General features: G+C 35.8%; 3 protein-coding genes, 1 long non-coding RNA gene and 1 other non-coding gene across 8 annotated transcripts; 1 reads left to right on the forward strand and 4 right to left on the reverse strand.

Annotated features, from left to right (window-relative positions):
- Positions 1–26073: 26073 nt before the first annotated feature.
- On the forward strand, positions 26074–29248 carry LOC134843548 (uncharacterized). Its single transcript, XR_010162601.1, has 2 exons — positions 26074–26514; positions 28935–29248. It is a non-coding gene; the product is annotated as an uncharacterized LOC134843548 (long non-coding RNA).
- A 54-nt stretch (positions 29249–29302) lies between these two features.
- On the reverse strand, positions 29303–69072 carry LOC134843547 (uncharacterized). Its single transcript, XM_063859657.1, has 11 exons — positions 68855–69072; positions 63679–65978; positions 59397–61326; positions 54238–54314; positions 53855–54141; positions 52919–53026; positions 34074–34241; positions 33279–33537; positions 30576–30902; positions 29987–30135; positions 29303–29612 (listed from the first exon to the last, which is right to left on the reverse strand). The coding sequence occupies exons 2-11, from the start codon at positions 65849–65851 to the stop codon at positions 29451–29453; spliced, it is 5640 nt and encodes a 1879-aa protein (XP_063715727.1). The 5' UTR covers positions 65852–65978; positions 68855–69072; the 3' UTR covers positions 29303–29450.
- Positions 69073–72998: 3926 nt separating this feature from the next.
- Positions 72999–89652, reverse strand: LOC134845042 (transmembrane protein 192-like). Of its 3 annotated transcripts, none has more exons than XM_063861871.1 (6): positions 89417–89652; positions 88802–88969; positions 83366–83612; positions 82754–82903; positions 78372–78581; positions 72999–74525 (listed from the first exon to the last, which is right to left on the reverse strand). In XM_063861871.1, the coding sequence occupies exons 2-6, from the start codon at positions 88919–88921 to the stop codon at positions 74416–74418; spliced, it is 837 nt and encodes a 278-aa protein (XP_063717941.1). In that variant the 5' UTR covers positions 88922–88969; positions 89417–89652; the 3' UTR covers positions 72999–74415. The 3 variants fall into 3 exon arrangements, with proteins under 3 accessions (XP_063717941.1, XP_063717942.1, XP_063717943.1); XM_063861872.1 differs by having other exon boundaries at positions 88802–88994; XM_063861873.1 differs by having other exon boundaries at positions 88802–88997.
- Positions 89653–89685: 33 nt separating this feature from the next.
- Positions 89686–89757, reverse strand: Trnaq-cug (transfer RNA glutamine (anticodon CUG)). The gene has a single exon. It is a non-coding gene; the product is annotated as a tRNA-Gln (tRNA).
- Positions 89758–93579: 3822 nt separating this feature from the next.
- LOC134844534 (uncharacterized) lies at positions 93580–101795 on the reverse strand. Of its 2 annotated transcripts, XM_063861259.1 has the most exons (5): positions 99935–101795; positions 98060–98098; positions 97374–97605; positions 94483–94677; positions 93580–94160 (listed from the first exon to the last, which is right to left on the reverse strand). In XM_063861259.1, exons 1-5 carry the CDS (start codon positions 100844–100846, stop codon positions 93928–93930), a joined length of 1611 nt encoding a protein of 536 aa, XP_063717329.1. In that variant the 5' UTR covers positions 100847–101795; the 3' UTR covers positions 93580–93927. The 2 variants fall into 2 exon arrangements, with proteins under 2 accessions (XP_063717329.1, XP_063717330.1); XM_063861260.1 differs by lacking the exon at positions 98060–98098.
- Between the last annotated feature and the right edge of the window lie 4349 nt (positions 101796–106144).

The following is a 106144-nucleotide window of genomic DNA, read 5'->3' on the forward strand; positions in this document are numbered from 1 at the left end:
TCTAAACTATGGGTATTTTTTGCCCAGGTCTAGTATGTGTGGAAGTTGAAAAAAAAAATAAAAGAGCAAAGTAAGAAACAAAAATCTGCCAAAATGTAGCTTATAAAAAAGCTAGTCATACATGCTGGTCATATGCTGGTACGAAAACATGCTGGTCATATATTTATTGTATGTAAAAAGTTCTAGTCACAGTATTTTTACGAAGATTTTTCTTAATTATAGAATGTTTGTGAGCTTGCATGAGGTTTTTATGAATAGCATTCTTGTCGAACGCAGGGTAAGAATACACTAACAAAGTATTACATACATTAGCCCAAAGGCAAATTGGAACCTCGCATTGATTTTGAGGTAAAAAAAAAACAAATTTTTGATAGATTTTCAAACTTGCAATAAACTTGTGTTGAAAAAACGAATCGAAAAAAAAAAAAAATATATATATATATATATATATATATATAAATTGTGCGTTCTGCAAATAAATTTCCAGTGCCAGCAATAACACATTAAAGTTCATTTGAATATGGTAAGTTCTAACAAACTGCTAGTAAAAATAGGCTGTGGGAGATCAGCTGACATACAAGCGCATGCGCGGCAAAAAAATGCAGTACAAAAAATTCAGTTCCTGGAAATATTTTCATAAAACGCTCAACCAATTTTAGCTCAGCGAAGTTCAGTGGTGCGTTTTAACTACATTCCTGAAGTTTTAAGCGATGATGCTTCATATAAGCTTTATGTCTCAAACTAAAAAAAAGTCTAGTAAATCCAGGAAAACTTTTTTTTGTAAGCTAGATCAGAACTATCAAGGCAACGGAGTTCCAGTGGTGCGTTTCAATTGCATTACTCAAACTTTCAGCGTTTGATGACGCTCAATATATTTTTGTTTTCCACAATCAATAGTTGCCTGCATATTGCCGAACTATTGAGAAAACCGCTGTTAAGATTTCATAATTAAGAGTTGAATTCTTTTAAAAAACTACCGGCTAAATTTGAAAAAAAATTTCAAACCTTAGTTTTGAAAGCATAGTTAATTCGAAAATATAACTCAGGCTCACCTTTTTAAGTCTGCAGAGAACAGTTCAGGTCAGTCAAAAAATTTTAACAAGTTAACTCAAAATTTTTTGACAAAAAACACTAATGCTGTTTTCAGGTGACAGAGCAGTCAATGATAATAGTTGAAAACATCTAATTTTTCATTGAAACTTTAGATATATTTTTTCTAGCCCAAGTTCTGATTGTGACAGGGGCAAATACTGTTTAAAAAAAGTTTACAAAGAGCTCTTTAATCGAAAAAAAAACTGCCTGAAAATCTTTAGCAAAAGCTTTGAGGTATATCTCAATAACGAGCAATAACGAACAAGAGCATAAACCAAAGTTAAAAATTAAACAGGAGAGCTCAAACCAGAATGACGCTCAAATAAAAAGTTTTTCTAATCTTGCTCACACCCAATATCAATAACAGAGTGGAAAAATTTTTGCGCCTCTAAGTGGCATATTCAATTCCATTAGCTTGCCTTAATTCAATTTGAAATAATATCTGAGCCGGATATGTTCCCGCTGACCCTAGGCGTCAGTAGAAACATGGAATTTCATGCAAACGAATAGTCCCAAATTGACAAAACTGGCAAATTTCAAACCACTCTTTTGTTCACAAAAAGTCACGGTTAAAATCTTTTTAATTTTGAGATTCAAAATTTTTCAGACAGTTTAAAATGAAAGTCAATCACTTGCCAGTGTATTCAAGTAAGAGTAGCATTTTCCTTGTGAAAAAAAAACTACGAGCCGCACAAAAATTTTGTCACGTTTATTGAAAACTGATTATATCAGTGTAGAGCCTCAAATTTTGCAATTGTTTCGAAAGATGTTTGGAATCTATTTCGGTCAAAAATCATACAAATTAAAAAGTTGCATGAAAATCTAAATAAATTGTCTCAGTTGCTTCTACGCCACCAAAAAAATACATTTGATTTCTGATCTGAATTTATTTGCGATTACAAAATGCATTGTATTGCATGTAAATCATTCTAAAATAGAACAATTTTCAGATTCCTAAAAACTTAAGAAAAGTGAAACGACCAAAATTGAAATATCGTGTTTTGAGCGAAGACCATCACTACCTTCCAGGCTGGATAAAGAAAAAGTCTGTGAGAGTTAATGCCGAAAAAAAACACGCCAAGCACAACTTTTCCGTCAGTTTTTTCGCAAAATGGAACAATAAACAAGTTTTGCAATGTAAATTTTTTTTGGGAAAAACTATGTTTATTTCCAACGTCTAAAAGAATGTGAAATTGCAAGCTTAGAAGCTTTTTATACGTTACAGAGCAAGTAGGGTCAATCAGAAATTTATTTAACTGAAGTAAAAATAATGGAAAAAAGCATAAGCATATGATCTTCCAGCCCAGTCTACCCGTTTGAAAGCAAAAAAGGTACATCAACGTGGAAAAAATGAATGAAGTGACCGAATAAAAAATCACAAAAATTTGCCATTTTCGCAGTTTGAAATGCAAAATTTTGGAGAAAGACTTGGCGTGAGTGTTCCCTGTAAAGTCTTATTGACCAGTTGAAAAATTGTGCCGTTGAAAATTTTCCATTTCATTAAAAGTTGCAATTGTGCCCCTCAATTTCGGTCAGAAAAATCTCTTGAACGCAATGGCTGATTTTAAACTGAAGTTTAAAGCTAACGAATTAAATAATTTTATACAAAATAGTTTACAATTACAACGCTTCTTTTTGAAAACTCAAAAAAGGCAAATTGTCATCTTGGGCAACACTTTGTTGTTTAGCGTCGCCTGACTTCACTGTACAAACTTAAATTACAGTCTGGTCGAGAAAAACAAGCTATGCAAAGATCTCATAAACGACAATAAATAAGCGTATGTTGCATGAGATACTTTTTTCAAAAATACTACAAAAAAGTGGTTTTTCTTTTTTTTAATGGATTTAATAACTACTTCGTATTTACAAATGGCAATTTGAATGGCTAGAAAAAAACCTTTCAATCAAATATATCTTTTGTTTTAGAGCCGATTTTCCATGAAAATAAAACTAACACGTGACAATTCGTAACTGGCGTCAAATCGTAACTAGCGAAAATTCGTAACAAGTAATAATTCGTAACAGGGATTAAGCGAGAAACACAGATTCGAGCGCAGAATTTCTCTCGTATCGAACGCAAGCGCAGCGGATTGAAGCAGAGCGAATTGTCGCCTAATACGAATTGTCATCTGTTTCCAAATGTCGCCCTGCCAAAACGTACAAGTTATTTTTAGGATCTACTTAACAATTGCCCCCCCTTTTTAAGAAAGGGGGGCAATTGTTAAGTAGATTAAAACAACGCATTTTCAACCAATCAGAATGCAGCAAAATTCTAATTCTCAATAGAACGCTCAGTGCTAATTTAGTGCTTTTATTAATAGGGGTGGCAATTCTTATGTAGATACCAAGGGGGGGGGGGGGCAATTGTTGAGTAGATCCTATTTTTCCAATTAAGACGAGCACAACAATGAATAAATGCAGCTCAATTTGCATCAAGTTTAAAAATGATTAAGACAAAATAACCTGAATCCATGATAAAAAATCATCATCGTATTTTTCAAACCCTATTTTCAAAAATATTGAAAATCAGCGTTAATCGACTTTGGCCTAGAAAATCAGAAACACTTTTTCTAGTAGCCCAAAATCGAAGTCAATCTCTTTGCGGAAATAATTTTTTTTAGAAAACCAAAAAAAATGCAAACATTACTATTTCAATAATTTAACGTCAAATTCTTTTTAAAATCAATAACTGGACCCTATAACGGAAAATTGAAGAACGAATATTGTTTCGCATAAAATCTCTTGCTGAATCAGCGTCAGCTAAATCATTATAAATTAACTGCAGTAGGTTTAAATCAATTAGGAACGCTTGAACCTAGGGAATGCTATTAAATTTCACTTTTAACGGTTTAAAAATAAAGTTGAAGACAAAATAAACGCAAGGTAAACAACCAACTAAAAATTTTAAATCGCTTTACGAAGAACCGCTATTGTCTTTCTGGTTGCCTTATTATCATATCAAGCCTAACCTTATCAAGTAACTAACTTATTGAATGAGGAGAGGGGAAAAATTTAACGTCAGCGCCGTTCCCTTAACCGACAATTTTTTGCAAAGTAGAAAAGTAGCTCAAATATCAGACTGAAATATCGAAAAAGTTTGAGTCCATTAAGGCCAAAAAACGGACATTGTTGCCTCTACCCCCTTTCCATGGTACCTTAAAAAACTCTTCTTATAAAAAGTTGAGCAATTAAGCGTTGTCCCGGTCTCATTCTCAAAGGCAGCATGAAATAATAAATGAGAGACAAGAAACTATGAGAAGGACAGTGAAGTACATCTACTTGAGACATTTGAATTATTAGCCAAAACAAAAAAGCTACTAAGCCGAATGACTGGTTCTGCTTGCTAAGGTAAATGACATTGTGTTTTTGAAAATTGATTTGTTTGATTTAGTTGGAAAGGCTGCGATCAAAGGTCATTGCTTTTTGAAAATTTTGGAACGTTGTTAGTAATGTTTTTGACAAGTGAGTCAAAATGACGGAAACATAGCCGAGTCCATTTGCAGCTTGCACATACACTCGGTTAAGTAGAAGGCATGTCGTGTGTCGTCAGTAGTAGTAGTAGTAGTCAAAGACTTGTCCGTAATCAAATTTAATACAAATTGGTCTGATTGTGAATCGTCTGGTTTTCTGCTGCATCTTATCCTGTTGTCATTGATGAAGTTACTGTTGATGGGAGCTAGATTTTGCTGAGTCAGTTTCAAAAACTACTGAGAGTTTTATAGCGGCTCTGAGGGGGTCCACGATTGGCCTGTGCTTCGCGCGAACTTAATATTCCAGGTGATTTGGTTGGGAACCGTACGTATCAAAGGCCAAAAGCCGCGAGGCCAGAGGTCTCCGAGAATCCGGGTTATTTCTCCTGGTTGTACGTTCTCGGCGGGCTTCGTCAATTTTCGTTGTTGGCTGGTTGCAGGCAAGTGTTAAGAATAGAAATAGTTTCCACAATTGCTGAAGGAGAGCTTGAGCTTGTTTTCCATGAAGTCGCGTTTTTTGTATGTCTCGGTTGAAACAAACCAGGTGGCGGGTTTACAGATGGTCGTTCAAGCAGGAAATGATATAACGTGAGAGTTTGGGAGTCTGTCGGGTAAGATGAAATGTCTGTCAGGGGGCAAGTGTTCATGACTAATTCTACTTCGCACTCGAAGGCTGACAAAGTTTCGTCGTTGAGGGTGTCTGTTCAGATTACTTTGTAGAAGGAATCCCTGAAAGTCTTCGCCAATATTTCCCATGATCCTCTAAAACGTGGAGCGGTGGATGGGATGAAGTTCCCATTCAACCCAAGAAGCTACTTCTGATAATTGAATTGTTTAGATTCCTGAAGTTGCTTTAGAAGTTGATCGAGTTCGCTTTTGGCTCCAGCGAACTTTTTTTTCAGTGATCGATTGTATATGGCCTGGTCTTCCACGTCGGGCAATGAAGTGTTCAAGAGCTTGAAGAATGCAGTCAGCGTTGATGAAATTGCAGCTTTCAATGTGCACTGCTCGACTAATTGACAAGTGAAGAGCGAAACATATCTTTTGGAAAGGTACAACGTTCTTCGTTGAAAAGGGTCCAATGAAGTAAACTCTTGCTTTCAGGAAAATTTAATTGTTGTCCTGTGCTAGCAATTTGTCAAGAGGCAAATCGGCATTTAGAGGCGTAACTGGTTAATATCGTAGCAGCCGGCATGGTAGTCACTGCCAGATAATTATTTTCAGAAATTTTTTTGAGTGAATAATCCAGAAGTCTTATTGTACAATGCTGCGGCTGTGTACTAAACCGCATTTTTAGTTGTTGTACAACATGCTGTAAGAAGAAGGTTTGTTCTGCGTCCATGATTACGGGTAGCGGCTGGAGAGAAAAATTGTTGCTTTGCTGAGTCTTCCTTTGGTTCGGGCAGCGTGTTTGTCGAGGAATTCATGTTTGTCGAGGAATGGGCAGCGTGCTTGTAGTCAGCTACATCAAAGGCTACTCAGCTGAAGGACTGGTTCTGCTTGCTATAAGAGGTAATTGACATTGTCGTTTTTGAAAATTGTGATTTAATTGATTCAGTTGGAAATAGTGCGATCAAAAGTCACTGCTTTTTGGAAAGTTTTCTAATGTTGTGAGTAATTTTTTTGTTATGTGCGTCAAAATGGCAGTAACAAGTTTTTTAACGGCTCCCAGACCAATCTCATTGTGAACTGCTCGTGTTGCAAGACAATTGAAGAGGCAACACCTTCTTTTCAAGCTTCTCCGCAAAAACTTGACTTCCATTGGACCAAAATAATCTGCTCCCGTACTTTCGCAAGGGCAATTTCCATGTGACACCCGTTCTGGGGGGAGGGGGTGTTGCAGATCAGACAATTTTGTTTAAAATGCTATAATGTCTCCTTTCCGAAACCTGACACAGTGATACTTGATCGACCTCAAAGCGTTTCTGAGACCAATTACCTAAGACTTTTGTCACACCACACTTCGAACATATTCCGTTTGCTCGTGCAAATTTTCTCGATGCTCATGCTCGAGTAGTAATTGTATCGCATCATGCTTAGCATCTAAATAAAAAAAGATATTTCTGGTCGTTAAAAGGTTAGCATGCTGAAATCTTCCTTTCAATCACATAATCCCGATTTCGTCTAAGAAGGGAGTCATCTTTGATAAACGAGATTTTTGCGAAACAGGTCTGTTTGTCTTCAATCAATTATACTCCTCGAGAAAGCTCTTCAACTGTGTCAGTCGGAATACTGCGAGCGCTGCCTTCATTCGTTGTCCTACTTGAAGCAAACCAGTTTGTCTTTTGCCAAATCGGAGACTCAATGCTACCAAACTTACTAAAGCGTTCCCAGGAAACTTTACCAACAGCGGAGAGTGTGGCGGTAAGCGTGGTTACGGGCTTATTATCTTCATTGGGTCTCTTTGCACTAAATCCGTCCGTTGAAGGGGCCAAGAGGACTTCGGCTAGTTCAACCAAGCCGGCCCTTTTATCCAGTCACTGCTATTTAGATCCGCAATTGTCATTCCCGAGTTCCAATATCAGCTGGGTTGTCTACTCCAGGTACGTGGTTCCACGCATCAATGGTGAACGTTTCAAGGATCTCGGCTACTCTGTTTGCTACAAAGACTATCGGCCTTTTATGAGCTGAATGAAGCCAATGTAGCACCGTGACTGAATCTGTCCAGTGGTGTATTTCATCAAAAATGATGTCACGTTTTTTTTTCAGTATTTGTGCTCTAAGTCGAGTTGAAAACAAGGCCGCTTGTAACTCGAGACGCGGAATTGACCATTGCTGCATTGGTGCTATTCGGCACTTTCCTAGTATGAAAAAATTCCAGCTTTTTTCTCGCTCTTTTCTCTGATGTATGCTACAATGCACATTGCATCAAGCGAGGCATCGGAGAACAAATGTAATTGATAGCTAAGCAAGGCAGTCGAATTGCTTTTGAAATATGGTCTCGATATTGAAAAGTTATCGATCTCCTGCAGTTCTTTAACCCAAATAGTGAACTGTTCGCCAGCATTTCCGTCAAGTTCTTTGTCCCATCGCTGACCATTTTTTGTGCCAGATTGACTTTGAAAGTATTCTAAATTGCATCGTGAAGGGAGCATAGAGACCTAATCTGTCGAAAACAGATAAAGCATGCAATAAGACTGCTCTCTCAGTAATTGAAGAAGAGAACTTCTTCTTAGGTACTCGAGAGACTTCTAGGCTGTCATCTTCTACGTTCCAATTCAGTCAATGAATTGATGATTTGACTATTTTTTTATCTCAAACCATTTTTAAGTTTCTTGCGAGCGGTGTTTCGGCAAACTTTTTTTTTCCTTACTGGGCTGCTGCTCACCCATCCGGTTTTGAACCCTCTATTTGCGAGGCTTCGGATAAGTTCTCTGTAAATTAATTTATTTTCCTCCACTGTTTTTACTGAATATAACAAACCGTCCATATAAAAATTCCTTTTGATGCCTTTTTTTTGGCTCGGGAAACAGTTTAGCTTGCTCATCTCTGTCTTAAGCAATGTATAGTTGACAAACGTCGGCAAACTGTTCGCTCCGAAAACATGTTCCTTGTACTCGTTAATCCGAATTCTGTGAGTAGGTTGATCTGTTCAAAAACTCAATAGAAAATTGCATTCCGATTTGGGAACGGCAGCTTCTAGTAACATGGCGTCGAAGTCAGCCGACATTCTAATCTTGTCTTTGAGGAACCGAAAAACTATTTCTAGGAGGTTTTGTAGTAAATCTGGTCCAGGAATTAGCGTAGCATTGAAGGAAATACCATTGTACTTAGCGGCTGCGTTACGCACTCATCTCCTCTTTTCTGGATTTTAAGATGAGGTGTCACGTACCACTGTGGCTCATTTCGCGTCTTGAGTAACTCTTCGCTGCTGAGTTCTCGTATGAACCCTCGCTTTGCAACTGTTTCAATGGTCTCTTGATATCTTTTCTTCAGAGTGACATCCTTTTCAAGTCTTCTCTCCAAAATTTTCAAATGGCCTATAGATGATGCGAAGCAGTTAGGGGGTCTTTTTTCATAGCTTTTTTGCAATATTTCTTCGGCCGTTTTATTGGTTTTGGATAAGCCAAAAATTGGGCAGTTCAATGCAGATGACTCCTTATCTTACCATTTTCTCACCTGCTACGTTAGTGGGTCAACTGAGATAGCTAGTTGCGTAGATGCTTTGATCTCGCAAGTCACTTTTCTGAATAGTGGTCCATTTTTAGTCTAACCCAACACTTGAGTTAGGACTGCCCAGGGGTCGCGAGGTCCAACTTTCTTGTACTCCAGTGGTCTGATGAGACTGAATACGTCGTGCACAAGGATTACATCTATATTACTCATCGATAAAGAAGGCCACATGTGGTTTTAGCTTCTCTTCAATTCTTTACAATCAATTTTCTCGGATCCAATTTAGAGGCCAGGAGGAGCATGGACCTGAAAAACTTTGCCAAATGATCTGTTATTATTACCGCTGATCCAAATTGTCACTTGATCTGAATCCAACCTTTCTGCTCCAGGAATCTCAGTAACACTCATTTTCTAGGAACCGCAATTCTCTGAAATTTTTTCGTCTATGCAGGAAACGTTTAAATCATTGTCGCTGAGAGCAATTGCTTCCTGTGAATCTTGTTCATCGAGCTGGAAACAAACCTTTTGACCAGTTGTAACATGCCTTTACTTCGCGTTGAAGATGACATAAGTGATGAAGCCTCAAAACTTGGGTTTGGTTGGTCTTCGTTTTGATTTACTTGGCCCCTCGGAGTTTTAGAATGTAAAAGACGGTAATGATTTTTTTGAGCATCCATATATGCCACATTGTCGCACCACTTTGCAGTTAATTATCAAACTATTTTTGTTTATGCATGAGAAACATAACTTGTGCAGTTTGATTGACTCATTTCTTTCTGATATTGTCATCTTCTTGGAATAGGTACAATCCCACAATTTATGAATTCTATCGCTCAAAGAGTATTCTTCGTTTGTTGAATCCTTCTCATTGGTGTGCATCACGAACGAAAAATTTGTTGTTTTATGGTTGTCTTCATATCCACCAAATTTTTTGAAACTCGATTTTCAGGTTCCGGAAACTGCCTTGCCAACTCATCTTGTACAAACGCTGCGTTGCTTAGCCAACTGCCGAAATTGTTTAGTCCGACGCTATGCTGATCTCTTTTGGTAATATGGAACAACCATTTACTCTTGAGTTTGGGTGGAAGCTTTCTGACTGGACTGTTCAAGTTTGACTCAGAGCTTAAATCTCCAAAACATTGATACTGAGTAAGAACGTTGACACAAGTCGATATGACTTGCGCGAATTTTATAAATGCCCGCGAGTCGTGCGATTTGATGAATTGTTGGGTGTGGTTTTTCTTCAGCTGTGCATTTACTGTTATGTGTCGTCTTCCAAAGTTTCTTACAAGTGTCTGCCAGGCTATGAAGTATATTTATTTCCCAAGCGCTAATTCTTGGATTGACGCCTTTGCTTTTTATTTGACTTGAGTTTTCAGGTCATTCATCTTGATGCTGTCGTCTACAAGTCCGCTGTCTACTGTAGCTAGGAAAAGACTTGTTAATTCTGGCCATTCTGAAGTATCTCCGTCGAACTCCGGGAGTTTCAGCTTAGATAGCTTGATGTACAGTTCCTTCCCTATCACAGGCATGTTAACACTTGTCGTGGGCTGAAAATTGGGATTTTGATTGTAAGAATTTGTCCTCAGTTTAGTTAGGTCTGTTTATAAGGGCTCAAAAACTGGTTTTACAGTAGAAATGTTAGGCTTTAATTCAGTTTGTTTTGGTGACACTGCTTTGTTTTGTTACCCTCGCTCGAGCTGAGAGCCTTTGGGCACTTAAGTGATTTGCGGAAGATGTCGTCGTCGTCGTCGTAGGGCGTTTTCGAGCATTACTGCCCATTGCCCGCCATATGTATATCTCTCACAATTGCTTTCTACTGCGGCCTGTTCAGTGCAGTATCTTTGGCCAAATCGAACCAGCTTGCCTCCCAGTTCTTGTGGGTCATTTTTTGGGGTTTCAAGAATGGGCGGAGTTCCTTCTTCACTAACCGTCTCCACGAGTTCTTTACTCCACCGGGGGGTCTCTTCCAGTTGTCGGCTTTCTCAAATTCCAGGCATGCGTTGGGTATCATGTTGGGTTCCATGCGTAGGGTGTGCCCTAGCCATTTGAGGCGTCTTTGTTGTACGGTGGAACTCATGGTGTCTGTCGGAGCACCAAGGTTTCTCATGCATCTGCAGTTGAAGGAGTCGAGGCGTTGAGTATCGGATGCCTTGACTGGCCAGGATTCACATCCATACAGGAGCACGCTTTCGACACATGCTTTGTATACTTTCGATTTGATTCTGGTCGGGACTGATCTTTGTTTCCAGAGCTTGTCTAATTGTTTGAAGCGTCCTGTTGCTTTTCCGAGGCGGATCTGGATTTCGTGTGACACGTCACCATCGAGTTGCAGGTTGCTGCCTAGATAGGTGAAAGTATTCACCCTATCGATGGGGGCGTCATTGCAGGTCATTTGGTCTCCACGATAAGCAGAGCAGAATTTCGTTTTAGATGTGTTTATTTCAAGACCGCCTTTTGCAGCGGCGCGAGTGACTAGATCAAGAAGTGTCTGTGCGTCTTTGATATTGTCTTCAAGTAAACAGATATCATCAGCGAAGTCTAGATCTGTAATTACCATATCGTCAAGGGCGATGCCAAGGGGTTGGTTTTCCGTTGCTTCGAGCAATGCCCAGTCGATTACAAGGTTGAACAAGAATGGTGCAAGTATCGAACCTTGTCTGACCCCTGAGAAAATGGCAAATGGGTTAGATAGTGAGTTGTAAACCCTGACTGTACTAAACGTTTCTGTGTACATGGCTCTTAGGATTTGGAGGATTTTGGATGGGAGGCCGTGACTCTCGAGGATGCACCAGATTGTCTCGCGGTTGACGCTGTCAAACGCAGCTTTAAAGTCAATAAATACGAGAACAGTCTGTCTATTGTATTCGTGTCTTTGTTCTACTATTTGTCTGATTGCAAATATTTGATCGCGACATCCGCGCTTTTTTTTGAAGCCAGCCTGGTTGTCTCTAGCAACTGTATCATAGGCTGGTTCGAGCCTGTTTTTAAGGATCGCCTCTAAGATCTTGAAAGCGATATTCAAGAGTGAGATGCCACGATAGTTTGAGCATTTGGCTTTGTCGTCTTTTTTGTGGATGGGGACTATGACTGCTGTCTTCCAGTCATTTGGAATCTTCTCCTCTTTCCAAATAAGTGAGATAAGGCGTTGCAAGTGGGGAAGAAGTTCATGTTGGCCATGAATAAAAAGTTCCGGGGGGATATTATCATTTCCTGCTGCTTTGTTTGTCTTCAATTTTCTTATTGCGAGCGAGATTTCGTCCAAACTGGGTGTATCAGTGTTGATTTGTGAGAGGGCTTGGCTGCGAATTTGAGGGGTCGCTAGATTTTTTGTTGGCCGGTTTAGTAGTTGTTCGAAATGGTTGGCCCATTGTTTAATTTTGTCATTTGTATCAGTGATAAGTTTTCCATTCTTGTCTTTCACTGTATCGATGTTTGGGGCTTTTGTTCCGGTTAGTTTCCTTACAGCATTGTGTACTCTTCTCGAGTTTCCGTTTGCATCTGCCGCAATGAGATCATCAGCGATGGTCTCGTAGAAGTTCTTTTTATCTACCCTGACCGACCGTTTGATGTCCCTGGAAATGTTTTTTTTTGGATTTTGCTGTCCTGGCCCTGGTTCGTTTTTCCACCAGTTGTAGGGTCGTTGGCGAGATCCAAGGGTTCCGGATTGACTTCTTTTTGGGAATGTTATTTTCCGTTGATTTTGTCAGCGCGTCTTTGATGCCCGTCCAGTAGCCATTGACGTCGCTTTCGTTTTGCAGGCTACCCAATGTGCGGTTTAGATCCTTGCGAAAGGCGTCGGAGACTTTTGGGTTTCTAAGTGTGTTGACATCATGTCGGAAAGATTTGGGGGCTTTTGTGTATACCTTCAATTTGACCTTCAGCTTGGCTTTGAGCATCTTGTGGTCAGACTGAATTAGGCAGTTTTTTTGGCCCACCGTGCGGACATCATCTATGCCAGATCTCCATCGTCTGGATATCAGGATGAAGTCAATCTGGTTTTGCGTTCTTCCATCGTTGGATATCCATGTTGGGAGTTTGTGCACCGATTTTTAAAACGTGGTGTTCGATAAGACGAGGTTGTTGTTCATTGCGTAGCTGATGAGTCGATCACCATTGCTGTTGCGATCGCCAATGGTGAATTTTCCAATGTTGGCTGCTTCGGAGTTGCATCTACTTCCAATTTTTGCTTTGAAGTCGCCTGCAACGATCATCAGATCCTTTTTTGGGACCAAGCCCGTCAGCTTGGAGAGGTCATCATAGAACTCATCTTTGATTTCGTTTGCTTTGTCTTCAGTTGGGGCATAACTACAGATAATTGAGAGGGGGGCTGGTTTGGCATGGATGCGGATGTAGCATAGGCGTGGTCCCATTGGTCTCCACTCCATAATGTGGTTGGCTAGTTTTGTTTCAACGGCTATACCAACACCATGGAGCCCCTGCTTGTCATCGTATCCGGAGCAATAAAATTTATAGGAGGGAGTGTCTGCAACATCGTTGATGTTGATGGAGGGGGATCCTTGGAATCGGGTTTCTTGGATGCAGGCCACTTGAATATTCAGTGATTTTAGCGTTGAAGCCATTAGTGCGAGGCTTTCCGGTGGAAGGAGTGTGCGTGTGTTCCAAGTAGCTAGATTGATTTGAGATTTGGAATGATTGACCGACTTGGCTTTGCTCCCCAATGCGGCTGAGTTGGGGGCCCCAGGTACCGCGGGAACCGTAGCTGACAGTGAATTGTTTGATCGAGTTTTCATATGGGTACATGGCTGAATACATCCGAGGGTTCGCCACTCCCTGGGATGCCAGAGCTCCGTTAGCCCCACACTGCTGGGAGCAGTGCAGGTACACCCCTGCACCACGATGAGGAGGAGATGGGTTCTACAGGGGATTTGCGGAAGATGCTGTCTTGCTGATTGATGGGGTGCATCAATTTCAACCCAGGAACTCACTTGACTGAGTTTATCTTCCTCTTGCCATTATTACGACCCAATTTAGTTAATGCTTGACCAACTTATTTTGCTGGAATCCTCGTGCATTTCGAGGTCCAATCTTTTCATCTCCATTTCGAGTTCTGCCGTTTGAGCATTTCTTCAAGCTCTAATTTTTCCCTTATCTTGAGTTGTTCAGCTTCAATCCTAAGTTATTTAGCTCCAAGTTCGCGTTTTTTTCTATCAGCGGCAATTTTTTGCTCTCTATTTCGATTTCATCTTTTAACAATTTCTTCTTTTTTGTGCATTTTAGGGGGGTAGGGGGGTAAGGGGGGGGGGTAGGGGGGCACGGGTACGGTATTTTTCATGTATTTTTACGGTAAATGTTTGTGAGGGGAGGTGGTGATAAGTTAAGAAAGGATTAGTAAGTTGTGACAATGGTAGGAGTTAATGTGAAAAATTAAGGGGGAGGGGGAGACAAGTAGACAAAAACAAGACGAAAATAATAAAACTTTTGCTGTAGCCAAAAGTAAAACACAATTTAGCGATTGCAAATGTTAGTTAGGGGAAGTTGTGGTAAGTGGTGGTAAGTGAAGAAATGGTAAGTAAGTAATAACAATGGTGAGAGTTAGCGTGAAGTATTTAGTAGGAGGGGGAGACAAGTAGAAAAAAGACGAGTCGAAAACAGTTTTTTTTTTTACTGTAGACAAATGTAAAAAACAATTCAGCGGTTGCAACGTTCAAATTTTTGATTTCAAGGGTTTGGAAAATCCAGGTTTTTCGCATAAAAATCTATTATAATCCATTATAAGCTATTATAATCCATTTTAATCCATTATAATCGATTATAGTGGAATTATATTGATTTCTACTTTTTTGTTATATAATCGGATATAAATCCATTATGATTGATTTTTTAAAGATTTTTATGGAGAGAGACCATGAAAAGCCAGTATAAGCAATTATTATGCATGGAAGCTCATTGTAGAAAAGACTGCATAGAAAAATAGCGGTACCTCAGAAAAAACTGCAGGGTTCCGACTCATCTAGAAGATAATTTGCAAAATAAAAGTTAAAAAGACTAGACTAAGTTGAACGTAAGTCTAACCCGTATGATTGCGCTCGATAAACTACTTGTTTCGAAAATCGTTATAACCATTGAGCGAGATATTTCAATCGAATAGGCTCAAGATACTAAGCTCATAAAAGCGATAGTGCATAAAAACATGTAACAAATGCCCATCAGTGAAGGTTTGACAGATTGCGTCGTCTAAAAGGTAATAAAGGGTCTATCAGGAAAGCCGGTTTGATTTTCAAGTCTCGTGTTGAGTCATGCCTGTATCAATTGCCCGTACATACACCAATTGGAAAGCGCTGTAGATTCAGCACAGTTGTTAGCGAGGCGGCAGGAATATACCTGTTTTAAACATGACTTTACAAGCTTGCAGATATACCAGTGTTTCCTCAAAAAGCTTCGAAACGAACCCTTAATAACAAACCAATCAAATTTGCGCTCTAGATGAGATCTTTTCTGTTGGAAAGGGAGAGAAAGAGGAGCCAATAGAGAATACTGGTAAAAAATGCTGGTCAAAATTGGATGACGTGAAATTCTCTGTCAAGCTTGTAGACATTTACTGCAATCAAAAACAACTTGATTGGGACTCAAAGTCGTGTAATATCAAACTACACCCTTAAGAACAAACTGGGGATGGGGGGCTACTTACAAACAGAGTTAGCTGACAGCAAAAAAAAAACAGTTCAAACTTTTTTTGGAATTGATACAAATTCTGGCGAACTTTCTTCTCAACTTACACGAACACTTACACCTATTTATAAATTAAAAAAATTCAAAAGGACAGAGATAACTTCTGCGAAAATTGAGAAAATCCAAAAAAAATGTTTTAAAATAGAGGGATGATTTTAACTAGGTATGTATTATAGTCTAAGTAAAACTAAACTGAAGATAAAACAAAACAGAAATGTTTTGAATTAAAATGTCAGTTTTAAAGCTATTACGAACAACGAATGATTGACCGATGGTCGAGTCATAGTCTTTTTCCTTGGTATCTAATCAATACCGAAGGTCAAAAGAGTAGAATATTGAAATGAATCACAACAACGGGAAAAAAGTTAAAATCTGCAATTATTTTAATACAAACTTGAAATACACCCATTTCCCTCTTCAGCCTAGGATGAACAAACATTACACAGCTTGTCGGTGTTCTCAAATGTCAGTGTTCTCTTTCTAGCTGGTTAGTGTTCTCAAGGGATTAGAAGAGATGTTTTCGTAGGGAGTATTGCTCGTTGTGGATCGAAATGTAATCGGCTGTACAGTCCCCAAAGTTTCTGTTGGAAATTGACCAAGTTAGCGTTGTCTCGGCTACTAGCGTTGGTTTTGGGCTCAAGTGTACAAAATGGGTCAAGAATTCCGAAGGTGACCAATATGGGAAGCAGGCTGGGGATGTTCGTTTGTAGTGCTGCCCCGAAATCTACTTCTCCGCAAAATTTAGGGGGTTCCCGCGGTTCTTCTTGTTCTCGAGGGCCTTGCTTAGATCAACATCGGTCACGGGTGCTCCGGTGAGCTGTCGATATGGATTGGGTCGGAATCTGTTCCTCTAGTGTTTGATGGTAGAGGTATAATTGAGTGTGGATTAGAGAACGTCGGTCAATTGGATGAGCAGTGTCGGGCTGAGTGATTGTATCCCCCTCTGTAATGCTGAAATCAAAAATACTACCTGTGATTATGACTTGATTGTGGCCGATGGCAGCATTGTTTTTCAAAACATTGTCCAAACAATTGCCAATTAACCCATCCCAAAAACTGAGGTTTAGTAAGGAGGAAAACCGTAAAGTGTTCCGAGGTGACTCTGGAATTAACACTGTTTCCGCCCGGAACCGAGTCATGCCAGAGGTTGTGGCCAGTATGCTCGAGCATGGAGTCACGTGTAAAGGTGTAGTCCCTGAAGACTTCTTCGGTGAGACAGTTTCCTCTTTCCAGCTAAAGTTGTCGAAATGTTTTTGTTTTGCCCATTGGCTGCCGATTCTTTAATTTTTGAAGAACTGAGCGATTTTTCTCTTTGCTCGAACGTAACTGTATAATGGGAAAAGTCACGAATGGTTCTTTGACGAGAAGGTTACCCATTTTTCCGTTTAGAGGTTTTTCTGTTAACTTATTTTCGGAGGTGAACTTCTTTGATGACTTGCGACGTGATTGGATTCTTGAGTGGGGGGGGGGGGGGGGGGGTGTCACGGTTGTCGGCATTGATCGAGACAAAAGGAGGACATAATCCCCTAATTGAAATGTAGGTTTCATGTCCGCGTCTACATATCCGTCCTCCCAGTTTTTGGTTCTCTGGTCAAATAAAATCAATTGTCATTTAATTAAGCGATTATCAAAAGCAATCACATATTTTATATAGTTTTAGCCGTTCAAATAAGTGATTCTCAAAAAGGGTGCACTCGATAGGGAGTTGTTTTGTTACTCTCAGGTTCCATATAATTTTTTTGATCGAAGAATTCAATGTTGGTTTTGGTAATTCGTACTAAATAACCAATAATTTAGATGTGAAAGTGTGGACAAATCTTTCTAGCAGTCCATTGGATCTATGAGCTCACACTTCAAAATAAATAAGCTCACTTTTGAACTTTTCACAGATTGACTTAAAATCGAAAAATCGAAAGTATGACCATTCTCGAATCTCAATGGGTCATGCGTTTTATCAAGACCCAATAAAAAGCACGACCTAGTAAAAAGCATAAGCCCTTGAAAATGGCAGGAATCGTTTAAATTTGAGACAGCTGAACGTGAAGTCGTGTTGTTAACCTTTTAACCTTAATGTGAAGTTAACCTTAACCTGAAGTCGTGTTGCTAAAAAGAGGGTGAATAGATCCCTTACCCGCATCCAATTTTTAGGCTAAAGTAATTAATTATAACGATTATTACGATTATATTTATAATTATTATTACGATGAAGATGTTTTGGCAAATTCAATTCAATTTAATTAGATTTTAAAGTTTACTAATCGCTTATAATCGTGACATTTTCAAAATTTCACCACGAAATGAAAAGTTGATAGAGATCAATTCATATTAGATCGAAGACTCACGTCGTAATTGGAAAACAAGACTGCTCGTAAATCAGGGCAAAGCCTTGAATGTTCCGACTGTCCCTTAATTCATATCGAATAGTTTATAAGAAAAGAGAATATTGAGAACGTATACATTTTGGACAATGTCAAAGGGTAAAATTTTGAATCATACGAAATTAATAGGACCAATTAGCTAGCCTCAATTCAATTTGGAACGAATTTGTTGTGCGGGTTAAATCGCCACGTATAAATAATTCGCGTTACTCTCTCAGCATTATGAATCAACTCTTTAAAGCGCGCATAATTTAGTCCAGAACATGGAAAATTTGGCAATTTTGAAAACCCCGAGAACTTTACAAAAAGTAATTGTAGGTGAAATATTTTTTTTACATTTGAACTCAGCCAAACAAAATCTTCAATGAGGAAGAAAAATTTTTCTTTTTAAAAATTGATATTTCGATCGGTGAAAATTGACTGAATAAAAAAAACTACATCAAGCATAAATATTCCGTTTTCTTCGAAATTCGGAACAATAACTCAACTTGAAAAATCATCAAACTCCAACGTTTAGTTCAGAAATTGGTGATCAAACAAAATGAAAATATGCATCAACAAAATTTAATCGGGAATAACTTAATCATAATAAAAAGGTAGATTGTTTGATTTAGATTGAAAATTAGTTTTTGCAAAATTCCGCTCAAATTAACGTCTTTAAAAAGCGTGAATTGAAAAATAAATTTCAAACCAAAACCGAATTTGTAGAATTTATTCCGTTTCAGTGAGGCGCTCTTTTTGTCTTGTCAAGCAAATGAGGCTGGCTGGATCAAACGCTGCTCCAAATCGGGTTTTGTGGCTGCCTTTTTAATCGGGACCAAGTTAACATCTTCCCCCCCCCCCTTCCCAAGCCGTTTGAGGGGGAAGGTATTAACTTGGTTTTAAGTTGTGATTTTTCAGTCAATCAGAATCGAGCATTTTACTTGCAGCGCATAGCATATTTAAATTAAATTAAGGGTTGCGGTGGAGGATCTCAACTTGTTCTATTTGGGGGGGGGGGGGGAAGGATGTTAACTTGATCCTTTAATTGTTCTATCAATTTTCACTGAGCGTTCTAACAAAATATTTTTTTGCGAAAGTAAAATACAACTTTATCCCACTGTTTTCAACTCAGCTGGGACGTAGTGTTGGCTCTAAACTACATCCCTTCTCGGGTACCTAGTAACGAATATTGGATCAACCGTACAATATCCGACCCCCCCTCTACGTCGTGAGGCGACATTTCGTAACAGGTGACAATTCGTAACAAGCGACAATTTGTTATGGTAGATTAAGCTGGGAACACTGATTCTCGCGCAGTATTCCTCTGTTTTCGGATGTAAGCGCAGACGAGCGAAGCGGAGCTGCGCCTACATTTTACTTGTCAATGCTTTGTTAAGAGTTGTCTTGTTACAAACTTTACACCTTCAACAAATTGTCGCCTGTTACGAAATATCGCCTTGCCCCCTTAAGCATTACGAGGTCAAACTGCGCACTGGATGGGCGCACATTTTTGTGTTTGTGTGTTCCTGGATTCCAGGGACAAGTCTTTAAACATGTTAAAGTTTTGTCGGAACGATCAAAAAAATGATAGAACAAAAGAGGAACAAAAGGTGCGTCCTCTTTGCGGAATCGGCTTACACTTCCCAAAAAGCACAGTTTGGCTATGTAACGAGTGACTGTAGATTTTCCTCCACAAGCATGCGTTAATTTTGAAAAAAAATCTGTATAAAAGATGCATTTCATACAAACGTGAAAATATAATAAATTTTTACAATTTCATGCGGGATTGCATTTGTATGCAGTTGATTACGCAAATTAATGTTTCATTTTCTAAAGAAAAACTATGCTTAGACAGGCTGGATAGCGTATCATCGCAGAAGCCACAATTCAGTTTTCTTTAGTGATGCGGTTAATTATGAACGAATCTAGGCTATACTCAAAGTTAGCTTATAAAATATTCATGTTTTCTCCCCCCCCCCCAAATCGATAAGTGGATGTGTGTAGGGGACGTGTGAATGTTCCGACTGTCCATAAATTGGTCTCGAATAGTTTTTGGTTAGGTAGATGGAATTTAAAAAGATAGTGTAGTGCGGGATAGTTCTCAATGCCCTCTTATAGTCACACGTCAGTGGTGAGCGCACTTCTTCTGGGAGCTCGCAGATTCATGGAGCGAGCCCCCACGTTAAAAGTTTTTGAGAATTGGTCGGAAAAAAAAACACCCCGAGAATATACGATCCATATTTTCTCGAAAGTCGAAAAAATCAACGGTTAACCATTTCACCTTGTCGTAAAATGATGAAATTTTGCATGCTGAAAAAACTAACAGTTCTGAAAACATTTATTCAGCATACCTTACTTCGTAACCTTAAGCATTCTGCCATAATAACACGTAAGACAATTTAAAAATTAGAAATTTTGAAATATGGGGGTTGGGGAGTGGAAAAGAGCCCAAGTGCGTTCAGCCACGCTAACTTTTTGAGTTTTTTTCAGTGCTACTAATTGTATGTAAAACTCATTACTCAACTTGATTTCATGTTTTGAGGGGGTTGTCTACCCGTAAGATGTGGAACCTCTGATTAACAGTGGTGATTTCAAACTTATATTTCTTTTCGCAGCAATTGAGTTCATCGATTGAAGAACGGTATATTGACAAACACGAAGAGAAAAAAATGAAAGTTCTAAAGATGTTTCCTTTCACGCGACCCACAATTCATGCTTTCAAGTGGCAAACGCTTTTATTCGGACAGTTTTTGTTTTGCAAAAAATGAACCACAACTGTTTTCAAGAGAGCGCATAACACGGGCATAAAGGAAGGCAACAACAAAAAAAATCACTTGAGCATGAACCTATGCAGCTTGATCTATCCAAAAACTGGGAGAAACATTTTTGAGTTACACTCATTTATACAAAACCTGGAAAACCAGTACAGCATGCAAAAAACTTCGAGTTGACATCTAAGTGAAACTTTTCGTTCCATTGCTGGCCAAAAACCGTTCCGATTTTTTGAAAGCAAAACTCCGTTCTAAAAAGCAAAGCCCTACGAGAACAATGGAATGAGAAATAAGAAGGATGACATTTAAAATAAAAACGGTCGCTCAGTCATTGAACTCTCAACTTCTCGTTTGATCATAATGTCGACAAGCTAATCCAGAAAACAATGAGTGTTCAAAAAGTTATCTGAACGCTTCTAAAAATTTTTACTCCAGTGAAACGAGTTGAATTAAGTATTTATCTTTTTAGATACGATACAAAAATTCCAAATTTAACAAAACTAAAAAACTTCAAGGCAAAACTACCAATTTCTTGACTCAACTTAGTCCACCTTTCGGGTTTACAAAGCAGTATAAGTAGTCGACCAAAGTAAAGGTTTTCAGGTATTATCGACGCTGATTTGGGGATTATACCTTGAAAACCCATTGCAACCAGGGGCGGATGTAGGGGGGCGGAGAGGGGGGCAGCGAACGCTTCCCCCCTCAGGGATTCGACCCCCTGTCGACACAAAGGGTACCCCCATTGAATTATTATGAGATATCCAATTTTAGCCGACGAACCCGAAAATTTTTCTAAAGGCGCCTTTGGCGCCAATATATACTTATTTTAAGGGGGAGCGCGCGCCGAAAAAACGCGATTTTTTGGTTAAATTTTTCCATAAAGTGGCCTAAAGACGTTTTTAAAGTGGCCTAAAAACGTCTTTATGGCCTGTTTTTTTCCAAATTTTGCCTGCGGCGCAGAATATTTTGCCAAAACAGGGACTTTTTAGTGCTCAGGAGAGCTCGGAAAACCAATTTGGTGGACTTAAAAAAAGTAGACAAAACTTCGCGAAAATTTTTAAATTTTTTGAAAATCCGCCCCCCCCCCTCTCGAGAAAATCCTAGATCCGTCCATTATTGCAACCATATTTGTTGTCAGGTATCTTACACCAGAGTTATCTTTCACTCAACGCGCTTTTGACAGAGTTTGATGTTTTTTGATAACATTTGAATCTTTTTGCAAACTTTTTACAAAATTTTAGGTTTACCTACGGCCGACTACAGCTTATCAACCAGAGCAATATTTTTTTCGATACTTTACATGCTTACAACATATCTTGTAACATTATGATCAGTTTATAACTCAAGCATCTGAGACGTGCTTTTGGCTGCAGCCAAGGTAGAGTAAATATTCTTGCAAGCACACTGATAGGCCTTCACTAGCACTAGGAATTAGTTTTTCTACTAAATATTTTCATTGTACTTATTTCAAGCCTAAATTCGACATAACTTGCTGTGAGGCTGGCCTCCCAACTTTAAGTCTACCAGACTTTTAAAGATAAATGTTCATGTTCTTTGAATATAATTACCGCTCTATTTTTTATACTTAATGCAGTCGTTTCTTAGGTGCTCGACAAAAATTTATGTATACCAACCTGGAAACAGCAAAAAAAAGTAAAAAGTATTTGTTTACATCAATTATTCTTGTCTGTAAATATGAAAAGTAGCAAAAAGCGAAGGAAGTATAAGTCATACAGCGCGTAAAACTGAAACTAAACCTAGTTTTAATTTTTTAGTTCAAATTACTACTCAAGCTAAAAGGGAAATTTTAGGGGCATTTACTCAAAGTTATTTATCAGAAAGGAAAAACAAAGACTCAAAGGGGGCATAAAGTATGTTTTGAAGCAGTCAATTTTTTTACTACAGAACATAAGATCGCTTACAAAAAACTTTCATGAATTTTAAGCTTTCGTTCGTTGAGCAATTAAATCCAAAGCCAAAAACGATATGTTCAAAAAAAAAGAAGACGCAGAGAATGTACATATGTCAAAGAAAATGAGTAACCTTCGCCCAGACATTAAACAGTGACGGAGCGTAGAAAAAGTACCTTTTGACGAATGGTTGACGTCAGTTACCTTAACCCTACTCTTTTTTAACCGTCTTGACCTAGCCAGTTGTTTTTCTGGTCTGTTAAGGGCCAAGTACCTTGTTACCAATTGTAGGCAATCAGCCAAACGAAATTCGATCAGCTTTCGTTTACATGCAAAAATAACCACATAGCTGGATCTCGGATTCCCAGACAACGTGATTACTATTTAAAAAAATGTCTATAAAACCACAATTAGATATGCTTTTACGAACAGTTATATACTAAATACATTAGAGATGGATTAAATCTTTCCTCGACTCTAAATGCTCATGCTCTGAAATATTAAATTAATATTGGAGTAAAGTAAGTGCGTTCAGGGCGTTACAGCAGCTAAAATATGATTCAAGTTTTCTAACAGTCTCTCGGCACCGGGCCTCTTCCGGAGATAACGTCGTTGACTCTCTGATTTCGTTGCACGGGAGGGTTCGGATCCGTCCTGAATGCCCCACTGGATCTTCCGCTTCCACAATCTTCTTCTGTTGACAAGCACCTTGTTTTATTCTCGTGTTACAACAAGAGGCTCCGTTTATCTTCTATTTCTTTCTCTCTTTTATCGACTTTTCTCCGTCTTGTAATCGGCTGTTCTGTTTTTTTTTTGTTTTTTTTTTGGTCAAAATGGTCGTTTGGTCTCAGAAATTTTGGAGTCTAAATCAAAATTTTGAAAACCCAAAATTCTAGAACATTCTCAGCCTCCTTTTCACTGCAACTGCGTTAATAACGCCTCTAAGGTTGTTCTCGGCGTGCGTCGGAAGTTTCGACTGTGCCATCCGGGGGATTGGCACTATGTCAGTTTTGAGGTCAAAGCCAAAAGCGATATGTATAATCAAGAGCAATTGTCAGAGCCGAAAGCGATATGTTTTACAGCAACTTGGTTGAAGGAAAGTCAATTAATTAATCTATTTCAAAAACTTATGTAACAACCTTTAGTTGAATGAGCAAAAAAGAAACAGTGGTGACGGCGAAAGTAAATATTTCAGAGAAACATTAAGTACAAGACACTCAAAAATTTATATGATAACAAACTCCAATTTCTTATGATTCGAATTCTGACAAAAACTTTGCAAAAATCACACTTTTTGTGTGTACACAAATCACGAAACGCAAACAAAAGACAAGTTTCCTAAATATTTAAATAGTCTTTTGATTGACCCCAAACAAAACTTGTAGTATGTGTTGATTTGTACACAAACACATTGATCAAAATCAAGAGAAAAAGTGGACTGCAAAAATACACAAAGAAGGTAAAAAAAAACATATACTATTTCAGACCAATTTTTTATCATCAATTTTTTGAAGAGCTCATCTCTAACAGGGGTAAGGACAGTTTTGGACAAAGTTAATGCGTTTAATCAAAATCAAATCAGGTTTAGATCAAAATGTGGCACTATCGATAATTTTGTTACCCTGATTGCGGAAATTAGGTTTCTCTGGAAAGATCATCCCATGTTAACCCAAAGTATACTCATGGAGCTAAAACGTTAATTGTCAGTCACTTGGTTTTATGGGGCATTATTTCAATTTAATGAAAACGTAATCAGCAAACAGAAAACAAAATGTATAAATCTCGAGAAAAAATCAAAACTTGAAGGAATAAATTTTGGTGTCCCTCAGGGATCTCCTCTCGGGCCCACTTCTATTCATCTTTCAAATGAATGACAGAAAAAAAGCAATAGTACTCAACAAGGTAGTAACATATTAGTATATGCTGATGACTACTGTCACAACAACCCTGTTATCAAAAAGTTCGAAAGCAGATAATCAAAAAATCTAAAACGCAAATAATGTTTGGTTAGCAAGCAAAAAACTAACACTTAACACACAAAAACTAAGCTTATGGTTTTTGATATAAATAAACTGTTAAACTCTCTTAAGATACAACAATAAATGGACAGACATTAGAAGAACTCAAAATTTCAATTATCTTGGAATAGTTATAGATGAAATATAACACATCGAAAACCACAGAAGTTAATTAGAGATAAAAGAAGAGCTTAAAACTTTATGCAAAACAAAACGGAGTGAATACCAATCCAAAATTTTACAAAAAAGGAATTGCAGAAGAAGCAACAAAAATTTTCTAACTAAGAGAAAAATAACGAGAGCTGTAGCAATACACGCAAAATTTGCATCAAAGCACTCGGTTGCTGCTATAACTAGTGTCCTCCTCAACTCTTTGCTTTTTTGTTCCCTAAACTTACAGAAATAATTAAAAGTTTTCATAACAAGTAACTAAACAACTTCAACCATCAATTTTTAGATAATTATATTCAAGCTAATAGTGACCTGATAATTAAGCTGTTTTGTAGTTAAACTATATTCAATCTGAACTTACGTCCTTCATTAACTTTCGACAACATTTTTCAAAGAAGTTTTTGATTCTGGTCATTTTGATTCTGCTAACGATAAGACTTATCCCCTTTCATCTTTTGCGAGCACGTTTTTATTTCCCCTATCTACAAGGCTTTAATTCTCGCTCTGAGACGCCTGAAAACAGGATTAATCTAGTTTATGGCGCTTTTTCAAGACATGTTTTTGTAAAAGAATTTTTCTTTTGTAATCCGTTCTTGTAATGATTTCACTCCTGAACAAATTTTTTATGATTTTTTTCTAGAAAAAGTTAATAGGAAATTTAGACATCAAAAGTGCTAAAATTAATTTTTAATTGCTTTTCGATTTGCAAGAAAAGTTTTTAAATATTTAATTTTTTATCAATTCAAGTATCTTTATCATTTTGGAATTTTGTTGCTACTTGTACAGCAACCGGTATTCGTTGTTTGATTTTGTTTTGGACTTGGTCAGAGTCAGCTGAGTGCTACGTACGTTCAAACTGTGGTTGTGTTAATGCCATTGACGATAAGATTTAATATTATGTTTATTTTTGACAATTGAAAATTGCCAGGAGAGACTGGATGCAGCTTTGAAGACAGTTGGGCAATTAGCACAATAAACTTCTGAAAACTTAAGAAATCTGCTGTTTAAGAATGGTCAAAAAATGTACCGACTGATTATTCATGATGGGATTTTCGACTGGTTATGCCAGATAGCGCAATTGTCGTGAGCCGGTGCGGTTTTGAGGCTATAGCGCTCGTAAATGCTTAGTCGTATGCCCTTCTTGTTGTAATAGGCTGCAATGCTTACAGATTTTGAAAAAGAGGCACGCCTTGACAAAAAAAACGTGAAATATGAAGGGAAAGTTTTAAAAAATGCCACAACGCACTCTTTATCTTGAGAATTTTTCGAGAAAAATAGTGTTTTTTTTTGTATTATGAAACTGTCGAAGAAAAATATGATAATAATAATGTGAGAAAATTTTGTGGATCCGCGCCAAAGAATTTCACCAGATCCAAACACGTTGATGATGTTTCAAAATACTCATTCATTTGCAATTCACGCATGTTTGCTAGACAAATTGACAAAAGATTTCAGCTTGTTTTGCAAACCCTCTGCAATGCATGCCACCTAGTTCTATTCTCCTAGCGATATTTGCCACCTTGTTTATTCCAACATTTCGCTCTGCTTACATTATCAACAAATACCAAACCCACCAAACTGAACTAATTTTTCATTTCTCTTCATACGCTTAAAGCAATCGGGGTAACCTAGACACTCTTGTACCATTGCTTGATTCAGCCAGCGGAAATAATAATTCAGGCTCCAAGTTCCACCTTCCCAGAGTTTACTTCCTACGTGACTTGCCTTTGAATAGTGTTTTCCTTTCTCTCGGATCTGTTTCTATCACTGAAGTACAAGTGTGGGTATTTGAATAGCAATGGGTAACGTGATCTGGACAGTGATCTGGTTCATCCTCCTCCTCATCCTCTTCTGGCCCCTCGCCTTCTTCCTCTGCTTCTTCTACGTCATCTGTCTCCCATTCTCAGCATGCATAGGTCAGTCAGGTCCTGTTTCTTCTGTAGTTCTCTCCTTTCTTAAGGGGCATGGTTTTAGGGTAGGGGTTATAACCTCTACTACTATATCATGCACCATAACAAAACACAGAACCATTCGAACCCCTCGTGTTACAAGAGCTATCGTCGGATTTTTGTTCCAGTTGTTAAGAAAATGGTGGAAAATGTGTGCTCCGTGTTGGTGCTGTTAGACAATATTCGACTATGTAATGATTTAGTTTTGACGGAAATTTTTAATACCATCTAAATGGAATATCTTGAGTTCAAATTTTAAAAAAAAGATATAATTGAAAAAATATTTCTATAATCTTCAAATTCTTTGAACCTCAATTGAAAAAAAAATATTTCTATAATCTTCAAATTCTTTGAACCTCAAACCTCCAAAAACTTTATCATAGTTTTTTTGTTAGATAAAAGTAAAAAAAAATTGCATAAACTGGATCAAAGAGCAACTTTTTTAATCCACTGGGAAACCTGACATTTTATTTCTTTCAATTTGTCTGAAGCTGCTTTTAGTTCACTTTCGAAACTAAAAACACTATTTTTTGCGCTATTTCAAATTTTGTATTTGGATACCGTGATTTCCTTTCTTTAGAAAAGATTTACACATAGACGAAGATTTGCTTAGCACACACTAACACACTAGCCAGAACACGACAAAAAGCATCTCAATAAATAAAGTGCAATAAGAAAAAGTAGAAATAAGCCTCGAATTAGTAAAACTTTGGCTACACCTGGGCTTCGAACCTACTGCGACCTAAAAATTGAATGGTTAGTGCAAGAGTGGCACTGAGTGGTTAGTGCGAATCTCGCGCACTAACCACTTAGCCACGGACGCTTAATTGATACCTAACACTAGCCAAAAAAAAAGCAGAGAACAGATGCTAGGCAATTTACATTGCTACAGTGAAATTTCCATATGCACTTTTGCTTGCAAGTTAGGGTAGAAAAAAGGAAATTCGCACAAATACACTAGCTGCTCATTAGTGTAATAATTGAAATTCAAAAACAAACCGCAAACAAATCAAATTTAATTGTGCACAATTATTAAGACTTTTTTTCAGAAACAAAAAATTATTTCGACACACATAGTGTCTTCTCTAAATGACACTTTAAAACATAGCCAACTGACAGCTGTGAAAGAAAGATGAAAGCAAGGAAAGAGAATCAAGGTTACTGGTTTTCTGAAAAAATTAAACTTCCGCAACTTAAAGAAAAAATATATGCTCTTAAACCTCTTTGAATTTCACGAACATTTTATGAACCTTCTTTGATAACTTCAACCCAATTTGAGAAAACTGGATCGATAGGTGAAAAACTTAGAAGTCGATCTTGTTTTTCGTGACTTTGTTATTTCTGCTGTTCATGATGAAGTTTGCCTTCCTTTTACCAAAGGAAAGGGAGTAAACTGAAAAAATCAAATGTCAAACTCCATAAAATCAAAATTGAGCGAGAACAAGCACAAAAAAATCAAGAACTATATAAGAGTACTTACTACGTTCATTACTCTTAAAAACTGGGGTAAAAAATCTTCTAGTAATAAGGAAAACAAAATTGCGCTTGAGTATACAACACGCAGATTCGACGCAACCAATCTTTTGCATAGGCGTCCTCTGCGACTTGTACCACTTTCAATGACGAAACTCAGTAACTCTCCTTGAAATTTGTCTAACAGCAAACTAAATCATGATTTCAATTATCAAAACGCTATCACATGTTTTTCTGATAAGTAATTAAAACACACAGGGGCGGATCTAGGGTTTTCTCGAAGTGGGGGGGGGGGGGGGATTTTCAAAAAATTATCGAACATTTTGTCGACCTTTTTTTAGGTCAACCAAATTGATTTTCCCAGCTCTCCCTAAGCACGGTTTAGTCCCTGTTTTGGCCAAATTTTCTGCGCCGCAGAAAAATAGTCCAAAAAAGGCGTTTTTGAGAACTTTTTGAAAAATGTTGACCAAAAAATCGCTGAAAAAAATCGTTGACCAAAAAATGTTGACCAGAGTCGGTCGCTTAGGAAAATTCTAGTCAGTCGGCCAAAAATGGATTGCTTAAAAAGTACCAAAGGGGGGACGAAAAATAAAAAAATGTCTCGTTTTTGAATTTTAATATTGCCTGGCTGTGGAATTTCAAGGTACAAAAAAGTTTTAATGTCTAAGAGAGTTAAATGTTTTTTAGGCATTTAAAGGCAATCTAATTAACTCTGAAAAACATACCCAGACTTTTCTCTAACTTCGAATAGTAATTCCCCATGTGCTGAATCTAGTGGTTCAAAAAATCTGACATGTACTCAAAAATCTGACAAAATTTGACCTTTTCAGACAAGTCTGAAAAATCTGCCAGAGAGACCACACTGTACTAACGCATGACTACAACATGTGTATGATTACAACATTGTGTTTAAGGCGGTTGTGCGGACATATCCAACTTCCTCCACAAGGGCATTCTATTGTGTCAGAAGGCCACAGTTGCTATGGTACAGGGCAAGTCAGCATTGTAATTCATGCTGCATGTGAGCACCTTCAAGTTTGAAAGATGGCAGCTGATCTTTGACTGGATCCCTGACTTATATTATAGTCACGTATAATTTATTCTTTGAAAATTTAATGTAAATTACATACTGCAGTTTATCTTCGGTGTTTGTTACTTTTTTATCTAGCATGAATGATACCTTTTGCTTTTGATAGACTGACATAATTAACTTTTTTAAACTTCAAAATATATTTATCTCCAAATAAATTACAAATCAAACAAAAATTTCATAAAAGTTTTCATTTAACTTATATATTAATGGTGAAATATCTGGGAAATTCTGACGCGATTTGATAATCATCGGCGCGGCTGATAGAATCGCAAGCCCATCCCCTTTAAAATTGAATGACGGGAAGTTCATTTCTATGGATTCACACAAAAATGATCTTTTACATATCATATCGAGTTCGTTCTTTCTCGTGGGCGGAGTTTGGATCTGCTTCTTTGATGAGTTGGAAGTCAGAGTCTTTCAGTCCGTTTTTGAGCATTACGTACTCCAGTCTTTTCATGTACTCTTCCTTGTCGTGCATGAATGAGGGCACAATGAACACCTCAAGAAATACGAACTTATGATAACAGAAACGGAATGGACAAAATAAAAAAAATTACGAAATGCAACCACTCACGAAAATTAAAAACTTATGTTTGCGGCGAATTTTGAACATTTAAAACTTTTTCATGTTACGAACTGTGTTATGCTGACACTGAAAACATGTTTGCGGCGAATTTTGACCATTTAAAACTTTTTCATGTTACGAACTGTGTTATGCTGACACTGAAAAAATGTGTGCGGCGAAATTTAATTATTTGAGACTTATTCATGTTACGAACTTTGTTATGCTGACACTGACTTACAGTAGTTCAATGCAGAGAGAACTTACATTAATTTTGATATAATAATAAAGGGGTGAACAGCAAATTCTACCTGGTCCTTATTTGCTAGTTTCTTGAGTCTGTTCACATCTTCGAATGCTACTTTGCCTAACTGGATGAGTGCTTTGAAGTCTATCGCTTTCCTATGTTTGAGTATGCTGATTGCACCTGTCAGGTACACTTGATCCTTTACGAAGCAACCTACAAATTACAAGTCATTAGGAAAAAACAATTCGACAAAAAGCACACCATTGAAATTCGATTCAATCTGAAACCTTTGATTGTATTTTGCATCAAATATTATTCTGGTCATCCACTAGGAAACTTCGTTGGACGCTTTAAGGTTTTGCCTAAGCTTAGCTTTAAGAAACTATGATCTATATCATTAATCACGGGAGAACCTATAAATAAGTTTTTTTTTGGAAATCAGAGCCGAAAATAAGCTTCGCATACACAAGCAGAAGTGAAGAGAAACTGAAACGGGGAAATCCCTCATGCGCGAAGGACGTTGATTGGTTGAAATTTTTTTGCGCATTCGTTCCATTGCGCATGAGAATAGCCAGCAACTGAAGCGTCTATATAATGAAAGAATTTTGAAACTTGATTTCCGCTCCAGACGCTGAGTTAAAAAAAATACTCGCCTGGTTTAGAAGTATCCTGCTGCCCTCTTTTAGCCCGCATACAGAACTCCCACCTGCGATGTGGGTTTTTAATAAACGAACCCAGCCACTTGAACAGCTCACTAAATGACATCATAGAAGCCATCACTACGGTATAATAAAGCAGAGCTATCTTGAACAACATCGGCTGGGGTCTCATGATGACCGAATGGATACTGGCCAAACCCTCTTCTGTAGGGTTCATGGGCGACATACGGAACTTAGCTCGGTCAAGGTCGTTCTTCCAGGGTTGCAGGTTGTTGTTGAATCTGCGCATATAATGAGTGCCCAGTTCGTGTCTAAGGACTCCTGAAGTTAGAATCGGGTTTGAACATTGAAAAGAAAAAGACAACCGGACATGAAGGGTGATTATAGATTAACATTGACAAAGATGTACCTGCGACAATCGAAATCGAAGAAACAGTATCTTTGATTGAACTAGAAACTGGGATCAATCATACAATTCGACCCCCATTCCCCCCCCCCCCCCACACACACACACACCATCGGTTTAAGGAAAAGAAAATACGGATTTTCCATAAGCTAAGTTTGAGTATAGTTTAGATTCGTTCAAAATGAACCGTATTACTAATCAAAAATGAATTAAAACATTAATTTGTACAATTACCAGCATAATAAAAAAATATAGAAGTCAGTCTTAATTGCACGTTTGTATGAATTGCATATGTTATACAGAATAACTTTTTTTGAAATTAATACATGCTTGGGGAGGGCATTGTACTGTAAGTCACTTACGGTGAGGGATTATACGGTTGACCCAAAAACTGATATCAAACCTATATCACTGTTCTTTTTTGAATTATATTAAACCAGAAACGGGGGGAAATTAGAAAATACAATGTTCAAAATTTGTATCGCACAGATTTATGTTATCAAACATTTATTGCAGCCTACTTGCTTCTGTCTTTTCATTATGTTGGCTACGTCTTAAGTCTACTCTCTAATGAAAAAGCCGAGCTGACTGAGGTTATGAGTCAGACTCCATAGTCCATGTTCGATGCCTTCTCTCGTGTTGGTAAGAGAAATTTTTTCGCCGCGCATACATTTAGAGCCGTAATCGTCGAAAAGAAGTACAATCTAGCAAGGTATGAAGGCAGTCCAAGATGTGTCTCCATTGGTTGATGACATGTTCGGGATGTTGTTGTGCCGAGAAATTTTAGATTTTTTCTTCCATCAAAACTGTCGTTTCTATCGAAATCTCCAAAATTGCAAGGAAGGGCCTTCGGTGACCCATTTTACACCTTCAGTCGGATCTGGCTGTAGAATCAGTACCACATGGGCTCGGTTTGTCTAAAATAATATTTTGCTTGATACGTATGGGATCACCAAGCATAGTAGCAAACTGTCGTCAACAACCGTGATGTCGCGAAGCAGCTTTGTATCTTCATAAGAGTGCACATCGCTTGGTAAAATTGCTAATCTCAGGCGATGGCCCTCTCTTTTCTGACTTCTATACACTGCATCGGTTAATGCCAACAAACATTTTTGAGGCACGAGAAAGTGTAGTCTCTGGTCTAGGAGCGAGGAAATTTGATATATTTGTTTTGAACGCACCCAGAGCAGACTTCTAGCTCATTGTGTGCATGGATGACAACGAAGTGACGCAGCAGTGGCGCCATTGAAATTGAGTAGTAAATTTGCGAATAAAGTTTATGTGCAGACTCTGAGTCAATGAAAGTTACTATGTACTGCCTCAAACTGGGCATGAATAATGTTCTAGAGTTTCAATTTTCTGTTGTTACGCCAATTTGTTTTCAGCTAGTTTAAAAGATATGGCAAATGACTTCATTTTAATGACAACTCGATTTCAGAGACTAAGTCTGTGATTGCCGTTGAATACTCTTCTAGCAATTCGATGTTGTAAGCATTGGAACATGCTCGGTGTTGGCAGAAGCCAAAAACCCCCATCATCCCGCAGCTTTCCGAATCTCCCATGACGGCTCCAGAGCCGAAACCGCTAATGCCAGAAAACACCGCTCCGGCTACAAATCAAGCTCTCCTGCCGGTACGATCTGTTTCAATTAAAAGTTCCATCCTTGATCTGAATGATTTCTTTTTTCGCTGACTGTACTTTTTGTAAAAATTTTTTTATCAGCCAGTCGATGTTGAATGGATCGGTGATCTTATTGAAAATCATCGAAAACCAATTAAAAATTCGATGGATGGTGTCCTTTTTGCTCTGAAAATTTGTCGAGAACTGATTCATCTCAGCTTTCATTGTGAAATTGTTCGTCGGAAATAGCAGGACACTGATGGTTTAGAGAAGTTCAATTAAAAACGAAATGTAGGCCAGCTCGGTTTTCTCCTAGTTTCTTGAAGTGGTCAAGATTTTTTAACAAAAATTGTTTATTTAATGGTATTCACTTAGTGATCGGTAAACAAACTGACCATCAGAAATTCCTCGTAACCTGAGCTTCAATGGTCTGATTTTTACTTCTGAAATGGTGTTTTGCCTAAGTTTATACTGTTTTTTGCCGGCAAACATTCCATATAAGTGAGGTTTTTGTCGTATTTGCCTACAAAAAATTAGAGAAAACAGAAATTGTAACAATGATGGAACAACAAAGATAACACAATAACTTGAAAAGCGATCTGTTATTGACAACTTTTCACGTTGTCAGTTTACACTCATTTTACTGTCTTTCAATTAACAAATTGTTTTACCCTCGATTGTTCCCGTGTAAATATTGCCCAATTTGAGACTCAGCACCCCGTAATTATTCATTTTGCCCATAGATGCAGTGCTTAGCAAGTCAGTGGATATGTTGATCATGATGTCGTGGGGTCGGATACCCTCGCGTGAACAGTAGGTGTCCACGTAGGATAGGATCTCATATCTGCTCATCTGCTCTCCTAGACTCTGCTGGTCGAAGTTATCGTAGCTTCCGTAGCTTTTCAGCAGGTGCGTGAGGATCTTCTCACCCTATGATAAATGAATTTGTAAAATGTTTGTATGAGACCGTTCTATATGTTATATTAGTTAATCCAGCAAGCCATACGTCATTTTTACCAGCGGCGTATCTCGGATTTTCGCGAGCGGAGTGGGGCGGATTTTCATTAAAAAATTCGCAGGCAAAATTTTGAAAAAAAAACAGGCAAAAAGGCGTTTTTAGGCCTTTCGTGAAAAAATTAGTAAATAGTTAGAAAAATTTTAGGGTCTGTCAGCCAAAAATGGATATCTCTAATTAGTATAAAGGGGGCCCTTTGGGTCGGCAGAGGGTCGAATCCCTGAGGGGGATGGGCATCCCCTTAAATCCGCTGGTAATTGTTATCATACCATTTGTTCAGACACAGTTCTTAAAACCAACAAAAGCATTTTTTCTTGCTTCGCTAGACCATTGATTTATGTCAAGTTTATTATGATTTAAAAACATATCAACGACAGCAAAGTAAAAACTTTCTTTTTCAATTTGAAAATTGAAACGATTTATGGGACGACACTGTTTTGTTTATACTTACTATTTCGATATACTTAGTGCATGGCTCAGAGTACTTATCCAGCACTTCGGGGGGACATGGGTGGGCGTATGTGAACTGGGGCTCATAGGTGAAGTCACTGTTGAAGAAGCGCACTCTCTCTTCGCTTACGTTGGATGGCTGCACTGCATGGATGACATTGATGCGCAGCTGACACGGAAAACAGAAAGTAGCTTAGCTTGAGGAGTTTCAATTTTATTTGGCACTATTGGAACCTGATCTAAACTACATTTTATGATTGGATAAATTAAATGTTTTACCAATGTAAAGTATTTAATATTAACCAATCATGATCCATCAAACTAACAACCCACTTATTTGTAAGTGCTGAAGTTACTTGTAATTTCAGCACCAGAGAGATTTGAATTTAACTTAGAAATTAGTTGGACTCTCCCGAGCACTTCAGCAACCGCAATAAACCAGTATACCCTAGATCTATTGAGCCTAGCAGAGACTAGTTAAACAACCTGAGACTAGATAGTATAAGAGTAAGATTAGGATCGGTATTAGACTAAGAAGTTGCACGAATCTATCCGGCCGAAAATAAGATAGCGTGACGAGCAGACGGTGTACCCTATCCGAAATTACTCTATGAGTTAACCACATCGGTCCTAACTCATCTGGTGCGACCATAAGTCTCGAACAAGACCTTAATAGCTTAGAATTAACCAAAATAGATTAGAAATTAGACAAAAACATTTAAAAAATGTTATACGACAATAATTTAATCGAAATGTCTCTACGACTCAATAGATCAGAGCCAATATTCCGAACCATAACAGAACTACCCGGAATTGGAAGAAGACCTCGAACCAAAGACGACATACGACAAAGTAGAAACTTGCCGTATAGTTATATGATAGTTCGGCAAAAGCCAGAACAAACTTTTATATTTCGAATACTACTTGCAATGAATTTAGATTTTCATTTGCAAACATAAAACCTTGAAGTTAATCTTCAAAATCATTTCAGGCGCTAAACAAAATTATTAATATACAATAACGATTGATAAAAAGATCTAAGATCGTTTTCCTAAAACTCTGCAGTAATATACAAAACATGTTTGAAAAATATTTATTGGAAAATAAAAATAAAAATTAGTAGCATGACAATAAATGGTTAATAATCATAAATCATCCTGTTGTTCCAGCTCCATCACCTAAAACATAACAGCAATCATAAATCCACTAATATCATCAAAACACTAAATCTTTCCTTTACACAAATTTAAAAATTTATTAAAACTTAAATTCACTTAATTTTAAAACCAGATCATCAAGGCTTATCCTTGGATCTTAAATCATTTTCTACTTAATTAAATTTCAAATTTGATCATCAAGGCTTATCCTTGGATCAAACAGAACAACTTTGTTCTCCCCCACCCACTTAATTAGTGTCTAACGACCTCAAACGTCGATTCACTACCCAACCCTTTCTAAAGACCTAAGACTAATAGAAATTTTTAAACAAAACTAATCATTCAAATTAGGATAAACAGTGAAGAACTTCGGTTATTCATCCTTCACTTGACCCCCCCCCCTCTTAACAGACCCAGGATAAATCTTAGACTTAGTAAGTTTAAAATAGTATCTAACGAACTACTCGCGTTCTAATTATACCTGAACCTTGTGGATCGATTTACTATTCTCCAACCCTTGAACACAATCACTACCCCTAAGTAAGATTAAGTAAGTTAACACCTTAACTTATACTAGCCACGAGAAAGTAAAGAATCATTCTTCGGAATCGATATACTTTTCTCTCCAACCCTGAACAAACAGACCCAGGTTAAGCTAACCAAAAAATCGTAAGAACTAACAGTTTAGGAAAATAGAAATCATTTAACAACCTTTTGCATCCGTCATCCTAAACCTTATGTCATTTAAAAACCTAGGAAATAAACAAACAATCGTTTTACACAATTGTGAAATAGAAAACAAAAAATACGACCTTGTAATCACACCTCATACACAAACAGTTGGATACATTCGAACAAAACGACAAACACTAAAGAGAAAAATAATAACTAAACAAAGACAAATAACACGAAAAAGATTTTCAAAAAATCGAAACGCATTTTCAGAATCAGAAACCAACAGTTTAGACGAACTTTACAAACTAAAAGAATCAATAGACAAAAATTGCCCAATTCACGATCAATTATATTTCTCTGACTCAGAAACAACTTCAAATTCATCACAAAGAGGAAAAAGAAGAATAAAAAAGCAGTACAAACACAAACCAGTACATTTATACAATTGGAATCAACCAATTCGACACATTAATAATTACATATTAACAGTCATCGAACGAAAAAATGAGCTCAACGCACACTCCAGGTGAAGAAACTCCAGATGATGATGAAATCTTTCCTTTTATAGTAGACGCAGATACTGATAGAGGACAACACATATTTTGTCAAAATTTACTCGTAAATTTATTTGAACCCGGAATCAGTCCATGTAAAACAGAGTTCCCAGATGTAAAAATCAAACGACAAATCATAGACCACTACTTAAAAGATATATGCAACATAACACAACAGTATGGAATCTACTCCATAGAATTCACCTCACCAAACCATAATAATAGAAAATATACAATTCAAACAGACGATCTTGATTTAGAATTTTCAAAAGTTTTTTCAGAATATATAAAAAGCATCCAATATCATAACTCACAAAGAGCAAACTCCATATTCACCAATGAAGTTTTCGCAATAATATATAGTTATATTTCGATATTAGAAAACGAAATCCCAATAACAAATGTCTCACCGACAGAAACATCTAAACATTTAAGAGTACGACATGAAATCACACTACTCTCTAGTTATTTAAACATCATTAAAGAAAATTTCACGAAAGACGACGTTTCACAACATACAAAACACGATCTACAAAAAATTTTGGCATGGTTCATAATAGATTATTTCACACACAATATTGATTTAATTGCACAAGCAAGAAAAAATTTTAGACCCCAAAACTCGAACGATGATACCGCTATCACAGAACAATCAGATTATGTTTGGGACCCCGAATGGTCTCATCCCGCATTTATAAGCTTCCCACAATCAATCTCAAGTCAAGCAATAAGTACGATATCTTACATAAGAGATTATGTAAAAGTAATACCATTAACCATTGATGCAACACCATTAAACTATAATACATTTTTGCCCGATACACAAAATAATAGTTTAAACTCTACAGTTATACACAATGAAAACCTCAATGGAACTAGGAATCTTACTCAACAAGATATCCAGACACCATCACACTTCATAAATGAAGAAATTGTACACACAACAACTACACAACAAAGTATTTCACCAATACGCCCAAATTTAACAACACCAAGAAATACAAATCCTTCACAAACACAGGTAACCTTACAATCAACCGTTAAACCTTCGGTTGCCCCTAAATATTCACATATGGATTACCAAACATACAGACCCATGACAATACCATCAAAAACACGCAAAACATTCACTAGAAACAACTTTGCAGACCATAATTATAATTATACACATCCATCAAAAACATATAATCAACCACAAAGAAATTTTAACCAATATACAAGATCTCGAAATTGGGATAACCCAATGACCCAACCTAATTCAATAAATTTCCAAACAAATCCTCCACAGGATCACAGTGAAAATTACCCATTTTTTCAACAAAATAAAAATAAAAAACAGACATCTTATCAAATGGATTATTTATCCTCAGATGATGATTTCTTACAACCAGATATATTTGCACAAAATACTCAAGAATATCGTAGACAAGGAATACAGAAAACACGTACAAATCATAGAAATTTTTCTCCACAACCAATAGATGCACAACATCAACAACCAATTCAACAACAAAATCTAATTAATACACAATCTTTTCAACCAATTCAACAACAAAATCCAATGACTGCACACTCGTATCAAGCATCACAAATGCAAAATGAAATACCACTCCCCTATTATCTCCAACAACATGAAATAACAAGAAACCAACTTTCAAATTTTTCTCAAATGCCAAATGCAGCAGAATCATTACAAATGACAATGAATCCATACCTTATGGGTGGATCATCAATAACATCAAACAAACCTTTAATGGTTTTCACAGGAACAGACCCTGAATATTCTGTAGAAGATTATTTAAATGCAGTAACAGCAAACCTGATTTTAAATATTGGACCTGAACCAATTAATACGCCACTACATCAAAATTGGATACATCGACGCACAGCGTTAATACAAACAACCTTAGATGGCGCAGCCCAAAAATGGTTTTCAGTACTACCTCTAGAAATAAAATCAAACTGGAAAAGGTTTACACAGGAATTTTCAAAAATGTTTGACTCCAAAAGAAACAAACAACAACAAAGAGTTTTATGTAATGAAATTCGCAGATTACCAAACGAAACCATCAAGCAAATAGCAGTACGAATCGAAACACTAGTTCGAAAAGCATATTCATTAAATACACATGACTATAAAAACACAAAGATGACAGAAATCTTAATGATGACCTTAACACCACAATTAAGGAAAATAGCAATAAAAAAGAGAGCATCCCATCCTTCTTCAATTCGCGAACCCGATTTAGATTTTCGAAAACTAGTAGACAAATTAGAACAAGCAGAAATCACGATGAAACTAGAAGAAACGGAAAATCTGAAATTACAATACGTTAACAGAATTGAAACGACTCCCACTAATATTAATAATATACAGGAATCAGAGACAGACCTCGTTGAAAAAATCACTGAAATACTCAATATTTACGAAAAGAACCCAAACTTTAAAGGCAAACCATCTTTCAAAAAATGGTGTAATTATTGCCGACGATACGGACATAGTATTTCCGAATGTAGACAAAAACAGCAAGACAATCAAAATAAACCTCAAAAATATAAAGAACCAAATAAATCATTCTATCAATACATGAAAAAAGATCAAAATCTACCGAACAAAACAGTCCACAGCAACAACAGTTCAGGAAAACCACTCCCGAACAATACAAATTATACAAGAAATCAATCACCATATAACTCAAGTTATAGAGGAAGATCACCAGAACGAAGAAACACGAATAATTCATCACAAAATCACTACAATAGACCAAATAGTCGAAATAACTACTCCAGATCAAATTCAAATACACAACGATTTGTTTCTAGATCTAATTCCCAATCAAGAAATAACTACTATCCAAACAACCAATCACGAAATTCATCATACAATAGGAATAGAAACTACTCCTATAATCGAAATAGAAGTTATTCAAACAACCGAAACCAGAATTACCCGAACAATCAATCAAGGAATAACTCATATAATAGATCGAACTATAACAGACCAAACAATAATTACCAAAACAGATCGCGAAATAATTCACAAAATCGACACTCAAGTTATACTAATCGTTATAGAAATTATTCCCAATCACCACACCGGAATAATAATAACTATAATAATTCTAATAATCGCCACAGAAGTAGTACACCTAAACATCAAAGACAAATCAATCAAGTACAGTCTAACCCAGAAACAACATCAGACCCTCCAGGTATTGATGACACAGTAACTGATACGTTACAACTCAATCAAATAAACTGTACATCATCAGATTCAGAAAGTGATACTGAAAACACTCTTTCTATCAATATGATAAAAGTCGAAAATGACTATGAATCTGTCATATATGAACAACCCTTTTCATCACACATATATGAAAATCAATCAGAATTTCTTCAAAATTATTACACTACACCCATAAATTCCACACCAACGACGCAAGAAACAAATGAGATTAACACTACAAATCAAACCAATAAAAATACCAAAACAAAATGCTTGAATACAAACCACATTTATCAAAATATACAAAAAGAACAACCCAAAGAAAAAATTTGGACAATACCATTTCTCTTAGAAAGCCCAAGAAATAAAGAATTTCAACCACCAGACCTTGAAATAGATTTTTTAATTGATTCAGGAGCAGAATCAAACATAATAAACATCCCCACATGGAATGAAATAAAAACTTTACACCCAAAGTTAACACCTCTTGAAACCTCCAGTAAATTAGCAACAGCACAAGGATCAACATTGATAAACTACGGAAAAATCCAATTATTTCTCCTCCCCACCAGAACAATGGAACAAAGCAAAATTTTAAATAAGCCATTTAAACAAATATTCCATATCACTGATATTAAATATAATATCATTGGAATACCATTTATTTCGAAGTATATACCAACAATTAACATACTAAATAGTAAAATATTAATCAAAGATAAATATACAAAAACAAAAGAAACATCCTTAACATTTTTTCAAAGATTAAATAAACAACCACCATTCTTTTCAAAATTCTACCCGATATTTAACCAACAAAGAAAACACTTGAAACCACTATCAGGAAATATCTATAATTTTTCAATCAAACAAGTTCACCAATATGATAAAGAACAAAACAAACAAAAATTTTATATGTCAGAATTTGAATTCAAACCTATTCACAAATTTTTCAAAATCACAATCTCATCCATAAAATATTTGAAAAATTCGAATTCAGATATCATTTCCTTACATGTCTATAACAACACACCTTACCAAGTAACATTACCTTTAGGACTTTTAGGATATTGTGAAACCAACGCTACAATATCACCAATACACGAAAAAGCCTATCGCGTAAATAATATACTCCAATTACTAGATATTTGCCAATCTACAATTCTTAATGAAGAATTATCTATAAATAATATAATAAGTAACGAAAACAGAAATACGGATTATTTCACAAAAACTCCATATTTCAAACCTACATTCAACATAAGTAACTACACAGAGCACCAACAAAAATTTTTAACAATGTTTAATTTCCAACATTCACAAATAACACAAGACGAATTTGAAAAGTTAGCCAAACAGCTAATTAAATATTCATCAGTCTATGCAACATCAAAATTCGATGTTGGAAAAATCAGTTCATCACTACATCTCCCGTTAAAACCAGACGCAGTTTTCAAAAAACAGAGAGCAAGTAAAGTACCAATTCACTTACATGATAAAGTGAACAGATTACTCGATATTCTAGAACAATACAACATTATATCACCAGTTAATAAAGAAGAACAACCAAAAGGGAACACATTCATCAACCCCGTTATCATTCTAGCTAAAGGAGAATCATTAAAAATCGTTCTCGACGCTAGATACCTCAATTCACTTATAGATGAATCAAAATGTAATTGGCCCATTGAACCAATACAAGTTATTTTAACAAAAATAAACGGCAAATACTTTACAACCGCCGATATGAATAGTGCATACAATCAAATGCCACTAGATGAACAATCACGACGTTTAACACAATTTGTTATCGGAAACCAACAATACGAATTCAACCGCTTATTCTATGGAATATCCATAGGACCAGCAGCATTTTCAGCTTTTATGAGCAAAATTTTTAGACCACTGATACTCAAGAAAAACGCAATCACCTATTTAGACGATGTTTTTATGCAATCACAAACAAAAGACGAGATGTTCAATGTTTTAGAAAAATATCACCAAATACTTCAGAACGAAAATCTGAAGGCCGCCCCCGATAAATCACACTTCTTTTTGACAAGAGTTAAATTCTTAGGACATAATATAGAAAGAAAAACAATCACTCCATTGAAATCACGCATTGACGCTATTCAAAAACTTCAACCACCAACAAATAAAAAGAAAATCCAAGAATTCCTTGGAATGTTAAACTTTTTAAGTAAATATGTTTATAAAATGCAATTATATCTACGACCATTTTATAACATCCTTAGACAACAAAATAATTTTGAATGGAACACAGAACATCAAACACAATTTGAAGAAATAAAGAAACTTTTAACTGAACAAATTTCAAACACAATTCCAGATTCAAATCAACCATTTTATGCAATGTGCGATGCTTCGAACTTTGGCATCGGTGCAGCACTATTACAATCACATAATGGTACAAATAAAATGAACCTCATATCAGCAAATTCTCGATTATTCACTCAAGCAGAGCTACGACTCTCAACTCTAATGAGACAATGTACAGCCATAATATATACACTGACAGAATATGAATTTCTGATACTTGGATCAAAACATCCAACAGTTCTATTCACAGACCATAAACCAATCATCTTTCTCTTTACACAAAAATCTAACCCAAACCACCGAGTTTACAGATTTCAACTAATTCTAATGAAATTTCCAAACTTACATATAGTTTGGACTGCAGGAAAAAATCTTGCATTACCAGACACCTTAAGTCGAAATACACCACCTGAATTACTCACACGAAAAACAACAGTTGAAATACCCAAAAACATAAAATTCTACCTTGCAGAAAACGAAACATCACCCCGATTGGAATGCAAATATGCAGTAAAAACTGATATTGAACAATCACAAATAAATAGTTTACAACATTTCCCACTTTATTTAGATTGTCAAAATAATCATTATGAAGTTGATCTACTTGGAACATCAACTTTCAAACCAATCCCATATTCTCAATGGATAAAAAATAACACCCAACAAAAACGAACAAAACAACACCCACCTAAGAAAGACCATTTTCCACTAATTGAAAAAGAAGATTTAACTGATAAAATAAATTTATCAGGACCACAAACAAATGATTCAAAATACACAATAAATCAAGTTTTTGACCTTCACGACCCACTTGATACAATACCCTTATCTAAATTAGAAATCGAAAACATTTTTCTCCCCCCAACAGAAATGATTACAGTTTCAACACTGAAACAATATCAAAACCTTGACCCAGTAATTCGACAACTGAAATCATGGCACAAATATAAAACTAAACCTATCAAAGCAGATTCAACCATTCTAGGAAACAAAACACTCCTCCGATACTTTCGCAAATTTAACAACACAACAATTAACGAAAATACAGACCTTTTAGAGTATAACCTGAATGAATCTACAGTCCCCTGTCTCCCTTTAAGTATGATTCTTATAGCTTTTAATATTTCACATACACAAAATATTAAAGGACATTCTGGATCAGAAAAAATATATTCAAATTTTATACAAAACTTTTATTTCCCAAATGCACCAATTTGGATAAAAGTACTATGCAATGACTGTATAGTATGTCAACTAAATAAACCTTACCCAAATCAAAAACAAATAGCACAAAAACAAGATTTTAAAGGACAAAGCTTGTACTTTAACCATCGTATCTCATTTGATACCAAAGGACCAATTTCACCCTCATCAGAAGGAAACTCCTACATTATGGTAATTGTTGACGCATTTACACATTATGTAGCACTTAACCCAGTACCACATTGTAACGCTTATTACGCTTACACAACACTCTATGAACACTGGATAGCAAAATTCGGACTACCAGAAATTTTAGTTACAGACAACGGTACAGAATTCATAAATAATGAAATTATCACACTATGTCATTTATATAACATTAAACACAAAACCAATCGCCACCAAAAACAATACACAAAACCATAAAGACTCTCCAAAACAAAGAAAAAATAGAAAAATGACCGAACAAATAATACCCCAAGAACAAATCGACAAATCAGAAAATAGAAAAACAACAAGACTCCGAAATCAACCACGTAAAAACTATAAAATATTCATCCCCCAATCTAAAATTTTAAAGAAAGTAGAATTTCAAAAGTAATTTCAACATTATACTTCACTATCTTGAAACCTTCGAAACATTTTTCATTTACATTTTTCAAAATAACATGCTGACAAGTACGTAATAATTCTAGTTCAAAATAGACCAATAGGATTCATCCAATCCGTCACTTTCTCTAACTCAAACTAAGACTAATTAGACGAATCATATAGAACTCCAGGCACATCTATAACTATAACTTTACGACCTCCAGGTCAAAAATAAGCAAACCACTCCAACTTGACAACTAAAATAAATATCACCATAATACCGTACCCCTCCCTTATCTAATAACCCAAAGATCAACAATATTTCCCCAACTCAGACCACGAATACCCCCAAAGCAAATTTGTTAACTTAGCCTAAAGTAACAAAATGAACATTTTAATTAGCCTAAAGTATAAAAATCTCACCATACCCCGGATCATTTGACAAACAAAAATAAAGAAAAAGACGACCTCCCAGTCACCATAAAAATTGCCCCCAACAATTTTTTACAAAACTCAACCCACTTGTCAAAAAACTAATAAATAATCCGACCACACTAGAAAATCGCCTCAAACAGCAAAAAATATTCGACCAAGAGATCATTTCTTAAATGCTCTTCTCTCAATCAGTTACTCAAATACTCATAAATCTTAAACATTTTTTTACAATACTTGAAACCTTTATAATATTTCTTTTTGATATACTTGAATCTTTTCTAATAATCCTAATCATTTTTTGTAACCTTTTTTTAATTTTCTACACTATTCTCGAACTATTCCTCCAACTTTCCAAAACCCTTGATTATATCCACAGGTACGATTTATACAACTTGTCTAAATGATACGAACAATTTTCAGTAGAACCGATATTTTTTTATTGTTTGTAATTTTCATAGCATTCTTATCATCCCTCATTTTGACCATCTGTAAATGTATAAAGAAAGCAATCCTCACATTTGCCCTAGCAACAGTCCTTCTAATTCTTTTTTTAGAAGAATATTATAATAAACACAAAATTTCTCACTAAAGTAATAATTCAAAAAACCATCAAAAATTGCTACCCAACAGTCACAGAATCAGTCTTCACCGACATCATCCCAAGATAACCAAACACCACCTTCAACTACTCAAAATCCTCAAACATCTACACGAATTTCTTTTCAAGACAATCCATACACTTTTGGAGAACGACATGCTCGTTTATCAGAACCACTAGAACCAGTTCAACGACAAGCACCTTTAAGCGAACCAACATATAACCTATATCCAACACTACCACAAGAACTAAGTAGAATAAAAAATTCTAGTCAAAACCAAAATACAGTCGAAATAAATAGACAAATTATACATCCTCGACGAAACAGAAATTTTCAAACTCCCCGAGTTCATTTTGATATACCTCAATCCCCATCACAAAACACTCCAGAAAACCCCATTGGTATATTACCAGAAACCCCTACGCTTCTTTCACAACGTAGCACCTCAAGCCTACCATCAGATTACTTAGGTTCAACACCAACATCTGAACAAATACGTGAAAATCCCTTTAACCCCCCAAACCAAACATCACGATTCCCATATTGGACTACACATTCATTTACACAAGGTGAACCAAATTTAGTCAATGACCCCATAGATATTTCTACGGATACAACAACATCCTCATCACTACCAGAAACATTATCACTACCATCAACACCATCAATAAGCCAGTTTTCACCACCACCCTTTAACTTAAATTTTCCAAATAATCTCGACGCCAGATATCGAGAACAATCATCAATAAATATTCCTTTAAGACTAGATTGGAATACATTTACAGCACCTCCACCACTATTTGGACAACATCAAGAAAGTAACCGCCTTCATAACTGGGCACTTAATAGATTACAATATCGCCAAGATATTCACAACGATATCCGTGATCACAATATTCAAATACTCCAACAAAACAGTTTACAATTAAAGTTTGAAATCACAGTTAAGTTAAATAATATTACCCAACATCCCTACCCATTAAATCCACCTAACATAACAGCTCAATCACTACCACCACCGTTTATAACTACTGAAGTAATATACAAATACGACAGATATACCAAAAACACAATTGGCTACATTACATTTTATAATCCATACTCAGGATTATCATACACATGTATATTCTAAAATTATTAATTTTTCTCCAACTCCTTTTTCTAGTAATCTCAAATCAAAACATAAACCCTTCCCCTCGTACAGGACCACAAGATTTATTAGTAACACATTATGATTGTGAAGAAAATGAACAAAAAACACTACATAAATATGCAATAAATCAAGTATCACAATGTGAAACAGAACCACAAGCTATAGAAACCACAGATGTAATAGCAACACTCTATTCAAAAGCCCGAGCAACAACAGTTACAGGTTATAAATTCACAGCAACATTTTCCGAAAAGAAAGTACATTGTTCACAAGTCTCGAACGGAAACAAAAACCGACTTGACCATGAATCATTCTATCAAAGCAATATAGAACGTCTTTTACATCTCAATCCCGACGATTGTAAAAATGAATTACTTAGACTAAACATCACACAAAATAAAAACTCCGCTAGAAAGTTAGTTAATTTTCAAGTTTTTCCAGACTCCGTACATCAATCACAACTTGAAAGACACCAAGGACATATAAAACTAGACGAAAAATACCCGTATAACGGCGCACACGGACGATTAACCTATGATCTACACGATAAACATTGGATACCACACATTGGTATAAATGACCCATCAAACTGCAAAGCAGACACAAAAAATAAAGGATACCAAGAAATAATGTTTTTTGATTGGAAAATACAACTCGAAAAAATACAACTAACACGAGATTTATCAGATAATACAATGATCTATCAAGGAATCCGATTACCTTGTAAAAATGATCAAGGTTATTGCGACCCTACAACGAGAACACAAGCAACAATTGTTTGGTTCCCCGAAGATACATGTACAACATTTCAAGTAGCAAAAATACACGCTCGTATGATAAAATTTCACGAAAAATACTTTATACAATCAATTCCATATGAACAAGTCCATCCATCACGAAAACTAAGTTCTAATTTTAGAAACATAGACAATATAGAAAACAAATTGACACGTTTCCAAATATATCAAGAAACAGAACTTGCATGTAAATACAGGAATCCACTTCACAGAACACAATACTCTGAAATATTAGTTGAATACGAAAAAGGATTCGACATGACCACTGGAAAAGTAAAAATCGACCCATATGCCACAGGTCATCCTCTAAACGAAGGAACATCCTATATACCAGTTAATTTTGAAAAAAGCAACGGACAACCTGGTGGACATCTAAAACCCCATGACACCAGAAGCACACGCTTACAAGAATTATCACTAATGAATACTACATATTTCGGTAATATCCACTATGATATTCATTTAGATATGAAACTAGATTATACAATTAGCCGAATTTTTCAAGAAATGTCACTCTCCGAATTAGAAACACTACACCACCTATGCGAATTAGAACGAACACAAATATTACAATCACTTGCACTAGCAGTATTAAAAATACCCTATGCAGGATACTTATTATCTGGAAATAGATCAAATTTTTTAGACTATGAAGGAAACATCTTATGGTTTTATACTTGTACTAAAAAAGTATCACCACTATACGTTTTTGAAGATAAACGATGTTATAAAAAGAATCCCTATCTTTTATAAGAATAAAGTACATTTCGTGGATACACTTTCACGAAGAACCTATTTCTGGGATACCGCAGTCCCATGTGGATCAGAAAACAGCCACAATGTAGTACAACTAAACCCTGATGAAAATAAATATTATCTTCTCACTCCATATCCCACATTAATGCAATCACTCAAAAAATTTTCACCAGAAAGCATTCGCGCTATTGCTCGAAACCCAAATATAGACTTACAATCAATAGGAATCTATTCAAAATCAGATATTCAACATCACATTAGAACACAACAATTCCAAGAATTATTAACACAAATGGACACTATACAAAGACAATCAATAGACCAAAATTTACGCAAACTTGCAGAAACCGCAGGATTTGCCGATATCTACACGCAAGACTATAGCGGATATTTTAAAGACATTAAAGATTATATATATCTAAACGGTGAAAAATACCGTCCCCAAGATATATCACCAATTAACATTTTTAGCTTTGTTACACTCAAAAATGAGATCCTCGATTTTCTAGGATGGCCCTACTACATCTTAGAAAAATTGACTATTTTATACGCAATGTTTAACTTTATTGGATTTCTTTTCTCACTTTTAAAAGGAATCTACAACACATGTGCTATACACACACAGGTCAATCGACAAGCAAGTGTAGCACGCATACTCTTTGCAGGATTTTTTGGAATCTTTTCTACATCTATAAACAAAATTCTTTTAGACGCACAAATAAAAGCATATAACACAAAAATAACAACACGACAAAATACATACGACGAAGAACATAACAATGTAGACATAACGCCAACGGCACCACAATTACCACCCCTACCAAATAACCATCCACTATCCCTAGTCCCACGAAATTTTCGAAACTTAGCCATCACACATAATCCAAATTTTCGACTCACCACATCACAAAGTCCCATTCAACATATAATGACACACCAGCCACAAGATGATAATACTTATGAACAAATTATTGAACAACCCCATACCACCGCTTTTCAGTCTCAAAATAATCATTTTTTTAGCCCACGATGAGCCGCCAACTTGGATCACTACACCGATCAAATTCCCACCCAACCAATCTTACCTCTCCAATCCCAATAATACCACTTTTTGCTTTTCCGCCACCCGATTTTCCATCTAGTAATGTAACATCAGGCATGAATTCCGACACTAATTCACACATCTCAGTTTTATATTCCATCTCACAACTCAATAACCCGAATATTGAAACCCCCGATGAATTTGCCGACTCAGAACCATCTCCATCCAATAATTTTCATAACTCTTCTAATTTTTCTCAACCCCCTTTTCAACCCACATTATCCAATAACCCTGACCCAATCACCCCCACACCCTCTTATGCTTCCCAAGTTACCCCAACCTACTCCTCATACCATTCTGACCAATCATCTCATTCTCCAGACACCCCCCGAATCTCCCCAGAGCTAGATAATTTTATTACCCTTCAACAACAACCCTACCACCTTAATACCCCAACCATAAACCAAATCTCCTCCACAATAAATTCATCCAACCCCCCTACCCCTACACCCTCTTCAAACTATACTGAATCATTAGCACCATCATCCACATCAACTGAATCTTCACTCAACACTAATAGAGCTTACCGCACTTTTAAAAGAAAGTTCCCCAACCATCCTTTCCCAGCAAAACCAGGAACAGCCCGTGAATACATCAACCATCCCAAGCATACTAACACAAAAGAATTTTTAGCCATCACCTTACCTTCATTCCCACAATACACCTTAAACACCCCCCAAGACACTAACGAAACACGCAACTTCGTAGATGAATACGTTTTAATGCCCACTCTCTCTTGGACCTCATATTATCATTTTACTAACCCTCTTTGCTTACCATTATCTAACACTCACATCGATATAGAGCGAAATACGGACATGCTATATCGACTCACTACGCCACTAACAGCTAGACAATTTACTTACGTTGGATATAAAAAATCACTAAAAACACACACTGCACCTAGAGCTAACGAATATACACTCGAATACTATGATCACAACATCATCAGAGCTAACCAAGATCAATTCTTAGACGACGATCGCTTCGCTAATCCACAAATCACCGAGAAATTTTTCATTAAAACACCATATGTATTTACACTAAACATCTTCGACCGAAAGTTTGATCACATTATTTCAGAAGCACTAACAGACACACAAGCATACGAAAGTTTTAAAGAACGCTTCCAAATATTTTCACTAACCTTTCATTTCCTTGCACCACACGAAAGAGATTTACACTGCTCACACGATATTATGTTGCGCACTAAACAAACCCACACATATAGTTATTATCGCTTCATCCAAAATCACTTTGACCTACACACACCCTCTAGACAACCACACCATCGTTTTCAATTCATTAATTCCAAATACACTTCACCATTTTTCCTAAATTTCACATATTGTATTAAAGACACTAACCTTCATGGTATTCTTCGCAATTATGATCCCATAACCCAAATGTACATCTTCTGTCCCATCACCAAGACCTTCAACGCCGAAGAATCCCGACCCTTCCTTATCCCGCACGAGTTTGTACAACCCATAGAAATCCCAATTTTAGAATTCATCCACAACACTAAATTCAATCACAAATTATATAATCTAATCCAAAACACACCTTATGAGTTTGCAGTTGGCACTGAAGAACTAACCACTATTAAGGCACTTCAATTGCTTTGGCCACTGCTTCAGACTAAAAATATCATCCGCATCTTAGCTAAACTACTAACAACTTCAGAACTAATTCACGACATCTTCCCCCACGGTTTTTTCCCCGACGACTAACAGGTAAGTATGAATTAAATGAATATTACTAACTAATTAAAATATTAAAAAACTCACCATACTTTATTCATGTTTTCTTTAGATTTTTAGCCTTCATCCGACGATCACCTACAAAAACCACAAAAGACAAAAAAAAATCGCAAATTTCATCAAACAGACTTCAACAATTCTATTAATCTCTTACACTTATAAATTTATAAATTTAATACCAATGCAGTAAATTCATTTCTAAAATTTTCCCCACAAGCAGTAAATCTAATTATGATGAAAATTTGTAACTTAAAATTCCCCCATAACTAGCAGTAAATTTCCAAATTCTATGCAGTAAATTAATAAAATACAATTGCAGTACTAACCTTTTGATATTTTCTTTCATTCGCACAGAAATTCTATCCACACTCGCACAGCTCGCCCACGAAGAATTGTTTAAAATAATGAATTTCAGTTTCAAGTTGTCACACTCAACAACTCTAACATATAATAACATGTTTCAAACTTTCCTTTAACCCGGTTGGAAAGGAATCATATACTAAACAAAACTAACCAACGCAGCTTACTAAATACCACAAATCATAGAATAACAGCATGACTAAGAAAAGGAAACCAACGGTACCCAAACCGGATTAACCCAGTTTAAAACTGGATAATTTATTCTTTTGAAGACTATTATAAAGTCTAAGAAAGAAATAATAAAACACAAAAAAGTCGAAAGACAAACCCATACCACAAACAATTTGATTTTTGAAAAAAGGACACAACCAACAAAACATAAGAAAAACCACAACAAACCCAACATAAAACGTTGTCACATAACAGGACCCCTCACAAAAACCGCATGAAATCATACTCCCACTCCTGGCCTAACCCACCAGGAAGGACGTCCTGAGCATGCTCTATAGCCGGCCTAACCCACCGCGCTACATCCACGCTTTGTGACCACACCACTATTTTTAATAAGAGCTACTCAAGTGTGAGTAACTCTTCAAAATAACCGAACTAAAACAAAAAGCTTTTGTGAAAACAACTAACTAAAATCATAATTAAAAAATATTAAACTAATAAATGTTTTATAAAATGTAAATTACATTTATGCAATACATAGATCAGAATACAACACCAAGGACGAACATCTAAAGACAAAACGACCCCACTACGCTCGAGAGAGAATGACCAACCACAATCGATATGCCACTCACAATCACAACTCAAAGGATTTAGAGTACGACTTGACTTCGCAGAAAAGGACTTCATTGAACTAGACCAATGACCACCTCGATGTTCAAGTATACGTACAGATCCGAGTAACCAGGCATCCCCTCCACGCACAATCTCCACGCCATTCCCAAACTAGATCAGACACAAAAGAAGTTCTCCACGCAGAACAGAAAAACCTGACATAGCCAACCATTCTGAAATCAGATTTGAGTTTGTTGCGAAGACTTAGTCGTTGTCACTAGAAGACACAACGTCTTATGTCTCTAACTCCAGCTTCCTGGAACTTCTTTAACAAAAAGGAAACAGAAGAAATAAGATGTTCGCCAAACACCAACTTCCATCATCCATCCTTCGAATTGCAGAAGAACTATTCTAAAAAACTCTGTAAAACCCGGATGGGTGGAACCTGATCTAAACTACATTTTATGATTGGATAAATTAAATGTTTTACCAATGTAAAGTATTTAATATTAACCAATCATGATCCATCAAACTAACAACCCACTTATTTGTAAGTGCTGAAGTTACTTGTAATTTCAGCACCAGAGAGATTTGAATTTAACTTAGAAATTAGTTGGACTCTCCCGAGCACTTCAGCAACCGCAATAAACCAGTATACCCTAGATCTATTGAGCCTAGCAGAGACTAGTTAAACAACCTGAGACTAGATAGTATAAGAGTAAGATTAGGATCGGTATTAGACTAAGAAGTTGCACGAATCTATCCGGCCGAAAATAAGATAGCGTGACGAGCAGACGGTGTACCCTATCCGAAATTACTCTATGAGTTAACCACATCGGTCCTAACTCACTATTTACATAGGAGCAGAAGTCGAATAGATGGCTCGTATTTTAGTTTCTTTTCAATAAATGACCCTACAATTTCAAAAGTTAAATATTTTATTTTAATATTTCTTCCCGGTGTTAGGCTAAGAAGTAGGAGGGCCAACAAACCGAAAATAAGATTACCCTTCCAACAAGCCGAAAATCAAAATTTTTATACAACATAATAACAGATTGTCAGTTGTCATGCAATTAATTCTGATGTGAATTACGTAGTTCTGATGTAATTTCGGCCTCAAGATATGGGGGGTTGTTGAATAACCGCCGGTTTTTTATTTAGATTCTAGCAGTCTTTACAAACTTGTTGCAGTAACAAATAACCGCTTTCTTTAGTCAATTTCAGATCCATGGCATCGATTAAGTTTTTTTTTCGGTTTCAAAAATAAAGAATCTTTACCAGACAATATTTAAGCACTTCGTCAATTTCACAACCATTTGACGGAGACAAGAAACAAGTATTATATAAACCTGTTTGGAAATGAGGTTGTTGTTTTTGTCGGGACTAGCGTCCAAAATGTCTTCTTCCTCGTCGCCAGAATCGTCTTGGACGTCTTGACCGAAAAACGCGCTCTTCACCTACATAATCACAAACTACTTAACATTGAATCCAAAAAGTTATTGCGGCGACTATCAAGAAGTAATTTTCAAGCTAACTCTCCGTCATCACGCGAACGCTACCTCATGCACCGAAAACTATGGAACTGAAGTTCAAGCAAACCAAAAGTTATTTTTAAAATATACGGTTATTCATATGCTTTTCTAATCATCAGAGGCTAATAGCCATTGTCAATTAATAACAAGTTTTATATATATGATATGGGTGTAATTAAATTAAAACGAACTCAATGAACTCCTCCCACTCTTGGCGGTGACCAAAATCCGTATTAAATGCAGTAAATAAAACTTGACATTAATTGACAATGACTAGTAGAGTCTTGATGGTCCGAAAAGCATATTAATAACCGTATATGTAAAAAAAATTAAAAGAGTACATCAATGGAAAATCATAAAACCAGCTTCACGTAACAAAACGTCTATTATGAGAAGTTTGCTTCAAACACACAATAAAACGTATAATTACCAATGATTGGCAGCAATACATCAATCTTGATGTCAATCACCCATTTAAGTATTTTGTCAAAGATACAAACCGAGTTAATTAAAGCATTCTTAAGCTAACCAAAACTGAAAATCGGTAAAAAATTATCAAAAAATATTAGACAAAATTTATGCAACAAAAGAAAACTCTCTACGAAAACTTTCAAAAGCAACAAAAGAAAAACTTTCAAAGAAAACTTTTACATACCAAAAACAGCGATGAAGAACAAAAACGCGAGAATAGTTTTTTTTTTCAAATGCTACAGTATTGCAGTAGCTTAACCTAAAACGTAGCTTAACTCGTACCTTGTTCCAAAGTGATTTTTTCTTATCCCTCACTTTGGCCGGTTCCTCCTCTAATTTCATCATATTAGGATGTACAGGTTCAGGTTCTTCATCAATAGGGGGGTCAACCTTAACCTCAGACTTCTTGGGCTTAGACTTTTTATTAGGCTGTTTGTTAGCAGTTGGTTCGGATGAGTCAGCTGAAGATGCACATGTTTCAGGGGCTTCAAGCGCTGTTTGAGTCGCCGGTTCCGATTGGCCGATTTTCCTCTCCCTTTTTTCAGCATTTGGTCTCTCTTCTTTGGACTCTATAACTGACAAAATTGACAAGACTGAACTTTTGAGAAAGTCCTACATTTTATCGCTTTTTAGAGTGCTTTACAAAACGTGTCCCAAAAACTTACCCTTACTGTTACTAGAAGTCTTCCGCGGCTTCGAAATTTTGATTTTTTGTTCGTTTGTAGAGGTCTCAGCAGACATTCTGAAACAAAAATGACACAATGAGAAAAAATATAGTTTAATTTTGAGTTGTTCGTAGCAAAAAAAACCAATTGTCGCTCAGATGCCGGAGCAAAAAAAAACAGCAAAAAAGAAAAACGCAAGAAAAAACAACTTACAAAATTTTCTGAGACTAAGGATTCAAACGCGGACTTTAAGTTACTTCACGCATAATTGAGAGACATCAGGTAACAAAAAACCCGTGCTGAAAAGCAACGGCAAATTTTACCCCAAAATCGGTTAATTATTAGTTTTTTAGTCAACGTGATGTGATTCCACTCACGACTCCTAATATTCAGCTTGAAATTTAAAACGCCTTTTTCTCAAATTGGGTTTGCATTAGGTGAAAATTGAATAAGGTAGAACTTGCTTAAAATTTCAGCAGAACGTTTATGGTTTAAGTTGTTTGAGGTTAAATTCGGGCCCAATATTTTACCCCAAAATCGTTTAATTATTAGTTTTTTTTTGTCTATCAGAAATTGCGCTACAATTACCGGGTCAATCACTGCTAAAACTATATCAAAAAGAATCTCTTACATAGTAGCCCCAACAAAGGTGAAGGAGGGTATAATCTCCAAAAAAATATATAATTTAAATTTATTTTTATTTGATAGCCAAAAATGTCATTTTTACTATTTAAAACACCCATATATTTTTTGAAAGCAAATTTTGAACGTTTCGCGCATTTTTTTCAGAGATTATACCATTCTTAAATTTTTTTGGGCCCGAACTTTGCCAAATTTTGGGCCTGAATTTTGCGTAAAAAATTGCCATAAGAATTCTGCTGAAATTTAAGCAAGTTATGTCTTCTTCAATGTTCACCTAATGTCAATCCAATTTGAGAAAAACGTAGTAAATTTCAAGCCTTATTCTTTTCGTCCGGATAATTTAAATCAGCAAGGTAAGACAAATTTTGCACAACCATCCACAAAAACGTGCCACGTCGGTTGGAAAAATGGACTGCTCTTTTAAAAGTACACCACAAACCAGCTTACCAAAAATCGATATAAAATAAATTCCAAACCCTTGAAATATACGAACAATGAGAGCAAGCCAATTTCTTGAAAAAAATACACGTCTTAAATATGCTGAAAATCTCTACAATCATCTAGCGTCAACCGGAAAAAGTATGCTGTTGAAACATACGGTTACATAGAACATTTCTAATGGATCTTTTAAATCGGGTAGAAAGATTAAGTGAACCAAAGATTTGTTCGAAAAATAGAAATCATATTAATACCACTGAATCAAATTTTTAGGACAAACTAAAAAATCAAAACTTTTATATAAAAAAACATTTAGATCAAAGCTATTAATAATTTCAGAAAAAGTAAGCACGAATAACCGTGTGCAACGTTCAGTGTAAAAAGCAAATCTGTCAATTCAATTTTTGCAGCACAGTTTCAAACTTCTGATAATAACCTAATACAGCTCAAATTTCGACAAAAATGACTTCCCGATCATTAACTGGGGTACTCTGGCTAGCGAGAAGAAAACGTCAGACAAAAGATGAAGTTACCGGAACTAAGTGGCCGGAATAATTAGAGAAAGGAGACAACTAATCAAAACAAAAACAAGGATGGTCAGTTGCTGTGGAATTAATGTAAGATGTTCCCACCAAGCTAATTTTTATAATAACTCTGAATAAAAGAATAAAACCAAAGCAGAAGAAAAAGAAAACATTTTTTTTGAAATTTGAATTTTAGAGTTTTTCGTTTTTTTGTTTCTTTTTAGTTTCCAGTGAAACAAAATCCAGTGATTAAAAATCCAGTGAAGCAAAATCTAATTTAAAAAAAATTAACAACTAGTTTGGAAACTTAGTCTGAAAATAATAGACTGATAAACGGAAAAAATCAGACGCGATGTTCTCGAAACTAAACCACTCTTTTCATTTTTTTAATATCTGAAATACAATCGAAAGCACTGTAATAAGATAATCCACTGGACAAGATACGAGAATTCTTTGAGGTGGTGAAAATCGGTCTAAAAACAACAGGCTAATCTATAATTCCCTCCCACCCACTCCATTATGGTGATCGTTGGAACAATAACTCTCTCAATTGTGAATTCAAAAATTCCAAATAATTTAATTCCAGGTTGTTTTTTTTTGCTGCATCAGAAACTTAAAACTTTAATGGAGAAAACTTTTGTTCTGACCACTCTCGAAGAGTGGGAAAGAACTATTACACGGGAGCGGGTTCGTTTCCTTAAAATTTAGGCACCGCAAAAAATTTACTAGAAGAGACCAAGAGAGGTATCATATTCAACCCCTTTCAGTCGTAATTTGGATTTAAATTAAGCTGTTTCTTTGGTTCTCTCAAAGGCGAGAAAAACTGGTATGAAACTCTAGCTTTTTTAGACTTAAGACTTACCGGAGAAAACGATAAAAGGGTTCTTTATTTAAACATTTACGATGTACAACGGTTTAGTTCATTTATCCGAATGAGTGGGTTAGTTTAAATGCTTCAACAGAGTACTGATAACAGTGGGCTTATCTGTTATTTGAAAAAAATCGACGAGCTTTTGTTTTTGCCAAGATAATTGTGGTCGCAACACTCTGTGCTAGTTGCACAGCAACCAGCTACTGCTGTTTTCAAAAAATTGCTGTTATGTGGCTTAAACAACATATAGCTAGATAATTTGCCGCGTAACCAACCAATAGTAAAACTTTGCACAAAAATAAGCGACAAGAGTTGGAAAAATTGGAAGACTGAGTAATACTACCATCGCAAGAGTAATACTATAATCGCATTAAAAAATAGCTTTGTTACGGAACGGATATAAATCCAAGATTAAACCAACTTGGGAACAGCAAATTCAAGAAAAAAACAGTCTCAATAAACCCAAAAAAACGCCAGGGTTGACCAAAAAAGCTAATCATACAATTTTCACATGTAGAAAAAAAGCTACCCATGTATTTTCATGCAACTCACTGAGATTAAAAAATTGCATCAAAATTTCTGGGTTGTGCTTGTAACCAAACACAAGTGACAAAGAACCATGGTTACTGAGAGCTCGAGTCACCAATACTTTAACATTCTTGCAAGTACAAGGCATTGCATGTACAGTGCATTTCAAGAAGATTTTATTTAAAGTAGAAAAAACTTCAGAAAGCAGGCTTTTGAAAGATGCCATTTATTGAATTAGAACTTTTGAAGTTGCAATACTTAAGAAATAGACTTTTTCCTCATTATTGAAACAAGTTATCTAGAGAGAAAGAAAAATAACCCAACTGTTGCTGAGCAAATAGTAAATAGGAACAACATTGAATTGAAAAATTGCAGCGGAATACCTAGTGTGAGAAAAGGGCTTTTCTGTTCACCTGTATGGCTACCCGTGCCGTAGACATCGAAAATTTGTTGGACCTGAGAAAGAACTTTTGCTTTGCGTAAAAAGGTGGAACATACAAGCTCCCTTCTTTTTAGAGCATAAAGTGATTACATGTAAGCACAACTCTTCTGGCGCGCTGCATCATGGCGGCTCTTGGGAAAGGTTCGATCGCAAGTGTAAACGTGTCTTCTACTCAGTCATCGATACTCGCAAGTAAACGAAGTGCAACCGTTAAATGCCCGTCCAATAACACTTGCTGATGCCCATCTAACTAACCACACCTATTTGACTGAAACGAAAGCAATAACGCCTAACCATTTCCTCTTAAGCGAGCACTCTTTTAGCCTTCCGTCGCTAACATTTGATGAAAGCTTTGACCACCAAAAACAATATGTGAGAGCACAAGCCTATGCAAGTGATACTTGCCAGCGTTGGCTGAAGACGCATGTCCCTTCCACGAAAAAGCGCTCCCAGTGGCGCGCCAATTCGAACTGTGATTTACAAACTAGCAGTCACGCTTGGATCGTCAATCCCGCAGCTCTCGTGGGCTCTACCGTTCAGGTCGAGTAACTGCGAAATTGAATTACGGAAAAGATAGCGTCGCGTGCTCCGCAACTATTTAGACCGTATCGGGCCAATTGGTTAGTCCAATCATTAAGCTGGCTCCATTTCTCGCCTCGTCGAGTTATGAGGATGTTGCTGAACAAATAGTGAATACGAACAACGAAGAAAAATTTTAAAGACAGTAAAATAAGAAAGGTTGGTTGAGCGATCTAAGCTAACCGCCCAAATTGTGAGTAGCTCTATTGGCTTCGGTTCGAGCCTCGCCCAGGCTCCTATGTCGTTTGCTCGAAAACGCAGAACATCGTCAAGTTCGCAGTGATAACCAGGTTTGAACTGCCAAACCTTTGTTTTGTTTAGCTTTTTAATTTATTTCATAAAACGCCCTCGACTGACCTTGATTTACAATTCAATTCTGCAAAAACCGTGTTTTGCATAAAAGTGAGCGCTTTCACACGGTCGAAATAAGAATGAGTACTGCTTAAAATCTGTAAATCAGAAATAAAGGCCCGAATTATCGAAAATTGTTCGATTATGCATAGAATAAACGAATAACAGCATTGAATTCTTCCAGTTTTATTTCGAGCAGCAAACTAATTTTTGTGTATCCTGGACTACGTTATGCACACAAAAGTTAAACTTTGCATGCAATATTTTTTTCGAATATGTTTGCATGCAAATTCGAAACTACTTGATAAAAAGTTTGGTGTCGCCATCAAAAAATTATTAGTCATACAATGTCCATTTATAAAAAATGTATGTTTATAATTTTTAAAAATATATTTTTCTCTTTATTATGACAATACATCGACTTTTATGCCAAAACAGGAAAAACGCTCTTTTTGTATTCGTTTATGGCATTTTAGCAAAAATGTATGAAAATTGTATGAAAAGCATTTTTCACAGACTTAGTTTATGGAACAGTACTTTAGCAATTTCAGTCTATGGCGATCAACCCGGGAAAATCAAGAAAAATGTGTTTTCCAATAGGCCTATAACATGAATTATCCAAAAACAGTTTCGACGAACCCAATGAAACTTCGTTACAAAGTCGGTTACAAAATACAGCTGGACTAGAAGCCCTAACTGTCCAAGTTAATCAAATACGAGGCTGTTATGATTATAATTATAATAATTACGGACAGTGGCCATAAACCATACAGAAGTTACTTACTTGTCCGAGGGATCTTTGTTGGGTTTCACATTTGTTGTTTTGGTCTTGGTTTCGGGTATTTGCTGTTTATTAGAAGAGACGGAAGATTCTTCTGGTTTCTGATCTATTGAAGCTTCCTCTTGATCGTGGGCTCTTTCTTCCACATTTTCCTCATCAATTTTCTCCATTTCTCCCCTATTGCTAAATCCCATTTGTCCATTGAATTCGCCATCGGCTCTCTTGTCAGATTTGCGTTGGAATATGAACTTGAAAATTGTAGACCACTGGCCCTTTTTCTTTTCCTCGCTTAATTGAGAAGTGTCTAATTCACTTTGAGTATCGTCCACGCTATTTTCTTCATCTAGCTGATTAAATTCACTGTTTTCGCGTTTTTCTGATATGACTTCACTTTTGCTCCTTTTTAAAGTTTTCGACAATTGTTTTACTCCGACTTTCTCGTTCTCTCGTCGCATATTCTCGTCGCGCAAGTTTTCGGATGAGCTTGTTCGTATAGGAGCCATAGCATGGCGCCATGGTTTTTGATTGGGATCATGAACAAGTGATCTAACTCGTTTGCTTTTTTCTATATTCTCATTTAATTCAGACTTTTTTCTTTTTTGACCTGAAACTGGTCGAGATGCTTCGCCTTTTCGATTCAAACCTCCGTTATCTGTTTCCATCGAAGCGCTCATTTCCGCTTTTTTCAAATAGACTTTATCGGAACTTTCTGAGGCGTTTTCAATATCAGATAAATCATCATTTACACTCGAATCAACCTTGGGTTTGTCTTTCGTCAAAATCTTGGGGCGTGATTTTTCGTCGTCAATAGCACGTGCGCACGACTTTAGCGAAAACGAACCCAATTCACGGCTATGGTTTTCTGATGAAGACTGTAATTTTTGAGACATTTGATTGGTCCTTTCCACTCTTATTTCATTTTCTGTCTCTTTTTGAGCTTTCTTTTCAGTCAGTTGCGGAAGTTTGTTATCACCGATTGCTTCATCGTTCTTTGGCGTTATTCCTTCATCGGAAATCTTTTTAGGTTTGTTTATTGAAGATGAGCCTTCACTTCGGCCTAGAGAGACTTTTCTAGGCGCCCCATTTTTGTCTTTCAAACTTTGGTTCTTATCAGGTTTAGCCTTTAGTTGTTCCTTGCTTTTATTCGAAAAATACTGATGATTCAAAACAGCTACTGGCTGCTTTGTAAATTTACATTCGTCATGCGAAGGTTTCGGTTGCACTGATTTCGGCGCAAAATGCTCAATTTTTTTCAACTGATTAGGTTGGTATTGTTTCGGTTTTTCTCGAAGTACTGTTTCAGTAAAACATTCTCCATCACTTGAGTCATTTTCAATGTCTTCCAAGTCAACTGTTTCATCTTTCCTTGAATGCAATCTGATCACGCTGCTTTCTCTCCTAGATTCAAATTGTTCAAACGACTGTTTGACGTTCGAACTATTTTCGTTGCTTTTTAGATTTCCTGTTTTTTCAGCTGTTTTGTAGTTGTGGTCCTGCGTTTTAGCCTTTGTTGCCACAACTGGCGTTTTCACTTCAAGGTTTTGTCTTTTGGATAAAATTTTGCTATCACTTTTCTGGCTATTTTGCTTATTCGTTGCATCACTATTGCCAGCTTTTCCTTTTGGCACTGCGTTTTCTTTATTTTTCGAATCAGAATAATTTCTCGTAATTAGTTTTTCATTAAAATTCTGTGTTTCTTTCTCAGGGAGATCATTCTCTCTCGAGCTATGACCTGTTTTCCTTTGAAAATCATCAGTTGTGTTCGAATTTTTTTTCATTTTTTCGATTTCATTCGTTTCGCTTGAGTTAACTGCATTTTCATTAAACTCGTCATGAGACTGCAAAATCAGCACTGAGACTTCATCAACTGAAGATCTGGTTTTATATTTACTCCAGAATTCATCGCTTGTCGGTGCAATTGAATCTTCGCTCTCTGTAAATCAAAAACATGATTTGAAAAATGAAGGCCAAAAAATATTCTACAATTCGCAACAAAATGAACATTTTTCCAAGTTCCTAAGGAAATAAGTTCAAATTTAATTCTATTATATACAAAAATGAGCACTCCAAAAAACTTCGAATTGGGTCAAGTGACGTATCATATCAGACGTGACTCATATTCAATAGATGAAATCAAAAAGAAAACATTTTCGGTCATTAGAAAACAATCAAAATGATTTGTGATTCACCCTCTTGAGATGCTTAAATTTCTCTTTTTTTACGTACTTTTTCACTGCATTCGTTTTTGGCCAAGTGATAAAAAAAATTTTTTAAAGAAACCTTTGGTACCAATTGACAAGTTTTGAGGGAGCAGCGCGCGCACAATAATCACGCTTATTTTACAATCACGGTTTAAATTTTCAAAAAAAGCTCAACAAGGCCATTTCTCTCCGAATCAAAGACAGATTTGCCACACAACTTGAAAAACCGAAGTGGTTAACCTAAAAGGACAAACAAATTTTTTATGAACTCCACTTCCATCAACAAATTCGTTTATCAGTGCAGTGAAAGAAAGAAAAATCCGATAATCATAACTAGCAAGCCCGTCTCCAATAATCAATCGGCTCGCAAAAAATTAGTCGTTACTCTGATCAAGCTATTCAAAATAAACCATAAGCGAGGTGTTCCAGCTGAAAAAAATTGAAATGTTTCAAATGTAACTCATGAAGCGATTCGGATGCCAAAAAGTATACGTTTTTCTGTTGAAGCCATTCAAGCAAGGACTCTTTGAAAAATTGATTGAGCTAATTGAGTTATTTGTTAGAGCAAATCGGTCATCGGTCTGCGAAGAAACACAAATTTCTTGAGACCTCTATTCAAGCTATGAAACTATGAAATATTTCTTCAAGAGCAAATCATTTCGCGAAAAAATTGAGTTTCTCTAAGCAAGCTAATGAAGCTATCAAAACTTAACATATTTCAAGTAATATTATGAAGCAAATCGAATGGCGATAATTTTAAGTTTTTCTGTTGAAAAAAGTCAAGCAATGAAACCTTGAAATAGTGCAAGTTGATTCTTAGACCGAATAAGATGACAAAAAAAAAACTTTTTTAAAGCAAGTTATTCCAGCTATAAAACTTTGAAACCGAATGTGTTGCCAGCTATTGAGCAATTATTTGAAAAGTTTCAATTTAATTCTTAGAGCGAATCAGTCCGCGCAAACTCAGTATATTTTAGGCAAGCTACCCAAACCAAGAAAATTATAAATTTTCATTGCAGCCATTCAATCGGTGAAACTTTGAAATATTTCAATTTATTCCATCGACCAAATGATTTTTCCAAAATTTCATGTTTTTCTGAGCTATTAATTCAAGCTACGAAATTTTTGAAGTATTTATTATTTTCAAACTAAATCGGCTCAGTAAAACAAAAATTTTTCTAAGGAAGATGTTCAACCTATAAAACTTTGAAACGAAGCAAATATGATAGCGAAAAATTTGAAGCTTTTCTATAAAAGCCATTCACATGCAAATTTTAAACATTTTATAGTAACACAGAAATACTTGAAACAATTTTTCTTAGAGTGAATCAGTTCACGAAAAAGTCGAGTTTCACTTAAGAAAATTATTGAAGCTATGGAAATTTGAATTATTTCAAATTGTTGTTCAGACCGAAACCAGTGTTTAGTCGAAAAAAAATGAAAGTTCAAGAAAAGTTCAAGTTTTTCCCAGCAACCTATTGAGGCTTCCAAACTTTGAAATAATGAGGATTTTTTCATACACTGAATCAGTTAGCAAAAAAAACGTTTTTTTTTTATGCAAGCTATTGTAGCTATGAAACTTCAAAATATTCCAAGTGATTTCATAGCTCGAATCGATTTGCTTAATGTTTGTTTATTCAAGTACTTTTTCAATAGGAAAGTTCTAAAATCAAAACTAAAAAAACGCAAGCAATTTTTCCGCCAAAACCTAATTACCTCGGGAAAGTTGTTGATTGTCAAGGAGTTTTAAATTCTGATCATTAAAATTTGAACCTAGTTAAAAATAGACTGAAATATTGAGCCAACGTAAGCTTGGAACGATTTTGAACAATCCTGATTAACAAGCGGTGCATGCGTTGTGCATAGAGAACGAAACAATATGCACTTTAGTTAGCTTATCTCGAAACTTTCAACGCACAAATTTTAACGAAACGCGCGAACTTATTGGAAATGTTAACACGTACTAAAAATGAAGTTTGAAATGTAAAAGATGTTTTAATGTTTTACAATGACAAAACTCCTTTATTATTTTGGCAGTTTCAATAGGCAGGCAAAATTACTGAGGACATAAAAAATGATTTTACCTGACGAGTTTTTCTTCGAAACTAATTTTGAATAGATTCTTGCAGGCTGTCTTTCTTCTTTAACAAAATACCTCAAATGGACAGATTCGGGCGAATTAGTAGAATCCAAATTTTTGGAACGAGAAAACTTCGACGAGGTTGAGGCTGATAAGACTGGCTTAGTTTTAGCTTCTTCCGACTCTTTCAGCACGCCAACAGGCTTCGTTTTTTGGATTTCATAATTGCGTCTACTCGCTGGGGCAAATTTGTTGTCTGATAACTGTTCTGGGGTTTTTGATTTCTTTGAAGCGTCAGCTTTACTGGGCGATCCGTTTCTGGGAGTGAATATATCGGGCAATGACTTTTTGTTAATAGGCGGGTACCTCAGAGTCGCGGCAATGTTGGGGGTAACGTAGGTTCCAAAGACATGCACCACCGTCTTTTTCTCTTCATCTTTGCGCATAGGTTTTGAGGGTGATTTGCTGAACTCTCTCCGACTGAAACTTTTCATCAACGGAACTGAATTTAAAGAACTCTTTGATTTTTTGACGCTGTTTTTGACTTGTGTACCGCGACTTCGTTGTCCATTTTCTTCGTTTTCATTCGTTTCGGTTTGCTTTTCTTTTACATAAGATGATGCATATGAACTATTGTTCATAAGTGTATTATTTAAATCTTCTTCATTATCTGTTATAAGCTCTCTATGACCAAAAAGAGATGTATGTTCTGTAGAACTTATGTTTACTTCTTGTTCAATGTTCGCTTTGGATACCAGATTTCTTTCATCTGCATCTAACTTTTGACGCGCATATAAATTATGATCAACAAAATTTTTCTTTTCATAATTTTCAGCTTCATTCATTTGGTAACCTTTGAAAAATCGATCCTTGTTTGTATGGCAAAAACTAGGTAGAGTGGCATCAGTATCTTGGAAATCAAAAGATAGATCACGTTGAAATGACTGTAGTTCTTCGCCTGTTTTTGTTTCTTCGGAAGTGCCTAATGAATCCGCTGGTTTCGATTCTGAGCCACCATTTTCATTAGATGTACATAACTTTCCAAAACCAGTAGCCACCGGTGCTTTTCGATCTAGTTTAAATTCTGCGAGAACTTCGAGAGAATCTTTTGAAATTTCTCTAGCGCGTCCTTGTCTGCTTTTTGCTCTTTCGGTCAGATAGTTTTTCCGCTTGACTTCTTTGGCCCGTTTTTCATCACGCAGCGAGCCTCTGGAACTTGTAAGCTGCTGTTCCATGTTATCTTCAGGAAAACCATCAGATCTGGCATTAACGCTCTCAACAATTTCTGGATTTTCAGGAATCAAAGACTTCTCTGGTTTAAAGGCTGGGAAACTGCATAAATCTTTGAGCTCGCTATCAGTGCCACTTCTTGCTTTTGTCTTAGAAAAAATGGGCTGTGGCAAATCTAACTTTCTCGAGTCGAAGCCTTCGATTCTCGCTTTATCTAATTTCACGAAGTCTACTTGAACTTTTATGTGACCATTTGGACCTCTTTTGATCAGAATCGGACATTCGCTGTTCCCACTGCCGATTCTCGCCTTAGGTATTTTCAAAGAGTTTTTTGGTGATTTCAATTGACTTTTTGACTTTTCAGCTAATATTTCACCACTTGTTTGGGAACAATTTTCAAAAGCATCCACTGAGCTATAGGCGATTTGTTTCGGAACTAGTTTAACAGGTAGAAAAGGTTTCGGGTTGAAAGAATTTCGGTCACTTTGAGATTTATAAATTTCTACCTCTTTAACATCTTCATACGAAAAATTATTTTCCGCATTTTTGACCGTGTCTTCTGGGTTTAAACTCAAAATTCTGTCTTTACCATAAACCTTCTGTTCAATTTTGTTTCTGTAGGCGTCAACACGTGTTGCTTGTTTCAAGGACTGCATTCTTTCGTTAAATTTGTTCAGTTCTGTTTTTCTCAAACCCTCGACTCGGAACCCAGATAATTCAGGTCCACTAAAATTGGATCTTTGGACTTCTTTAAACTCATCGACTGTCGGACGTTCCTGGGCCTGTGGTTTAGCCGGGAATCCGGACTTCATACCAGCCACTGAAAACAGTTCAGAGTAGCCTTCCGGGCTTGATACCAGCCTGAGTTGGGCTTGGTGTCTTTTGACCAATTTAGCCTCGTTAAAACTGGTCAGCGCATTGATCCATTCCTCCTTCGATGAAGGCATCTTGAAATTTTAATCGCAACTGAATGGTGCCTTGAAGTGCAAACAGGTTGATAGAATTTCGAAATAATGAGAAGCGGTTACTTTTGGGAAAGAATCCGAAGTTGCAGCAGAAAGGGAAACCAAGCAGCTGAAACAGAAGAAGCACAGTTGAAATAGAAAAGCTAATTGCACTGAGCTGAAACTTACCATAAAAAGCATGGAATAGAACAGCTCAATAGAAAAATACAATTTGCATTTCAGCTAGGGTTTAAGGCTACGGTAGTTGGTCCCACAAAAGATACCAAGCTTTTGCGATTATTATACAAACTTTCAATGCAAGAAGGTTCAGGATCTGTCACAACTCAATCTGATACAGTCTAAGCGTTACCCAAAATGATACTTACACTATCTCGTGTTCCATCTCCGCAGTGACAGAAATTTTTTGTTCCAACCAATGAAAATGGGAAGAATTTTGTTTTTTAGCTTAGTTGTTTTAGCTTTTTTTAGCTTCTCTTTTAACGCAAAATCAGGAACCACAAATAACCATCGGAATGAACTGAGCGATATATTATTTTGAAATACTTTCAGTTGTGATTCAATCGCTGTTTGAAAGTTTCCCAAGAAACCTTACTGTCGCGAAAAATTTGTTTGAAAATTTGGATTTTTAGTCTGTTTCAAGCAAATAAAGCCAGCGAACAAGCCTCTAATAGGTTTTTAGTAGTATAATTCTTTCGATTCAAATTAGCATGAACAAAATGAACAATAGTAACTATCAACAATAGTTACTATGAACAACCATCAGAGCGGTTTGAACAATAGTACTATCAACAATAGTCACTATGAACAACCACCATCAGAACAGTTTAGAGTAAAAAATTACAACGGTTTGAAGCATCATATTAGAGTTCTTTTGGTCGTGATTCGAATGATATAAAAAATTGCAAAAACTCTTTCAGTCACGATGAAGACTGAAATGAAACTTTTAGTGCTTAGTCTCTTTCGGTCGTGATTCGAATAATATAAAAAATCTTTTTCAAAAACTTCTTTTAGTCACGGAGAAGACTGTAATCAAGTATAATCTTACAACGGTTTGAAGTATCATATTACAACGATTTGAAGTATCATATTAGCAATAGTTACAATGAACAAAAGTAACTACTAACAATAGTTACTATGAACAACCATCACAAATATCAATAGTAACTATGAACAACCATCAGAACGGTTTGAAAAGTAGTAACTATCAACAATAGTTACTATAAATAACCATCAAAACGGTTTGAAGGATCATATTAACAATAGTAACTATGAACAACCATCAGAACGGTTTAAAGTATAATATTACAACGTTCTGAAATATCATATTACAGCTCTTTGGGTCATGATTCGAATGACATTAAAAAAATTTAAAAAAATTCGTTCAGTCACGAAGAAGACTGGAATGAAACTAAACTTTGAGTGCTTTTTCTCGTTCGGTCGTGATTCGAATGACAAAAAATTTCAAAAAATTCTTTCAGTCACGAAAAATACTGGAGTTAAGTATAATATTACAACGGTTTGATGTATAATTTTACAACGGTTAAAGTATAATATTACAACAGTTTGAAGTATCGTATTAATTTTTTTTACATTGAATAATAGTAACTATCAACAATAGTTACTATGAACAACCATCAGAACGGTTTAAAGTATAAATTTGCAACGGTTTGACCACTCAGCCACTGACGCTTAGCTGCTCACAAACAGTAGCCACAAAAAAGCAGCGAACAGATGCTATGAAATTTCCAATTCTACAGATCGTGATTACAAAAATCAACATTTTTAATGAACACTTTATTTGCGATTAATGGGGCAAAATGCCCATTTTTGAATTCATTCTTACCAAAATTGGTGCAGGAAAATCTTATTATCAAAAATGCTGCAACTTAAGTTGATACGGCCATGCTTATTCTGTGCATTCATATTTACTAGCGTGTAGCGCACCTCCGGTGCTTCTTATTTTTGACAAATCATAAAAAAAACGAAAATATTGGAAATAAGATCTGAGTTATTTGAATGTACTCCGGCAGCACGCAATTACAGGGTCGGTAATTTCAATTTTTGTAATGTTTTATTATCAAGCTTTTCTTTCAAATTTTAAAAAACCATAAAATTGAAAAACCTAAGAAAATGTCACATCTCAGAAACTGAAAGCTATTGAGCAGTCTTGAGAGACTGCTATTTGCAGCTCTTGAGAGTAATTTGCAGCTCTTAAGAGTAACCTCACAATATCCACTCTTGAGAGCTATTTGCAGCTCTTGAGAGTAACCTCACAATATCCAACTACAGCGTTGGAAATTTCAAATTTTGAGAAACTTCAAATTTAAGTTTTCTCAATCTTTTTTTTTTTTGAAAAACCATAAAAAACGTCATATCGCGAAAAGTACGAAGATTTGAACAGTTCAACTGGGAGGTAAGATTCGCAACTTCTGAGAGTACTATGACAGCCCCCCAACTACAGGGTTAGGAATTTCAAACTTTGAACAAAAATTTCAAATTTAAATAATCTGAAAATTTTTTGAAAAAATCACCAAAGACTTCGTATCTGAAAACTACAAAGATTTGAGCAGTCATATTTGCAGGCAAGGTTCGCAACCCCTAAGAATACTCTGAGAACCCCCAACTACAGGGTTGAGAATTTTAATTTTTGAAAATTAAATTGGATACTGTATCAAGGCTGCATTGAGATGTCAACATTTTCAGTTCCAAATAGCAAAAAATTTGCCTAAGTCAATAGTGAAACGCCTGCAGGAGCTTTAGAAAAAATCCTTTAAATTGTTGGTTCTTACAATATACGATATTCGCTCTTAGTTTAAATACTAAGTTGTTGGAAATACTTGAAGGCTTTAGGTACAAATATTTGTTGGTAGCTAGCGAAACCTTTAATAGCTTGCCGCAGAAATTTTCCTCGAAGAATTCCAATCGGTCGAAAAAAGCATCGCCCTGACCAGGAAACGGATTAAAACCAAGCAACAATTCGCTTACCTGAATGGTCGTTTTCGATCAAAGAAATTCTGACGAACTTATTAGTTTTAATCAAAAAGGACTTATAACAACAAGTTACTTTAGTTTTATGCGCTTTGTTGCGTTATCAGTCTTCATATGAGCACATTAATATGGTAATTGTAATTTCGTCAATTTTTAAAGCGCATCTTGGACACATTAAAGAGCTGCTCATATATCGTCTTTACTCCCTCTTGAAGTTAAGAGACGAGCTTTTACATGTGAAGTTCAGAGTACAATGTGTTCACAACTGCTTGAACGAACACCTTGATGAATAATCTAACTATATATTGCTGTATTCGATTTGACTCTTATTCCATTCAAAATCTGATTGGCTAAGGCAACTCTTAGTTGTCAGGAGCACCTACCTGCGAGACAAATCGAGTTCTCGTACCCCAAACTCATCTTATGCTAGTAACCATGTCAAACTTTTGTCCGTCTGTTTGTAGGAACCCTCACAAAATTTGAGCACCATCAAATTGATTACTCAAGTTAAAGGAAATATACCCTTTTTAGGAGCTCCAAATTTCAAAAAAAAAATGAATGCAAAAAAATTGTTGCATTCTGCATTAAACTATTTGAGCATCTTGTCGATTTTAATCTTCAGGAGAATTATATAGCTCTGTTTATGACATGATTTTCGTCAGAACTGATCAAAGCTCGGGGACTCCTCTCCATTCAATGAACAAAAAGATCTTCTATTCCGAAAACGAGCAGTGATTTTGCCTATCTGAACCGTGATTTCAGACGCATTTGTAAAATTGGTCAATTATCGAAAAATCATTACTTGTGACTTAAAAATTGTTCACTAAATTAATACAACTCTCAACAACAATTTTTTAATACTTCGCAAGTTTTTTTTGCTATAAATATATGGAACAGTATTTAAGCCAATAGCTGGCTTTGATCAGTTTAAAATAGTTTCTGAGATGGATTAATTCTCCGCCTATACCTACAGAAGCTGAAATTTAGAGAGCATTAAATATTCCAAATTATCTGAATTCCAAATTACTTCTCAAAAAGCTGAAATTTTTTAAACTTTAAGCTTCAGGAAATGCATTTCTTTGTGGTCGTTCAGAGAAATTTGGTGAAAAGTGGTCACTTGTGAAGAAATCAGGTCACTTCTTCAAAAGTTGGGAAAAAAATTATTTCTCTGATTATCTTCAAAACTTGAACTAAAGCTGTGAAACCGATGATTATTTGTGTACCTTATTTTGCGTGGAAAACAAAAATAAAACCTAAAACACATCCGAATACAAATTTCCGCCACATGTTTTATATGGTCGGAACAATAAGAATGAGCGGTTGCTGTGCTCTCAATTATTTTTGAAAAACTTAAGAAAAACATTTTGTAATACATTATTCAGAATACGCAAGCTAAATGCTGACAGGATCTCCCCTATGGTATCAACTTAAGAATCTCCACCCCTATAAATAAATACAGTAAATTAGCACCAAACTTTCTATTGAGAATTCTAATTTTGCTGCATTCTGATTGGTCGAAAAATCGACCATTTTGATCTACTTAACAATTCCCCCCCTTTTTGAAAGGGGTGGAGATTGTTAAGTAGATCCTGCCGACATTTTTCTAATGAAATGCTTTCAATTCATTTAAGTTAACTGGAATTATAATCTTGAAAAAACAGGTGAGCATTATTGCCGACAGTTTTAGTCGAAAAATGGTTTAATAAAAAACTACTTTGTTTGATAAAATTTTTTGACAAAATACTTAGCGTTCAACGCTTAATTATTAACGTTGAAATAAGCGATGTAGATAGTCACGAATTCGAAAAATTAAAAAATATTCACTTGTTACCGCAAATATATTGGAAAAACACTTTTAATGGATGTACAGTGGGATAAAGAGATCGTTGAGCAAAAACAACGCACGTACTGCATGCATTCGAAATTACATGGTAAAATATGTGAAAAAAATTCTATGCGGGAAAAATTCTAGTACCTCGTTACAACACGCTTGATATTGTTAATGACGGGGAAGCGTAAACTTCCGGTTAAAGAATTTTTTACAGCTTACACTCCTTTCTTTAACAGCAAAAAAAGCTTAGTGTAGTTATTTCTGGAACTCGTACGCCTCATTCCTCTTAAATTGGACTAAAAAGCAGATTTTTTTTCTAGCGAACCCTTTTTTCAACCAATCGATTCACGACTGAAAGGAGTGGAATATGTTATATGACTCGCTTCATATGTTTTTGTGGTACCTAATTTTGCATGAAAAAAGTAAGAAAAATAAAACAAGCCCGAATATACAGTTCCTTCCCACTTCGTGATCGGAAAAGTGACTTGAATCGATGAATCAGCATTATTTGATCGTATCAACTTCAAAATAAAAATAGTTCGACTGCGAATCAAACAGCGGCATTAGGTTTCCAAATTCAGCCGTTATTTCTTCAGGTTGCCATACTATCATTTCTTGAATACTCTTTATGATAAAAAAGGAAGCAAGAATGCAAATTCCGCAGCTATAGTCTAAGTTTTTGTTATACAGTTGTAGTAGAAAAATTTATTTCGCAGAATAACACAAGCTCAGCCTTCACCAGCCCGGCTAGTCGATTACCAGACTTCACAATTCAATAGTTTTTCCCGAACTTTCTTTGAATTTAGTTTAGATGCAAATAGGCTGACAAGCTATACCCTAATTCAATAACCAGCTGAAGAGCAAAACTTTATAAAAACGCAGATGCTTCTTAATTTGACTAAGAGGCTTTCAACGTTAACTTAGTTGTCGTTGTTTAGCAACTATACCGGCAAGCAGTTCATCTGAAGTTAGAAATTTGCGATGTACCATGCAACACTAGACTTAGCTTGCGTTTAATTTTCGCTACGACAAGGCAAAACCTTGATACGTAAATAATCGATCACTCAAATGTCAATTTTAAGTGACAGCAATGGCTGTACAGACTGATTAAGCAGGCATAATACGTTTTAAGTTGGATATTCACTACAAAGGTGAAGCCGAGCTTTGCACCACTTGCCATACAAAACAATTGGGAAAACAATATAGGCCGAAACCTATTAAGCCGAAAAAATTTCAAAACAAAATTTTTTTTTTTTTTTCACAAATCGAGTTGGTAAAATCACCACTAACATAAACATAGCCAATCGAAGATTGGAAAAGATTAAAGAACGCAAGTAAACATAAAAAATACTTAGTTGAAAAAATCTCAACTTTCGAAAAAATAGATGTCCTTTAAGCTCTATAAAATTAAAGAACGATTTATGATCTGCTCTTTTTTGATAACATTAACCCAACTTGAGAAAACTGGATCAACAGGTAAAGTTTTTATGCCGCTGGAAATCTAAAAACAAAATTCGCCATTTGCACGTTCGTATTTGGAGAGTCCTATTTACAATTGATGAATTTCAATTGAACTCAAAAAGTGCATTTATACCTAAGTGCACCAATACTTTAAGACTTTTCCTGAAAAAAAAAAATTAGCAAGACCTTTATAAGAGACTTCACTACGTTCATTACTCTTAAAAAAGCAAATTTCGAATAAGACAGATATTTGAAATGTAACATGCATAAAATATAACTGTTGTAGTAAAATTATTGCTAACAGAGGTTTCAAGGAAATGCGTCCAGTGAAAAAGTTATTTAAGGAAAAAAGTCTAGTACACGGTTGCGCATGTGTAATCAACATACCAAAGTTAGAAGATCTAAACAACGTGAAGAAAAATTGCGAGAAGCGATAGATTGTCAGGTGATTAAATAATCGTGTATTTTAACAGAAGTTTATGTCAAAATAACAACCAGATACAATTCCATGTCAAAACATAGGTCTAAAAATTCATTGAGCTATTTTGATCAAAGTTCTTGATGTTTTTGAAGGAAATAGAGTTTTTAATCGTTTGTGGTGCATTTTAGCTTGTATTTGTCAGTATGTTGATTTCTGATCATGTCATGTACATACTTATTTATACTATCACCCTCAATACTCGGTTACCGATGAACAGCATACACGACAGTTCATACTAATCATTTTTGAGCAAATTGTAATCGACTCAAAACAAGCAGGCAAAGAAATCAATCAAGCAGGATACGTCACTTTTTCCAGTTAATCTTAAATCGTCTCGGGTTACTCTGAAAAAATTTTGAGGAGAAAAGTTAGATGAAAAAATTAAATTACAATTCAGTCTAGGACAAGATCTAACTATGAAAACAACTTCTAAGATATACTTGTGTATTTTGTAGCACGTTTGTGAGGGAGAGGAGATAAATTAAACAGTTGAATTTAATTCCAGGAGCACCTTTAGAAAGAGGAAACTTCGACACAGGACAATGTTTAGAGAAAAGCAAAGTTGAGCAATAATAGGTTGAAAATTAATATATTTCAGCGCCGAAAACGGGCCACTCAAAATTGTCAAAGATTCCGTTATTCGGTCACAAATTTCTTCAGTAATTTGTACCGAAGAAATATAGAAATACAGCGTTTAGTTAAGATTTGATAGATCTCAAAGTCAGACAATCAATCAATCGCATTGCTAAAAGAAACAATTCGAATTGTGGACAATCAATGAATGAAATACTTTCAAGCAGTTTGAAGTATTTCTTTTCAATGTTTGAAGGAAAAAATACTAAGCAAACAATCTATGGAAGTATTAAAACAGAATTACCTATATTTTCCAAAAATAAGAGGGAAGAAATTTCATTTCTAATCATAACTGAAACTCGAAATTAAATATTTGATGGCAACGCCTTAATTTCGATTAAAAAGGTGATATCCAACCCAGAAGAGAAAGTCGACAGCTAGCCAAGAGTCATCAATTTAATGAGACCCATTTTGAAAACAAACGTAACATGTAATTCCAAAATCTGTCATGAAGGCATGGTCGGTGTTCTGACTTTCAAAAATCTTCCATCAGAAGCGATTTAAAGCGTGAAAAAAATATAAACTGTTCAGAGCTTGTTCATCATGAAAACTGATAGCATCAATGACATACAGACAAGATTTTCACCACAGTGATGTTTGAGATATTTCAACTTCGCTCTTGAAGATTTGGCTCTTTTGAATCTTAATTTGCATTCGGTCAAGTAACAATTCGTCACAGAGATGTTTATAACAAGCTTCACTCTCGCTCAAAACGATCTTTTTAAAGGTACAATCTGCAGCAACAAGATGGTAAAAATTTTAAAATCCCGCATCAAACGCATAAAAACTTCTTTGGATGATGTCAAATGCGCATCAAAATAACTATTACATTTATGTTAATTCTCTTATCAAGACATCAAATTCCAATGTTTACTGAATCAAATCCATATTATATCGACAGTATTTGACAAGGTCCTGATACCGATCAGCTTTTACTATATAACTCAAAAAGCACCTCAATTTTCAAATGATTAAAAAAAAACAGAAAAGCAGCTAAGAAATAGAATATTGTAAAAAATATTTGGCGCATCAACACGCAGCAGCCAGTTTAAGTAATCCTCGACTTTAAATCAGGGTTATTCTATCCTCAGACAACTTCAATAATAACGGGTTGAACTTAGCTGAACCCTCGTGAAACTCATGATTCGGATCTCAGGGATCGATCCCGCTCGCCGAAAAGTCAGATCTGTCACCATATCCATTCAAATCAGCCATAAGATCCCCATTGTTAGTCCCATTCATCCATTGACCATTGTTGTCGCCTACAACATCGAAGCTACTTGTAACCGGATGTTGCTCAATAAACAAACCAAATAAACACCTAAGAATATTGTTCAACAGAGGGCAAAGTTCAAGTTTTTTTTGTAACTAACTACGATCAAACTAATATGCTAAATTGTGAAATCATGAAACGTCATTTTACAACAAATTCAAAACACAGGCAATGGAATCAATTGTATAGAAGAGGTATTTCAAAAATGTTGTTATCAAAATCATTTGAGATAATTTCAAAGATAAGGCTCCATTCATTGATTTTTTTGTTGCTTATGAGTATAGTGGAAAAAAAACTAGCAAAAATTTCAAAGTGAAAAAAGAAACAATTATCGAAACAACAAAAAAATGATAATTCTTAAATTGTCAAAAAAAATAAACCAACTTAAATTTTCACAAAAATTTCGGTAAAACTTCTTAGAATTCAATCATCCTCGCCCTTACCATAATAAATCAAAATAACTGAACAAAAGTCTATGATATGGAGAATCTAGGCCGTCAAAAAAAGCAGACAAAAGATAGTAAAACATATGAAACTTCTACACGAAATTTAATCAATTTGCAACACGTACACCAAATGACCGGAACCGAACACTAGAAATTTGTGTTTTCAGGTATCTTCTTTGTATTTAAACTTTTAACTGGCTCCTGATATTCTAACACAGGCCATGCGGAGCTTAGAATCACTAGCAATACAACAAACATTAAAAAAACAAGCCAAAAAAATTTAAATGTTGAAAGAAACTAGAACCAAAAATTTCGAATGTCTCGACAGCAAAAAAAAACTAAGGGCCCAGTTAAAGCTGGAGTTACGTGTTTGATATTGAATGAAACTGCTACATTGATGCGGCACGAAAAATGTGATTTCTAAAATTGTACTTTGCCCAAAACCTTAGTTTTTTCTCTATTAAAATATGTGAGAGAGGAAAAAATTTTGAGATAATCATTTTTCCCAAGGATATAACATTTCTCAAAGAAAAGATTAAGGAGTTACCGCTTCTGCAGGAACAATTATTGCAACCAGTTCTTTCAATTGAACTTTTCATCTCAGATTTGATTGAGTAAACTTTCAAAAAATTCAAAGTTTCTAAACAACGGTCAAAAAGACTTCACCAAAAAGCATGTTGTGATCGCTCAAACAAAGAAAATTCCCAAAACCGGTATTTTCGATTGAACACAACCTGAAAATTGGCGCGGTAGTTTTCGAATAAAGTCGAAAAGTTTCAAAAAAAAACTGTCAAATTTTCAAAACTTGAACATGTTTGAAGGCCAAAGATTTTTCTTTAACAAACTGGGTATTCAAATAAAACAGTAGGCTTTCAACAACATGTTGTGTCGATTAAACGTATGATATCAGATATGGCAGGATACTTAACGAAAAAAGTCCAAAAAGCAATCAAAAAATCAAAATTTGACATTTCCGACAGCTATAGATTTTTCAGCGAAAAAATAGGGAGTAGCCTCTTATGCATAAGGGACTCACGTAACCTGTTATTTCGTTTGAACCGAAAATTGCAGATTTGGGTGGGTTGTTCACGAAAAATTCAAAAAATTTTAAAAAAAACGGTCAAAAATCAAAATATTGACTATTCCGAAGGCCAATTATTTATGTGCTAAAAAAAACTGAGCGTCGCCTCTTTTGCAGGGAGCTTTTCAAAACCTTTCTATTCATTGAAACAGAAAACTCAGTTTTGTGAAGGGTAGTTTTCAAAAAAAAATTTAAAAAAAAAAAAATATATTCCCCGACAGACTTTTTCGAAGGCTGTAGACAGATGGGTCAAGTAAAAACAGACTCAATGGGAGTCTCCAGGCACACAGGCGAGTAGCGAGCCTTTCAATTGTGTCCCTTTTCTAAAAATTAATGGAAGTTTCTGAGAAAAAAACTAAAATTTTTCCAATAAATTGGGAAATAATTTTCCATAACGAAAAAAAAAGATAATTCAACAAACCGATTAGAAAACAAAAAATTAATTTTAAAAGTGGCTAGGTAAGTAATAAAATTGTGTTTCCATTGAAAAACCAAAAATTAGGTAATTAAACGGATAAAAAATAGACCGAAAAAAGCTGGGCTGGGGAATTTTTTAACGGAACAAAAATAACAAATAAACTACGAAGTCAAGGTAAGTAAAACTACAAACTGTAAGAATAAATCAACTAATAAAACCAACACAAAAGTAGGCGCGCATCAAAAAAAATCGATTTCAAGATTTGGCAGCTAAACTGAACACAGATAAGCATACAAATAATTGGCTGACAATTTTATATAAAACAGAACATTTCCCGTTTGAAAAAACATGGCCTGGTCAGATTCGACCGAGGACCTTTGCCGTCCCGGACATATTCGTTGCCTCCAAGCTAAGTTGATCGGGAACGCATAGAAGGTTGAATTTAATACACAGAGGCGAAGTTGCACTCCGCATACACAAGCAAAATTACCGAAAACACTACTGGGAAAAACTGAATGCGTGAACTTTGAGTCTACAAAATTTCTCAAGGGACGCACGCCAATTATGACGCATAGCAGTACCAGTAAATTTGAAAAAAAAACCAACTAAAATGCCTCAATTAAAAGAGCGGATGCATTTTAACTAGTATACGATAAAGTTCATTAAAACAACCGACCCTGCCCAGGTGCGAACCCTCTTATTTTGTTGCTGGTCTCCTTCCCTACCTCTACGGTACAGATCCCTGATACCTTGAAGCTAAAGTGAAAGTCTGTGTTATTATCCTTCTAGCCTGTGTTATTATCCTTAGCATTGGCTGTACTTAATAGCTGGATCAAAATGAACACTTTAAAAATGAAAACATTTTGTCGCAACAATTGCATCGCAACAATATTTGCGAATTAGATTGGAAAAAAAATGAAAGTTCATACTATAACACAAGCTATGCTTGTGTAATGAACCAAGATACAAGTGATTCTGTTTAACAAGTTTGTGTTAACCCGGAAAAAGTCTATATTCTAGTTTGATAACGTTTGCTAATCGCAAGCGTCATTAAGTAAACAACAAGTACCGGAAGAAAAACTTTGAACGGGAAAACAGTAGTACACCAATGCTAAAAACAAAACAAAAATATCCAAATTAAGTTCAAATAAAAGCGGAAGATACCTTAAGTAGTACACGGTTGCTGAACACAAAGCAAAATTCTTTAAAAAACCTTTGAATAAACGTGAAAAATGCCTTAACTGAAGCTTTTTGAAATTCTCATTCGAAGCGTACTGAACTCAAATGCTCTTTTTTTGTAGTTTGACCGGACTTACTAAAATTTAACTAACAAAAATTTCAATTTCTATAAGAAATGCGGGCATAAGTTGTAAGAGTAACTTGATATGCTAATAAACTAAACTGATTAATTCGGTGAACATAGTGTTTTACGGAAAAATCTAGATGATAGACAGCAAACAGCTGGAAAAAGTCTATGGACTCAAGTAAGCAAAAAAAAAAACAAATGATTGGCTTTGTAAACTTCCAAACTTCAGAAAAAACGTATCACGATGAAGCTCTGTAAGAAATTTTGACGATCATAAACCAAGCCCTTGTTAGAAAATAAAAGACTAGATCAATTGGTATTTTTTTTATTCCACTGGGAAATCCACGTACGAACCTAAACATCAATATCGTTTTTCGCGCAACTCCACTGCCTGAAATGAAGAGCGTAATTTGCCTTCTCATTAGCAAAAGATTTTGAATTGAACTAAGAATAACCTCCAAAAGTCAAATTTGAGCTCCGAGACTTAATAAAAAAAACAGTAAAAAAAAGGGTGTCGTAACCGTACCGAATGATGTTAGAGCTTCAATTGGATTTATGTAATAATAGTGGGATACCCCTCTTACCCCTAATGTCCCGTAAAGTGCGACTGAGATGTTCGATGATGTCATACTGTCTCTCGATGATCTCGGCTGCCCTGCCCACTTCTCGGAACCCAATCTCCACTACAGCAGAGTCCCTTCCTGCCAAATTCTCCCCCGGCTGATCGATGAACTTGTTCGTCTCCAGCATGTAGTCTGGAGGGTCCTTGCTGTCGTTGAATTTGTGAACGAGCCCTGTACAATTAATGTTACCTTTAATGAGCAATAAATGTTCAGCATTCTGATCAAGTATCGCGCAATGACGTTTGTCAGTTCCAACTTTTTTCACCGTTTGTTTCAAAACAGCAAACAAAATATCCTTAAAACATTGCATTGAAATAAACTCATACGATATCTACTATTCCTAAGGAGAAATTGGAAAAATGTCAACGAAGTTACGGAAACCGAAAAAGAATGATTAACTAAAGACATCTTTCAAGTTTCACAGCAAAACTAAATCAATTTAAGTCTTTGAATCCCAACTGTTATATTAGGAACTCTTTTGATAAATCCAACCCAATTTGAGAAATGTTGACCAATAGGTAACTTTTCATTGCCCCGAAAAACCTAACACTAAAGCGAAGCTTCTTTTCGCGGAAAAAAGGGTAGAAAAATTGTGCTCCGACAAAAAATGTAATTTCTCGGCGTGGGAGCAAAAAAAAAACTGATAGCACATTCAATAATTCTTTTTATTTACGAGTCTTATTATTTCTACAATTTAGCAAAATGAAAAAAGTCTAAGAATTATTTTTTCGCTTGCAAATTCAATGCTATAGACTGAAGGCATCTAAAACTTTCAAGAAAATCAAGATTAAACAGGGTCAGATAAAGGACTGTGGAGTGTTAACATTGATTCAGCTAGACCGAATATCCTGATGCTGCAGGCAAAGTAAACACAGACGCGAAGCTGCACTTCGCAAACGAAGCGAGGAAAAGGTTTAATATACCCCTTGAGAAACAAATTTTAGTGAAATTAGGAGTACAACTTTCTCACATCTGCTCGACGGGTGCTTGTAATTTAAATAACACTAGCCACCAATAAAGCAGCTACAGTTTTTATCAAACTGCTAATGCTACGTAGCGAAAAATCGACAAAAAAAACTATTTCAATGTACCGGATTTGAATCTCCGACCTGTTGATTAGGAGTCTTACGTCCTCGCATCTGCGCCATGGTCGTTTGGAAGTAAGCTAGTGGCCCAGCTAATGCTGGATCCCCTGTTTTAATATTTTTAATGAGATTCGAACCTACGACCTCGAGATGAAGAAGCTCACAAACTAACCACTCAGCCACTGATGCTCAATAGGCAGCACCACACACAAGCAAAAAGTAACGAAGAAAACAGATGCTATGCAATTTCTAATGCTACAAGGAAACTTCCAAACAAGTGAACACCTTTAAAGACATTTATTTACGAGTTAGGTTAGAAAAAAACCCGTGTCGTTATAATACAGTAAGCTGATGGCTAGTGTAAACAAATATTGTACTGTTACGGAAATGCGTAACTTTCAAAAAATGGACTTTACGCAAAACCCTAATGATTTTTCTGCTTTGTTTGTGAAAAAAAAAACTACAAAATTTCAAAAAATGGATTTTTCCGAAGTCCATATCAACTTTTCTTCAAATAAATAGGCAGATTGCGCAAGCAAAATCTAAGCACCATGTTAGTTTGAAGGAAATATCAACCTCAGAATCAGCAGCTTGGTTTTCGAAAAAAAGAATATGTCTAAGGCCATATTTTATTTCAAAATACAGAGCATAGCCACTTGCGCAATTAACATTGGCAACACTGATTGTTTTCTTTCGGTTGAACCCTTAATCTTTGGCTTCGGTTAAACCCTTAATCTTTGGCTGGGTAGTTTTTGAGAAAAGTCAAAAAAGTTTTAAAAATTAACCAAATATCAATAAAAATATTAAAATGGGCTTGTTTGAGGTAAGAATTTGTTTCTACGCAAACTAAGGAATAGCCGCTTGAAAAAAAAAGATTCCATATTTTGTTCTGTTGATTGAAACCCTCATCTCAGATTTGTATTTAATATTTCTGAAATTGAAAAAATTAACAACAAATAGTTAAAAAATCCCTTTACTGAAAATTTCAAAGGCCGTAGAACGGAAGGTAAAACGAAAAAAGCCTAGTGAAAAATGCAGGCACATAGAAGAGCAGCCGTTTTCTCCATTGACACCTTTGGATAAAAAAAAATTTTCCAAAGCTTTGCAAAAAAAAAACAAAAAAAAATCAACAAACCCCATAAACTTTAAATATACCTGCTTCTTTCAAACAGGACATATACTAGCCAAAAAAGCAGCTTAAATATGATTAAACTGAAATAAACCAAAAGTGCCACCAAATGAGCACTTTTATTTGCGACTTAGGTTGGAAAAAAAACTTTTTCGTAATAATACACTTCACTTGGCTTGTGTAAAAACTATGTTTTTCAAAATTTATGCACCGATCAAATAAGTTTTCGGAATGACAAAACATCCATAGATTTATCAAAATTGATTAACTGAAAAAAAAATTGAAAATCTTTTAAAGTTGAAAATCGTTACTTCAAGAAGCACGCCCAAAAAAAGCGAAGCTGAGCTTCGCATCAACTGCGATACGATGCAAAAGCAGCCTTGCAAGTTACCGAATAGGAACTGAGACCGAAACCACATAGACAATGAGACCGAAAAAATGAAAATAATTTCAAAGAAACATTCAAAAATCACAACAACCAATTTTAAATAAGCTTTTAAAACTTACCGAGCGGCCACTAAGCGGAGAAAATTAGGTAGACGCTCCTTTAGCCGAAAAAAAGCTATTTGAATAGGTTGTCATAAAAACACATTTTTGCCTTTAAAGCAACACGAAAAAGGGTAAAGAAGCCAATAAAAAATATGCCGAAACCAATCAGATTGAAAAAAGCTTTTAAAAAAGAAAACTGCTGTCAGAACAATAAAATCCACCAATGTTGCAAATAAGGCGACAAAATATAAGTAGACAAACGAAAACCCGACAATTCGATTTTTCCCAAATTTTTTTTTAAATCAATTCATATATTGAAAAAAAAACACCAAACCTAAGGGTACAAAGGCAACCGCATTATTTCTTGGGCAAGTGGAAATGAACCTAGAATGTTCATTAAGTAAGCAATAATAATAACTCGGGTTCAATAATAAAGCTAGTAAGAAAAGCCAGTATGTTCAAAAAAAAAGTTGTTGACGGGAAAAGTATAGTTCCCGACTACAAGACACTTGCTCTCGTAGTTGTAGAGAGAGAGAGAGAGAGAGAGACAGAGAGAGAGAGAGACGAAGCGCAGCGTCGCAAAACTGACAATAAAGCTTAAATATAGCCTCGTAACCCAGCAGACAGAAATACGATCGATGTCACCATGACGAAGAAATTTTTTCCAAAATAGTGGAAAAAAGTACATCTATAAAAATTTCGCATGGTTGTCTCAATTAATGTTAAGACAGGTAGCTTAGCCGATGATAGCTAGGTACATGCCACTTGAGCCATAAACAAAATGTAAGACGTTTTTTGTGCTTTGAGACTTTGAAAATCAAAATTTTACGCGCGACTCGTCTTGAAACACAAAACAAGATGTCCCATTTTTCCCTTCTCACAACGCATAATGACGTAAACAAATTTATGCAGCAGAAGCCAAACCCATTTCAGCTAGAAAAAAAAACGAAAAAAGGTAATTTAAAAAACCAGCTCAAATCAGAAGAAACATGGAAATTAGATTAAAAATATGAAGACAAAATAAAATTCCTATAAAAGGTTTCCAATAAAATTTTTCCAATAAAAATCATCTACGCATATTGAAGAAAAACAAGGTAAGGACGGACTGGAACAAATGGTCTTATGTTCCTCAGGCGCGTGCTTTACCTCTAGAACAAATGAGAAGAAGCCTTACAGATGTTGAGGATTTATAATAAAGCAAGGCCAATTTCAAACAGATTTATTAAAAAATTTAATTCAGGAAAAAATGCTAGTTCCCGATTACTTATACACTTGCTCCTTCAAGAGAAATTTAAATAATGTGCAGATTTTTTGCAGAAAAAAAAACAAAGGCTGACGACTAAAATAAGAAACATAACTTTATCACTCAGTGAATTACTTTGGTTGGCAAAATTACTAGTGATGAAAAATCCTGCAATAAAAGGATATCTACGATGCTTTTTAAAAACAAACCACAAATAGATGTAAAAGAAAGTAGCAACGAAAAACGTACTTTGGTTTTATTGCTACCACTCAGCCCAATTCTCAAAATAAGCAAGATATTAACTAAGCATTACTTTTTTGTCCAAGTTTCAGATGCAAACCTAAGCTTCGCCTATCAACCAAAGTAGTTCGCAAAGATCGAGAGCAAAAAGACTTACAACAGTATTTCAGTATGAAGAAAGAAGCGCACAGCAACTCCAAAATGAAAAACCCCTGTATAATGTGCAGTGCGTATTCGTCGTCTTTGTCCGGGTCATTTAGGGTCAGATCTCGCAGAACATTGTTCAGCGCCAGCAGCATCGTGTTCACTAAAAACAGACGTAAGATTCAAGCTACAATCGTAAAATCACCGGTCGATAATGAATTTTGAATCATGAAAAACTCCCAAATTGTTTAAGAACATGTGGTAACAGTATTCCATAGTGCGATCGGCCTCTTCTACATTCATTATTTTTAAATTTTAATTTAATGATATACAAATCGTCACCGCTGAAAATTTTTAAAATAACTCATGTATCAGTTATTTCACATGTCTGGATTATCCTTATCGCAAGCAGAAACACGAATTAACATTTTTTGAAATAATTTGCGACCTTGAAGTATTTTGATACATTTAGCAAATCATTTTAAACTTACTTCTTAGTGCCAAGTAAGTAATTTTGAAACAACTTGCAATGAGCTTGTAAAAACATCGAGTTCCTACTTTGTTTCACAAGGCAAAAGAAGGGGAGCCAATCACTACAATACAATAGTAAACTTTATCGACTGACCGATTGAGCTGATGAAGAATGGGGCGCCTCTGATTTCTTTCGTGCGTCTATAGAATGAGAAGTAGCCCTCAGCCAGGGAAGTCCTGTGCATGCGTCTCAACACAGTGTGGATGAGTAAGAGGACGAGCCAATTGAACACGTTGTAGTACGCTTGTACCGAGAAGGGGTTTCCGAATCCATCTTTCCACTTTTCATCCTCCTTATCGTATAAGTATTCCCACACAAATGCCAACACCACGTTTGCAATCTAAATTAAATTTAATTAGAACATGCTTTCTGCTGTTTGATCAAAATTACCACATTCAACTTTTCTGTCGTTCAAATTATCACATCGATGCAGAAAGAAAGCTGCAATGGTCTAGCTAAGAAACTTCCAGCGCTGACTTAGGTGGCCTCGATACGAGAAACCTATCATAAAAGCTCTTTCAGTCGTGATTCAGAATATACTCGAGGTCAAAAAAATACTTTTTCAACGACTTCAGCATGGGAAGAAATTATTTTGGAATGAATGTTATTTTAGAGCGAAGGCAGATACCAGGAAGACACTTTGTACAATTTCGGTTTATCTAATCAAACGTGATTCAATTTGCTAAAGCAGTTTCGAAAATTATTTGAAGGTAACTAATTGCGAACAATTTGCAACGATACAGATTTCAAGTATCATAGTAAGCTAAAAAAATGCACAATTACACCGGTGTGCAATCAAAGCTACTATTTAGAAAAAAATAATCTCAGAACAACTAATGAATATATCATCAGGAAACTTTTAGTGTATGTCTATCAAAAACTTTTCACTTTCATATTTGATTGTTTGTTCAGATTTAACACTTCTAAGCTTTACGTTTATGTTGCTCCATTTATCACAGCAATGGCTTGCTATAAATTTCTTTTTCCATTTTGTGAAAAGCCTATTTTGTTTTATTTAATCGTTTATTTTCACAGGTACTCTGTTATAGATATGCGCCCAACCAATTTCAATTGTTTTACTATTTTTCGCAACATAGAAAATTCTAGTGAGGCTATGCTGATAATGAATAGTTCGGCTGGTGAACCTTTGAATTTGGTTAAAGATTTTGTGCAGGATCACATTTTCTGCAAAGTAGCGCATTTTATTCTTCGAATGTTTGTTTGGTCTGTTAACTTGAGACATGGGTTAATTTGCAAAAAAAAATGCTAACCTAGAACAAAAATGAGACAAAACTAATGAGGCAAAATTTTTGTAACAATAATGAGGCAAAAACTTTAGCTAATGGTACCATAAGTCTCGCAGTATATTGACTGAACTGCAACAACCATTTTGCTTCAGTATTTATTTAAATGAGCTAAAAAAACTGGAAAAACCTGACGTGTTCTTTTGCGGATTGGTTCTCCTATGTAAATAATTGATCTTAGCTGTCCTCTTCCCCAAAACAATAATTTATGTTTTATCAACATTGGAGACAGATTGTTTTCATTCAAATACTCATGTACTTTAGCATCGATGTGTTTCTAGCATCGATGTTCTTATGTACAACATCAAATTTCCTGCACAAAAGATCTTGACACATCGCAATAAATTCATGTTTCTATGAAATGCTTTTTCAAATCAGTTACATAAAGAATGAAAACGAATAGTCTTAAAACAGTATCTAATGGTGCGCCAAGATTGAGAAATTTCTAGCCAGAACATTGATTTTGAAGCTTTTACACACAACTTGCGGTATCTTAAAAGTCCTTCAGGAGACTATTGTTATTTGAATCTCCTCACTATTTCACTACATCCTTGAACAGTTAATAAAAGCAACTCAAAAACACGTACCTAACGTAAGTGAAATGACTTAAAATTGTTCAAATTATTACCTCGCTTATGTCAATTTAGGCATCGAATTAGAATGGTAGGTTTAAAATGGCAGGTTTTGAGAGGAATGACCGGCTTTGGAAGGACCGACCGGCGATTGTTGATCTAGTAAACTGCAATTTGAAGAAAAAAAATTGATTTCAGAACCATCTTTGAAAAATTAGTCTGATTTGAGAGACCCCAGGTGAATCACAGGGAGTAGGGTCTTATCTATACTGTGAACTTAATCGGCAATTAAGAGAAGCAGTAGCGCAAAAGCAAGCGGAAGCAAGGCACCCAATTAAAAGAAAACTAGAAGACGAACGTTGAAAAATTATTTACTACAGCAGTTACTCTTTTTTTACGTTCGATTTGAGGGCAAGCATTTGAGGGAATAGTTGTGAAACAAATAATCGTTTACCACCTAATTGGTTCAATTGACCACCAAAGGGTGGCATCTCTCGTGGTGGAAGGATCGATTGTTTGAAACTTAGTTTCAGATACTTTCAGCCAATCAGAACTGAGTATTCAAAAAACTCAAAAAATTGCGAAAATCTTAAAGAGAACTCATAGCATTAAAGATGAAAATTACAGATTAAAAAATGCGCATATACGTATATTTTCAAATATTGCGAAATCCAACTCGATTTTATAAACTTGAAAAATGAAGCAAAAAACTTGTTGCATATCTGCACGCAGTGTAGAGCAAAACCTTGCTGTGCTGCTGTAATTCATAATCTGTTAATAATTATTTCAATTTTGTTCACAAGTAATTTAGCCAATAGTACCGTCTAACGATTCTGATTGTTCTCAAGTTTTCCATCATTAGGTCCATCCATCAAGAGGACGCCTATTTGTTTGTTTTGCTCGTCATTAGGTTCTGTCTGGATTATACTCGCCACCTTGTCATTAAGATGGATCATAAGTAGTAGCAAAATGAAAAATCAGTCCCAAGTTAACATCCTCTGCTCTAAATGGCTTTGTGGGGAGGATTGTATAAGCATCAACAAAATCATCAATTTATCGGCAAATCAAAAAAACTACGTATATCACTGAACAAAAATAGGGGTCTCAAGAAATTAAAGGGTCCTCAATTTAAATACAATGCCTCAAAATTCATCAATTTATTACTTCGCTGATGTCAATTTAAGTATAAATAGGTGGCTCAAAAATGTCAGGTTAATTAGATGTGAAAGAATTTTGGAACAACCGACCGGCGCATATGGATATAGTTAATTGAGAATTGGGAAATAAGTGTGATTTGGGAACCCTCTTTGTAAATTAGTTTGATTTGACAGCCCTTTCGGTTAATGACAGGGAGAAGTGTCTTATCTAAACAGTGACCTTAATCGGCAATTATGAGAGGCAGTAGAGCAAACAAAGCTGAAGCCAGGCACCAAATTAGAAAAAAAATATTAGCCGAAAATTGACTCATTGTTTACAACAGCAGATAGTGTTTTTTACGTTCAATTTTAGGGCAAGCAAGTTGTGAAATAAAAATTTGTTTACCGCCTAAATCGTTCATTTATTCGCTTAAACGTTTGTAACTTATTTTCAGCCAAGCAGAATTGAGTAATCAAAAACCTCAAAGAAATCGCAAAAACCTCAAAGAAATCAAATGAATCAGGTATTCGAAATTACAATTGACCAGTTAAAAACAAATTCATAATTTCTCAACATTCCGAAATCGAAGTCCAGTGGTGGAAAATACATAAAACCGATTTTAAAAATTAAAAAAACAAACCAAAAAAATTATTGTAAAATCTGCACGAACTGTACTGCAAAACCTTGCTGTGCTGCAATAATTCATTATCTGTTAAAAAGGGCTTCGGTTTAGTGCAAAAGTCATTTAGACAACAGTAGCGTCGAACAATTCTGATTGTTTTCAAGTTTCCATCGTTCGGTCCCTCCATCATGAAACACCCCCGCAACAATATCTTCATTTTGTTTGTTTTGCTCATTAATAAGCTCTGTTTCAATAAAACCCGTCTCCTTGTCTTTCACGTGGATAATCATTAGAATCAAAAGGAAAAATCAGTCCCATTTATCCCAAAAAATCGCTTTTGTAACAAAAATATTAAATTGGCCAAAGACTTTTGAGCCGATGTTTAAGCTCTTTGTTTAAATTCGCCGGTGGGGCTCTAACTTTTGTTTAGAGTCCTAAACTCAGTTGACAAGCTCGCAACGCGTTAGTGCGACTGCAGCGGTCACTATTCTGCTAATTAGATTTCAGCTGTTTGAACAGAAAATTAACTTAATACTTCGTGAGCTCATTATTTTGACCAATCAGAATTCGAGGTGAACAATTTTGGAACAAATGGGAACGATTTTCCATTTTGGTGCAAATGAACCTTGGTACCGATGGGACTTCATCGCCGGGTCTAGAGAAAATGTCCGATATGTCAAACATTTGCTATGTCAAACATCCAAAGTTAAATGATAATTATGTAATAATATAACGCTAGAATTTCAGAAAACAAGACATAGTTCAATTATCCGTTCCCAATTTAGCCGACTCTCGATTTGAGCTCGTCGGTGGGCGCGCCACATTCGCGTTGCAGCTTCGCGGCAAGGCAACAACCGACTCAAATTTGTATACAGAGTCCTACACACTGTAGCAAGCTCGCAACACGTTGGTGCGACTGCGGCGGTCACAATTAATTCGGCCAATACAGCATATTTTAAAGGAACTTAGGAATCGGATCTTTGCCCTACCTTTTGAAAAACATCGGATGCTTGGTTCTTATGCACTAAACGGCCCAAAATCAAATTTTCTACATCGTAAGCTGGAAATTATGCGATCGAATTTGATTGGGTAATTTAAACCAATCAAATTCAAGTTACACGGCCAGGCATTGCGATTAAACTTTCCAGCAGATAAAAATTTTAGCCGAATTTTCCGAAAAGGAGGAACTTCGTTAAAATAATCGGACCAAGTTAACATCCTCCCCCCTAAACACGTTTAGAGGGGAGGATGTTAACTTGGTTCTAAGTTGGGAATTTTCAGCCAATCAGAATCGAGCATTTTCCATGCAGCGCTTAGCAAATTTAATTTAAATTAAGCGCTGGGGTGGAGGATCTTAACTTGGTCTATTTGAGTTACTTGTGAAAACTTACCCAGACAAGAAAAGATTGATAAAATGGCTTAACAAAACAAATATTCAGATTTTTTTTATCATTTCGGCTAATATTTTTATCTGCTTGAAATGGCAAAATTATTTCAATTGAAATGGCAGAAAATGTCGATGGAACTTGATTGGCTAATTAGCCAATCAAATTCAACCACATTAATTTCAGTTCAAGAGATGTAGAAACAATGATTTTGGGCCGTTTAGTGCATAAGACCCGATGCTTGCCCTAGTAAAGCCGTTTTCGGATGTTTGAAAACTTTTTGGTTTTTCGGATGTTTGTCATATCGTTACCCTTCACCATCAATCACCCCCCCCCCATCTCACACTTGGTTTTTACCGGGACCCCTCTATCACTCTTGTACCCGAAATTCTTTCTCGGCTATCCGTGTATTCGGCTGCGTGACACGCCACCTAAATTGCGGTGTAACTTTGAAAAACCTCCTGCATGCAGATTGAAGGCGGGTGACCGAGGATAGTAGTAGTACTCACAAAGAGAATTAACTGCAGTATGTTGAGAGGGAGGCTGTGAATGGACTTGTGGGCACTTGCCGACAACTCCCTCCGCACCAACTGCTCCCGGTAAGACCCATCCACCCCAGACATTGACATCTATCTGTCTATACTCTCTTTGTCTGTTCGGCACTCAAGTTACTATATCTGGTGGGAATGGAATGGCGGGTTACTACTATGATTGAGTGGTCCCTCAAGAAAAAGATCCCCAGAACTCTCAAATCATTTAATTATCATAAGTTCGCCATTCAGAAGGCTGTCGCAATATATTTTCAATCATTTGATGTTTCGTTACTTCGTAAAACCTCTCCCTCACCATTTTAAAGTGAAAAATTCAAAAAAACGCCAAAATTGAGTTTTTATGACAAATAAGTTAACAAAATAATGATTGTTAAAGCGTAAAACAAGAAGCGAGCATACTTCTTGATATAAATCATATGGTCTTCTGAAAAGTTTCCGACTCAAAATATTTCGCGGGATTTTAGAAATGAATAATTTATACACAAATTAGTTTTCAAAATTATAACATGCGAATTGCATGCGGGGCCTATCTATCATAGTTGCTTTTTCGAGGGACCGCTATCAAAGTAGTACCGAATGGCGAATAGGTTATGGAGTCCACGCTTCAATCAATCAAGGCCGTTGATGTCAAAATTTAACTTTCGTAGTCGATTTTTTTATACCATTCTGTTTCTTCTTGTGAAGGTGCAAAAGCGTGGTAGTGAATAAATTGTCTCAGTGACAAAATGTAGAACAACTAATTTTGTTGATTTCGGTCTAGCAGTAATGTGTGCATCTAAATCTGAAGATTCAATCTACGTTGGCATTGCGATTCTGAAAAGAAAACTGGGTCCTAAAACTTAAGGTCCCACCGAGATTTGAACTCGGATCTTTGGATTCAGAGTCCAAGGTGCTAACCATTACACCATGGGACCAGTTGACACACAATAGATTAGTGTCAAACTAAAACAACGCTGCACAATCAGACTGAACCGTATACATTTGGCTATAAACAGTGTTTAGTAAAGACAAAATAGTTACTGTGCTGATCTTACTTCACTCGACAAAGCAAATCAAACAAACCAGGCAGGCTCTTTGCCAGGAAGGCCAATTTTGAAAAGCTTATTTAAGGTTGTCATAATTCAATGAAATTTGGCGTGGTGAACAAACTGACAACTGTGAACAGATTTGTTCGCCATACTTTACATCGTAACATCACGCATTTAGCCGTAATAACACGTAAAACCAAGATAGTATTTTGAAAGGTGGGGTGTCGTGTCGGAGTGAAAAGAGCCACTAGGAAATATCCAACGGTGCTTAGGCACTCGTTCTATCTTTTCCCCCATCTCACACAAGCATCAACTTTGTTGTAACGGTGGCGTGTCATGGAGCCGAACACTCGAAAAATACATTCGTTCTCGGAAAGCCGAAAACGGGTCTTATGCACTAAACGACCCAAAATCAATATAGCTATATCTTGAGCTGAAATTTTTGCGCTCCAACCTGATTGGCTAATTTTAACCATTCAAATGGAAGCAGCGCGGCCAGGCATTTCAATCACCATTTCAGCAGATAAAATTATTGGCGCCAATGTATACTAACTTTGAGGGGGAGCGCGCGCCAAAAAAAACGCAATTTTTTTGTCAAAACTTTCCAAAAAGTGCCCAAAAACGGCTTTCTTGACCTGTTTTTTCAAAAATTTGCCTGCGGCGCTAAAAACTTGGCCAAAACAGCGTTTTTAGTGCTTTAGGAGAGCTCGTAAAATCAATCGACCTACAAAAAAAGGTCGTCAAGATTTTCGGGAAAATCCTAGATTCGCCCCTGCATCGTAATTTCGACTGGTCGATACTTCGGCCGGTTTATATTCCACGAAAATTTCCTTAGCAAACAGGTACAAAAATTTTTGATTTAGTGACAAATTTAATTAAAACCGGAGGTATTTAGTTTTTTTTTTTCGGCTATCCGGGAGTACGGCGCTGTAGGTGCGCACCATTGTAACGAGTAGTTCTTAAAGATTGGCACAGATTTCGCCCTACTACAGATTTCGTCCTATTTATTTAATTAAGAGATTTGGCCCCATACAGATTTCGTCCCATATCCAACATCCTATCATCCCATATCCAAATTTGTGGGACGAAATCTGTGTACGCTTTGAAATGGGACGAAATCTGTTGAAATTAAAATGGGACCAGATCTGTCATGGGACGAAATCTGTATTGGGACGAAATCTTCCCTCAATACTGGTTACCAAATTTTCCAAATGGCCCCCCTTTGGTATATAGTTTTACATCCATTTTTTGCTAACCAACCTCTAAAACTTTCTGAAGACGCTTTTTGGATTGCTTTTTTTTCGAAATTTCACAAATAGTCAATTTCCGCATAGTGTTTTCGGAGAGCTCGGAAAATGAAATTGTTCGACCTAAAAAAATCTTCAAAATTTTCAAAACTTTTCCAAAACCACCTCCCTCCAAATGTTTTACACCGCAGGCAAATCTTTACGGTCAGGTTCAACCAGCCAAAAATTGGTCTTTAAACAGTACCGAATGGGTTAGCCAGGGAACAAATCTATGAGGTATTTTCATAATTTTTGGGCCGAATAAGTAAAAAACACAAATAAGGGGGATCGGCGCATTAGCATGTGCGTCGATTAGCATGCCCACATAAAAGACTGTACTTTGAACATATCATTCGCTATTTCACGTTTTTCTCACCTAAACTTGCAATTTTGAACAGCGTGCATTTAGCCAAACTCTTATTTACACGAAAATGGGATCAACCGCACAATTCCGCCCTCCCCCTAATCAATAAAGGGAGGATAAAATACCATTTTTCAGAGTTTGACCTCGAGGACGAAACAATTCAATCAAATTAGTTAAGGAAATTATGACGGGTCTTAATGCACTAAACGGCCCCCCAATTTCATTATTTCTACATCTCTTGAACTGAAATTTTTGTGGATGAATTTGATTGGCTAATTAGCTAATCTAGTTCCATCGACATCTTCTGTCATTTCAACTGAAATTTCAAGCAGATAAAATTATTAGCCGAAATGATAACGAAAATTGAATTTTGTTTTGTCAAGCCATTTTACTGAATTTTGCATGTCTGGACAAGGTTTCACAAGTGACTCAAAATTAATTTGATAATTTGACTCAAAGTTCCACCTTTTCGGCAATTTCGGCTAATATTTTTATCTGCTAGAAAAGTTGATCGGAATGCCTGACCATGTAACTTGAATTTGATTGGCTAAAATTACCCAATCAATTTTGATCGCATAATTTCCAGCTTACGATGTAGAAAAATTGATTTTGGGCCGTTTAGTAGATAAGACCCATTATGACTACTATTTAACGCTATTAACAAGATATGACTACTATTTTACGCTATTAACTGTTCGGTACAAAAAAAATTTTTAGCAGTATATTTAGCCCGCTTGTATCATATGAATATTTTATGCGGAATTAATTTTCAAAACTAATTCATGCTTGGGGAGGACATTCTATGGTAGGTAACTTAAGAGGGGGGATTATACGGTTGATCCCGAAAATGAAAATTCAACTTCCGAACAAATGAAGTGGTTTTTGAAGCTATTTAAAATTTTCGGCTAATTAGTTTTTCGTCTGAAAGCACACCCAGTTAAGGCCACTTTTGCATGCTTATAGGAACACACGCTAATCGCTACGCCACCGCAAATTAGACAGGTTAATTACGTTCGAGAAAAATGGAAAACATTCGAGCGGCGTTTAATGATCAACTTAATTGCTACACTTGATTTAATTTATCCAGACAAAAACGAACACCATCGGAAACTTTAAACGCGTTTTTCTCAAATTGGGTCAAGATTAGACAAAAAGGGAAGAGAACAAAAGTTGCTTAGATTTCGGGGCCTAGGAAATTAGACGATAAGCAAATTAGACGATAAGCAAATTAGACGGATGCAACAAAAACGAAATTAGACGGAATTTATTTTTTACAGATCTGGCATTTTAGACGAAAAAGCTATGAAAAGGCAAGGGCCAACAAAATTTTTTTTTAAGAGTCAAATTTCACAAATACAAAAAGAAGATAAAATGTCAATACCTATCAAAACAATTAGTTTAAATGAACAAAAAAAATGTCAAGTCCGAATATTACAAGAGAGTTTTGAATTGAATAAATTATGCATGATTGACCTGTAAAATTTTTGGCTACCGAAATTTAACTGTTGTCTACAAACAAATATATTTTTTTCGCGCAATTTGTCAGCAAACAATTTCAATCTCTCTTACTTTCGTCTATTTTCTCACAATCGCAGTTTTGTAAAATCGTCTATATTCCTTTTAAGTACCTCCGTCTAATTGGCTTATCGTCTAATTTCTCAACCCCCAGATTTTACAAGAATGAATTTGGGGCAATTTAATTTTGGAATTACGCAAACAAACCTTTACCCCAACAATGGGTCGTTTTGGTTTTAATCACGAATTACGCTGGAACTACCGAGTTAATGGATGAGAAAGTTATTTCAAAAGAAGGCTCTTACATAATACAAAGAAGTTCTAGAAAGATAAAATTATCAGAAATTTGCGCAAAAGTTTTTTTTGAAGCACAAAATCTGGTAAAGTTTTTGTTCTATTCACGTTTTGTCTAATCTTAACCCAATTTGAGAGAAATGCATCGGATTTTTTCAATGTTGTTCATTGAGTCCGATTCATTTAAATCATCACTGTATATTTGTTTAGAATTAGCGTGATTTGGGACTACTCTATCAAAAACGAATGTTAACAGAAGCGAGGATATTAAATTATTAGTTTGAATTTCAGCACATGGAAAAGGATCGACTTTATGTAACAAAAATAAATACAAGCTTTCAGCGGTACAAGAAATCAATTTTAAATGCAAATGCGATATTTTTACAAAACCAAGGTAACCCTGAGATTCGCTATCGTTTCTTTCCAGCCACTTCGATCAACTTTAAGGCATGGGTTCGGTTCATCTGCTCCGCAGTACTAATAACATAGGTCAATCCATTTATGAATCCAACAAGGGCGTCTATTTTTCGAAATGCGTTGGTTAGGTTTTTGTCACTGCTGCTTGTTTTTTTCAGAAGAGCATTACAATTTTAAAAATTATGCATTCGTGGTGGCGGACGCAGTTCGTGACCTGGGCGTGTTCATTTTCTCGCTAATCGGTTTTCGCATGAGGAACGCGTGCTCTGTGAATGCCTTGTGGTCGTTCTCGTAGTCTAGATGGACGAAGGCCACCTCCACCTCCGAGAGCAGCTCCAGCTTGTTCTGCAGAGACTCCCCGATGTCATGAGCTTCTCGCAGACTCATATTCTCATCCAATGTCACGTGCACGTCTGAATGTAAAAAAAAACATTGCACAACACCAAGGAAAGATGAAAAACTGAAAATTGTATCACGAAATATTATTTCGAAACAACTCATTGGACTAAAATTGCAAGTTGAGATTCAACATGAGACTCAAGTTGAGGCGAAAGAAGAGAAAAAATTAGCATGAAGAAGCACGGAACACTTGCCCCAAAAATCGACGCTCTCAAATGAATTACATTGCATGATACTTAACAGAGGCGAAACAAACGAGCTCCTCAATTTTGCAATATTTACTCCCGATTGCAGCCAAGATCTGAAATATTAGAACTATGCAGAATAGCAACCCACCTGTTAGGAATCCGGACCCGAGATGGAATGCCCTGACTGTGTCGATGTTTCGGATCTTGGTGTCGTGGTAGAGGGAGAGCCAGGTAATCTTGGCTAAGACGGAGGGCGGGGCTGTCTTCCCCGTGATGACTTTGATCTGGTCCGAGCCAGTCTTCCACCAATTGTAGCAGATGTAGAACGAGATCAGAATAGCACCTGAAAAATCAAACATCGTCATAGAAAATTCATTAAAAATTACTAGAAACCTAGAAAAAGGTAGGCCATGGAGAAACGGTAGAAGAACTCTAAAAAAGAGGCTTACCAAATGGAGGTGTAGGGTTTTCCGTTATGCTTATTTTGGTGAATACGCACGGTTCTTAAAAGTCTGTTACAATTTTTCTATTTCAAGAATTCAATTTTTTTGATGTCCACTAGTGGGCAAAATTAAGTTAAGAATTTAAACAAACTTTTGGATCAGCTGTTAGCAAAATAATCACAGAAGCGAAGAGGAGCTTCGCAACACTTGCAATGCAAAAAAAAACACATAGCGCTACAAAATAGTGACAAGGAAAAAGACAAAAATAAAATTTTCTGAACAATTAAATTGGAAAAAGTTACTTGAAAAACTAACTTGACAAATGTTGAAAAATTACAGCGATAAAACTTCATATTTGTATCAGATGAAGTTCATAAATAGCCCTTAAAAAATGGAAATCATTAAACGAGCGGCAACAAAGGCGACAAACTTTGAATCGAAACCTGTTGAGCTGAAAACAAAACTGTTGTCATAAAAATTGCAATAAATTTAAGAAAGTTTTTACGACCCATCCAAACTGAAACATATTCCCAAACGGATATATTTTGCTACGTGGTAAATTTACAAATTTGTGAAGTTTCTGATATAAAAAAACTGTTTAAATTAGAACAAAAGCCGTGCTTTAAAAAGTAAACCAATAAAAACCCTATCAGCTAAAAAAGGGCGTTTAAAAAAACGGAACCTGAACCATTATAAACTGGGACGAAAACCATGAACGCAAAAAAAATGAGACGTTTTTAAAAATAATTTTAATCTAAAACGGGTTTGAACTAATTACTAGCTAAGTTTTAGTACTTTGATTTGAACTTTCAAGAAATTGAGCAAGTCAGATGAAAGATCCTCTAGAAGTGATCCTCTAAAATTGAAGATCTTGTGGACAAAGTTGTTTACGGGAAAAAATAAAGTCTAGAACCCGATTGCAATACCCTTGCTTAGGGTAATCAGCTATCCTTTATAATAACTTTATCGCTCTTCAAATTCAAACAGTTTTGCCAGTTTATTCAGGGTCTGAAAACGCCAGTCATCACAATCTGAAGGATGAAACTGTAAAAGATCCAAAATTATGAAAGTTGTCACACTTTTATCAACTGACTGTTATAGCTGAACTCACTTTTTATTCCAATTCTTAGTAAAAAAAATTCACGCAGTTAAGTAGTGAAAAAATTCACGCTGTTAAAACTTCTTGCAGATGGTAATAACTAGCATTTTCAGACCCCAAAAAACTAGTGATCCCTTGAATCCAGGGGCTGATTCAGGAGGGGGTTCGTAAGCCCCCTCCCCTCGGGGATTCGACCCCTTGCCGGCCCAAAAGATCCCCCCTTTGGTACTTTTTACGAATCCGTTTTTGGCTGACCGACCCTAAATATTTTCTAAGGGCGCCAATATATACTAATTTTGAGGGTTTTTAGTCAAAATTTTCCAAAAAGGGTCCAAAAACGGCTTTTTTTGACCAGCGCAAATTTTTTTAAGTCAAAATAGTGTCCTTGATGTGTTCTGAGAGCGCTCGGAAAATAAGTTTGACCAACCTAAAAAAAGGTCGACAAAATTTTCAAAAACTTCTTGAAAATCTACCCTACTCGAGAAAATCCTAGATCCGCCCCTGCAAGAATCCAACTACCGAAAATTTCATAGAGGGTAGTTGAGATAACTTGCTCACGGCCGATGTAACAAGTTTGCTGAAATTTTGTCCAAAATGATAGTTGAAGTTAGACATTTAAGCGAGTATATAACTTAATTTTGTCCACCAGTGTAGATAACTGAGTGTATACAAGTAAGTTTTGGGCAAAATATGAAATTTTATATTCACGTAGCTCAACATCGTGAAAATTGTTGATCCCAACAAAATATACATCTATCTTTTACGTTGTGTCAATACCTCCGCTCAATTACGCATTGTTTAAGCGCATTGTTTAACTGAGGTATTTTTTGAGTACTTTTATCGGTGAAATAGGGTGTTTCAGATAAACCCGCTCAAAATAAACCAGAAATTTTCATTTAGTAATTGTCAATTGAGCTGAGGTACAGAAATTTTGTAACAAGAACTTAAGATTCTTTTATTGACAGCAATACTGTACAGACAAATCAAGTTTAAGCCTATCTAATTGTTTGTTAAGAACACAGTTCAAAATTCAAACAACCTCAGATCTTTATTATTACTTAAGATAAGTATATTTTGTAATCTACCTCCCAGACCAAAAATCATGACATACATTTCATTGCCAATCGTAGATGGTAAACTCAAGAATTTGAAAGCTAGCTTTTCAGGATAGCCGGTTAGTTTGCAAGTAGCAAGTTTGACAGTTAGTAAAGCAAAGAAAAATAAGTAAAACATATGAAGACGAATTTTTATCCATTTTTCCCCCAAGTTTATTTTAACATGATTGACTCATCGGTAAAAACATGCTTCAAAAGTCTCGATTTAACAATCATTTGTATGATTAGAATCAAAAAGTAAAAAAAAACTCAGATTTCGCAATATGAAGAATTCAGCCCATATCTTAAATTCGTGACGTGGTCGGAGGAACCACGAAATGAAACCGAAGCTGAGACTGCAGAACCAAAAAAAGTGCAACTGCCAATTTTCGTTTGAACTGACCAATGGGATCGACGACCTTCAAGAATGTGAACTGTGAGGCGACCCATCCACAGGCGAGAGCGAATGAGTTGCCTATGATGTCGTTGAAGTGGTCTGTGGCCAGTGTCCGGGTGGATGGAGAGTGGATCCTCCTGCAGTAGAGGAACAGCAGCAGCTTCATCACTACCGTCACAAACACCATGATCTTAGATATCAAGTCCACGTGCGGGTCCGCGCTCCACGTGATGATTTGCTGAAACAGACAATTACAGCGATTTAATTGTTTCAGTTGTAGCTCTATACCAGGTTGATCTCAACAATTAGGACATATTAATGATGAGTTCAGATAGTTTGGAAGCACAGTTCGACTGAGCACTTCTCTTCAAGATTCTCATTTTCAATTTTGATAAATTCCAATAACAGCGCCTTGAAAATTGCTTTCACTTTTGTTCAGAAAATAATTTGTTCTTGTACTATTTAATTTAACTATCTTTGAGTTAATAGTAATACCTATTTTAAAAATCTCATCGATAAATTAGTGTTCATACATGGTGCTTGAAAATGGTATCGAAACTAAGTGCCCAGTCAAAGACTAGCCACTTTTCCGTTTATTTTAGAAATCAATTCGTTTGAATGCATGAATTTCACCTGGTCCATCATGACTATCACTTTCAGTCTTAAGTTGAACTCAGTCGAACTGAACTCACCCACTGGTAGTCGGGGTAAATCTCACCACACGCTAGTTGCTACAACATAATTTTAAAAACAAATATTACAACTCGTTGTGTTCTTCCTAAAAACTGGAGTGCAGCCAGTATTTAGACAGCCGCGTATTCATACTGGTCAGTATTTAGACAAATACTGTATGAACCAATCAGAATCGAGAAAAAACATAAATAATCCAAAATAAATAATAATTATTTATTAATTTCTTCTTTGTCTCGATTCTCATTGGTTGAAACAGTATTTGTCTAAATACTGACCAGTATGAATACGCGGCTGTCTAAATACTGACATGTAACCCTAAAAACTCCATTTCTATCCCTCATCACATTTAAAATTGACATTTCTATCCCTTCTTGTTCCCACTACTATTTGAAAGAATATTGCACGTTTAGCCACCCTGAAGATTTCGTCTCATATTTACTAGGGACTTTTATGCGTAATATATGATGCACGAAATGTGTGTTGAAGAACATGGAAAAACTGAAGCCTACAGTGGGTTTTTATTCGCAACTTCAGGTAACTTCAAATTAGATCAAAATTCAGTCGTGATATGTAAGAAATTTCAACACAGAGGCTATGCTGCATGCACCACTTCACAAACGAAAGCGAGAAAAGACAAAAAGCAGCTCTATAAAGTGAAATAAAAAGGTTAAAAAAAGCACAGAATAATGCTGATGTGTCGAATTCGATCCTCCGACATCGCGATAAAGAGTCTCACCTCCTCGCATCGGCGTCATGGTCATTTGGAAGTTTAATAATAATAAAAAATAATAATAATAATAATAATAATAATAATAATAATAATAATCATAATAATAATAATAATCATAATAATAATAATAATAATCATAATTATAATAATAATAATAATAATAATAATAATAATAATCATAATAATAATAAATTGTTTTCATATCAAAGATTATTCAACAGACATTTGTCAATTTACATAATTCTGATATGCAAGGATATCAAAAGGTCCGATAAGCTTAGTCAGGTGATGCCTTAAATTTGCTAAAACTAATCAATAAAAACGCAGCTAAAGCTGCTAAAAAAATTGCCAATGCTATGCAGCAAAATTGCCACCAAATATAAACAAAACTGCAGCCAAATGCTGCATTGAATCTCAGGTCAGTAGATTAGGAACCTCACGCCCTTTCCTCTATGCCACATTTCCTTGACCAACGGCAAACAATAGCCACTAATAAAGCAGAGAACAAATGCTATGAAATTTCTACCAAAATTGTTGTGCCACCATCAATAAAAAAAAATTTTATTTCGCTGGGAAATCTGAAAAGAAAACATTTCCTAAATAGATACTAGAAGCTTTTGAAAAGTAAACACAGTAAATCGTTGAAATTTTTGCAAGAAAATTTGAATTTTTGTCGCTTTGGTTTAAGACACGGTGGTTTCTCCAGTGAATTTCTATAGGTTCCAATATTCATAGGTTCCAAAATAAAAAATCAGTCGCATAAGTTCCAAAATTTATCTTCTTGAATTCTGATTGGTTGAAATTTGAGCCTACCAAAGGGTAGGACTCTATACGAAATTTAGAGCCGGTTATCGCCACGAAGCGGCGACGCGCGCGTAGCGCGCCCACCAGCGACCTTAAACCGAGACTCGGCTAATTTAGTCTTTTGACCAATTGAAAAGATTTGGAACTTATGCGACTGCTTTTTTATTTTGGAACCTATGGGACTGATTTTTTATTTTGGAACCTATGAATACGCACCGTTTCTCCGTTTAAAATTTAATGTGCTAGCCGCACAATAAATTAAATGTTGATTCACTAAATGGTAATCACTATACGCATAATTGAATGATGTTTTAAGCTTTAATTTTGAATATCTAATAACCTGTAAGGACTGGATCTGAACTTGTAGCGACGCCAGACCCATCACGACTGAAATGATAATAATAGCGGCCGGCTCCAACCTCGTTCTTCCGAACGGGTACGAGTAGAAGTTCGTTCTCTTAGCTGCTCTTGTCGTGTAAAATATAACTGCTCCCGAGACCAAATCTACTACACTGTCCACAAGACTGGAGAGAATGGCCATAGAACCTGAGAGATAGGATGCTATTAACTTAGCTATCATCAGTATTACATTAGCCACGAATGATAACTTAGCTGCAACTGCTATAGCTTTATTTGATTCTTTCAATGCTTCGGCCGCGTCGTCTTTGCTTACCGAGATGGAGTTTTCCGCATCTTCAATTGACTCGATAAAATCATCCTGCTTTGAGTAAAACTTTTTAAGTTTTCGTTTCACCTTTCCCGAGTTCCGTTTCTCTAGCTCGCTTCTGTACTCGGCTTGTATATTTTTGAATGAGTTAAACGCCACAGTTCGTTTGAGGTAGATTTCGGTATCTTGCTCGTCTACAACCGCGTAATAGGGGTTCGTAACTGAATTCACGTGACTCTTTTCAAGGTCATTGGAAATTAAAGAAACTACACAATCTGAGTTGTTATTGTTTACACCATTCATTAGCTTCGTGTCGAGTTTCAGAGGCGGCGGCCGCTCTTTGTGGTACTTGACTTTCTGATTAATGTGTTCTTCGTCGTTGTTATCTCCTATTAGTTCAGCAATAGAATCCCTGTCGCTTTTGTCAAGCGTTGAGCTGTCTGAGTTACGATTGTTGTTGTCGTTGCTGCTCAAAACTCCCGGCGGTTCAAGTGGGCTTGAAGTTAAGTTCGGATCTAGATAGGAGTCGCGACTGGGCTCTGAATCATTATTCAATGTATCGCCCAAAGCCTGACGTTCATCCATTTTTGAACTAATCAGCGAATTTTAGCGCAGAAAAATTGGATGACGCCAAAAAGCTTAGTTGATAATTTTATTGGTTTCAGTTGCCTTCTAAGTAAATAAAATAGTCAATGAAGCAACTTGCAAAAACGTTTCTGATTTTTGCCTGTTCAATTCGATAAAACAACACTTTTGAGGTTAATATGCCAATCACAGTAAACTCTGAGGTAATCTTTTTCATAGGCTAGCTGATCAATTTAAATAACCAAATCAACCGGCTTAATTTCAGATATTTTCTATCTTTAAACGAAGAGTACTCATCCGAGACGGCTTATTGATGCTTCAAAGTAAAATGAGTTGCCATAAATATCAGATCAGAAATACCTCGAGGTCCTCGCTGCGATTAAAAATTGGGTTTCTGCGCAGCAGTTGCGACGTGAACTAGATTGCTTTCTCGGCCCGATTTCAAGGTTCTAAGCGGTTTGAAGGTCCATCTAGAAGAATTACAAGATACCTATAGAAGAGATGTCAAAAGCTAAAGAGCTTCTAGTATCTGTCCACTGGTATTATAAGTCTGTTACCAAGAGAAGGTGATTTTTGTGACAATGTGAGCAGATTCTGCCGAAAGATTGTTTGAATTAGTGATTAGGATTCCCGCTAAAAGAGTCCAAGATTGAATATAATTTGTGTGACCTGTAAGACAGCAGAAGTATATGATTGAGCTCAAAGATATGTTCGAACATTACCACAGCTAGTTTGGGGTTGCTTCATAATGAACATCCACCGGTCGCCTAAGTTTTGGTCAGATGAAAGCATCGCTTTATCGTATCTACCTCGCTCGCTGCGACGCAGAAGTAATTTCACGCTTATTTGGGTCTGGTATTTAACAGACTTTTGGTTAAATTAAGAATCAAATGCTATACTGGTATCATATCTGAAAATAAACACAAAATGATCAAATTATATAAACTGCTTGATATCCAATATTCAGCATGCTTTGAAGCAAATTTTATATTACACGTTACTTTGAAAAAATAATGACTGTAAGAGCAAAATTGTTTAAAACGTCGAGCTGCAATTAAGCTTATGATGCTGCAGATACTTTAATACACGCTTTGAAAAACCTTCTCGAATATCTACACAGAGGCGAAGTAGAGCTTCGCACCACTTGCGACAACCATAGCATTGCAAGCAAGCGGACGAAAAATGAAACGAACGCCACTAACGCAAAAACTGAAATTGTGTCGACGAGCCAAAAATACAGGGTGGCAATGGCATCCAAAAAATTAACCGCACTGATAAATGAATGACTGGCACAGTTAACTTTCGAAATTAGCGTCAACTATTCAAATTACCTGAAAAAAATCCTGATCCTAATTTTAAGGATTTAGTGAAAAAGTGCGGCAAGGTTTTTTGTAACTGTGATTAACTTGCTGGTACTGAAAGATTACGCCTCGCGCTGATACCATGGCCACTCAGAATTACAAAAAAATTCATATTTTTTTGCCTCGAATGATGTTCAATTTGAAAAAAAAGTGGCAATACCATCGCTGGCGTAAATAAGCATTCAAAAACATTAAGCGAGCGGCAACTTAACCGACAAAAATTCAGCAAACAGCTTCCCATTAGGTCGAAAACGATTTTTTTGTCACCGAAACTTTTAAACTAATCAGCTGAGCTGAAACTCTTTGTACTGAGCTGATGATTTTTATTCTTTTGTGTAAAATTGAGTCATTAAACTAAACAAAGAAACAACAAAAAACCACAAGCAAATTAAGCATTTCAGCGAATAAAAAACATAAAATATACAAAATCAAGGCCAGTCATTTCAAAAAAATTCGGGCGTAAAGTCCGCGATGGCAAACTAAGCCGACAAATAAGACAAACAATAGACAATTTTTTGAAACGGAGTAATTGAAGTTTCTAAAACCAGGTGTCAGCCGGATTCGAATCGAGCCCCTTTGCCGTGTTATGCTTAGTCGTTACCTTTTTTCCAAATGAGTCGGAGAAGCCAAGAAAAATGAACCGATTTGATACGCTTGCTAATTGGAAGCTTGAAGGAGAAATCCTGACAGACAGTTTAATTTTATTAAGAACAAGCTAATGAACTATAAACAAAAAACTCCGATATTTAACTGAAAAATCAAAACTGCCAAATTATGAATTACTAATTGAACTTAATTACTTCAAATTTCGAATTTGAAAGAAAAAAATGGCCTCAAAGCCCTTTGAATTTCACGAACAATTAATGATCGACACTTCTTTGGTACAACTAACCCAATTTGAGAAAATTGGGAACTCTGTATATAAAACTCCAAAACATCCGATCACATTTTTCGTGACATTCATACTTCTGCTGTTCGGTAGTGGATTTTGCTTTCCTTTTAACAAAAGAAATGAACTGAACTTAAAAAGAAATCAGAAGTCGAACCGCAAAAAAAAATAAATTTGAGCCGGCTTTCCTTTTCCTTTTACCAAAAGAAATAGTGGATTTTGCTTTCCTTTTAACAAAAAAAATGAACTGAACTTTAAAAGGAATCAAAAGTCAAACCGCGAAAAATCAAACATGAGCGTGAACACATTTTTGAGAAAACAAAACAAAAAAATCAGCCACACCATATAGAAGTATTCCTTACGTTCATGACTGCTGAACAAGAAATTACATAAAATCGGATCTATTTAGATTAAAAATTACAGGAAAGAAACAAAATGAATTTCAATTTTAGTAAAAACATCTCAGTCTGAAGAAAATTCATGCTGTGCAAACCAAGCCGGAAAAACAAAGCAGACAAAAAATGAACCGATAACAATCGAAAATATAGTGATGTAAAAAACGGCTATAACTTAGAAAATTTAAAATGGACAGAAGTTTCTAAAATTACCAGCCCATGAGGTTAAATATCTAAGCTGCAAAACTTCTTAAGATCAATATCAAATATGCCAGTATCAGTATAGCCAACAGTGTTGTTGTAGCAACTACAGACAAAATAACTGCAAAATTCACCTGGAAAAATTCTTGCAGAGTTCACATCTTGAAACAAACGAAACAAAAACCTAAATACGTCGAAAGCGCTCAACTGCCCTTTCCATATTAAAAAAAAACATTTGAAATTATTTCAACAGCAAAATCACTGTACTCATAAATTAGTTTCCTGCTTAACTTTGTTCTTTATTTTCATTAGCCCGTACCGAACATCACTGCCATCAATAGTTTAATACAGCGTAATTAATTTCAAAAACTTAGTTTAAAAAAACTTAGTTTTCTTAATTTTCTGCAAAGTTTCAAAAAAATCATTAAAATGGTCAATTTGAGCAATAATAATAGGATAGAGGATGATTATAACCAGACATCACCCCACCAAGGAGTCGAAATGTTTGAAAAGTAATTTTTGAAATTTAAAACTTATAATGGAACTAAGATGATTTGAGCTTCCAAATTGGGAGGCCAGATTTGCCACCACTGAGAGCAACCCGCTATAAGGTTTGGAATTTGAAAATTTTGAAACAAAATTTCAGAAAATTTTTGTAAAATCACCAAAAGCGTCATATCACGGAGAACAATTGGACTTGAGCAGTCACATTTTAATGCATGATTTGCAACGCCTGAGAGTAACCTGACATCGCCCCACTATAGAGTTGGGAAAATCAAATTTTGTGAAACTTTTTATATCTGCGTTTTTTTTGAAAACTTATGGAAAAAATCAAAAAGAACGTCATATCTCGGAAACTACAAAAAATTGAGCCATCATATTTGGAGGCAAGATTTGCAACGCCTGATTGTTTATTGACAGTGACTCACTTTAGGTTTCGGAAAAACGTGTGAAGTTTTTTTAATCTAAGTTCTTTGAAAATTTTGAAAAAGTCATATCTCGTTAACTAATAGGATTTGGGAATTCATATTTGGAGGCCAAATTCAAACCCCTGGGGTACATTGATAGAATCCTACAAGCGGGTCGCTCATTTCAAACGGTGTGATATAAACAATGAATTCAAAAAGGAAAGTAAACGATTTAGCTTGAACATGAAAAATTCTTTCGTAAAACATGCAAAGATACCATGTTGAAAAAGCTTAAGCACGGCGAGATAGTGAAGCCCGCAGTTAAACAAAATTTATTTATTGTGGTTGATGACTCAAGAGAAAATGAATTTATTTCATGCTAAAATACATTCAAAATATATTCCCAGGGTAACATAGATGTGTGAGCAGGTAAAATGTCAAGCAGATACTTTTTCAGCAGATACTTGTCAATCGAAAATACATTACTTGTTTTTGAAAACGCAATTTGATCAACAAAAAATTACTTCAGCAAAAAAGATCAAGATTAAATTGACCAAACATGCATGCCCAAAAAAACGCACGGCTGTTAATAGGAAAAAGTTTGGCAACCAATTGGAGCCCTAACTATTGCAAGAAAAACTCAGGACGATACAAAAATTTAAGATAGAGGCAAAGCTGCACTTCAAAAACAAGCAACAACTGTCAACAAGAAGCTCTACAAAATACCAGCCTTGAAAATTGAAATTTCCACGCAGAGGCTGAAATCTCTGTCTAAGTTGGTCATAACAAAGAATCTACTATTGAGGCCTTTAGCTGTATACGAATAATGATACAAACGCATATAATTGGTACTGAGTTGACAGATCTCCTCCATTCGGCTTGTGTATACATGGCATAATTGGACTGATCTCATCGACTCCCTAATTGGACTGAACTCATCGATCAGTCCATAATTGGACTGCTCTCATCGATTCAGCTTGTGTATACATGGCATAACACTAAACATACCTACAGTATGATTATAATGATTTTTTCAAAACAAGTCTAGAAAGTTTCCAACAAAATTGAACATAGTAGTACCGAAATACGCAACTATTCAACAAACATAGCCAACAGACAGTTGGAAATGTTTCAATAAACGCAAGGAAATGGAAAAACTATTCCTTGCCCTTAAACGACAAAAAAAATAAACACCCCTAAGCCTCGAAAGCAATTCGTGATTGAAAAAGCAACCGACTTTCAAAAGCAATTCATGATTGACACTTTTCTGAAAATTTAAAAAAAAACTAAAAAAATCCAAAAAAAATGACTAGTTCGAGGTCCATAATTATATTTTAAAAAATTTTGGTCGTGGCCACTTACGGAGGGTAGGTTTTCAAATCAACTGTATTCATTGAAACCAAAATCTCACATTTAGTAGGGTAGCATTTGAGAAAATTACGGAGGTGAGCTTTTCAAGCTCACTCTATTCATTGAAACCAAAAACTCTTATTTGGTAGGTTAGCATTTGAGGAAAAAAAATCAAAAATATTGGTCAGACATTT

The sequence above is a fragment of the Symsagittifera roscoffensis genome, chromosome 4 (genome assembly GCF_963678635.1).
Source record: "Symsagittifera roscoffensis chromosome 4, txSymRosc1.1, whole genome shotgun sequence".
NCBI lineage: Eukaryota > Metazoa > Xenacoelomorpha > Acoela > Convolutidae > Symsagittifera > Symsagittifera roscoffensis.

Bases quoted from the DNA above. Each gene is read 5' to 3' on its own strand.
- LOC134843547 (XM_063859657.1), bottom strand. From the start codon at position 65,851: ATGCCTTCATCGAAGGAGGAATGGATCAATGCGCTGACCAGTTTTAAC. The intron at 33,538-34,073 runs GTAAGTATAAAC...CATTTATCATAG, and splicing joins GCACTAAGTATATCGAAATA to GGTGAGAAGATCCTCACGCA. The intron at 29,613-29,986 runs GTAGAATTTGCT...GTATTTCTTGAG, and splicing joins AACTAGCAAATAAGGACCAG to GTGTTCATTGTGCCCTCATT.
- LOC134845042 (XM_063861871.1), bottom strand. From the start codon at position 88,921: ATGTCAATGTCTGGGGTGGATGGGTCTTACCGGGAGCAGTTGGTGCGG. The intron at 78,582-82,753 runs GTAAGTCTTTTT...TTAATTGTACAG, and splicing joins CTTCATACTGAAATACTGTT to GGCTCGTTCACAAATTCAAC. The intron at 74,526-78,371 runs GTAAGAGGGGTA...TCGATGTTGTAG, and splicing joins CACTTTACGGGACATTAGGG to GCGACAACAATGGTCAATGG.
- LOC134844534 (XM_063861259.1), bottom strand. From the start codon at position 100,846: ATGGATGAACGTCAGGCTTTGGGCGATACATTGAATAATGATTCAGAG. The intron at 94,678-97,373 runs GTCAGTTCAAAC...TTGATTTTTCAG, and splicing joins GAAGGTCGTCGATCCCATTG to GTGCTATTCTGATCTCGTTC. The intron at 94,161-94,482 runs GTGGGTTGCTAT...TTTTACATTCAG, and splicing joins CGGGTCCGGATTCCTAACAG to ACGTGCACGTGACATTGGAT.